This window comes from Gopherus evgoodei, chromosome 3 (assembly GCF_007399415.2).
Source record: "Gopherus evgoodei ecotype Sinaloan lineage chromosome 3, rGopEvg1_v1.p, whole genome shotgun sequence".
NCBI lineage: Eukaryota > Metazoa > Chordata > Testudines > Testudinidae > Gopherus > Gopherus evgoodei.
The window spans coordinates 84,937,587-85,081,765 of NC_044324.1; the positions used below are offsets into that span (position 1 = coordinate 84,937,587).

Genomic DNA, 144,179 nt, shown 5'->3' on the forward strand with positions numbered 1-144,179 from the left:
GTATATGTGAATTTTTGTTATAAACAAGTCTTCTTACATATGTGTAATGTTTATTTTCTCCTTTTACCATAGCAAATATATATATAAACACAAACAACTGCCACTTCCAAGAGAGCTGACTCTCACAGACGCTTAAGACGTGCCTTCAGAGGCAAGAGTCCAGTTTGGAAGAGAATAATGAAAACCAATTACGTAAACTTCATTTTCAGGCAGTGTTTTGGGGTTGGGGACAGTAAAAGAAAAATGAATATTGACAGATTGCTTCATTTTAGGGAGGAAGGCCCGTTGTGAAAGCCCTCGGGGGAAATGTTGTGGAGGTTAAATGTATGTCTAGAGTTTTCCAACAGAAAGAAAGTGACACTCTGAAGAGAACCTGCGGGGGGGGGGAAGTTAACTTCAGACATCCCATATGTAAAGTTCTCTGTGCGCTTTTGGTATTCCTATTTACATCGCACTGGAGCAGATGCGCTGATGTCAGCCTCTAAACTTTGTTTTATTGAGCAGTTTCAACAAAAAGATATAAGCAGAAAAAACGGAGAACTTGCATATATATACGTAACACACAACACACAGTTCTGGCTGCATGTCTAGTGCATTTATTGTTGCTTTACTTTCCATATTTATTTTTCCGCTCATATATAACAATCCCACGCTCTTTGCTCAACTCGCTGCTCCATTCATTGCACGAAAGGACGAGCTTAAGTTGGGCAGCCTTATCTCTTTCACTGGAGGGAACCAAATTGATTGGGAAAATGCCATTTTCAATTCCTCTTTTCTTCCCTTCGTTGAGAGCTTTAAAGTGCATTTCTTGACCTTAGCTTGACGGGAAACGGTTAACTTTCCAAAAACAAAAGGCTATGGAGGGGAAGAAAACTTGAAACAGTGGCTGTGCATGAGATGCGGGGGGGACATTAAACTGTGCTAGCTACAAATTCACAAATGAACTATCTAATCAGCACAAAAGTGCGCTGTCATAGGGGAAAAAGCTTTTTTCACAATATGAAAAGTTTGCTTAGTTGAATGTTTGGCAATTATGGAGAAAAAATGTGAAACATTCTCTAGATGAACTATCATATCAACGGTGAATTCAGTAGGTAGGGCTTTAGAATATGGTCCTCATTGTCTCTTTAAGCGCCTGTCACATCTGGTTGTCTCTTTTATTTTCTTGGTGAGTAAATGGCGAGTTCTATTAGGCATATTTATTTGCCTTTATTCTGTTTTTTTCCCCAGCGATTGTCATAACGATACAGGCACTGAGATTTTTTGGATGTATTCAGCTGCTTGCTATTTAGAGTGCTGAGGACTAGCTCCCAGTGATTCAGATCAGGACAGATCCAGTGGTAAAGGGAGGAAATGAACTTTTAGACACATTAATATGTGGGTAAGGTCAGAAAAACAGAGTTCAGAGGATGTTTGTGAAAAAGCCTCTAACTCTAAATAGGTTTACTTAAAATAATAATAATAAAAAAGTTACCACGCAAACCTTACTATGTATATATGTTTAATATTTGTCCTTTGAACTGCAGAAATAGTTTAAATGTTTTCTTTGTCTATTTTTCTTTGTTTCTTTTTTTTAAAATGCTACCCAGGGAAATATTTTCATATCATTTTTAAGTGGTCTGCCTCAATGTATATTTATTTCTTTTAAAGCAAACAGGTTCTGGAAACTGTTTTTCTGTAGCTTTAAATGAGTAGGTAAACAAAATCTATATGAGATGTAATTTTTTTTAAAGAATTATTTTGTTTCCGTCTCTAAAAATACTTTGTTTTGGTACATTTGGATGTGCTTGTGGGGAAAAATAAAAACGCAGAGATCCTTATATATTTATGTTAAAGTAATATTTTATTATCTACATAAAACAGAAATGCACAATACCTTCATAGTTTGTTCTACTTATTGAAATATCTGTAATTTGTTTTTAAAGGTAGCACTGATTTGCATAGCTCTTAAAATCCAGAGGGGAGGCGAACACCCTAGTACCTATACTGAGTTGTACTTCCTTTGTACTTAATGGGATTTTGGAGTAAGTGTTATGGAGATATCGACAGGTCCCGCGTTTATAACGTCCAGAGCCTTTTAGCCGTTTTCATTTTGTCTTGCCAAATCTAACCGCGGCAGTGTATTTTTAAGCATTGAATCCTATGCTTGTAGGAATGTCCTTCCTTTGATGCTTCTCTAAAGAGCTCTGCTTTCGAAGCTAGTGGTCTCGTTCTCGTGGAAAGCATGTGGGAGAGTGGCCAATATTTACTCCGCTCTAGTCAGCTCTTAATTTAAGAGCAAAGGCGGAGCTTAATTAGGAGGAGTCCTGTTAAAAACAACTAGTTTTAAAGAAAAGCTCTGTCCAGTGACTTCCGGGGGGATGCACACCCCTAGAACCCCCTGGGTTGTCTGGGTTGGGGAAACGAGTTGAATTTTGAAGCGATTGACAAAGCGGAGTGTTAGTTGGTTCCAGTGGCCCTGAAGAGAGTAAAAGGGAACAATGCTGTATAAAAAAGTAACAAGTAGTCTAGTAATGGCGATAGCGGGCGCGGGGGGATGGGCAGCGGTTAGCTACAGCTGCGCTGTTTGTAACAAATTGGTCACGTTAAAGTGAAAGAGCGCCGTGTTAAAGGAGCCCCTTTTGGAGCCTAGCTTACTAGTGGGCGAAATCAAACCGAGCCCTGTTAACACGTGCTCATGTGTTAAAATCCTTTTTGGTTTGCTCGGTTTAATAAATACAATATCCCCCTTTTAACGCTAGTTTCTAGGCGTGTTAGATTTCATCATCGTTTCTAACTCCTACACTCGTCCCAAACAGATTCGTCTAAATGATTTTATCCGTAGCTCGGGAGCGAGGTGTTTTGTGGCCGCAGACATGCTGATGGGTAAAGTGTTTAAGCTGGGTATAGATTTAAAGTCTTAGGTCAATATTCCAGAGAACTGGCTGCAGAAAACAAGCAGCATCTGCCCTCTGCAGGACATTTCGGTGGACTTGGAGGAAATATTTGCTTCTGACAACAGGGCCTTGTTAACTCGAAACAATCACGTGGCTGCTGGACAAGCTGTGACTTTGAGTTTTTGATGGATACCTGCCTTTCATATCTGAGCAACAGTCTGCCTCCGACTCCAGCCCCTTCACCTCTAGTTTGAGCAGCGCCGGGTTAACCGGAGTTTGATACTGGACTGTTTTTTAAACACACAGTAGAGTAGCACTGGAAGGAGATGAGCATCTTTCCAAAGACTTTTCGCCCTCTAGCCACAATGAACAAGCTTTTACCACCACACCCTAAAGAAAAACCCAACCCCAATCAGCCGAACTAGGAATTTCAGATTATTATTTTGCTATCGGTAAATTAAACAAAAATTAGAAAGAAACAGTTACTAGGATTGCAGTTTTCCGCAGGTTAGAGGGAGAGGAAATATAGCACCGTAACACTGTGCGGTTTAGAGCTGGGTTGACGCACCTATTTATATCAGAGACCCTGCTTTGTAGATCAGATGTCAACAACAAGATGCTATTGCCTCTGCTCACTCCCTCTAAAGGAGGCCGAAGCCTGCAGGCAGAATTACATTTTTTTATTATTATAAAGGGCTTTTCTTTTCCATTTCTATTAAGGCACCGGTAACTGAGAAGCAGCCAATATTATCTGAGTAGCAACACAAAATATTTTGTTGCAACCCAGACCCCTGAGAGTAAGTTTCACTTCTGCGAGGAGAATGGCTTGGCTCTCACTTCATTCCTCGATCTTCTGGTTTGCGTAGGGGCTTTAGAAATCTAGCCTGAGTTCTAGGCACTAACTGAAGAAAGGGGTTGAAGGGACGAACCGCGGTAGTTGTAGAGAAAAAGAAAGAGAAAGAGTGTCCAATATTTAGCGAATTGGCTGCAGAAGCCTTGGTGGAATGCAGGACAGGGGCTTGGTGTGTGTATATATATATATATAAAACGACAGGCTATTGCAGAACTTGTTTATTAATTTATTTATCATAAAGAGATCTATAGACAGACTTTAAAAAAAAAACCCTGTATTCAGTTGAGTTTTATTTTAAAAATAAAACAGAAAAAGGAGCTACAGTACGGTTGTTGTAGATCCTGTAGACGAGCACAATTTTTGCGGGCCAAATTCAATAGAATAGGAACCTGCAGAAAAGCTAGATTTTAAAAAGGGGGGGTTATTCCCTCCTTGTTATCCTGGTGTTTTAAGAAAATCAAAAGCTGGTTTGCCCTGCCGAATTTTTATTTATTTTTTAAGTTGCAGTTTTATGTTTACGTTTTGTTTGCCCCATGTGACAAGTGAATATGTAAATTACACTGATTTAAAATGGGTTCTACATCTACAAGGCCATATGCGCGTTCGAGCAAATCAGTGTCTAACTATGTCCATATGTAGCTATGTACACACGCATTTATGTTAGCACTCTTGTTTCTTCTTCTCCAGCGACAAAGTTCACTTTCTTTGAATTAACTCTGTCATTTATTTTAAACAGCTGTAAACTCCAAAACAAAGAAACCCCCAACAAAAATTCAGTCGCAGCCTGTGTCGCTTTCTTTCTTTCTTTCCCGTCCATGGCGTTTTTGCTTCTGATATAATTAAAATGGGTTATTTGTAAATCAAGGACAGATCCTTTACAGAGAGACCAATTAACTGAGGAGCAGAAATCCACTTCTTTCTTAAAGTTTATTCCACCCACGTCTTTCGGAGCTTTTATAGCTCTTTGTTCTGGTGTTAAAGAAAAACGTGCATATTCCATTCTAGTAGGGAGAGAAAATTATCTTTCTACAGCTGCCCATTATGGTGAACCCGTCTTGAGAGCAGAATGAACTGTATGTGTAAAATATGAAAGTTAGCGCATTAAAAAGTACCCCAATAGATACCCCCCAAAAGAGCCAGATGTCACAGATTTTTTTTTTAACCACAGAAAGAAGGGGGAGTCGTAAGTGCCCATTGGCAGCCGACTCTCTGAACAATATGTTGGTTGGGGGGATATAGTTGATGAACTGAGATCTTACGGCAAATATTTAAAATGAAAATCAACTGTAGCTTATAAACAAATCTCCGCTCCCTTTTATAATACGGATCTCCCCCCGCCCTTTTAAAAGAGATGGGCTCCTTTAAAACATTGTGATGCAGTGGTATTCTGGAAAGGAGGAAAAGTTGCCTACAATTTTCGTAACGGATATTTTTTAATGACCGTATTTTAATTCGTAGGCAGTTTTATGTTCCCTAGGAAATATCTGCTCATCAAAAGCGCTATTTTGGGGGACACACTTCTCTTAAGTGTTCGGTTACATTGTTTTGGAAGAAAAATACCTTTTTCTTGAAAAAGTTCCTCTTTTAATCTGTAAATGGAAAAGCAAAATCCTGCAAAGTTCTATTCAATAACTTGAAAGTGTGAGTATTTGTACAATTGCCTCCCTAGAATACAGTGGACTCTACAGTGTGTTCCAAATGTATTAAACAGCAATCAAATTACAGCTCAGCAGCATTCAGCCTAGTAGTTGATGCACTTTGTTGTACTTTGAAGAGCAAGTTTGGGGGGAGGGGTAATCGTAGTTAAGAGAAAAGCACAAGCTCCTTCCCAATTTATGCCTCTCATTAAAAAAGTTACCATGGCTGTAAAACTAGTCTAAATTGTTTTGCGTGGATTTTCATAAAATAGTTTAACCTAAGTTAAAAGTCCATTTTCGACAGTAACAAAGTTCTAACTGCAAAGTTCATAAAGCTAAACATCAAAGTCTATTAACCCTTGTTTTATAAACGCCCAATTGTGCTCAGCTTTCATACAGCGCTTCAAGCACTGGGTGATTGGATATGCCATATGCAGCCCATAAAGTTGAGCCTATATCACACCTTGTAAACCCATCGGAGATGTGCCTCCAGATTTGCAGAAGTCCCTCTCGATAGCAACGGATTTTCGCTGCCAATATTATGGCACAGGCTAGTTCCGTTTCCCCATTTGGGGGTGGGTAAAATCGAGTACATCCAGGGACAAAAATGTAGAATTCTGCGGGCTAAACTGAATGCGGGTGGAGACAGTTTTGCAGTGTGCTGCCAAAAGGAGCAAGATCGCCTCAAATCCCTGTTGGGGGAAATATGTATCCTTTGTTCAAAATAAACTACAGGGGAGGAAATGAAAGGCAAGGTGATCGCAGTTATTAGGAGCTTTGGAGCAGCCATCGCTGCTGACTTTAAAGCCCGAACAAAACAGCGTTAAATACACAATGGAATACTACGGACCATTTCTGCTGGGTGTGACAAAGAGCTTTTACGCAGGATGCAAACAACAGTAGCTAACAGCGGCCCACACACCAGACCGGGAAAGGATCAGCAAATATAAAAATCAATTTACAAATGGAACACACGCTGAAATAGACCCGTTTCACAACTCAAACATAGAACCTGGACCCAGCTCGGCCAGCTAAATTTGACCTTATTATTCATGAAACCTAAAGGGGGAAGGGAAGGAAATGTCCTTACTGTGCAATGCTGGTTTGGGTCTGCAGCACCCCATTCCGGATACGCTGGCAAATAATCAGGCGAATATAAAATGAAGTTAGACTAAAATGTGGTGCATGCAATTTGTCTGCTCTACAAGTCTCAGCTAAGACACTGCTGTGTCCCCCAAGGATTTCAGGGGCATAACTGACGGTTAGAATAGCAGAATTTAACAAAATGAACTGCATGTTTGCGAGATTTATTATCAGCATTGTAGGTGGGTTTGAGTAATTTAGAGAGGTCTCTGGCAAGAGGAGGTGGTCAGATAGCCCGTATGAATAGAACAACGATATTTAAAACAAATAGAAAAGCCGATCAGGAGCGCATTGAAAGGATGCTAGGCCGTGGTTCTGCTACCAGTGGCTCTACCAGATTTCTTGGCTAGTTCTAAGCGGATGGCAGTCCTGGCTTTAGTGTTTAACGGGAGAAACTCGGGCAGAGTCCGCGCTGCACAACCGTTTGTAAGATTTCCTCTCTCCCTCACTCCAGAATTTGCAAGAGACTCATATGAAAGTTAGGGCTTGTCTTAGGCTGCCTGAGTCATTCATTAATTCTCTTTCCCTCCATGGTTCATTCATGGCTACAGTCATTCATTGCCAAGTCCACGGAGGCATCAGCTCCTTGGTCAGTAGGGGAGACATACAAACAAGGATGGTGCTATTTATTTCCCTCTGCCTGTGGATTTCTAAGACATTCAAGCAGGCACAATCAAACTAATTTGTATTTGATTGTTTGGGCGGACGGGGGTGAGTTTTATTGCACTAAGCATTCAAGCACGCACGCATCGCTGATTACCAGTATACATTAAATAAAGTTGTTTGTACACATTGTCTTACCACATATAGGCAGTCTTATTATTCTAATTACTCTAATTAGTGAATTGAAATGTTTTCTACTTGATTTGAGGAGACAGTGATTAGTTCTGTTACTTCTTTTAACTCTTATTTCATGGGAAACTGTTGATGCATGTTCCAATTACTTTAGTTTTCTCTTGAATATAGTGCGGGCGAACAGTATAATGAACACGATCAACCTCGGTGGGCGGCAACTTTGATCTGTTCCCCCAACTTGAAAGAGCTTCCATTTTTTTCGGATAGATTTTTTTCTTTTTGCCTTAATCATGCAGATATATTTTAAACGCTAGATTTCAAACTACCATCAATAATGCCTTATAGCCCATACCGTGCAATGCGGGCTCCCTTTCCCCAGTGCTTTGGCGTATAATGGTCGTAGCATTTACTTTAAAAAAAGCTATCTTGAGTATATTTTCTGGAAATCCATTTCATAAGCTTTAAATTAATGTTACTATTAACTGATAAGATCAGTTCATCAAACACGTTACTTCGATAGGGAATTGTAATTAAACCCTTAATCCTGTTGGAGACTTTTTTTTCTTAAAACACTTTTTTTTTTAAAGAATGGAAGGGGTTCAAAGTTGAGCATCGCAAGTCCAGCAGGGGGATTAATTCGTTATCTAAATAACCATCTTGCCTATTGATCCAATATACTTTTTTGTTTTTACCTTTGGTGTTTATCTGCGAGGCACTGAAAACGAGGATATTACAAAGCGAGCAATCTGGATGCAAGGCGCCTCCCTCTCCGTTTGCGGAACCAGAGACTGGCTACTTCGGGATAAGAAAAACACCTCTTTTATTGGTGGGTTTCCCCTCCTGGCTGTGGTCTGGTACCTATAAACAGGGGGAAATGGCCCGTCAATACGTAGCCGTCCAGATGTGGAGGGAAATTGTGGCGTTACCTGGAGGACTCTCCGGCCTAGGCTGCTTATATTCACACTCGGATTAGCCGGGCTCTGGAGCCCTGTACATAACTCGCTCCCCAGTGCCCGCCGCACAAAGGGGGGCACCTCAAAGAGCCTTTTCCAAATGACCCCGCGGCTGCTGAGATCCCTTAAAACCGCCGCGCCGCCCCGCAGCCCTGCCCCGAGCCGGGGGCGCGGGTGAAACCGGCTCCGCTGCGGATTGTGCGGAGCGCTCGGGGGGAGGGCCTAGGGCCTTTGTACGGGCGGCGGGGGGAAGCTCCGGGCGGGGCCTCGAGCGGAGCCGGCTGCTCGGCTCTTTAGCTCAAGCCCTGCCTCCCCGCCAGCCAGCCCCCCCACGTACACACATACACACGCCCCTGGTCGGGAGCTTGCAAAGCTGCTCCGGGGGAGGCGGCTGCCGGCGGGAGTCTCCGCGGGACAGCGCCGGGCGGCTCCTGCTGTGGGTTGGGGCGGGCGGGGCAGGCACCCCGGGGGGTCGGTCCCGGGAAGGGGGATGGGGAGAGTCTGCTCTCTCCTTCCCCTAGAGACTCGCAGCATTTGTTTCCCGGGGACGGTCCGTGTCCCTCGGCCATTAACGCGGCCCGCTGTAGCCGCAGCGGCTCCGGATTTATCCTTTCCCGCAGAGTGTAGCGTGCCACGCAGTCCCCGCCGCCCTCGGTGGCTCTGTTATGTAACAAAGTGTCCCACCCCCGCGAGTGTATTAGAGACTAAAGCTCCCCCCACCCCGCCTGTAGCCCCTGCCCGGTGCATCTGGGCCTGGGGAGGGGGCGGTTCTTTCCCGGCAGCAGGGAGGTCAGAAAGTGGATCTTGGGCGCCCCACAGCGGCCACAGCTGCAATTGGCGCGTTGGCTCTGCCTCTTCTCCCCTGCTCAAATCAGAGCAAACCCCTCGACTGGCCCGTGCCGTGTCCGTTTGGCTAAGCTCCGGGCCAGCCCCGCTGGCCAGTGCCTGCAGGCGGGCTAACGTCATGAAACTTACCTACAGGTTAAAACACAGTGGGTGGAAGGAAGGGCGAAGGAACTGCCCCCTCCCGCCAAGGCAGGGCGAGCTCACAAAGCCCCTTGCGCTCTGCATCTCTGTGTGCAGGTGGCAAGATTTCTGAAGCTGCAGGTCCGCTCTGAAGCTGATTTGAAGAAACTCGATGATCCCAAACGGAACGACCCCCGCCCTGGGCCAACTGCGCTCTTGTGCCCGGCGTGCGCTGGCGGGGCCCTGCTGTTCCCAGGGAGCAGAGAGCGTGGATCCAGCTCTGGCTGGCGTGGAAGTCAGCACAAGGCTTGGGGTGGGTGAAACGCCCGCACGCACACGATCATCTGACAGCGCCTCTGTCCTGCCGGCTGCGGGCTGGCCCTAGGGGCAGATTATACCCAGTGACCGCCCGCCAGCTGGATCCATCCCATGGCTCCCCAAAGAATGTTATGTTCAGAAAACAGGCGTGGGGGTAGAGTAAACTGAACCCCTCTGCTCCACTGCAGCGTTGCGTGGTACTGAAGCAAAGTACTTAACGTGTGTTCATGTGGGGGCGTTGGGTTGAGGTCCGGAAAGTTTTATTTTACGTCAGAATTCGGCTCCATTATTGCACCACTGCCCAGTCGGAGACAAGTGCACGTTTGAATTCGCCTCTGAATAGCTACTTAGCGGGGAAATATTTGCTACACTGAGTTTTATAACAGCCATCACGGCAGGAATATTTGCCTTCCAGTTCAGTCTTTAAGGCCTGAGCCAAAGTCCGTTTAAATCTCTGGTTATTGGACTTAGATCCAAGCTTTGGATCAGGTCTTTGAGCTTGCCTGGTCCAAAAGCGACACAACTTTGCTGCTGAATGAATCCCGTTGCATTAATAGCGATAGTAGCGGCGCCTTTTTAGTGGCACAGCTCTACTTCTCTTCATTGGGCAGCATCTGGTATAGTCAACTTAACCATCCGCGACCACTGTAGCCTGTAGCGTTTGTGCCTCTGTGGTAAACAAACTCGCAAGGTCGTTTTACACAAACCTGTCCTCACTCCCGTCCCGTCTAGCGATTCCCCTTTCTCATGCCAGGATCAGGGCTGCGGAGGCGAACTGTTCGTTCAGATCAACCACTCACTATCTCTTTTCACATCAACCTTCAATTCCATAACATGTTCGATAGTCTGATCAACTAATTCCACTTTCCCTTCGCAAGGCATCTCAATAACAATTCAGCTGGAGCCCTGTCTATTCACTAGCCCTAATGAGTTTCCCTCCTCTTCTTATCTCGAGGGTGACTCTAAGTTATGCGGTCTCCCCACTAATCATGCCGACTTTTTGTCTCTTGCTTTCTGTTGTTGTTGTTGTTGCTGTTGTAAAGTTTTCTCCAAGGTCCAATTCTAGAGCGAATTATCTCGGTGTAAAACACAATCAGTCGAAACACTGCATGTAAAAAAACCTCTCTGATTGCTTTAATTTCTGCCTTTCCTTTCAGACTTTCCTTTCTTTCTTTTGCTGGCGTGCCCTTAAACTGCTTGCACTGACAGAGGGATATACAAGAGCTGACGTGACGCCCCCCAAAATATCCGCGCCCCCCAACACGAACACACTGCCGAAAAGCAGGGCCCAGCTAACAGTAAATATTGACTCGCTCCTTTGCTTGCTGAGCAGGCAGATCCTGGCTGTAACCGGTACCGTGCAATGTTATGGATCCCCCCGCAGTGGTTAATGCACACGGGGCTCTACCCCGCCGGAGTGAAGGCTCCAGGCGCGGTGTGCGATTGTTTTCTATTTGCATGGCGCACGTGGAGTTCTGCGGCGGAACATACAGGCGCGCGCGCCTGGCTGCAGCAGCCAGGACAACTTTTGGGGACGTGCTTTGGCCACGAGCCCAGGCACGTGAGGGGTAGCAGCGAGCCAGAAGTGGGGAAGACACATGCGTGCCTGAGGCTGCCTTGCCCCCACACCCAACCAGGGACAAGTGCCCTCTGCCCTTAGCCAGCCAGCGAGGCAGGTCCCTGAAAAGCAGAACAAGAGGGGCTGAATCAATACTTGGACGCAGCAGAGCATTGCCCCTAGCAATCGGCTTTGGGCTGCACTATACAGAGCAGCGGTGCTGCCCTCCCCACGGAGGGACAAGGAAGAAAATTTGGCGGGGGCATGAAGGAAGCTAGCAGCAGCCTATTCAGATAGGGACTATCCCAAGCAAGAAAAGAACATCCCTTTACCTAGCTAAAGCCTTTTCCAGCCCCACAGAGCATGGGCACTCTGGAGTCAGCTTTCTCCTGGCAAGATGCTTCCCTGTATGAATAGCGTAAGTCTGAGTACAAAAGAGGGGAATGATTTATTTTCTTTCAAGCTTCAGGAATAACAGACTGACATACCTCAGGGGTTCCTAGAATGTGGGCCATTTCTGATGGCCATTGCTTCTCTGCAGCTTCTACATGGCTATTTACAGCAGGTCCATTTGCAAGCCAGAGCCACCAAACTGCTAATCTCCCCTCCAGGAGCCCTGCAAAAGTGCAATTCATTTTCCTGAAAAAGAGCTGAGAGGCTATTTTCTGAGAGGGAGGAAAGATGCAGACTCATAGCCAGGCGTAGCATATTTGGGCAGCCCCTATGAAACATTTCCCTCCGCTTCTACATCCTTCCCCTCAAGAAACAACAACACAACCATCCATGGACAGACCTGGTTTAAAACTGTAGGCAGGGAGAGCAAGAGGATTCTTAGCAATATCCTCCAGATGTGACTGACTCATTTTTCACACAAAGTTGGTATATGTGTAATTTTTCGGCACTCTCTAACCCCAGATGCAGAAACGTAACCCAGCAGCTTATTCCGTTCAACTCTCTTTATTAGTTTATACAGGTTTCTGTTTTCAAATTGATCTGTCCTCGGAAAAGGGCAAGAAACTTTAAACACAAATAAAGTATCCTTTAAATTTCTCTCAATTTACAGTTTTTCTATAACACCCATCGGTGCACCACAATCTAAGTGCTTCCTGAACTAGGGAAACACATGACTGAAGCTCAAAGACCAGTTCCCAGTGGTTTATTTCCTTGTTGGGAGAGAAATGAGTAGACAAACATGCAGGATTGCAATCCAAATCTAATTGTATTGGCAAGAATCTACACTCTCCAACAGGGATTTTGAGATAATTTTGATAACTCACAAATTTAGTACAACAGAACTTCAGGTAAGCAGCTGTCTTCAGGTTCTGAGCCAGGCTGCTGTCTTAAGTCTTAAGTCTTCACAAAATATATCAAAATCTCCTGACAACCATATGTTCCTGGGCTACTTAAGAAAATCACCCCTGCTCCAGCTAAGTCCTGCTTGCTCAACCTCTCTGAGTTTGGACTCCATGTTCTGAGGGCTGGCCTATCTCTCTATCTCTACTGAAGTCAATTTGTCAAGTTCAATGGAAGGAGTTGGGTGAAATTCTTGCCCCATTAAAGTTAATGGTAAAACTCACCTGGAATTCAATAGGACCATGATTACATCCTATGTATTCTGGTGCTGGGACAAGTAAGCTGCCCTCTTCTGTCAAACTACTCTGCAATACGAAGGAAACACAAACACTATTAGAATTTAATAAATCTCCCTCTTAAAACGCAAATGTTCTTCAGGAGTTTTCATCTCTTGTTTGTATTTATGGCAAGGGACTTTAGACTTAGAGTTACCAATTTATCAGTGAGCTAAGGTGTATCTGCAGTGGCTATTAAGCCTTTCTACAGATTCCCATTCAGATATTTTTGTCAATACCACCATTGGTTTCATATCTTTACCGCTTTTGTTACACTACCTAAGCTGTTTATTTTACTTCCATTATAAGTATTTGTTAAAAAAAACCTTTTCAAACATGCTATGACAGAATTTGATTCACCAAAGCAGGTAGAAAAGAGTTACTGTTTGCACTTCATACCCTCTCTCAGTGATATTCAGTCTAGTGTCTCAGTCTCCCTCTAATCCAAGCAGCAAACTGAGGTGAAGAGAATAAAAAAATAAGTAGTTGAGAGAGAAAATGAAAGATTAGACAGATACGGTAATTGAATCAAATGGACAAGCACTATACTGTTATATAAAATTGGGGGGAAATAATCAGAGTTGATCAGTTCAATATCAGTTATGAGCATGCATGTAATTATATGTATATATGTAATGCATGCCCATAACTGATATTGAACTGATCAACTCTGATTATTTCCCCCCAATTTTATTTAATATTTATGTTATATATATAACATATATATATATTATGTTATTTATATAGATATAAAGTATTGCCTAATACAGAGAGGGGAAACAGTGAATAAATTATTGATTTGTACAAAGGGAGTATAACTCAAGTCCATCTAAGCCCTAATTTAAATGTGTTCTGTTACTATAGCTCAGTTCTCAGTAGACAGGATATCACTATGATTATGCACCCTTTTGAAGCAGAATAAAAGAGCCTAAAGAAAGTTTCAGGAACACTTAGGATGATGAAAGTACACTAGGATTCATATTATTCTCTCCCCCTGGATTTCCACAGTGAGTCCGAGGAACTGGATGTGGTTGACCTTTCCTGCCCTACAATTTTAGGAAATAGTGTCAGTGTTTAATCCATACCTATGCAACGTATAGGCCCAGTGATAGTAACTTTGTCTACGTGTCTGATTTCAGCTGTCCAATCCAGACTAGAATTAGTAGTAATTTTTTTTACTAAACAGCATAAGAAAACAATATGGTCCAGAGCTTAGAGCTGTTTGATTTTGGGCAAGCCACAGGCTTTTTCAAAGGTAAAACGCTTACCTATCTCACAGAGATTTTAGGACTGGGCCTTAATGATTAAAAGTCAAATTCAGCAAAGTGCTTAAACGTGGGTAACTTATTATTTATTCTTTGTATTGTTATAGCACCTAGGAGCCCCAGTCATGGACCAGGACCCCAACGTACAAACACAGAACTAAAAGATGGTCCCTGCTCAAAGACATTACAATCTGTTTAAGACAAGAGACAAGTAACTACAGACACACAAATGGGGAGCACATGTTCTTATATCAATGAAATTAAAGCATGTTCTTAAAGTTAAGCACAAGCTTAAGTGCTTTACTGAATCAGGACCTAAATGTCTGTAAAGTGCTCAGAGAGCCCCCGGTTTAAAGCACTACAGAATTGGTGAGTATCATTATAGTAGAATATGACAATAGTGAATGTTCTAACATGAGGAACAAACAATCCCGATGGATCAGCAGGATCTTAACACTTTAGCCAACACAGCAAGAATAATTTTTGTACGTACGGTGTGTTTGCCCAACTCTCTTTCCTGTTACAATCACAAAATGCCTGTAGTCCAGCACTACAATTTACTTGACCAACAGATACCACATCACTGTTTCTATAAACAGTCTCCACTCTGATGAAGTCTACAAGACTGTGCCCATGTCTTCAGCAATAAAGGAAAACATAACAGGTACTTTCCCTCTGGGAGAGAGATGCAGCCAACAGCTACAAAATGGTCACTTTAGGGCTGCAGTTGCTTGACTCTGCCAGATTTAAAGGGCCATCTCCAGAAAGGCTTCTGGGGAAAATGCTGCCCTGAGGAAAGTTACTAGGGAGTTCTCTTCTCCTTCTTAGTGCAGAAGAAGTGCCACATTTTCACAAATTCTCACAAATTATGTTCTGAAACATTTAAGTAAAGCAAATACTATTTTCAATTTTTATTCGTAACTTCCATTAAAGTTACTCGGATTATTTGCTATTAACATTAAAAAATATAGGTAGAATATTTGTCACAGATAAACTGCATATATGGATGAATGTAATCTATTAATTGGTGTCTGGGCCTTTCATAAACAGATAGCTAAGGGTTAACGTTTCTTTCACCTGGACAGAAGTAATCTGAAACACCTGACCAGAGGACCAATCAGGAAACCAGACTTTTTCAGGTCTGGGTGGAGGGAAGTTTGTGTTTAAGTTTTTTGTCTTCTGCCTGTACTCTCTCGGCTATGAGAAGTGATTTTTTTTGTTTCTTGCCTTTCTAATCTTTTGTTTTCCAGTTGTAAGTACAAAAGATCAGATCGTGATTTATATGTTTTTTTGTATTTACATTTGTGTAGTTGCCGGAAATGTGTTAAATTGTATTCTTTTTGAATAAGGCTGTTTATTCTGGCCGAAAGCAGTAGCTCTAGGCAACACCAGGGCTAACACTGTGTGTCTGGCCCTAACAGACATTTTTGCCAGGGTAGGTTGGCCCTCCGACATCCTTACAGATTCAGGATCTAATTTCCTGGAAGGGACCATGCAAAAACTGTGGAAAACTCATGGGGTGAACCACTTGGTTGCCACCCCGTACCACCATCAAACCAATGGCCTGGTGGAAAGGTTTAATGGAACTTTGGGGGCCATGATACGTAAATTCGTCAACGAATACGCCAATAATTGGGACCTAGTGTTGCAGCAGTTGCTGTTTGCCTACAGGGCTGTACCACATCCCAGTTTAGGGTTTTCACCGTTTGAACTTGTGTATGGTCATGAGGTTAAGGGGCCATTACAGTTGGTGAAGCAGCAATGGGAGGGGTTTATGCCTTCTCCAGGAACTAACATTCTGGACTTTGTAAGCAACCTACAAAGCACCCTCCGACACTCCTTAGCCCTTGCTAAAGACAACCTAAAGGATGCTCAGAAACTGAACGGGCATACCACTCCATTAATACAGGTAATGCTCACCCAATCAGAAACGCACCCTACCGGGTGTCTCCTCATGCCCAAGCTGCTATAGAACGGGAGATCCAAAACATGCTACAGATGGGTATAATCCGCTCATCTACCAGTGCATGGGCATCTCCAGTGGTTCTGGTACCCAAACCAGATGGGGAAATACGCTTTTGTGTGAACTACCGTAAGCTAAATGCGGTAACTCATCCGGACAACTATCCAATGCCACGCACCAATAAGCTATTAAAAAAGTTGAAATGTGCCCAGTTCATCTCTACAATAGACTTAACCAAGGGGTACTGGCAAGTACCGCTAGATGAACCTGCCAAGGAGAGGTCAGCATTCGTCACCCATGCGGGGGTGTATAAATTTAATGTCCTTCCTTTCGGCCTTCGAAATGCACCCGCCACCTTCCAGAGGCTGGTAAATGGTCTACTAGCAGGACTGGGAGAATATGCAGTTGCCTACCTCGATAATGTGGCCATTTTTTCGGACTCCTGGCCCGAACACCTACTACACCTGGAAAAGGTCTTTGAGCGCATAAGGCAGGCCGGACTAACTGTTAAGGCCAAAAAGTGTCAAATAGGCCAAAACAAAGTAACTTACCTGGGGCACCAGGTGGGTCGAGGAACCATAAACCCCCTATAGGCCAAGGTGGATGCTATCCAAAAGTGGCCTGTCCCAAGGTCAAAGAAACAGGTCCAATCCTTCTTAAGCTTGGCCGGGTACTACAGGCGATTTGTGCCACACTACAGCCAAATCGCTGCCCCACTGACCGACCTGACCAAAAAGACCCAGCCGAATGCAGTTAAGTGAACTAATGAGTGTCAAAAGGCCTTTACCCAACTTAAGGCAACGCTCATGTCTGACCTTGTGCTCAGGGCCCCGGACTTTGACAAGCCATTCCTAGTAACCACGGATGCATCTGAGCGTGGTATAGGAGCAGTTCTCATGCAGGAAGCAACAGATCACAACTTCCATCCTGTCGTGTTTCTCAGCAAAAAACTGTCTGAGAGGGAAAGTCACTGGTCAGTCAGTGAAAAGAAATGCTAGGCCATTGTCTACGCCCTGGAAAAGCTACGCCCATATGTTTGGGAACGGCGGTTCCAGCTACAAACTGACCATGCTGCACTAAAGTGGCTTCATACTGCCAAGGGGAACAACAAGAAACTTCTTCGTTGAAGTTTAGCTCTCTAAGATTTTAATTTTAAAATTCAGCACATCTCAGGAGCTTCTAACAAAGTAGCGGATGCACTCTCCCGTGAGAGTTTCCCAGAATCCAGTAGTTAAAAAGTGTTCTTAAAATGTAAAAGTCTGTTAGTTATATACTTAGTAGTATATGTAAAGGTGCATGTGTTGTATTAATCTGTTTATTTTAAAGTTTTAGGAGGAAATCGCCGCCAGTGAGCTTCTGCACTGTCTGCAATTTGGGGGGCGTGTCATAAACAGATAGCTAAGGGTTAGTGTCTCTTTCACCTGGAAAGAAGTAATCTGAAACACCTGACCAGAGGACCAATCAGGAAACCAGACTTTTTCAGGTCTGGGTGGAGGGAAGTTTGTGTCTAAGTTCTTTGTCTTCTGCCTGTACTCTCTCGGCTATGAGAAGTGATTTTTTCTGTCTCTTGCCTTTCTAATCTTCTGTTTCCCAGTTGTAAGTATAAAAGATCAGATAGTGATTTATATGTTTTTTTGTATTTACATGTGTGTAGTTGCTGGAATGTGTTAAATTGTATTCTTTTTGAATAAGGCTGTTTATTCATATTTCTTTTAAAAAATTGACCCTGTATTTGTCACCTTAATACAGAGAGACCATTTTTATGTATTTTTCTTTCTTTTTATATAAAGCTTTCTTTTTAAGACCTGTTGAAGTTTTTCTTTAGTGGGGAACTCCAGGGAATTGAGTCTGTGCTCACCAGGGAATTGGTGGGAGGAAGAAGTCGGGGAAATCTGTGTGTGTTAGATTTACTAGCCTGACTTGGCATTCCCTCTGGGTGAGGGGGAAAGAGAGATTAGCTCTCAGTACTTCTGTTTTCCAAGGCTGGAAACGGAGAGGGTGGAATCCCTCTGTTTAGATTCACGAAGCTTGCTTCTGTGTGTCTCTCCAGGAACGCCTGGAGGGGGGGAGGGAAAAGGTTTATTTCCCTTTGTTGTGAAACTCAAGAGATTTGGGTCTTGGGGTCCCCAGGGAAGGTTTGGGGGGATCAGAGTGCCCCAAAACACTCTAATTTTTTGGGTGGTGGCAGCTTTACCAGGTCCAAGCTGGTAACTAAGCTTGGAGGTTTTCATGCTAACCCCCATATTTTGGACACTAAGGTCCAAATCTGGGACTAGGTTATGATAGGGCCTAAACTCCTCCATGCAGGGGCCATAAATCTATATGATATCTCTGGCTAGGGGAGTTTGTATTTGGACTCTTGATTGGATTGCAAGATGTGTGAAAGTGCTTGTAGCTGGCCAGCTCCCTATTGACCACCTATCTGAAGAGACTCAAAAGAGCTCTATATTTCAGCATAAGATTTCCTTCTTGCTATCAGGTGACAGAATATGAAGAATACTCCTTTGACAAATTATTAATTAGTCTCAAACTGTGCCTGTTTTCTGGAGATCTACCGTCTTTAATGAGGGAGACACAGGGATGTGAAGGCTTGTGTTTATTTGAGAACAGCAGAATGCCTGGGGTTAAAGTTTAACTTGAAGGCTGCTGTTGGCCCCTCCCCTGTGATTAAATTATTAAAAAGTAGAAGGGGCAAATATAAAGAAACAAAAAGATACCTGCAATGCAGCTCTGAAGATTTAATCAATGCCTAAATTTACAGTATCTTAAATCTTTTCTTTTCCTTGGCTAATACGGATAGTAAAATAATTATTATGCTGTGTTCTGGTATAGCATACTTAATCTGAGAACTTCACAGTTAAGCTTAATGACACTACTAGAAGATATGATCAGTACTTCCCCATTTCACAGATAGAGAATCTGAGTCGCAGCGTTTTAGCAATTTGCCCAGAGGTTACACAGCAAAGCCAGGAGCAGGAGAGTCAACAATATAACCCTCCAGATCTTCCAATTAACAGTCTCTACTTCTAACTACTAACCCGTTCATATAATTTTTGGTAGGCAATCCATAGAAAATAAACTGGCCTATGCTTTATATAGGGTACTGCTGTACACCTTATAGAAGGCATGGTTGTTAGGTAACTGCAAGTCACCCTAAATAATTATACCACTACGTCAGAATCAATAAAATATATAGAAAAGAAAAATACATCAGAACTGCAAACAGCACATGTTGAGTCTCAGTTATTCCAGTAGCTGAGTCAGATAATATTGTATACAAACATTTCATGAATACTTTAGGGAATTTATTAACACAAACAAAATCATAATGAAATGTATTTATCTCAGCTAGGAATATTGTATCTTAAAAAGTTTTCTGTACTATAGTTTACCTACCCCAGTGAAATGTTAAGCTTATCTATTTTCAAAATGCCATATTCAACAGGTTAGCTCTCGAGAGAGAGAGGGTGGGTGAGGTAATATCTTTTATTGGACCAACTTCTGTTGGTGAGAGAGACATGTTTCCGAGCCACACAGAGCTCCTGGACTGACATGGCTACAAATACAGTTTAGCTCTCTGACATTTCACTCCTGTATATGCTAGGAACTGGAACCGCTTTCAGCAACAGAGCCCCTTGAACAGGTGTTGAAATGTAATAGTGTAGACCAGACAACTATATTCAATACTGTTTACTGAAGCAAGACTGACAGTTGCTTACACCAATCACACTTTCTGAAACTGTATTAAGTGCTAATGTAGACCACACACAACCATTTTCAGTACTGACTCAGGGGCTCCCTCAGTTTAAGCACTCATGCACCCCCCATCCCAGACACCAACTCCCAGTAGCCCCCCATAGCCCAGCCACAAGATAACCCCTCAGCCCAGACACCCACACTTCCTATCCCCTATAACACCCCCTAGCCTAGACACTGCACAGACCCCCAGAGCCCAGCCACAGGGCATCTCCCAGCCCAGATACCTGCACCCCTTATACCTAGACCCCAGGAATCCAGAAAAACATCCTGATGTTGGGTCTCGGTGTTGTACAGTGTTTCCTGCATGCTGCCTCCTTTCAGGATATGCTGGCAACTGCAGCTGCTGGGAACCCTCCAGCTCAGAGGTGGGCAAACTACAACAGGCCCATAGGACTGTCCTGCCCGGTCATTGTGCTCCTGGCTGGGGAGGCTAGCCCCCAGCCCCTCCCCTGCTGTTCTCCCTCCCCCGCAGCTACGCCACTATGTGGGCAGCACGCTGGGCCGTGGAGCTGCATGCTCCTGCAGGGCAGCGTGGCAGCATGTCTGGCTGTAGCCGAGCGGTGCGGCTGCCAGACATGCTGCTCTGAGTGGCATGGTAAGGGGGCCAGGGCTGGGGGGTTGGGGGCACAGAGTCCCGGGGGGCAGTCAGGGGACAGGGAGCAGGGGGGGTTGGATAGGTGTGGGAGTCCTGGGGGACCTGTCAGGGGCCGGTGGTGTGGATAGGGGTTTGAGCAGTCAGGGGAAAGGGAGAAGGGGGGGTTGAATAGGGGGTGGGGTCTCAGGAGCGGGCAGTCAGGGGATGGGAAGTGGGAGGGGGCAGGGGCCAGGCTGTTTGAGGAAGCACAGCTTTCCCTACCCAGTCCTCCATAAAGTTTTGCAACCCCGATGTGGCCATCGGGCCAAAAAGTTTGCTCATCACTGCTCCAGCTCCTCCTCCCCCTGGCAGTGTCTTGTATTTGTGAGCTGGAGAGCTCCAGTAGCTTCTAGTGGTGGCCAGGGGCTCTGCGGCACCAATTCTGCCATGGGGAAGGGAGAGATTTAGGTACCTAAGAATGATATAATATAATAATGATATATGGAGATATACCTATCTCATAGAACTGGAAGGGAGCCTGAAAGGTCATTGAGTCCAGCTGTCTGTCCTGGGTTTAACAGGCCACAAATGTTAGGAAACTGAGTAGGGAGTGTCCAATAGAAAATGCTGAAGAGAGTGGTGTGGCCTACAACCTTCCTACTCAGGGAGTTAGTCACTTAAGTCTGGGCTGGATGGAGCATCTATCTCTTTGAGATTCTCAGCTGCAAACAGTCTCGTGGGGTTAGACACCAAAGCTGTTTTTTTAAGAAATGCTGGAAGGAGGACTCACTTTATACATTTTAGTCCAGTGGTTAGTGCACTCCCCAGAATGCAGGAGATCTGGACTCAATTACCCCTTCCCCCCTTTACTTGATATAGAGAAGAGATTTGAACTCTCAGGTGAGGACCTAGTCACTGGGTTTGGCATATTCAGGTGTGGGTCCCTCTCAATCTTCTTGTTGTAGCTGTTCCAGTACATATAAATTGTTAAATATGACTTGAGACAGAGAGAGAGAATGACTCTATAGCTCAGTAATTAGGGCACTTTCAGACAGGTGGGAAAGCTAAATTCAAAAATCCTGTCTCCACCTTGGAGGAGGAGAATGAACCCTAGTCTTCTACCTTCTGGGTGAGTACCTAACCATTGGGCTGAAGATTACATAGGGTACACCCCTGCTTCCTTCCTTGACCTGTTCTGTGTGAGTTTAGGCATGCTCTGAGCATGCCTACTGGAGAAGGCCCTGCTTGCAAGTTGATAGGTAGGAAGATACCTAGTTGAGGATCTCAGTGGGGTTTAGGTGTGAGATAGGTGCCACTTGTGCTCAGTGGAAGAGCGGCCACTGCCCTGCTCCCCTGCTATCTACACTACTGGTGTCTGGGTGCCTAAACTGAGGGAGTGGTGCATATACTTACTGGCAGAAACTCAGGCACCCAGGGATTTTATGTAACTAGAATTAAGTAGTAGCCTGGCAAGGGTTTTGAGGATCTCAGTGATGCCAAAATGTTGGATTTCGGTGTCTAAAGTGGCAGTTGAATGCCCAAGTCTCTTTATGCATGTAGTCAAAGGTGTTTTTCATCCTTTAGTAACAGAGTTCCTACGTTAAAAATGCAACTACAAAAATAATAAATTAAATTGCCAATGGATACAAATGTCAGAAAAATCAAATGTCTTTTCCAGAATACCGAATGTCTCTTTGCCAAGTTAGTGCGCTCTTTAATATGGATAGTTTATTTAAATTAGGGCTTGTTCACACTACCGCTTTTAAATTAGGGCCTGACCCAAAGTCCATGGAAGTCAAAAAGAGTTTTCCATTGACTGCAGAGGGCTTTGAATCAGGCCCTTAACTCCTAAACGGTTAGTGGCATGGTTGGTTCTAAATACATTTCGGTCCACATACAATGTGGCTAAAATCCATATAGCAAACATGATAGCTAACAAAGTTTTCGCTTTGTCAAAGGCCTAGGAAGGCAAGAGAATGCTTCTCTGTCAGTAAATGGTTCAGCATACTGGCTTTCTGAAGCAGAGATAGGACTTCCTGAGTTACCTATGTATCTTGTTTGGCCAGCACTCTTAAGTTGTGACATTGCAGTATTCATTGCTGCATATACTGCTGATATCATTCAGAGGGCCTGAAGGACATGTAAACAATCCCCAACTAAGGAACTAGGTGGTTACTTTCCCCTGGAAAGCACATTAGGCAGTGTGATAGGTGTGGAGGCATAAATATGGCTGATCCATTGTTGTGAGGCAAAAAGGCTGAAGTGTAAATACAACTCATGCTGAGTTTGTGTAACTGCATCAGATGAGAGAGTCACAGCCTCATTACAAAAATATAGTGGTACTTGAAAGGTGGGTAAAACCTTAGTTATTTTACTCTTACAGGAATTTGGCAGCTTAAAACTGCATGGCCATTTCATATATCACAGGGTTCAAATGTTAAATAATTTTGAATGCCTAGTTCTTGTGTACTGTGGAAAAATATTAAACATACTTAGAACAGAAATTGCCAGATAATATCAAACATGCCATCATAGACTATGTGTACCAACAGCTACAATGTGTTGTATCAAATCTATTGTTTTTTCTATTTATAAAATGAGTTCAAATAAGGTTGCCAATTTTATATGAAAGTACAAGGGTAAATTAAAATTGTTTCAAATTATTCATCCATCCTTCTAGATGACTAGAATATAAAGGACCCAGCATTGAGATACACATTACCATTACTTTCACATTTATACTAAATATTTAAGGAATGGTGCTGCACCCCATCAGGAATTAAAAACAATTACAATGTTTTAAATAGGTTAGTCTGGCTCTGCTGCTGTCACACAATTTCTGTTATCACACACCATATAAAGAAATATAGAAACACCAACAACTTTCATGTACATGTGCTGATTTCTCAATACTGTACATTGAAGAAATATTCAGAAATAGGCTATCACAATAGGAGAGGAAAAAGCCAAGTTCTCAAACATCATCCTTACCCAGGCAAAACACCCATTACAATCACCAGGTGTTTTGTTCAAGTAAGATGTGCAGAAGCAGGGTTCTATCTTGTATTTATGTTTCCTTATGATTAGAAACAGAAACAGCAGTAAGATGAGTGTTGGATGATAGTTTTGGCATGTTTGAAATGACATTGGCCTGAGGCAAAGTTGTGAGACAAAAGCACCTAAGTGAGGCTGAACACTTCTGTGCTATGTTAGAGATGAAAAGTTGTTCTAAGAAGTTTCCTTAGAGACACAAGAATACAACTCTAAACTCAATATTTAACAGTTCGTACACTAATGCTTTCCTAAGCCATTAACAGGAGCAGGTGAATTAAAGAAATGTGTGAACTCACTGTAACGTATGTTTGGAAGGGGATGGGAAGTGACAGTGGGCTCTAGAATTGAGCAGAGGACAACGATTCTGTTCTGCAGCAATATTTGGGGTTTCAAATTTGGTTTTACTCTGCACTTGAACAAAAGCAAAACCTTTCAAGTTTTAGTGAAAATGGACCTGTCAAAATCTCCGTTTTCTGACCAAAACTGTGTGTGTATGTTGTGTGCCCCTGTCCATCCTAGTGTTTACTGCACTGGCCTAGGATGTGGGAGCTCCAAGTTCAAGTTCCTGCTCTGCTTCAGAGCAGTTTTTCATCCCAGATCACTGAATAAGGCAGAGCAGAGACCTGAACCGACATCTCCCACTTTGCAGGCCAGTGCCCTAACCACCAGGCCTGCTCAGTTTCTGTCTTTCTGATGTAAACTTTGCCAAAACTGATATACCTTCACAAAACATTTCAGCTTTGATGAAGCAGTATATTTCAATTAAATTTTATTTGATCAAAAATGTGACCAGCTCTAGCTTACTCTCCTTATCCTGTAGCTGTGTTTACACTGGGCTTATTTTTTTCTTCTTCTAAATTTCACATTATTTCTACCAGTGGTTCACCTCCAGTGGAAATGCAAGCATAGGCAGGGCTCCAGGCAGTAGTAGGCATTTTAAGCACCATGTCCTCTAAAGCTGCTCACAGTAAGTACGAAACTAAGGTTAAAACACCAGTGATCACTGGCATCTTATCTGCACTAGCACACTCACCATTGCTCCCACTGGTGGAGAAGATAGGAACAGGAAAATCTTGGCAACAAAGCCTAGTATAGACAAGGGATTATGGTGATCCTGATAGGTGCTAAGCATTTCCTGTGAGGCAGTGGGTACCCTCAATTCCCACTAGAGTTAATGGCTAATCTTTATCACATCATTTTATTGTGTGTCAATATGATTGTGAGTTACATAAGTGTTGGTCATCATCATCGTGTCGACAGGTGGTATAGACCAGGACAAAACTGTATTTAGATTCATGAACACTATTTGTCTTTGACTACGGTTATGGTTAGCACTGTGTCCTCTAATTCAGATTCCTAAGCCAGAAGGACACATTGTGATAATCTACTTTGAGCTCCTGAGTAAAAATCACACTTATTTAAACTTCCACAATACTCTTTAAAATATAAATTCTCTACATAAGTAAATTAAAGGGATTTAGGAATACATTAACACAAATGACTGTCACAGTGCAGATGCAAGCTGGAACAGCTGTTACATTTTGTCTGTGTAAGAACTTCAACGATTACTTTTTTTTTGTAAGGAAGCCTAAGAATGCTTAGAACTGTAATCTCCACATTTCATTTTATGTATTTTTTTCTCAGCAACAGGACAATATAGCTCTCAGGCAATCTTGGATCTAAAAACATCTGGAATAGCTGAAGTTTTTTTAAAATGAAAAGTGGTAAGAATACATTCAAATTGTTCTTCAGAACACCAGATCATAATTAGTGTTTTATTTCTGTCATTTAAATCCAATATTCAAAATTAATTAGTTTAGGCAAATTATTTTCCTCTGATTTGTATTTATTTATTTTATGCACACTCGGTATTTTGCAATACATAGTCCAAAGGAAATGAATTAATTTTGTAAAGTAAGGTAAATGTCTTCTTTTTAACCCATTTCTTCTGTCATCTGTATATTAACAGATACTGACAAATCAAAGTGATGAAACTATTAGCAATATAAAGAAGTTGAAATAAATAAAATACAATTGTACAGCATCTGATAGTATTAAGACATTAGCCGGTCCAAAATGATGTCAGGATAAAATAGACAATTTACTAAACAAAAACAATCATTGCGTAAATATGTAATTCACTTCTCTTGACAGCAAAAGCAAACCAGTTTCACGCTAGTAATATAAGGCATTAAAAGACTTCACCAGACAAAATTAAGCCATTTAAAATATAGGGCTGATGACGCTAACCTTTGCTCAAGAGTAATCTCTACTTGCATGAAAAGTGCCCATATCAATGGTATGAGCAAGGATTATTCACATGAGCAAAGGCCAGAAGATGGGGCATGAATTGTGTATTAAGATTATAAATTCAACCTGTGCACAGCAGAGTTATTGGCAGGCTGCATATCAGGCCCAGAGATTCTTGCAATACTCAAAGCCAAATAAAATAATAAACAAATTGAATATAGTGCTTCCAACTTATTTGTGAAATGGAACACAATATGAGCGGTAGAGAAGGAAGCAAATTTTTTAAATGTACAAATCTCAATGAAATTAAAAGTTAAACATACAGAAGATGACTACTGGTACTAGTAAAAGTGGACCCCAAAATGAAAAACAGGGTCTTCAGGCAGAATGTAGATGCCCTAGTTCAGGGGTCGGCAACCTTTCAGAAGTGGTGGGCTGAGTCTTCATTTATTCACTCTAATTTAAGGTTTAGCGTGCCAGTAATACGTTAACGTTTTTAAAAGGTCTCTTTCTATACGTCTATAATATATAACTAAACTATTGTTGTATGTAAAGTAAATAAGGTTTTTAAAATGTTTAAGAAACTTCATTTAAAATTAAATTAAAATGCAGAGCCCCCCGGACCGGTGGCCAGGACCCGGGCAGCATGAGTGCCACTGAAAATCAGCTCACGTGCCACCTTCGGCACACGTGCCATAGGTTGTCTACCCCTGCCCTAGTTGATGGGCTAGTCATCCTAGAAATAATTAGCCCACTTAGATGAAATTTGTCCTCTGAAGGAAAGTAAATACTGTTGAATTAGTGGCATGGAGAACAATTTTAGGGTGTAAAACTGTTCTTAGAAATATACAGAAATACATGACTATGTACTTTGGATTACTGACTGCATTTGCACCAGCACCAATTTTACAGAGTAAGTGGACATTGGCCTCATATGCTCATGTTGCTAAGAGCAGGCTGGAGGTCTTAAAATGCATCCCTGCAGTGTTGCTCAGCTTTTTCAAACAGCCATATCTTAAGTTTCTGTCATCCTTTCCCATGTAAACTTTGAAGAGTCTATTTTCTGTGAGGGCATTCAGGGTCTTTTTGCTAGGTAACTCCCATTAAAACTAACTGAAGTTAGCATGGAACCTCATGCACGTATTCCCAATGGTATTTTATAAATTGGCTACAAATCACCATTCTGGGATGAAAATAATAAAAATATCAGTCTGCAAGTACTTTTTTTGGCATGGAATATGGGGTTAGGGGAAGAAGTGGGGTATTTTGAAAAAAGTTATACAAGATCTAAAACATATTTTTTAAAGCATTCTTGAACTTCCGAATCTTAAAAGTGGAACAGTCACATGCAGTCCACCAGCATGTGCTTTACATGTTGCAAGGAAAACACTAAAAGACAATGTTTATAAGCAATTATCCCTCTATACCTTAGCTGTTTCTCCTTCATTTGCTTATTACATAAGGGTTTCATTTGTGCTAATGTGTATAAGAGCTTTTAGCAGAGTTAGCAGTCTTATCTCAGGACTGTTCTATGTTGCTGGTTCTTCCACTTTCTGTATAAATTAGTCCACTTAAAACAGTATGTTGTAACATTATTCAAATATTAATGCTACAAAAGAAAATAGAACAAATCATATTAAATCACAAATATTATTTTAAGCTTTCTTTTTTAAATTGAATTAGTGCTCAGTTCAGATGTTGGGGTTCAAAAGCCCGAAGATGCAATTCTTTATCTACAAAGCAGGATAAATATGTGCAGCAAGCTTCCCCACATTCCCTGGGCAACTGGCTGTGCCTCACCTGTGTTCTGGAAGGACCACCGCTAAGGATGAGTTTAGTCTTCATGTCCGTTTATTCCTTGATCTTCCTATCAAGAATGTCAATGAGAGAAGCCATGAAGGCCCAAATCCTCATAAGTATTTAGGCTCCTAACTGCCACTGAAATCAATGGGAGTTAGATGCTTAAATCCCTTTGCAGATCACATCCTAATACCATATATAATAGTGGTTTTGTGATGTGGGCACCTGACCTGTAGGAACAAGGCTGAGACTGTCAACCATTTTACATAGGTGACTAGAGAGTGGAGAGTTGGTAATAATTTGCAATCACAATCATAAAGCTATTATTTTGAATTTAGCTTATGTCACTTCAAAACAAGGCTTACATGCAAAAATTTGTCATATCAAATTGAAAGAAAAACTGGGGAGGCAGAATGGTTCACAGAGGATAACATTTACTGAAGGAACAGGAAACAGATTGGCAGCTGCTCCACATATCCCTGCTTATTAACCCTGACCTTTCATTGGCAATAGCTCAACCCATAGCATCTCCCCCAAAAGATCCTACTACAGCAAAAGATGGCAGCCCATACACCTCATGTCCTTTTTTCCATTTGAACTCAAATTCAGTCTGATACCACTTTGGTTACACTGGTTGCGATGAGCTGAATGTTTCTAATGTAACAAATGACTGTGGTTTCATGTGAGGTTAAGCAGTAAGAAAAGTTGACCCAGAGCAATAGTTATCCTGTTTTAAACAAATGCCTCTTGTGAAAAATACAGGGAAACAAATACTGAAAATATGATACTGTCTCAAAATCCAAACTTGTCTCAAAATCCAATACTTTTCAAAATTCTCAATGAAGCATTAGTGGGTTTTTAAGGTAGACATACAAAGTGCAATCAGGTTTAAAATACTAGTGTACAAAGATAAGGATTTCTATATTAAATCCTGGGCCTAAGTTTCATATTATATTGACACACTATGACCCTACTGTACAACATAATTATGGTAATTTTTAGCACATTACAGAGCAGTATACTGGAAACATGTAATTTGTTACCAAATTATGTTCTCATTATGGTCTTTAAGATGCATCTTTTCTGATGCTCAGTGTGTGCGAGAACCTCCTGCTTCACCCACAATGGGTAGAGAGAATAGTGTTGCTTCCTGGACCTTTGCTTGTACATTCTTGACAAAAGGAAGGGTGTAGGGTATTCTAAGTCTCCTAAAATATACAGAAGGTATCTTTACCTATTCCTGGCTCGTGAGGAAACAGCAGATTGGGTGAAGGGAAAAGAGGACCTTTTTATGTCCCAGAAGGCCTCCTGGAATGCAGAGGTCAGCAGGCGGATTGATGGGTTTAAGTTGGGATGAAAAAGGAGTTCTCAGCCCTTCTCCTGTTTTGGTCCTGTGAATGTTACAGCGGTCAGTTTGCCTGCTTAGAGATGGTGCTTGCAACAGAAGACAGACACTTCTTTGGGACAGGGGATGAGTTCAGGCAATAGACAGAGAAAAAGCTAGCCATGAAAGGGACTATGTCAGATCCACAGATCCTCTGTCACTGTCTGTCTCTCTTTAAAGGTGTTACCATCATGATGATCTACACAGTAGTACAGATCTCTTTCACCCATAAGATAGAGACAGACTGGTACAGGGGACCAGAGTGCAAACTACCAAGAAGCGCAGAGCTAGCTGTATTCAAGGAAATGAGGAACAGTTCATTCCGGACTAGCAGGTTCCTTCTTGCAGAAATGAGCTTTGTGAAGAGATTCTGTATGGTGGTAGGGATAGAATTCTTCTCCCACAAACTGCAAAGTACTAGTGGACCTGCTCAACAGCAGCTTCAGGATAGCAGCAGCAAACACAGCTTCTGTTTTGATCCTCCATGGCATGAAAGGTGTTTGACCAGTAGATTCTCAGAGTGATGAATCTACTACTGGCCATATTTTCTCCCACCTAGCCGTAGAGCAATAGGGTAACGACCCACTCATTCCCCACAAAGTGGAACCACAACATTTCTTCCCATTTGGTCTTCCACAGTCCTTTTCCATGATTGGACCCAAGGTAACACAATTATTACAATTTAATTCAACAACTGCAGCTAGTTTTAGAAGTAATTATTGAAATCATTAAGCTCTTAGGATTCCGATTAAAAGAAACCCAATGAGGCAAGATTTTATGCAGCTGTTCTCCCTCCCTACACTCCATCTATAAAGAAACATCAATTCTGGCAAATAGGTAGAAATTTAGACACAAACAAAGATGTGCAAATTAATAGGCTCCCTCTTCACCCTTAGTGACACAATCAATGGGAATTTAAATTAAATACAAATTAAAAGCTTAAATTTTATATTTTTCACAGCAGAACAAGATGGCAGCATTTCAAATAAGATGTATATTTAAAGAAAAACTAAGTAGCTCAAAACCCTAAGAGTGTGTTTCAATTAACTTGAGAACTTTAAAAAGATCAAATGGATGTAACATTTCTCTTAAAAATTGTGAAATGTATGGCAGAGTTGAGGTGTATCTTTAATGATTTCCACCTCATAAAAGAACATATGATGCACATGCTCTCATGACAACTAACACAAGTACACAGACGGTTTCAAAAGTTTCAACTCAATGGTAAAATTACTGAGGTCCTAAAACCAACAACCTTCCTTATGAAAATGTTTAAAGTATTTACTATGTTATTTGCATGTGCATTAAAATATGAACACTTTTTGCATGCTAATACGGAGCTGGAGTATATCTGAAAGCAAAGTTTTCTTAATGTCTGGAAAAGGGTAGCAATGAATACACATACCAAAATGACAAACCTTATGTATTAGCAGCAAGCACCACATTTTATCTTTAGTAGACTTAAAGATCCTGCAGAAGCGATCAGAATGGTTACCCTTCAAGAGATCTATACTGAGTTATTTATGTACTAAAACCCAATGGTCCTGGGGGTCATGGGATCACACAGTTGGTGTTTTCGCAACTTTACAACAGTTAATATTCCTGATTGTAGGGCCACACTTAACTTAAATATCACATCTCTGCTATTGTTATAGAAATCATACATGTCAAACTGACAGACTAGAAGACAAATATAGTCTTTTCTATGTTTTCCAGTTTGTTTAGTTTGAGCATTTTATAGAAGTTTCTATCGTCACTTGGTTGCATGGGTCTTTAACACACAGTAAGATCAAAAATACGTTCTGGAATACCTATTCATCTTTAAATTAACACCCTAATTCATTCCAGAGTAGCAGTCACGTAGACAGGCCCCGAAGCACAATGGCAAAGTAGCATGGGAAGTCTGCACAATTGTTGATCAGGTTGATCTCCATTTCTGGATAAAGAGGAATTCCAGGTGTTTTCCAGTCTCCAGGTGTAGTGAAATAACGGTTTACAATGGAAATGCTGACAGGGTTAACTATTATGATGCAAGTGTGACAAGATAATAGCAATTCCTAGATTGTTCTCAGTAGCTAGCTGGCTGAAAAGCTTTACCAGGCTCTATACCCAATTTCAACATTTCAGAAATACCCTAAATAAAAATCTGCTGAACAACTTTTAATAAGATGATCAATAATAAAATCCTAAGAGGTAACATCAAGTCAAATTGAGATTGTAGCCTATTTTTGCTTTTTATGATGTGTAAGGAAGGCCTAAAAGTGTTTTTTCACTTTTTACCTTGGAAATATCAGGAATGCCAAGTATGGTATCCCCTCTTTTTGCTGCAAGACCTCTTGGAGATATAAAAATTTGCTTCAGCCATTAACTGAAGAGTAAGGGTATCAAATTGTAAACAAAGATGTCCTCTCCCCCAGGTATTTCTCAATTATTTAAGTTAAATACGTGTTAGCAAACCCAAAAAGTTTTAGAGTCTGAAAAAAAATCACTTCTCTTTAATTAATTAGGTTCCACTTTATCAGAAAGTGTGATAACATAATCCGAGATCTCCAGTAACCGCAGAGCATTCCAGACACAAACTGAAACGAAAGCTTATGCTCAAATAAATTTGTTAGTCTCTAAGGTGCCATAAGTACTCCTGTTCTTTTTCCTGAAATCTGAATGTAAGGGATAACCAGAAATAGATCCTTTAGACAGAACAGAAACAAAATAAAAATCAAATCAGACCTTCCTTATACTTCATAATGAAGCAAAAAAGACTGACAACCTCCCCTGAGCCTTTATACATTTTCTTTTAAAAGATTCCTATGTGCAGAAGTAAGACTAGACTAATCACCTACTTTAGTACTTTGGAAGGCATAAAATATACCACTACATCTATACTAAACAAATCTAATTCTAATTCTAATTCTAAACATAAGCCCAAAAGCATTTTTTAAAGAATAAATATAAAAATTCATATGCACCCTAAGGAGTGAAATTTCACAAAAAACCCAATACTTATTTTGAAACATCAATATCTGTAAACAGTCATAATCTGGACTTGAATTCTCCTGTAACTGGGACATAAATGTTTAATTCTTATTTACAATGAATACACTGTAAATACATTCCATTAAAATAAGTTTACATTATACATTGGACATTATTCAATACATTGTAAATACATTATATTAAAATAAGTTTAAAGTAAAAACTTTGTTGAAAGAAGTGAGCACTCCCAAAACAAAATGAGATCTTGCACAGAACAACTCTAGGGCAGACATCTGTCAGTTGAAGAGATGTCTAGACTAAAACATCTCTAAGTAGCGCCAGTACCCTGATAGACAAATAGAATGGAGGCACCTAGCTGAAAATCACATGGTGACATCTGTGTGTGAATGACAGACATCTGTGCACTTTTCTTTGGATTTGGGATTTTCTACAAGATTCTGTACAATTTAAATCAGAATAGAGGTTTATAAAAGCAGAAAAATGGTCTTTAGTTGTTTCATGAAATGATTTATAAAACATTGGCATTGGTGTGAAGAGTTCAGAAATGCTAATTTAGGTCCATGGAGATCACTGGTTCATTGATGCTTTGAGGCACTTCTCTTCCAGTGGCCAGGTATTTACTGCATCAGTTTAAATTTTCTTTGCTGATGATCTTCTATATAGTGATGGCCTTCTTCCACGCAAAATGTTATGCCTATTTTCCCAATGGACTGGAAGAAACATTTTACAGCATCTGCTATAAAGGTGGCAATAATGGAGCTGATCCCAGATGAGAGATCATGTCTGGGGGTCTGTGTTCACTAGTAGTGTCTAAAGAGACAGGAGTTATGCAAATACGAGTACATGCTGTAAATACCAATTCACAATAGCACTGGTGCCATCACAGAGGAAAGAATGTCTCATTCAGAGAAGTGCAAAAAGTACAAGAAAACCATTAATCCACTATCATCATCATCTCTCTCCTCCAAAGACTTAACAGCAGCTAAGAGAGTTCAGATTATCAAAGATATTGTCTCTTTTGGTGAAAAAACAACCACCCATCTCTGAATAAATTAGTACATAGCCAAATCACATTGCCTTTGGTTTACAAACTCCACATTTTCATCATGATTTTACTGAACACCAAATATTTGTTTTTAAACTTAATAGTAGGTATATATCCAACTAAGTAAAAGTTTCTAATACATTATCCTGAGTAATGCTATTATTGTACTTCATAAGAAAGGCAGATGTACCACAAATCAACACACCTTGACATAACAGAAATTTGAAAAGAAAATTGCTTTTGGGTTTTCTATGTATTATCAGTTATGACAATAAGTATCTGACACAAATTTTATATCCAGTACAGGAGGAAGCAGGTAATTTTCTTTCTTTTTAGTTTCTGCTATAAAGTCATATGGTGGGTTTTTGTATTTTTCTGTTGTGTCAATTAAGCTGGACTGTAAAACATTGCCGCATTTCATCCATTTGAAGAGGAAAAAAAACTCTTAGCAGACACATCAGAGTTTTAAAATAGATACCAATCACTGTCAACAAAAGGAGAGAAAAAAGTGGCTCTTTAGTCTAGTCTGATCTTACATTAGCTTAAACAATTTTTCAAACAGCACATTACAGGCCAGATCACAAAGTCTTATGCCACAGGCCAAAACTAAAACACTACAGCCTACAAGACAGAGAAACTCACATCATTTCTCTATTGCTAAATGTTAAAACTTCACTTTCACCTGGATTTTAATGTATCTTATTGTACAAAATTTTCTTTAAAAGGGCATCAAGAATATGTTTTCTTCATCTTCTCTAGTTCAGGCCACATATGTGGCCATTTATACACATGCAGTGCCATCAATTAACAAAGGGAAAACAAGGTACAGGAGAATAAGAGCTCTGCACCAAATACATAATATGTACTCATTTCATGAATATTGTTAACACTTCCCCTCTATTTTACGGAAGATTTTAATTTCTTTTTTGAAGAAAAATGTTTCCTGTGAATTTGTCATTACAACACTGTCAAATGAATTCCATAGCAGCACACATAGTGAGTCACTGAGTGAAACTCTTTTTTATGAACACATTAGGAAAGCTGGCATTCAGTTCTAGGACAACTCTATTATCAATTTGTGAACAGAAGGACACATCAAGTAAAGAAAGATCTTTACAAGACTCCAGTAATTTTCTTAAAGATGCAGGGCTTACCATCCTTGTCCCTGTTTAAAAACAAAAAAGAAAAGATCACTTAAAAAAGTTAATGTGAATTGAATCTTTGTTAAAGCTGCCAGCTTATGTTGTAGCAAGAAATCTTCTACACCTTATCCCTCATTTAAAGTTTATTTCACTACATTTATTTTGACAACCTTTCAAATGAAGGGCTCTTTTCAGAGAAAGTTTTTGCACACTTTTGACCACAGAAAATCTGTGGGATTGTCAGGGCTTAACTTGTGTAGAAAAAAATCCACAGTTTTCTTGTTCTGGACAAACTCCAAGATTTCAGTGGGAACTTTTTCTCAGTACTGAATGCAGGCTCTTGCTCTACATTGCAAAAGCAAGATGGCTTTCCCCTCACAATCTGGGTGCCTGGATTCTGTGCTCTGACACCACCACTTTCCAATGAGTTTGTAGCAAAAGATCATGCCAAATCCAGGTCTTTGCATTGTGGACCCGCTTCACTGACTGTAATATAATGCTGCAACAAATGCATGCTATTAAGGGCCAGTCTAATGCTAACTGAAGTCAGCGGAATTTATTGGCTTTAGTGGGTGGTGGGTTCGGATAATAGAGAATGGATGTTAACACACATCAGGATGCTTAAAGAACTATGAACTTTTCCTACAGACAATGAACTGTAATAGAAATACATTTCTTATGGCTAAAAGAGTCATTTTAGTGAATAAGCTCCACCAACAGGTGACTGTGGGATAAGAGATATGACATTCTATGTTTTTAACATTACCTGTGCTGTGTATAATTAGGAATGTTTCTCAAAAAATTAAAAACATTGAAAGGATATGTACAGCACACCTTTTCTCCTCTGTCCCTCATAGAAGGGATGTCTTATCATATTTACCTTTACAGGGTGGTACGAGATTTTGAGGGGAGAGTGGATTTGAATATGTGATTTTAGTTTGGGCCCATCTCTATTTACTAGAGTTTTGTTACTTCGATTAAGTGCCCATTGCTTAGTACAAATGCACAGCAGGTGTCTTACAAATCTGTCATTTTACTTTGTTGTTCAATTTGTTTCCTGGCAAAATTCTCTGGCACTGGCTCAGTAGAATGCCTGAGAGCAATAACTGTTTAGTGGGACAATTCTGTTCCTTCTCTGTAAATCAACATTCCCATATATGTGCTCATGTATCCGATCCACCTATCCTGGCACTGTTGGAAAGATCCATGCATGGTAATTGTCAAAGAGGCAATTCAATAAAATTATTGAAGCTCAAAATTCTATGGCAGGGGACACTTCAACACACTCCCACAAAATGCTTCAAAATGTAATTGAAAAACATCTGCCTCTATTTAATACATAAAACAACAAAGACACAGTAGCAATAATTTTAGAGAGCACAAAACTAAAAAGACCAATTAATGTTCAAAGAGCCCTGTGTCCTATGCAACATACTAGACTTAAGCTATGTAGCAGACCCTGGAATTATCTGTCACTGCTCCCACAAATGCTCTCACCTCACTCCCCAGGCTACTCCAATTTGCACAGTATTCCTTGTTATTTATTTTACATTCAATTCAATTTATTCTACACTGCTCTCAAATTTAAATTTGCTGCAAATTTTTGTATTTTAAGTGATCAACTATATGTTGAAGCTGTCAGGGGAAAGCTGAAGATTTTGACAGCTGGGGGGGGGACAGTTGGGGCTTTAGGCACACAGGAAGGTATAGGAGGTGTTTTGGTAACTAGGAGGGAGTTGATTACTTTGGCACTGAAGAGGGTATTCTTTATTACCCCTTTTGGTGCAGGGCAAAGATGGCTGTACATTTTGGGGAGCAGGGTTTGTCAGAAACCGTTGGTAGCAAATAGTTGCCCCAGTGCATCCTGCGTCAGTATCTGACCATACCTACAATGAAATATAAAAATAGTTTGAGGCTTCTGTTAAAACAATCAGCAATGTTGGCATTCAAACTGTTGACTTCAGAGTTAACAATGAGATGAATGAGGGCAGTTCCCATCTTCAGAGATATCATTTCAGGCTGCTGGCAAATTCAGGCAGTCAATACGCATTACTGCGACCGAATGTACCCCTGTATTCAGACCCTACATACTACTGTAACAAAATCTGCCTTGTGAGGTATCATCTGCAAACTAGTAACTCACTGGTCAATAATATCATGGTGAAATGAGTGTAGCACCATTTATATGTAAAGTTATGAAAACCCCCTGTATGATGTTCTTATCACATGTTCAAAACCACACAGCCCTGCCAGAGCAGAAGTATCCTGAATAAAGAAATGTGTGTTTACCTAAATTTGCATATAAGCAGTAAGCTGGGGCCTCCAGATAGCAGGGAGAGGAAATGACAAGAGACCAAGCAAATTTGCATTTCAGCAAACACAGGTGAGAAGAAAGAACATGGAGCCTCGTTCTCCACCTCGGTCTCCATGTTGCCTTCTTTACTGTATGAATAAACTTTGCTCTGAGGGGTAACCCTCAGAAGAATCCACTTAAAGACTATAAAAGAAAAGAAGAGAAAACCCCAAGTGCTCTCTCTTTCATCTAAGACAACAAAGGAACCAGCCTGTTGATTTTGGGGAAAGATTCTGACCTGAGAATTTGGTTAGCCACGCTGCTGGGAACATGCCATATGGCTTTTTATCTTGAACCGAGTCTAGCTTGTTAAGTTTTAGCTACTAGAAAGCATTTTACTTTTTTTTTTTTTTTGGTAATCATTTATGACCTTATACTTGTGCTCACTTGAAACCTATATCTTTGTAGTTAAATAACTTGTTTGTTTGTTTTTTTCATCTAAATGAATCCAGTGTTGTGTTTCAACTGAACTGTTTGGTAATGCCAGTTAAAGTAGCAAACTGTTGAATACTGATCCTTTACGGGGCAACAGACGTAATATCTGAACACTCTAGGAGAGGGCTGGACAGTGCAGCACACACATTTTTGGGAAAATCTGGGACTGGGAGTGCTGGACCAGGGCTGCAGCTATACACTGACACTCAGAGTGTGACGTGAGTGCTGTCTGGCTGTTTGTGAGTGTTCCACCTTGGGAGCTACAACAGGAAAGCATTGTGACACACTCAAGGTTGTGGGGCAGGTGCTGCCACAACCCCTCAGTGGTCTACATTGCACCCCAGAATGTGACAATTGCTCAGTGCATGGTTCATGTTCTAGAGGCCATCTTCATAACTAAAAGGCCTAGCTTCAGGCCAGAATCCAGCTGCACTAAGACAAGTACAGTATAGCTCAAATGCTTACATAGCCAGTCATAGTAGGATCATCCTTGTACAGGGGGATCCTCCAGTGGTGTAAAGCTGGTGCGATGATTCCTACACCATCGATCCCCTGCAGCTGGTAGGGAAAGGGGTTGTGTCTGAGGATTTCCTATGCACCTGTGATCTCCATTTCTCATAATGGTCCCTTTGTGCTGCTCTTATACTGGGGAACCAGCCCCAGCACACAGCTTGCTGAGGAAGCACAATGCTGGCTACAACCTACCTTTATATCACCACATCCTCCAAAGCTGCACTGTGAATTGCTAGACCACAAACAAGGATCATGGCCTAAATATTGTTTTTAATGGGAATTTATTTTCTGGAGCATGTTATGCACCCATTTAAACATAACCCACAGTTAAGCAGCAATTTACATGGTCACATAATTGCATGATACATGGGGCCCTACAGGTAAGGAACAAAACTGCAGGACCCAGCAACTGAAAACAGCATCCAATTTGGACAAGATATTGATTTTATAATGCTTAGTAAATGAATGAATCAAACTGGTTGTAGCCCAGAAAATCTTCTCAAAAGAGGCTTCATTTTTGTCTGCCCATAAAGCCACCACGGAGTTAAACGCTCTAATTGGAACAGGAGGAGTTTTCCCTGCTGAGTTCATAGGTTTTAACAATATCAGAATGAAACCAAGTCAATGCTGCCAACTCTTGTGACTTTATTGTGAGAAATAGCATTTTGGCCTCTGCTTAGACAGTCTCACAATACTGTGAAAGCTGCAGCCTTCCCACAATTCTGGAGGAGTGAGGAAGAGATTTTCTCACACAATGCCCAGAGTTTCCACTGCTGTGTCACAAGTACCTGTGTAATTCACTGGTAATGTGTGTGCGGTGAATCTTTGTATTAGCTAGTCCACAGAAGACAACCACATGCTTTCTACTACTAGTTACTCTTACAGATGAAATAGAAGAGGTCTGTGGTGTGGAGCTGAAGGTTTTTTATACAAAATTTGCAGATGATTGGGTAGGAATGAAAAAAAATTACACACAGATGTATAAAAGCTAGTGTAAAGACCCTGGAGTAACTGTTGGAATGATTTTATATCGCAAAACACTGAATGTAGAAGTTATTTTGGATATTGTGCTATTACGTATTTTAATGTTGCATTTTTATTATTTGGTTTTGCTTAATGGGAAGTTTTCCCTTTAAAACTAAGGTCTGTGTTTGAGACCAAGAGGAACGTGTGGGAGATCTTGCCTGTGTGTCAGAGAAGAGGATCCTACTTGAAGTAAGTTCCAAAAAGCTCAGAACTGGATTTAACAAACCTATCTTTCCATAAAACAAGCTTCATTCACGAAGGTGTTAACATTAGCACTTGTCGGGGATCAGGTAACTCTGAGCATTGCTAATAGGCTGTGGAGCCTTCACCTGTAAATCATCAGCTTCAACCCAGCCCAGTTTAGCAGAGAATAAAAGTTTTCCCATCTACTGGTACTGTATATGAGATAAATTTATTGACTGTCAGTTTTCTCTCCCATGTCAAATTCACCACTGTGCTTTACATTAGATTGTAAACGGTCAATTATTATGTGTATGTACAGTGTCTAGCACAATGAAGACCCACTCTCAGCTGGGGTCTCCAGTGAGAACTCCTGCTGTGAAACAAAAACGGCCTCATTATACATTCGTTAGAGTTGGCAACACTTAAATTGCCACACACATTGGCAGTGTGCAAGGAAATTTCAGAAATTAGGCCCCAAAACACAGTCTGATCATTAAAAAAGAAAACTCCCTGATTTTTGGGGGAGTCGTCATTTCTGAGCTGCCATCGTGTTATATGATTTAAAGTACTTGCTGCTGCAAGGAGTGGGAGGACTGGACTGCGGAAACAACCAGATTTTCAGTAATGCCTACAACAGAAGGGACTTGTTCACTGATTTGATACAGAGAGCTGATGCCGTGTACTTGGGGAGTGCTGAAGCATCCCTTGCCACATTAGGTAACTGGGCTCCAAGATTCGCCTAGCAAGTTGGATATAGCAGTAACTCCACATGTGGTCTCACCATAAAAGGTCTTCTATAATATACGCAACAATATAATCTAACTTGTTAACAGCAGTAAGTGCTCAGGAGCTTAGTTCCTTTCTTTTCACTCTTCAGATATTATTTTGCACATAAGTGTCAAGAAGTGAAATCAAATATTAAGAGAGAATGTGGCAAGGAACTCTCATTGCTGGCAAAGAGGAAGCACAGCCTGCAGACATTATGCAGGGTAAACAACCAAACTATTCATTGCTCGGCCTTTCTGTTCTAGTGAAAAGGTCAAATCGATTTGTGGGCAGACACAATGCCATCATAAAAGATAATAATGAGAGTGGGTGGCCAAAAGAATGTATATGTTTATAAAATGCTTTTATTCAGTAAGCCTTTTGGAGATCTGGTTTGTACATCCAGGAAATATGCCTTCTTTAATCTAGCTGCAAAACAGATTAACTTAAAATAGACTGTAATGTTTCACTCCATATTCTTTATGGAAATATGTTTATAATATGGATATGACATAACTGAGAGATACTCTATGCAAGATGGGTCTTATAAGGTATCACTGGAAAGGTTATAATTTACTGAATGTGATTATCCAATCTGTATGCCTGTATCACTTCTGTATCTGAAGTTAGGAGTATTGACTATGTATCTGTATTTCAACTATGCTACTTTGGGTGATGCCCACTGCTAACACTTCAGGTACAACAATGGAAAAGCCAAACAGGTCACATGGCCCATCAGCAAGGACAATGGACTGTGAAAAGTCCTTCCTGAGGATGCTCCATACAGCCACGGACTCATGGATGCTGTGATACTACAGAGTCAGGTGGTCTTCCCAGGTAATGGGAATTCTTGTGAAAGGGATGTGGGGGGGTGTCAAGTTTGGGAAACAAAGGACTCCTGCCTTATGTAAATCCTATTTAAAGGTGGGGAGGAAGGCAAAGGGGGCTCCTCCTCTCCATGGCCTGTCTGCCCAAGAAGAAAGACTGCTAAAGCCACGTGAAGGGAAGGCGGGGCAGGGTGGGGAAAGAGAGTCCAGACTGAGACAAGGGTCCAGTTTGAAAAGAAATATAACAGGAACTCTGAACCACAGAAACTTTGTAACCTGCCTAAAATAACATTTAGGGTAAGAAATTACAATCTGTGACCTGTTTCTTAGGTATATTGAGCTTAGCTTGCGGACTTTGGGTTATTTGCTCAGTAATCTGCTTTGTTCCGTCTGTTATCTCTTATATTCACTTAAAATTAACCTTTTGTAGTTAATAAATTTATTTCTTGTTTATAATGTAACCCAATTTATGTAATTTCTAGCTGGGGGGAGGGGCAAAAAGTTGTGCATATCTCCCTCCATATTGAGGGAGGGGGCGAATTCCATAAAACCTTTGGGTTTGTACCCCTAAGAAGGAGTGGGCACCAGAGTGTTGGGGCGAGCCCCTAAGGCTGAATCTTTCCAGAGTGAATCTCTGTCTCTCTCTGCAGCTGGGTGTGGCCCTGCCTGGGTGCTTGGCTGGAGGAGGCTTGTGAGCCTAACCCAGAAAGGCCAGGTAAAGAGGACCCAGGCTGGCACAATAGGCTGACTCAGTTGCATCCTACGTGGGGGGCAACCTGTCACACAGACTACAAAGCACATACAGGTTTAGGTTTTGATCAATTTGTTCCGGGAAGAGTGAACTTGCACCTGTTTTCCTTTCTTCCTAATGCTGGTTGGATGTTGGCCATAGGTCAACAGCATGAAACCATGTGTTATGGAATTTATGTATGAGCTATATAGGGCTGTTTAACATTTAGAAGTCAATTTTAAAACTTGTTCTTCTCATGACTCATACTGAATTAATTTATTTGCTTCCTTTTAGGCTTCTATCTTCCTCTTTCAGCTAAACCCATGAAAATATCCATCAAATGTACAAGAACCTGTCCCTAAAGGAAATCTTGGCTCATGGCAATGCATGCAGTCTTTCACCATTTTAAATATTGAAACAACGTGTTGCAGTCTAACAGGATTAATGCAATGTTTTGTAGAGATACTTTTCCCTTCACAAATTCCTCATTCAAGAGTCTAAAGCATATTTTACTTCAGACTGCAAAAGGTACTGCCATCTGTAAGAGCTACAAAGGGCTAGAAATTTAAGCTTTGCAAAAAGTAACTTTTTTTCCTTTCTGCATCAGTGGAAAACACAATTAAGTTGCATCATAAGGTACTTTTTAACTTTAGAAGAGACATTATCTTCTAGTAAAAGTGACAAAAAGAATGGAGAATATTATTCTGTTCTGCCTGACGTGTGTTCTGCAAGAAAAGTCTGCTTATTTGATCAAAAGACTCAGACTTTATAAATATAGTCTATCATACTCCATACAAATACCACAAAAGGAAAAAAATGTAGTCATTTTTAATTTTATTGTATTGGGATTTATTTTTTTAAAGAATATTTAAGATCTGGAATGAAGTCTTATTTTATGCAATATCTAGTCCTCGCTTCCTATAACATATGAAAAAACAATAAAGCAAGTATTCATGTGCTTCCTTACCCAGTATGTCCAACTGCCGAAGATGACTACAGTTAGCGGCAAGTTCTTCAATGTCCGTGTCACACACAGACCTGTTGGCTGTAAGAAAGAGCTTTTGCAAGTTTGGGAGCTTACGCGCAAGGCTTGTGAAGCAGCCAGTACTGCTTTGTAGCGTAGGGCACCAGCCAAGATCAAGCTCCTCCAAGAGCTGACATCCTGAAGCCAGTTCTGCTATTCCATTTTCAGTAATGTTTTTACATCTCCACAAATCCAGAGTACGCAGTTTTTTGCACTTTGCTCCCATCATACTCGCTATCAGGTCATAGTCTTCAATCTGTGATGAAAACAAGCACTATTTCTTACATAGTGTTATTCCCAGTTATACCCAAGCAGCTTTGTTTGCTAATACGTCTGTTGATCTGTCTTCAGTGTTTTTCATTTCTAAGGAATTTGGAGAGGAGTTAATCACCACATTGGACAGCTCTCACTCTGCTTTTTAAAAAAACACAATGGCAAGGTAAATTTTCCATCAGTTTTTACACTTTTTTTTGTTTTTAAATTTAAGCACTGAATAAGAAAGACCAATTAAAATCTATGACTAAAACTGATTTTCTTCCCAACATTTCTTTTTGCATTGCTAGCGCAATTTTTGTAAGAGCCTTTTATCCCCCAAAGGGTAATTAAGTTTCATTGACAGTGGTGTGCCCTGCTTATATAAAGGGGCAATTGGAGGGATAACAACAGAGCTATAGGCGGGTTAATGACACTTAATAAAATAAACAGTGCACATACATCTACATATGGACAGAGGAATAAGCCTCATCCCTTTTCATGGTTAAACAAGGGCTGAACCTGGGCCTAGCCTTCAGGGAAGCACTGCCATCCCCACTGTGGAAGTTAGGGGGAATGAAGATGTGACTCACTGTATGGGCAGTATAACCCACTATCAAAGGAATGATTGGAAGTCTAGACTCTTGGAAGAGCAAGTTGGTACTGCTTAACCAACTGGGGGAGGTCTAGCCAGCTCTTCCTTTCTCTTTTGCTACCTGATTAGGTGGAGAAGCCAATCAAGTCGCATATTAAGTACTCTGCTGTATTTATTAGCACAGGGAGCTGCAAAATAAGGCCCCTTCTATGCCTGCCTCTGGCATTCAGGTACAACATAGTTTAGGAAGGGCGTCTTCGTCAGCAATTCCTATTTTTTTTATTTTTTTTAAAAATAACAAAAAACCTATAGCCCTGGGAAGCCTATGACTAAAAATATTTCCATAAAACTAACTCATTCTGCGTACACAGAGATTTATTACTGTTGGGGTTGTTCATGAGTGCCAGGCTTCCAATAATGAATATTTGTTTTAAATAAAAATGAACGTTAAACATTAGTTTTGGAAGCAAAAAAAAACCAAACAAACCACTAAACATATAAAGAACTGCATTCACTTTACAAACAGTCAGGGGTGGGGAAATAGTGAGCTAAATTTTAGGCCTACAAAACTGGCCAGTGTCCCTTTAAACACACACACATTCATTTTTGCCCGATAAGAATAGAGGATAATGTTAGATAAGCAAATGAAGTAAACTATCTTTTAAACAAACTTTCTTTTGGAAACAAAGAAAAATAAGTTCAGTCTCAGTCATCTCTCTCTCACACAAACATGACTTCAATTACTTACCATGACACAGCTACCAAGGCTGAGGTGCTGAAGCTCTGAACAGAAGTTCAGAATGCTGAGCAGTGCTGTTTGCTGCCATTGGGGACCACATCAGAGGTGAATATGGAAAGCGAATCAAAGAGAAGAGGTCAATTAGACATTAAAGGCTGTCACCACTCTCCCTGAAATACAGCTCAAAACCTTGGTTACAGACACCACAAATGCCATTTAATGAGTCCCTAAGCACGCTAACCATTGATTGGCTTAGAGTCAAGGTAATCATTACAAGCCTTTATGTAAGTCACTTTGGATGAGGTTTTGCATGCCCTAAAGATACCTATATTTCCATGACCTATCAGTTCATCTCCCACAGGAGAGCTGTTGGAAAGTGTGGTAAGTTCAAACAACAAGCAAGTCCAAACCAAAAACACTAGGGACAGGTGACATCCCAGAAGAACAGCAGCATCTCTGACATTCACTGATCAGCTACAGCCTGATGGACCTGCCAATAGAGTCACACAGCATCAGGATTGAACTGGGGACTTTAATGTCAAAGGATTTTCTTTGCTGACAAGGGTACTGACAACCATTGAGCACCTGTCACTAGCAACATGGCCTTTCAACATGGCCATTCTGTTCAGAATACTGCCACACAACTAAAAGAATCTGAAACTATATTAGAATCAGGTGCACCTTGCAGAACGTTTATATGCTTAAATATTCAGTTTTATTTCTATAAGACAAGGTGAGGCTATATGTTTTCATGAAAATTTGTGCTTCTAAAAATAATAAAACTACTCTACTACACTATATTGCACTGTATTGCGTTATTTTGTTCTGTAGTTTTGAAATATACTCAAACTGAAGGGCAAAAGAAACCAACATTGTCATACATTTGTGGATAAACAACTACAAATAAATGTGAGCTACATTTAAAACATTGTGATCACCTTTTAAAGATATGACAATTTGTATTCTGTAATCTCAAACCTACGAGAGTTCATAAATAGGAATAAATATCACAACATATTGACAACATAACATTTGGAAATCTACAATATTTGTAATACTTCTTCACCGAGGAAAATAAAATAAGCTGAATATAAAAGACAAAACAACTTTTTAATAAGTAGAAGGGCTAAAGGAGAACTGTCTACCGTCTGTGTATATATATTAGTAATTTATATAAAATTAGTCTAATTTATTTTCTATACTAAACTTTTAGAAGAAAAATGTCTGTGTTCTTGTCCATCTTTCCTTCCAGTTAAGTGTTAGGGCTTAGGAAGGGACATGTGCATCCTGGAGATGAATGCATGGCTGCACAGATGGTGTGAATGGGAAAGCATCAGAAGCATCAATTATGGGATACCGTTCTGGGAAGGTGGTCTGCTGGGAAGAGATGAGGCCTTCCTGACCAGGAAGGGGAAGAGCATCTTCACACACCAACTCACCAATCTTGTGAGGACAGCTTTAAACTAGGTTCAGTGGGGGCGGGTGAGTAAGTATAAACAAAAGACAACTTTAAAAGAGGGTTAGATGTTGGGGAGTGGCAGAAGACATGGAAAATTACAATAGGGTCATATGAACAACAAGATGAAAATCAGTGAGGGAATCTTAGATATCTACACACAAATGCAAGGAGTACGGGTAATAAACAGGAACAACTGGAAGTATTAGCACATAAACTAAATTATGACAACCGGCATCACTGAGACTTGATGTGTGTATATGTACACACACACTTGTTCTGAGGTCCAGAAGGGGCAGGCCTGTTGAGAGTCTCTGGTTAAAGATAAAAGGAATAAAAAAAACATATGGGTAAACTCATGGTAGGGGTGTACGATCGACTACTAGATCAGACTAATGAAAATAACTATTTAAAAAAGGACCTCTGAGCAGATGTAATGGCATCTAAGAAGGCAATCTTCGTAGACGGACTGTATAAAGAACAAGTTGATAGGGGCTCAAAAGCAAGTCCTTTTAACCCAGTTAATACCATGTCAATGTCTCACGGAGGGGGTTCCCAGAGAGGGGGAAAACACACGAATGAGGCCTTTGAAAGACCTAGCAACTTCAGAAAGGGGAAATATGATATGATCCTGAATAGGAGGAGGATGTACTGATACTGCTGCTAAATATACCCTTAGGGATCTGATGGATAATCCCAAATGTTTTAGAGCTAGCAAATAATCCAAAATAGCAGTAACAGGGGACTCAAAGGCAATGGCATGCTGCACAAGCAGAAAACCTCTTCCATTTTGCTGTATAGGTCAATCTAGCAAAGTTTTTTCTGCTATACGAGGAGGTTCTGGACTTCAGCGGAACAATTTCTTTCACTGGCAGTCACTTAGCCAGTATCAGGCTGTCAGATGTAAAGATGCTGGATATTGGTTTAAGACAGCGATGGGCAAGCTTTTTGGTCTGAGGGCCACATTGGGGCTGCAAAGCTGTATGGAGGGGTAGGTAGGGAAGGCTGTGCCTCACCAAACAGCCTGGCCCCCACCTCCACCCCTGACTGCCCCCCTCAGAATCCCTGATCCATCCAATCCGCCACCCCCCCCCCCAGCCTGTGTCTCCTGATCGGCCCCTTCCGGGACCCCCCAACCATAACCGCTCCCCCAGGACCCCAGCCCCTATCTAACCCCACTTCTCCCTGTCCCCTGACTGCCCCGACCCCGATCCACACCCCTGCCCTCCGCCAGGCCCCCCAGAACTCCCTCACCTATTCAACCCCCCCTGCTCCTTGTCCCAACTGCAAGTTTATTTAATAGAAAAACTACAGATTCAAAGATGAAATAGTGATGGAAAGAAAAGATACAAATTACACAGAAAAAGATGCAACGTGAGGCTTTTCACTTTTGCTGTAGTTAAAATCTCTTTTCTAACAAGAGTTACCTCTTAAATTAAAACAGTTTTCCAGGGTACACCCAACCTATAGGAGGGATCCAGCATCCCAGACAGGCTCCCACTTCAAAACTGTCCTCCTAGTTCTTGATGCTATTTAGTTCAAACCCTTTCATTTTAAAAGAGGGTTGCAGTTTTATTATCCCTTCAGTCACTATAAAAATTCGTAGTTGGAAAACTCTCTCCTTTTTTAGTTTTCGATGACTGGGGGTTTTCTTTCCTGTTTCAAGCTGTTCTCATTTGCTTTGATGGTTCCTCATTGTTTTTTTCCTGGGTTGGACAATGGATAGGTATTTGAAGCTAGCTTTTCTGGTTGGGGAGGTAGCCCTTCTTTGCCTGACTACTTCACTGCCCGGTTGTGAAGTGATGCTGAAATCGCAACACAGTCACAACTATGATTACAATTTTCTACAAACACACACACATTATATATATACATACATTCATAACCATAACCTGTATACATGTCTCATGATTACTATTCAGTTCAGTGCATTACAAGTTTTCATAAAAGCTCTGACTCGATATTCTTTTACAGTGAAATAAGATTGTACACAAACAGGTCATTTAACTGCTTTTTTTGGAGGGTTAAACCTTCTGTTCTCTCACTGGGGTGTCTGAATATTGTCACAACATGGCTTTATGGAAAATAGGTTTTGTCAAACAAATTTAATTTCATTCTTTGAGGCGATTACAACTTTGGTTGATAACTGTAACTACATAGATGTAATACACTTAGACTTCTGTAAGGTATTTAATTTAGTACCACATGGCATTCTGATTAAAAAATTAGCACTATAAAATATCAGTAAAGCACACATTAAATGGATTAATAACTAGCTAACTGGCAGATCTAAAAAATAATTATCAATGGGGAATGATCATTAAATGAGTGTGTTTCTAGTGGGGGTCCATAGGGATTAGCACTAGGCTCAATGCTGTTCGACATTGTCATCAATGATATCCAAGTAAATATAAAATCACTGCTGATAAAATCTGTTAATGACAAAGACTGGTGGAATGGTAAGTAGTTATGAGGACAGGGTGGTCATACAAAGCAATCTGGAATGCTTGGCAAGCTGGGCTCATTCAAACAAAATGTGTTCTAATACAGCCAAATGCAAAGCTATACATCTAGGTACAAGGAACACAGACTATATCTATGGAATGGGGATTGCATCCTGGAAAGCAGTGACTCTGAAACCCCCAGCCATATATCGGTCATTGCGTCAAGAATAAGAAAAATGAACTACACCTTATAAAAATTCAACCCACTGCTTCTTTCTTCATAGCCTTTTTCTCAGCCCTGGCCTCCCTTGGGTCTCAAAAGTGATCTGAATTTTCCCTGGGAACAAAATGGGTGACTCCTTCCCCTTCTTCAAACAGTCATTTGGGGACACCACAAAGTCTGACTTGGGCTGCTGGACTGATATCTGGGTGCAGGAGAGAGAATGCACTGCTTTCAATAAAACCTATTCTCTTGACTTTCTTGTAAAGTTAGGTCCTTCAAGTATGAAATGAATGGTTGCCAGTTGGTTTTTATGGGCCCTGAATCATGTGCGGTGTTCAGTACACTAGTATAAAATCCTTCCAGACATCAGTTTTCAGGCTTGAGGAAAACTCAGTTCCTATCCATGTCAGGTGTGTGTGCTTGCCACATGTACCGATGCCATAAGTTTTTCCCTCAGTGTCGTCCATAGGGGACCGACCCTGGTGCCCTCTCGCGTGGCATGCCTATATGCTACCAGCTCCCCTTCCCCTTCAGTTCCTTCTTGCTGAAACTCTGACAGAAGAGAAGGAAGGTAAGTGATGGGATGGACATGAGCAACACATCTCAAAGAATAACAGTTACAAGAGGTTAGTAACCATTTTTTCTTCGAGTGCTTGCTCATGTGCATTTCATATTAGTGTACTGCTTGGACTCTCCACTGTGAAATCTGTGTGGTACAGAGTAAAAACACACAAAAGACCAGATCTCATGGGGGGAAGACCAGATTTCATGATCTGTGATGCATTTTTCATGGCTGTGAATTTGGTAGAGCCCTACTCATAGAATATGCACCATTCAGTTCCACTGAAACCCTATTTTGAGGGCTTAAGTAGTGCATGAACCTTATACTGCAGCTGTGCACAAGGGTGACTGTCACTTAGTGTAAACAGAGACCAGAACAGATAAAGAAAAAAATACGAAGTATTTGTGGACTACTGTTAAAAAGCAATTTCATCTCCCACTGAAGAAAGATTTGATGCTACGGCTGCGGCTCCAGTTGCCAGCTCCCAATCTGGGCAGGGAGGCTGCGGCTCTGGCTGTCAGCTCTCTAGGCAGTAGGGCTCGGGCTGTCAGTCCTGTATGGCAGGGAAAAATCCTGGACATTTGCTAATATTTAAAAAAAATCCACTCCTTCATGCCCTTGGAGACTTTTTGAAATGTATTGGCATTTCATCTTTTGGAACGTAGTTCTGATAGTACGGAATCGTCTCCCCATACAGCAATCACATCCAGTACCTCCCATACGGTCAATCCTGGAGCTCTTTTTCGATTCTCGGACTGCATGGTTACCTGTGCTGATGAGCGCAACTGGCCAAACAGGAAATGAGATTCAAAAGTTTGCGGGCCTTTTCCTGTATACCTGGCCAGTGAATCTGAGTTGAAAGTGCTGTCCAGAGTGGTCATAATGGTGCACTGTGGGATAGCTCCTGGAGGCCAATAACGTCAAATTGAGTCCACACTAACCCTAATTTGAACTCGCAATATAGATTTCAGTGCTAATCCTCTCGTTGGGGAGAACAGAAATCGATTTTAAGAGGCCTTTACGTCAATGTAAATGGCTTCGTTGTGTGGACGGGTGCAGGGTTAATTCGATTTAACACTGCTAAATTCGACCTAAACTCATAATGTAGACCAGGCCATAGGCTTACATAAGTATAAGCAAACCTTGATAGAGAATTCCCACTCCACCTTAATCAAACTGTCATTAACTAACTGAGGAATTACTCAGCATTTCTTCAACTCTATAGGTAGGGAAGGGGTTTATGTTTTGTTTTATAGTGATTCATTTTGTAAAATCATAAGCACCTGTGAAGTAAGATCCTTTCCCCTTAAGTTTATTTCTGGAAAGCTTGGTTTAACAGTGTCAGAAGTACAGCTTTAGAGATTTCTTCATCTCTTTAGAGTAGAAGTGAGATTCTCATGAGGAATTTTAAAATTAGCACTGTTTCTTTAAGACCTAATTGTGAGCCACTGCCTTCACCAGTACCTGGGCCACACCCTGAGAGAAGTGGGGAGGGGACCTGTGTGAGGGAAAGTTGAAAGGACAGTCTGCTGACACATTTCCTGAATGTCTTCCTAAGGAAAACAGTAACCACTTTATGAGCTCCTGTGGGGATCACTGGAAACTGGAAAGGGAGAGGAGATAGGTGCTTCAAGGGAGGTTTAGGTTGGACATTAGGAAAAACTGCTTAATTGTCAGAGTGGTTAAACACTGGAATAAATTGCCTAGGGAGGGCATGGAGTCTCCATCATTGGAGATTTTTTAAGCGCAGGTTAGACGAACACTGGCCAGAAATGATCTAGATACCACTTAGTCCTGCCACAAGTGCAGAGGACTGGACTAGATTACCTCTCGAGGTCCCTTCCAGTCCTATGATTCTGCCAGGGAAGGTGATCCCTGCCGCTTCGTCTGAGCTGAATAGGGACTGACCACTGAGAACAAGGACATAACTGGGGCAACTGAAGACAAAATAACTCACTAGTATAAGAAAGGTCACAAGAGCTGGCACCTTTCATGGCATCTGAAATATTTCAGGTAAAATAGCTTGTGGTAGGAGGGATGCTTCTCAGCCATCTCAGCACGTACCATGCCTATGTGCTGGCTGGGAGCAGGAATTTCATCCTCTGGGTTGCTCTGAGGGCTCGGTGACAATTTGAGCCCCATATTCACCACAGTAATATGATTATGATATAATTATATTGCATCTTGATTATGTGGCATCTTGTATAAGACGTGTCACGTGAAGTCTATGGAAAAGTAATGATTTGCTGAATATGACTATGCTATTTGTATGCATGAATCATTTTGTATCTGAAGTTATGAATATTGACTATGTATATGTATTTCAATTGTGCTTGCTCTGGGTAACACCCGCAACTAGCCTTTCCGGTACAAGAAAGCTAGACAGTGTTAATGGCTCATCAGCGGAAACAATGGGCAATGAAAAAGGCTTGTTCTCACTTGGAAATGCTTCGGACAGCTATGGATAATGGCTGCTATGATTCAGCAAGGCATGCAAGGGCATGTGACCAGACCACATGGTACTGAATCTATTTTGGTAACTGTATTTTTCCACAAAATGGGCTTGGTACTTAGCTTAGAACAAAGGGGTTCCCACCCTAAGGAAGAAACTATACAAAGGGAAAGTAGCATCAACAAGGGTCTCACTCCCTCTATAAGAACACCTGGAAACACCTTAGGAACAAAGACTGACCTGGGGAAAGTGCTGGTCCCAGGCTAGAAGAGAGAATTCCTGCCTGTGTATAAAACATCTACAAACTGCCTGTACTAGCTAAAGGGATGAGGCACTGTTTGAGTCAAAATAATCCCATGTAGTGTATAAGATTTATATTGCATTTTGTTTATTTCTTAAATAATCTTCTTTGATCTGTTTGCTATCTCTTATAATCACTTAAAATCTATCTTTTTGTAGTAAATAAACCTAGTTTATATTTTCTCTTAACCACTGTGTTTTTGAGCGAAGTGTTTGGGAAAAATTTCAGCTCAGTTAAAGGTTTTGTGCATATTCCTCTCCAAGTCACATGGGGTAGGGGTGGGGGTGGGAGCAGAGACTCGGTGACTGTAATAATCTTATTGGTCAGGCTTTTGACCAGGGCAGGCCAGTACAGCTCCGGGGTCCATAGCTGGGGGGTATTTTGGTTGAAGCCTCCCTATTGTTGGTTCATGCAGTGGCTGTCCAGAGCATTCATGAACACAGCTGGGTGTGGTCCCTACCATGCATGTTGGCGTAAGTGGAAGCTTGCAGGACTCTGCACCTTGTCACAATGTCACACTGCGAGAGGGAACCCAGATTGTTAACACAGAGGGTTCAGCTGGGCAGGGAGGTGAAGATTCAAGAAACTCCAGTGAAATTTTCCTTCTTAGTTTTACAAGCTGTGAGAATAGGAGTACGGTAACTATGTGGTAGGTGCTTAAACAAACAAACAAACCTTACCTTCAACTGAATGCCCCTGTGTCAAGGTTTTTTCCCGACTTTGAACTTTAGCGTCCAAAAAGTGGGGACCTGCATGATCGCTTTTAAGCTTAATTACCAGCTTAAATTTGGTACGCTGCCACCGGCCAAAATATAGTGTTTGACACACTTCTGTTCCCCCAAAACCTTCCCTGGGGAACCCAAGAGCCAAACCCCTTGGAACTGAACACAAGGAGAAACTAGCCTTCCCCCTCTTTTTTTTCCCCCCAGACTTCCCCTCCCTGGGTTACCCTGAGAGGCTACACTGATCCAAACTCCTTGGATCTTAAAACAAAGAGGAATTAACCTTCCCCCCCCTCCTTTTCCCCCCACCAATCCTTGGTGAGTTCAGACCTCCCCACCCCCTTAGCCTGAGATTCAAAGTTATAGCAAACAGAGGTAAAAATCCTTCCAGCAAGAGACACATTTTCAAGTTAAGAAAACAAACATAAGACTAATCCGCCTTTCCTGGCTATTACTTACTATTTTGAAACATGAGAGACTGATTCAGAAAGATTGGAGAAAACCTGGGTGTACGTCTGGTCCCTCTTAGCCCCAAGAACGAACAACGAACAAAACAAACACCACAAACAAAGATTTCCCTCCACCAAGATTGGAAGTATCTTGTCCCCCCATTGGTCCTCTGGTCAGGTGTTAGCCAGGTTCACTGAGCTTCTTAACCCTTTACAGGTAAAAGAGACATTAATCCTTAACCATCTGTTTATGACACCCTGATTCTGGCCAGGTCTCAGTGAAGGGAGCTTCTATGCAAGCTGCTCAACTATCTCAGCATGAATCTCACCCACACACCAGCATAAGCCAGGCTTTCCTGTAGCCTGCTCCACTTTCTCAACATTGACTCTGCCCCATATGCTGGTTAGGAGCTGGCTTTCTGTCTGCCATTTCTGAAGGGGTGAGGAAAAGAGGTGCCATCCTTTAGAACCTCCTCAGAAAGCCAAAACATGATGGTTGTTTTCTTTTTCTTTTTTTTTTAGTTTAGCAGTTTTGAGGAGATAAACGTCAAAGGCACTGAAGAAACAGGCATTTAGTTGAGCATTTTGTGAAAGCCCTGCTAGAAGGGAAGATTTGGAGTCTGCCATGTGTGCTGCTTGGGGGCACAGAATACTCAAGTATTCTTTCTGAGTGGTGATCTTAAGCCCAGGTTCAAAGCAAAGATCTTTATAGCAAATGGGGCAGATAAGATGGGGAATGCCCCTACTGTGAAACTGCAAAATGGAGGGGACTGAGAAAATTCTGTTCAAAAGAGAAGCACTAGCCTGTCTTATAAGGCATTCTAACCTCTACTCCTTATTGCAAATTTATGTAATTTCTGTCACACTACTGCAGAGAAGCAATAAATCAAATTCCAGCAAAGCTCACCAAACTACACTGTTAAGAGCATTAATTCAGCTTTTTAGACATATAGAAGTATCTTGCTGAATAGCAACAGCTTTCCTTTTCCTATGTCAAGTTCAGCTCTCAGATGAGCAGTCTGTGATGGCAGCAAGCTTCTGGCTTCATTTTTTAAATATATAATTCCACACTAAATCAATATAAATCTGGAACAGCTAATTTCAACAGGTAAGACTGGACATACGGCATTTTCAATAAGATCACATGCAAATACCCTTTTCCATACACTATCCTACAATATTTAAAAAAAAAAAAATCCTTCTCCTATTTTGGATCTCAGTTGCAAAAATACTAAAACAAGCATTTCTGGAGAAAGCAGCTAGCAAAACACAATAATTTGAAAACAGACAATCATAATCTCTGATGCTTTTACTGATCTTTACCTAAGGTAAGTGAATCTTTATTCCCTACATTTAGCAAAGAACATATTCCACCACATTGCAAATGCCAATGTGCAGGAAATCAGGTCAGACAGCAGACAATTCTACTTCAAGATGAAAGGTGCTATTATTATCATCATGAAGAAACAATTATACCTCCTATGATTTTAAACATGCAAATAGTGAAGTTTTATACAAAAAGTATCTAGACAATTATTCTAAAAGCTAATCTTGTTGGGATTATCTGAAACCACCCGGAATCTATTAATTTAAATAATTTTAGTAATTCAGAACTAAATTTCTTCCCACTCGTTGGCTGTCTACTCTTTACTACACAATGCCAAAATCGGGAGTTGGCAGAATTTATGAAACAACTTGTATGTTAAGAGACGATTTAGAAAGAATTATGGCTTTTCGTCTGATATTTTTTAGTTACTAAACCAGAGTAGCAGATGCTGTGTAGTTTCTCTTAAATGCCTCTTTTATTTTAAAGTCACAATGGGTAAATCTGTATAGTTATATCACATTATTTCACTTTTGTTATATACCATAGGTATTTCTAAGGCAACTATCACCATTGTATCTTAGCTTCTAAGAGAACAATTTTGGTAGCACTAACAATATTCTCAAAAGGAAATTCCACTCTGATTGAAAGAATACAATATATTAACAACAGACATACAAAGGATATTAAAGGTGAAATAAGGGCCTAGTTTAAAACCACTCAAGCAAGGAAATTAAGATTTCTAGTCTGATCTTAATTCATCCTGAGTCCAAGATACAGTACAAGGCAAAGATCAGTTTGAAATTACATATTTGTATGTATTACAATACTGAGAAACAAGTAGGCTAGTTAAAGATTGAATGGGGAGTGTTTTATAAAGGAAACATACAGAACCTTAATGATACTAGAATCACTAGTTCCATTTTTGTTTTTAAAGCAAGCTAATAATTTAGCATGTTTTTGAATTTCAGAGAAATTTACATAGTGTTTGGCTGCCTAACAAAAAGTAGAGCAGCTCTCAATTATAAACTATTTTCAATACCATGTGTCCCCTGGATAGAACACTTGAGTAATTCTGACGTAAAAAGCAGGTCTTGGGTGCTACAGGAATATACAAGGATGAAAACTAAATACCCTTATGGCCTGGTTCCTGTAAATCTAATTTGGATCTAGATTGCTGCATACCTATCAATGTTGCCCTCCCTTTTTCAGCACTGTACTTTGGTGAGGAATACCAGGGCTGCCCAGAGGATTCAGGGGGCCTGGGGCAAAGCAATTTTGGAGGCCCCTTCCATAAAAAAAGTTGCAATACTATAGAATACTATATTCTCATGGGGGGCCCCTGCAGGGCCCAGGGCAAATCACCCCTCTTGCCCCCCCGCCTCTGGGCAGCCCTGAGGAATACATGAACTAGAAAGGATTTGAAATATATTTTAGTCTGTTTTTACTTTTGTGTGTGCTGTTTCAGTATAGGATGACCAGACAGCAAATGTGAAAAATTGGGATGGGGGTGGGGGAGTAATAGTAGCCTATATAAGTAAAAGACCCAAAAATCAGGACATCTGGTCACCCTATTCCAGTAGCCATGTTGCAAGCAGTGAACCACATGGAACCACACGCCAACTAAGAGGTGGCCAAGCCAGCTTTACAATTAAGGCATTATATTCTCTGATCTAATGTGAAGGGGGCTGGTCTGGGGAGGGGGGGAAATCAAAGCTATATATATTGCATATAGCAGAAATGCTTTAGACACATGCTACAGAGGTCCCTGGTATTGTGACACCACACTATATTTTTGTTCTCTGTTAAAGGGTTCTCATTTTTACATTCTGACATCCTTGTGGTTAACTTCACTTCAGTGGGAAGTAAAGCATTCACAACTATGGATGGCACTGCTGATCTACGTTTAGACCTCACCAAGACAGCTGCCTACATAAGTGAGTGTACTAAAGTACCAAATAGGATAACATTTCTCTTGGGATTGACTTGTTATTCATATATTGTGCTGCGCTTCTGCAAAGTGATTGTCTTGCCTTGCTGTGACTTGTGATATGCTGCTCCATATATATCTTAATTACACTCTTTAATCACCCCTTTTTGTTGCTGCTTGATGAGGGAGGAGGTTGGCCTCTTGGAGACTGATTTGCCTTCCAGCAACCCAGAAGTGCTTGCATGCAGGGGGCAGCAGAAGTTCCAAGTCTCCATACATCTATCTATGTATATATGTCTCCATTATTATAGTACCTAAGTGCTTCACAGTCTTCAGTGTATTTATCTTCACAACACTGCTGTGAGGCAGGGAAGTGCTATTATCCCAATTTTACAGATGGAGAAATGAGGCACAGAATGACTAAGGGACCTGCTCAAGGCCACACAGGAAGTCTGTAGTAGAGCAGGTAATAGAACACATTTTGTAAGTCCCAAGCTAGCACCTTCGCCACTGGATCATCCTTCTTCCCAGACACAGAAGGCCTCTCCCAGTGCCAATGGACATAGGAACTACTCTTACTCCCTTGCTGTACACACTAGAGTTTGTAAAGGGTGACTTTCCCTGGGCTAACATATACAAAATTGCACTTTAGGTTGTGTGTTATTAGTTTGTGGATCTAGAGATCATTATGGACAATTCTCAATCATTTGCTCAGGCTGAATACAGTAGCCATACTTTTTTTTTTACAGTAAATTGATTAAGTTAGTATTGGGAAGGGAGGTTTGCCTTTCCCTGGAGCATCCCTTGGGACCATACTGATGTGCATAGGATTAAAGGGAAGATGTTTGAGACACGATAGTAGGGAGACACTGGTGAAAGATGGGCTTGTGGCAGCCCTAGTTAAAAGTCACATATGGGCAATCTCCCATTTCAAGTAAATTCCCTTTTATGGTGCACTTTGGCTAGCAGGCCATTTGTTATTAATGTTGCATTTTTGACAGAAAGGAGTCTCTTGTGGTAGAAGTTAGTTTTGTGGCCTTCCTTTCCATACCTTTGGTCACAGTTTTAGGAACAGATGAGCTAAGGACATTACTGGAGAGGACACAGAACATGGAAGAGGGGCTTATCACTGTATACAGTTACAGGGCCCTAAAACCAAACGTGTGCCTGCCTGCTATTGGTATAATCTGAATCTTAATATTTGGGATATGTAACAGGGGCCTTCGTGCTCTGTAATTACTTAGCACCACAGAAGTTCCAGGTAACACCTGAGTTATTTCAACAGCCGTTGTGATCTCTACATATAATCCAGGTATCAGTGTTTTGGTTTTGTTCTGCTGGTCAAATTATATCTTTATTTACACCTGTGTAACCTCCACCTATCTTCTTCAGATGAGGGATTTAGTGACAGTGGGCAGCTCCATTAGCCTTAAGTAGGGTCATATGGGTGACACTCAGGATATGATTCAGGCCCTATGAATTCCATGATTGATTTATTTGCTACAGAATCCACCTCTTGCTATGAAACTGTGCTGCAGATTTAATTAATTTTTGTTTGTCTACAACCCTTTTGGCTGTAAAGATAACCTTGAAAACGTGAACATAAACTATTTAATTAGGTCTGACTGAATCTGAAGACAGCCTGAAACAATAGCTCTAACAGGTATTAATTGATCCATTCAGGTAAATGGGTTACCGCTGAAATGTAAGTAGAAAAATGTTAATGTCAATATTGCCTATTTAACTGCTCACATTTAAGAAAAAACAAGAAAAAACATGTTTCTCATGCCTTATGCCAGTGGTGAAGCCCAAAATGCCCCCTCCACAAGCTGCTGAAACTTCCAAGTTGTACCAGGCCTTTCTGCCAGCTGAGAACCATTCATAGGTATCACAATCATATTAAATGTAAAACAAAAAAAAGTGTGTGTGTGTTGTACAGGTATTTTAATTTAGCAAATTCATATATTTCAACTATTCTAAAAGTGTATTTGCAGTAAAAATGAAAACTTTTGTTGTCTCACCACTCAACCTATGAAAGTGTTTAGAATATCTTGTAAAATGAAATATATACTCTCACATTTCATTCTAAAAATATTTAATTAACAAGGATGCTTGTTTTTTCTAATTTGTAATTGTGGATTTGGTATCTAACTAAAATATAATTTTGGCTACAGTATATATGCACAAAGAATGCTTCAGATATGCACTAGAGCAAGATAATGTTCATGTCCAAATCATAATGATGCGTATTGTCAAATTATTGCACACAATAATACTTTCATTGTTCATTGTGCACTTGAAATGCATCAGTGCCAGCGAGCACTGAAATTATGCTGTGAATGAGTATTCAGTGAATAAACATTAAAGAGACATGTATCAGCAAATACCAAGACCACTAGCACAAAAATCCCAGAAGCATAATGGTGGTCTTAAGTTAGCAGAATATAATTATTTCTTTTAAAATGTGACTGTTGGGCTTCTTTGGGCAAAGTTACAAATTGATTCAAGCACTTCAGAATTTAACAGGCTTTAGGAAGAAATAATTTACAATAAATTTAAAGGGCATTTTGGAAATACCACATTTTTCATTAGATGGGAAGAATGATAGTCTTGTACTTAAGGCACAGGACGGAGAGTATCTTTCTGTATGATCTTGGGCAAAATCACTGAACCTCACTGTGCAATAACTTTCCTTACTCTAATGTGGAGAATAAGAATGCCTACACACACATAAGGGTGTTGTGAGCTTCACGTCAAACTTTGGACCTGATCCTGCAAACAGCATTGCAGATAAGTAACTTTATTCACATGAGAAGTTAATGAGAGACTACTTAGTTTGTAAGAATTTGCAGGATCAGGGCTCCTTACATAAACCTTGTTTTCTAATATGTTTGCATAGCAACTGTGATTGAATACAGATAATGAGAAACAAATAATAAACTCCCAGTGCTAACCATTTCTCCACTACACTGAAACTGATGAGATATCTTTCGAAACAAAATCTTTAATTCAGAAACAGTGGGAAAAGATTTTAAACACAAAGACATATTATAAATTCAAGGAAAAACATGAACACTGAGAACAACAAATAATTGTAAGAAACGTTTTGAGATTTATATTATAACTGTATAATATATTGTTAATTTTATTATATGTTATCCCCAAACTCTATACTTTTACATTAGGAACAAATCATGAACCATCAACCACAGCCTTGCGCACAAATTATTCACTATTATAATAAATGTGTAATACTGAATAATACCTAGAATAGCAAACAGAGTACAAATATTATAATTTTAAAGGCACAGAAATTTTTTAAAAACCAACACGCTATAGAAGACAATCCAAGACTGGTACCACTACAGAACTAGTTGCACTACATTTATTCCCAGGAAGAGCTAAATGACCATGTCCAGACCCATGAAATGGCATGCAAAATCCATAAACTTAAGTATAGCGAGGACAATGAATCCTTCGGGATATTGTGCTATTTAAGCATATTTCCAAGTTCTCCATTGACTAACACAGAATTTGTCACCTTACTACTGATCTCGCTAATACAGTATTCGATTTTCAACAATGGCAAATACCCGATGCTTCAGGGGAAAATGACCACTCTTCTCACTCTGCACTATGTTCTTAGCCACTTATGCAAAGCCGTATGTAAGGAACGATTCCTTTCTGATTGCAGCAAATTCATTTATGGCTTGAATTCTGAAATACTTTATTCATTTTTGCTTGCACAGCCAAGGGTTATTCATATAATATTTAATGCTCACTACATTTAAAACATCCAGCCACAGTGTTTACCTTGCTGATTTTCTGTGACAGTAAATTCTGTAAGTTGCCTATATGTGTGAAAGGAAACTTCCTTTCATTTGACTTAATTTTAATGCTCTTCAGTTTTACTGACTGTCCCTCAGTGTACAATGAGGTAAGAGAGGGAATGATAATATCTTATTATCTCTTCCTAATTTTGAATAATTGAGTCAAGTTTCTTTTTTTAAAAACATGTTCTAATAATTTATTCTAGTTTTTGCAATCTTGTCATATTGTTCCACTCATTCCATTAACCATTTTAGTCAACATTCTCTGCCATACCTTTCCTAGGTAAAGAGACTTTCAGAAAACTGGCTGCGGCTTCGGTAACAGTGTCTCCAATTAAAACATTGGGTGTTTTAGTTAACATTTAGATTTACAAACATCCCCTCTTCCTTAACAAGTCTCTCTGAACAGCTCTTTGCTCTCTCAGCATTTTGGATTTTTTCATGTTTTTAGCTGCAGTTCTTTATCATTTCTAGGGATTCTGCTACTTATGTCACTGGTTTAGGGGTTCCACACCAGACATCAAAACCTATTTCTTTCCCTCTCTAGGTAAGGTGGGGCTTCCTGCTGGGGGTGAGAAGTTGGGAGAGGTTAGTCCAGATGCTGGAAGGGCAAATATTTAGTTTATAACTTCCTTTTCTGTGACACGGATATAAGGTGAGACTTTTGGTAACATCGTAATTGTTATCTCAATATCAAGCTTCCAGACATAAACTAGGAGCAACATACTACTGATATCTTCCTGTCTGCCTCATAGTTTCAACAGTTATCTCAGAGTAAGTCTAGATAACTCGGTGGTAAAAACGCCAGCATTCAATTATTCCTAGCACCACTGCTAGGGTGGCAGTAAGAGAATTGCAGAAAACCTTGACTGTAAACAACGCCTTATCCTTTTGCTCACTTGTTGCATCTTAGATTCGACTATAAGCTTTTCAGAGCAGGAACCATGTCTTTTTGTGTATTTGTACAGTATAATGAGCTGGTATAATGAGACACTTGGTATAATGAGACACCAATTCAAACTGGAGAAATACTGAAGGAAAATTTACTTATGGTAAATGCAGTAGAAGATTTCTTTAAAAGGAGGCCATTTTTGTAAAAAGACAGCACTGTACTTCTGCCACACACAGAAGCATTTTTATTTTTATTGGACACACTAGTGCTAGTCATAAAACTTCCTGAAATTTAATTCATAAATTGATATTCTCTGCACACTGGTGCCAGGGCTATATCTTCATCCTCATTTTCTTTACCCCTTGAAAGTATTTCTCCTGCAGGCTAAGAAATTTGAGTTGATAAATGACTTCCTATACCATAAGCAACATATAAGTTTCCTGCCAGATTAGTTCATGTAATTTATTAGAAAATTTACCTTGTGTGATGTAAATAGTTTGTGACCAGCATCTACACACTACTCACAGAATAGGACAGTCTATATAAATAGGTTTGCCTCTAAATTAAATTTCTTTTCAACTACCTACAGCCATATAGGAAAAGACAGTCACAAAAACTAACTTTAACAATTCTAGTTATCTTTTAGCATATACTTGGTTCAGACAATTCTACACTTAATCTTAACAATTTATCTGGAATTACATTCCACAAAACTGTAGCCAGGAACAATACAATTCTCCGTCACTTTCAGATCATACCTTAGCTTTTTACAATACCACAGCAACTGATCTCAGATTTTAAATGTTAGCTAACTAGGAACAAAAGAGTCAGTAAAACTATATAAAGTAGTAATTAACTACTTCAACACACAGCTCTCATTCCATTAATTAACAAAAATCTACTTAAGTAAGTATCTAAGATTTGATTACTGTTATCACCTGATGTTGACTGATAATAGGGATGTAACAATATTCAGATAGACCTCCAAAACACAAATTATGGCTCCCTATGCAACTTCAATTGTATGCCCCTTTCTGGCACTGAACCGAAACATTAGTTTTAAACTACAACACGCTTTGTCAGACCCTGACAAAATTTCCTATCTACACTTATTCACCATTTATTAAACAGCACCTATCCAAAACTCAATGTGCCTTGCTAAATGTTAAGAATGCAATCACACTAATCTAAACAAAAGCAAAGCCATCAGCCTACCTAAATTAGAAAAAGAACAAACCCACCCCAGCCCAAAATACCTGCTTCCTGGCACACAGATCCCTGCCCCCAGATCACCTCTTCCTTCCCAAAAGCCTGTGAGAAAATATGACCCTTGAAGTATGCCCCAAAGATCAACAGCTTTGGGCTATTTTGGAATGGAAGATGAGAGAGTGGTGCATGAATTCCAAAGCTAAGGGCTTCTTAGCAGCTCCATCTCTTCTAAGTAAAAGGGATTCTGGCTCACACACATCCATTGATCATAACTGTGGCAGTATGGTCTGGAAAGAAAGATGGTCTCTCAAACTGACAGTCTCAAGTCAATTAGAACTTTATAAATCAAAAATACCACTTTAAACTCCACCAGAAACCAGCAGGTAGCCAGTGTAGATCATGAGCTGAGAGTAGAGTGACCAGATGGGATGAAGAAAATATCAGGACACATGAGAGGCGAGGGAGTCCCGCCGGCACTGGGGGGGTGGGGAGGAAACTGAGTCCAACTGGCAGAGAGATAGACAGAGAGCAAACAAACAAACAAACAAACAAACAGACAGACAGACAACAACAACAAAAAAGGAGTCCCGCTGGCAGAAGGGGGAAAAAAAAAAAAAAGGAAAAAAAAGGTGGAGTACCGCCGGCAGAACAAAACAAAACAAAACAGGAGTGTGAAATAGCAGGACAAATTGCGTCCCGACCAAACATCGATTGAGATGCAGGGCAAACGCCTAAAAATCGGGACAGTCCCCCAATTTTATCGAGACCTCTGGTCACCCTAGCTCAGAGTGAGAAATTTCACATAACGAATGAGCAACCACATTCTGCACTAGCTTCAGTTCCTGAGTTGATATATGGTGTAGTCCCACATACAGTACAAATTAGATTACTGCAGTGCATTGTAACAAAGGTATGGATCTTGCAAGTGGTCTGCATCCAAAATAAATTATTGCAATCTCAGAGAGGCAATGAGACCTAGCAGACAGAGCACTGAACTGGGATTCAGAAGACCTGGATTCTATTCTCAGCTCTGCCACCAGCTTCCTGGGTGACCAAGAAGCAAGTCAATTTACCTCTATGCCTGTATCCACATATGTAAAATGGGGATTTAGAGCACTGAGATCTCTATGGATGAAAAGTGCTATATATGAGATAGGTATTAGTATCTTCTCATCAGACATATCTGAGTCTTAAATGATCATCTAACAGCAGCTAGGGGTCAACGCTACTCTCAGACTATAGTAATAAATAGTGGGAACATACCTTTCTTTAAAGTGGCAGATATAACCCCGGCCATCTTTTCTAATTCCTGCTCCCAATTTACCAACATCTCTCATTTTATCCAGATGGAATTTAAGCCACTGAACCCTCATCCATGTTCCAATCTCTACTGAAAATACTAGGTAGAACATTTGAAAACATTGGATGGGTCAGATGAAGGATCTATAGAACTGGATGTTTGTCAGTGTTCTGTAGACACCTCAATTCATACCTCTTCACAGCTACTTTAAATAAGGGGGTGGGGACAAATCTTAGAGGGTGACAATGTTTAAGGTGCATTTCATCGATGTTGGAGGACAGAAGATCAATATATTGTCCCAGTAAGCTATCAATAGATTGAGTTTGCTGGGAAAATATCTCCCCTCACAGCGATCCAGAAACACTCAGAGTTCAACTAACCTCCAAGAGTGGACCATCAAAATAAATCCTAAATGGAGAGGAGTACTGCAACCTGAAACTGCAGAATACCATACCTGGCCTATGATATGGGTAAAATTTTTAGTTCTCCCACGTCCAGTCCCAAACACAAACACCAGTCAAGAATGTGGCCAGATAAGTAAGTTGAGTCAGAAACTACCAGGGATAGTGGCTATGAAATCCTGAACTATCTCAGAAGAGATATCCTCAACGAAGATATTAGAGTCACTGAGCACCTCAGTGTCTCCAACACCACCTTAGTGGGAAATTAATAGTTTGTGCAGAGACTTTACAGTGGACAGTAACACAAGTCCCATGGTTCCTGGGACACACACACAAGATAAATATGTTGTATTTAGGCTTGGCAAAATTTGGAGTTTTTAAATATAATTTTGAAGGATAACATCAATGTTTATTCTTAAGCATTTTTTCTATTTTTATCTATTTAAATTCGGAGTTGCACAAAATTATGGATTTTAAGCATTTTTTATTTGTATTATCCCCATAATTAAAAATGTGTATTAGCAGGCAACAGGGGGTGTCAGTCAATTATTTGACAGTAGACTGAGATTCAAAAAGTTAAAGCCTTATAACCATTACAACCCAAATTGGTAACACCATGACAAAATATACAAAGTAAATATCCTTAAATCCAGCTCTGATAAGTTCTCACATAGCATTTTTCTTACTTTGCCTATCTGCATTTTTGATTATTATCAATATAAATATTTTTGTTAGTCTGTGTCTATGGTGAAATTAACATTTACCAATAAAAATCTAATCCTTCCAAGCCTAGCTGTATCTGATCCAGTTTAGAGGTGAGAAACTTGCACTTCTGGCTAGATGCAAATAGCACAGCCATAATACCACCTCACCCTTTCCTAACTCATTCCCTGCCTCTTCTCCATTTCGGTGGCCCTTTCTTAATGACCTCTCTTCAAATGGAGCTATGCAAGCGCAATATTTAAAAAAACAACTGAAGCTAGGAACTTCAAGCAGGGCTTGCTTTATAGTTCTCATAGAAGTTTGAACAAACTCAATTCAATATGTTTGAAGTTAAGACTCAGGGTCAAATGTAGTCCTGCCATAAACTGGTACCACTCCTACTGACTTCAGTGAGAGTTCCACTGCCTAGTTCCAAGGATGAATTTGGTCAAGTTGGAACATATGTGTGTGTTCAGATTCCCGCCCCACCACACCTCCCTTTTCTCATTTCTTCATTACAATGCTCAAAACATATGGCAACTTGGAATGCTGTGCATGCTTAGTTGTTTAAACTTGTCTCTTGGGTTAAAGTCATGCTGGTTTAAGGGGTACTGCTAAAGAGCTAGATTGTAACCTTACAATGTGGTGTGAATAAGAAGTGGGACATAGCTGCACAGTGTCAAAAATCAGACTAGAAAATGAGTTCTGACTTAGCGAATCACAAACATAAAAACAAATACAAAGACAGTGATATAGGCCCTAAAAAATGTGACACTACCTTTGTTATGGGAAATAACATGTTGATACTTTGTAGAACTACTCAACTGCAATAAGGATAATTATATGTGAAAATGCTGTCCAAAAATATTTCAGGTCCAATACCTAAATTAATACCTGACAATAAAAAATACAGTAGAACTTTACTAAATAGTAACTCCTAGATACGTGATTTTGGATAATTAGCAAATTAATTACTAAACAAGATTGATACATCACAAAATGTGATTTGTTCATTTGTCAATTGCAGTTTGTAATTAATGGACTGATATTTTGAAATGGACTAGTAGCACTCCAGCATATTTTGTAACAGTAAGGAGCTGTTACTAAGATTTCAATAGGGCACTCTCCTGACCTTTCAAAAAAAAATTAAAGACCACCAGTTTTGTATATGGATTATAAAATGACCAAAAAAGTAAATTTCTACTATTTTTTAAAAATCCAGAAACTACCTTGGTAAATACAAAAATACAAATAAATACATTTTTTATTTGCATTATTCATATGATTTTAATTTGTTAACTGTTAATTAAACCACTTACAATTTTAGCAGGAATCAAAATACTCATTGTAAAGGTTAAAAATAGTTGTTCCTACCTCTACTTTTGTTCGATAAAGGACGAGACGCTTAAGACTGCACATTTTGGCAATGTGGTTGAAAGCCTGAGGTGGTAGCTTATCACAGGAGGAGAGATTTAATTCCTGAAGGTTTGGACACATCTCAGCAATGACCTCCAAGCAAGTCTCATTGAGGAAATGGCCGCAAGCCAACTCAAGGCGCACTAGTTCAGTGCCACAAACTTTCAGGAACCTGTAAAAAGCACGTAATATATGAATTAAAGGGAGGGAATATAGTTTTCTGTGGAAATTTTGTAACACTGTCAAAAATAAGTGGATACTGTTGTACATTTTCCTTGCTTAAAAAAAATATTCTTCAACTTGCATCACTTACACACTGTTAATTTAATCTGTAAACTAAAAATATGCAAGGTTAGGCTAAAGTAAATTGATTGTAACAGACCTGAGGAAATCTATTAAATGGAAAAAAACTAAAAAAAAATCATGGGTTAATTTGATGTCAAGGTAAGAGATCAAGCACTCAAAAGTGAAGATATTCCGAAAGTTATGTTTACTCCATCAACATTCACTCAAACATGTTGCATATCCTGGATAGTTTTTGGTGTTCTCCAATGAATCATACAATAAGGCAGACCCGCCGACAGTGGGGGGCAATTACCCAGAGATATGGGCGATTTAAAAGGGCCTGGGGCCTGCGGCCACCATCGCTGCCGCGGTGGCGGCTGGGAGCCCTGGGCCCTTTTAAATTGCCTGGGTGGGCCTCAGGGCTCCTGGGCACCCACTGGCAGGCCCCTCCTCCCCCTCCAGCACCAGGTCCCGCCAATCAGATTGTTCTCATCCCCCCCAGGTGCTTCCCGTCCGCCGCCAACGGTTTGGCGGTATGCTGGAGGCACTGACGGCGAAGGGGGGGGCGCGAAAGGGTGGGAAGAGGCAGGGCAGGGATGGACCTGGGCAATGCATGGCCCGGATGCCAGGAGTGGAAAGGGCGGGACCAGTCCTTTCCAGCCACTGAGATGCTGCTCTGCAACCCTGCGCAACAGCTGCCTGAAAGAGCCTGGCTAGGGAGGTGAATTGCGCTTTCTGCCCAGGCTTGGGTGCTGGGGTCTCCGGCAGCCAACCCAGGCAGGGAGCGGAAGCCACCTCTTCCCCAGTCAGGCTCTCTCTGGTAGCTGCTGGGCAAGGCTGCAGAGCAGCGACTGGGAGGGCCGGCGTTAAAAGTGCCTCCCTCCTGCTCCTGCCTGGGCTCCTGCCCACCAGGGAGAGCAGCAGAACGTGGTGGAGGTGAGGCAGGCGCATGTAGAAGCCCTGGCTGTGTCGGAAGAGTGCATCCAGCAGCACAGTTGGCAGCTCGCTGGGCACCAAAGGGGACCCATTGACTGTTCTGCCCTGGGACCCGGAATTGCTGTTGGTGGGCCTGCAATAAGGTTTACATTTAACAAAAGTAAGAAGAGCAGAAGATACTACATTACTGGTAGTGGTAAGTTAATTTTACTAGAGCAGCCCGAAAGCACAACTCTACTGGGAAAAGGGTTTGGAAAAAAAGGTGTTGAGTTTGTTTAAATTACAAACATTTTTTTCTTACTTCCAGCCCTGCAAACTAAGTTTAGGAAGTGAAAGTTGAACTCTGTTCCTTTCTTGTGACTTACCAGTTATTCTTGACTTCAAATACAACCAAATATAACAGTGATCCTGTTTTGTTACAATTTTAAATTACCACTCTAAGTCTGATGTTGACATGCCTCAAGCATCCTAAACAGTAGGACACTTGAACTCCTTGGCTTCCTTCACATAGTGTCCAAACAATCAAGTCTCCAAGCCTTCTCTTTCTGGCAGAAGTCTAATCTAGCTATACACTCATTCATCCCATCCTTCCTCCCCTTTCTTTCTCTCCAATGAGTCATTTTCCCTCATTTACTCCATACCTTACATTATCAACCTCCTCTCCTTTTCCCTCACTCTCCCTTTCATTTTCTATCACTTTCTCCTTCTCCCTATACCATGCCCTCTTCTTCCTCATTTTTTCTGTTAGCGTGCAAGATGAAAGGGGAAGCCCTAGAGTCTATTTTCTTTCCCCCTAAACAGTTAGTGCACGAAATATGTGGATTAAGAGGGAAAATGAGGCACCTTCCTTTTGGACTGGAAGTACCATAGCCCCCTAAAAGGAAGGAGGAGTCCCCCATTTTGGGAGGTGCTTGTCAACAAAGTAGCTGTACAAATGTGGTGCTTAGGATAGAACCCTAGTTAGGCCCCTTTCTAAACCTCTTCAATTGTTTTTTGAGCAACCTCAGTGCCTCTCTATTGAGTCAACTGCTATGTAAAATCCAAGTTTGGTAAACACCTGTTACCCATCTGCAGTTTTTACATTCACTACAGTTGTAATGAGAAAACACCTAGCAAATTCAACACTGATGACTGAAAAATAAGAATAGCTAGTAGGCTTTTCTAGGACCATGTCACAGATTCATAGAGTTTATGGCCAAATATGGCTGTTAGATCACCTCATTCAACTTCCGCTATATATCACAGACTACTGAATTACACCCAGTTACCTCTGTATTGAGCCTAATAACCTGTATGACTGAAGCATATATTCTAGAAAGTCATTCATTCTTGATCTGAAGACATCAAAAGATGGAGACTCCATCACATTCTTTGGCAGTTTGTTCTAGTTTAATCCTCATGGTTAAAAAATGCTTAATTTTCTATTTGAATGTGTATAGCTTCAGCTTCTAGCCACTGGTTCTTGTTATGCCTTCTTACACTAAAGAGCTCTTTAGTACCCACTATTTTCTCCTTGTGAAGATACTTAATACATTATAATTGTCACTTCTTTCTGATAAACTAAACAGATTGAGCTCTTTATCTTTCATTGAAAGACATTTTCTTCAACTCTTAAATCATTTTCGTGATTCTTTTCTGTGCCCTCTCTCTAATTTTTCAACATCCTTTTTAAAATGTGGACACCCGAATTGTATGCAGTACTCCAGTATCAGTCCCACCAATGCCACATACAAAGGTAAAACAACTTCTTGCCCCTAACTCACTATTTCCATTTATGTATCTATGGATCACATTAGCCTTTTCTGCCAAAGAATTGCACTGAGAGCACATATTGAGATGCATGTCCATTATGACCACTAACCCCTTTTCAGAGTCAATGCTTTACGTACAGTAAATCCCCATTCTGTGGGTATTGCCTGCATTCCTTGTACCTAGATGTATAACTTTGCACTTGACTGCATTAAAATACATTTTTTTGAAGAAGTCCAGCTTACCAAGCCATAGATTGCTCTGTATGACTGCCTTGTCCTCATTATTTACCACTTCACCAATCTTCTTCATCCACAATTTTTTATCAGCAGTGATTTTATATTTACTTCCAGATCATTGATAATAATGTTGAATAGCATCAGGTTTAGTACCAATCCCTGCAGAACTCCACTAGAAACACTCTCATTTGATGACGACTCCTCACTGACAACTACTCTGAGATCTGCCATTAGCCAGCTCCTAATCCATTTAATGAGTGCTTTATTGATATTGTATAGTGCTAACAGTTTAATCAAAATGCCATGCAGTACTAATTCAAATGCCATATAAACGTTTAAATATATCACATCTAAGGAGTTACCTTTATTAATCAAACTTCTAGTGTCATCAAAGAATGAAACCGGGTTTGACAAGACCTATTTTCCATAAAATCATGTTGACTGTGATTAATTATATTCCTATCCTGTAATTCTTTATCTATTGTATCAGCTTTTCCACTACAGTAGAACCTCAATGTTACAAACACCTCGGGAATGGAGATTGTTCATAACTGTGAAATGTTCCTAACTCGGAACAAAATGTTATGGTTGTTCTTTCAAAAGTTTACAACTGAACACTGACTTACTACAGCTTTGAAACTTTACTATGAAGAAGAAAAATGCACCTTTTAACCATCCTAGTTTAAAAGAAATGAGCGCAGAAACAGCTTCCTTACCTTGTCAATTTTTTTTGAACTTTCTCTTTTTTTTTTAGTAGTTTATTTTTAACGCAGTACTGTACTGTATTTTCTTTTTTTGGTCTCTGCTGCTGCCTGATTGCATACTTCTGGTTCCAAATTAGGTGTATGGTTGACCAGTCAGTTCAGAACTCTGGTGTTCATAATTGTATTTTGTCTGGGACTGATTTGAGGCTAACCAGCCTATAGTTACCCAGGTCATCCTACTTGTCATTTCTGAGCACTGGCACAACATTAGCACTCTTCCAGGCTCCTACAATTGCCAAGGTACTCCAAGATCTATTAAAAATTAAGATCAGAAGGCCAGAGATCTTATCAACTGTAAGGAGTATAGATAACAGATATGCCTTGAATGACTGATAACTATTACTTCCTTATGGCCCTCAAAATTAAGAAAAATTATCCACCTCTGTTTATCCCCAAATGGGATCCACCTACTACTGAACTCCACCTAAGAATAAAGACAGTGAGAAAATGATTCACACTTTGTCTAAGAAGCTACAGATCAGCAAAGGTTATGAGTTCCACTCCGCAGTAAGAGAGACCAAAAAGCGAGCTAAAGGAGAATACTATGGGCAAGAATTTCTCATAATTTACATACGAATAAAGTCTTTTTCTCCCACCCAATGTAGCTGAAAAAAGTCCCAAAAGGATACCAAACAAAGTAATACCCTGCTTTTCTAGACAAAGTGGCCCATTGTACAATGCAAGTGGATCAAGAGATGGGTGGGGAAAACAGCTGTGAAACCCAGAAAACTGAAGGTCACATAGGTCTAACTGCTTGTTACCCCAAGAAATCCAAACCACCTTGTCTTTACCCCAAACTGTGCATTTGTTTGCCTTGTCAGTCAGATCTCTCACACTCTCTCTACCTGGATAGTATCTTGTGTTGCGAGATCTAAATGATGTGAAATGTTTAATACAATCAAAGAACATATGAACCATGTCCAGTAGATTTAGTAGGGGACTTTCTTTGTACTCTTTCTGAATGAGTGAGTGTTTCCCTGTAGAAGTGGCATGAGCTGTATGATGCAAGAAGGAAAGGGAACATTAAGAGAGGTACACACCGGACTAGAGTAAAGCTCTGAATTAAAATAAACTGCAATTAATGTGGGCTAGTGCTGAAATATAATCTTTGAAATGAATCAAACACACACCCTCCGATAAGAATATGATTAAACAAACTTGTTCCACACCAATGCCATCTACTGGATATTGATGGAAGCAGCAAAGAAACAGAGTAGAAAGTGTCCAAGAGAAATTGGAGGGTTGCCCTTTGGAACAAAACAAAACAAAGGTCACCATCCATGTGGGACCCCAGAGTAAACTGCAAAATCCAGAAGTACAACTAATGCCCAGGTAAACCCTGTGGAGAGGATTATTCCCCTGTTGCAGGGTTACCCAAGATAAGCAGAAGTGGTGAGATTTCATTTTAAAGACTGTATTTCTCCTTCTATCTTTAATATAAATAACTAAAGATTGTCTTGTTGAATTTACCCTCTTTAGTGAGTCCTCAAGTAACCATACTTTAGAACTAACTAATTCTGTATGCATGCTCTCCTTTATAAGTCCAAGCAAATTGGCTTGAGAGAGAGAAATCAATTTTAAGTGATTCCTTTGATAGGAAAGGGACAAATTTAAACTATCAAACTACAGGGAGTCCTCGGACTTCTGACAATTTGCAACTGACTGCCTGTTTCACCCCTACAACACTTGTTTCACCCTTTTGATGCTCACTTTGCATAAAGTTTTCTTGAAATCACTTCCAGGTTGTGTTATACAGTGCTAGTATGGAGCTGGAAGCGGGTCGCTTCTGACTGGCTTCAAGGCAGCACAGTAGCTTGTTGCCGCGTAAGGTTGCCTCTTGTTTTTGATTGGCTCCCAGCCCCGGACTCATCCAATCAGAAAGCTTGAACAGTGATTGGCTGAGGCTCAGCATGCGAGCCATTTTCCCTGGCTTTCTGACTACATAATCCTATCCAATCTTGCAGTTACATTTTATATTGTTACTCTAGAGGGAGACATACCATCCTGGTGTCACTTGTCTCAGTCCACTCTTCTTGATGTGGGGTCACCCTACTTAGCTTGGAGAAGAATTTCTGTATTTTAAGCAAGACAACTCCTCTCCCTGAACAATGTGCAACTTCATTAGTCTCCTTTATATAATATATAATGACAGTAGATTCTAGCCACTCAGATTCTTTCTAATCAACAATGACTAAGGGCATGGCTACCTTTGCAGATGCAGAGCGCTTTGAGTTAAACCAGCTTTCACAGAGTGTAGTAGGGAAAGCACTGTAGGCTGTCCACACTGACAACTGCCAGCGCACTGGCGTGGCCACATTAGCAGTTCTTGCAATGGCCAGAGAGAGCAGTGCACTAAGGTAGCTAACCCAGCATGCAAGTGGCTGCAATGTGGGGGTGGAGTGTGACAGGGAGTGTGTTGTGTGTATGTGGGGAGAGAGAGAGAGTGGGTTTTTAGGGGGCTGAGAGCATGTCAGCATGCTGTCTTGTAAGTTCAGACAGCAGCAGACCTCCCCCTCCCCCCCCCCACCTCTCTCTCTCTCACACACACAGCATTCCATAGTAATGCTTGCTTTCTCTCGGAGCAGATAAGCATGCCGGCTGTCAAACGGAGCTTTCAAAGGGCATATCTAAAACAATGACAAGAGTGGCCACTTGACTTAAGGGGATTATGGGACATTTCCAGAGGCTGATCAGAGCGCAGTAATGCAACACCTCGTTCACACTGATGCTGGAGCGCTCCAGCAGGGGCGCATCAAACGTTATTCTACTCGCCGAGATGGAGTACCAGAAGCTCTCTAGCCCTGGAGTCAGAGCACTCTACTTGCCTTGCCAGTGTGGATAGGTAGTGAGCCAGTGTGCCCAGGGCTCCTTTAATGCGCTGTAACTCGCAAGTGTAGCCAAGCCCTGTGTCATAAGGCTGTGTCATGGTTATTTTTAGTAAAGGTCACAGGCAATAAACCAAAATTCACGGAAGCCATGACCTATCTGTGACTTTTACTAAAAATAACTGTGACAAAATGGGAAGAGAGGGTGACTCACTTTGTGCAGTAACTGAAGTTCTTCAAAATGTGTCCCCTTGTGGGTGCGCCACTTCAGGTGACTGTTGTGTCCTGGCACCTTTGATTGGAGATTTTCGGTAGCAGCGCCTGGTCGGGCTGCAAGTGCGCAGCAGCTGTCTCGTGGTGCCGTTGGAGTCTCTTCAGCGCATGCATGGCCCAACCCCCTCGGTTCCTTCTCTACCGTAGAGTCCTCATGTCGAACTCCAAAGTAATAGGGAGGTGGGTGGGTAGTGGAGCACCCACAGGGACCCATATCTTAAAGAACCTCAGTTATTGCACAAGATGAGTAACCCTCTCTTCTTCTTCGAGTGCTGTTTGTGTGGGTGCTCCACTTCAGGTGACTGTAGAGCAGTACCCAATATGGTTGGGGGGACATGGAGTTATATACATAGTAGCAGCGTAAAGGACAGTAAGGCCGAATATGGCATCCACCCTGGAGTCCTGTGTAATGGAATAGTGCTTGAGAAAAGTATGTTCTGACACCCATGTGGCAGCTTTGCAAATATCCGAAATAGGTACGTTATGCAGGATTTCCATGGATTTTGCCATGGCTTGAGTAGAATGGGACCTGATCCCGAAAGGGGGTTCTATGTCATGGGTTTGATAGCATGATCAGATGTAGTCTGATATCCACTTGGAAAGTCTTTGCTTGGATATCGCAGCATCCTTGGATTGTTCAGTTGTCAGAACAAACAGTCTTGGGGATTTATGATTGTCCTGTCTAAGTAGCAGGTTATGGCCCTCCTAACATCAAGGGTGTGTAATGAAGACTCCTATGAGGATTTATGTGCTCTCGCCTTCAAAGTGTTGCAGTGGATGCACTTGGACGGTATGTACATCTGCCTGGGGCATCTCATGCAGAGGGAGTGCCCATCAGAGCGTGGCATAGCCCCCTTGCAAGAGTCGCATCTTTTGAAGCCAGGAAGCTTGACATGGCAAAAGTAAGCTTTGGTCCACTCAGGACCTTTTTTAATGGTTCGTGTTCCACAGAGAGCCATGAACTGCGAAACTACGAAAAACTAAGATTTTTTTTTTCAAACTAACAACTAACTAACTTATCTAAGGAAAAACATTTTTAACTGAGCTATTTTTATCTAATTATCTATGTTTCTATCTCTAGGGGAAGAAGTTGTCACACTGCCCCGAGCTCCATCTTCAGCCAAGGATAGTTGAGAAGAATTGAGGGGATCAGGCCGTTCGCACACTGAAGAGACTCCAATGGCACCACAAGACAGCTGCTGCACACGTGGCCCGATCAGGCGCTGCTACCCAAAATCTCCAATCAACAGTGCCAGGACACATCGTCACCTGAAGTGGAGCACCCACAGGGACAGTACTCAAAGAAATGGGGGATCCAGCATCCAAGGCTGTTGCGGCTCCATGGTTTCCCCTCCGCTGTCATGTTGGCAGAGAGCAGCAGGGTTCCCCCTCCACCTGTGGTGGCTGGGAGCTGCAGGGGGAACCCCCCTCTACTTATGGCAGCTGCAGAGTGGCCGTATTTCCAAAAGAAAAAACTGGATATCCCCAGCTGCTCGCCCGAGTGAAAGCTGTCGCCTGTCACTGGAGCCCTGCGGGGGCCCTCTCAGGAGGATGTAGTCAGTTGCTGGAACCCTGCCATGGCCCTCACTGGCTGATAGCTCCAGTCCCTCAGCCTGGGACTGAAGCAGAAAATGTCACAGAGGTCTCTGGAAGCCACGGATTCCATGAGTTCTGTGATCTCCGTGACATAAACGTAGCCCTACCAATGACTTCACTCATTTGAGCTCCTCTCTTGGCTTCCAGAGTTTTATAACACTGCTTCGTACTAGGCACGGTAGAACCTTGGTACTCTTGTCATTTCTGTTCTGACTGTTAAGAATAAAGTTTTCATTCACAGATTTTAATTAAAATCCTGAATTTTCTAGTGTCAAAAAACTTTTGCATACCTTATATTAATGTAAATACTTCAGAGTGTCACTAAGGTTTTAAAACAGGATTAAGTGGAAAAAAGTTCATTGGATCGTTTTTTTCCTTAAAAAAAACAAAAACCCACTTGCACTTCCCACAAGTAAGCTAAATTATATACCATTTCCAGGCTATTAATATTATCTCTAAAACAGCTAGCCGTAGATGTTTCCTCTACCCTCTGAAACAAAAAAAGAGTTGTCCCTAGAATTCAAGAACACAGACAGTTCTGTGTTTGGCCATGCTAGCTTTACAACAGATATCTAGAAAACTTAAGGGACTAATTACATTATGAAATCTAGACATTATGAAACCTAGACAGATTCAAAAAAGCAAGTTAAAAGTAACTTCAGGTACTACAACTGTCCCTATATGTGTCAGCAATTTTGTGTGGTTTTTTTTCAGTGCATGAAATGCAAATATGGCAACACTAAGAACTGAAAATATAATCAACTTAATGATTTTCATTGTACAACATACATTTAAAAAGTAAACAAAGAGCATAAAGGCCAACATGTAAATTATTAAAGTGAAACAGTAGAAATATCTAATGTATAAAGATAAAGTAATCTATTTTCAAAAATTAATTTTTAGTTGATAAGGTCCCTTTAATCCAGAAGGATTTTCCTCTTTCACCTCAGAGCATTTGTACAGAGTCTTGATATATTTCACGGCATCACTTGATCCCTTGCTTTACTTTCCTGAGCAGGTCATGTCCATCTACACTCACATTCCATTTGTGAGAATTAATCTACAACGTCTCTAACACCAACTGAATAATAATGTTGTTTATGTTATGAGATACCTCATAGTCTCTTCCTGCTTACACACCACACTTGTCATTTTTGCACAGATTCATTTAAGATTATTCAAATACTCATCTCACTTTTTAATACCTGCTGTGTCTCCTTTTTCCATTTCAGTTCCCCTCCCCTCTTTATTTCTACCCAATTTATAGGAGTTTAGTTATTTTCTGTAATACTCTGAAGTGTAACAGTTACGATATTCTTCTATAACCCTAATGGACATTATCAATAAGTTAAATTACCATCAGCTTTGCCTCAGGATGTTCATATGCCTGAAGCATTCTATCATCTCATAACAATACAGTTTGCTTTAGTCAGAGTTCTTAAATTATTCCATTTTTTCTAGATCCTTACATTTTAAAATAATGATTTCCAGGAATATTTACCTGTTTAACTGATCAAAGTATAAACAAAGAATGTTTCTTAAATATCATTTAGATATGGCTATTTTAGAGAAACACTGTCAATTTAAATTACATAGGATGAAATCCTGGCCCCACTGAAGTCAATGGGAGTTAGAGTGGATAAAAATCCATGATTTAAAAAAAAATCAGATTTTTTTTATTTAAATTGGATTTTTTTGATAAAATGCTTTTTGAGGAAAAAAACCTATCTAAAGACAGTTTTAATTATGATACATTATAGCTCAAAGATACCTCCTCATGGAATTGGAATTATAAATTCTAATTCTATTGGATGAGACATATTCATGTAATGTTTAAGAAAAGTTTTGTAAATAAGTTCCAATAGTTCATGGAATAGGGACCCAATCTTAAGGGATTCCAGGGACTTCTGTATAGATTATTTAGGTTAATCCTTCAATCTACCCAATGTGATTCAGTGCTCATCTTAGAAGATACCCGCTACTTAGTTTTGCAGTTCTCAAACTGTGGATTTGCATCTCCAGAGATAACATGCTTGTTAACAGCAAAAATGTTTAAATAAAAAAATAAAATATAGATGTGAGAAATAACAGACCTCAACCCTATTGTCCCTCTGCAAATTTGTGTACCTCTCTCTGAAAGTGTGAAGTTTCAAAAAGTTCAATGAATAGAAGATTGTTGTAGGCGGAATAGACCTGGACAAGGAAAAGAAGTCTGGAGATAAATGTGAGAAGGGTGGAACAGGCAGTAAAAACAAAAGAGAAACTGTTTGAGAAGCATATTCCAGAAGTCTTGAGGTCTTTCTGAGTGTAGCCTTCATTGATCTGCGATCTACCATACCATTCACTCACTAGAAGGGAAAACCTATCATGGCAGCAGGCTGTAAAAGAGACCCAGTTTGGAAATATTTTAATGAAGTTCCTCTACCTGTGGGTAAGACAGGCATGCATGCAAAATGAAAACAGTGCAACAAAGAAATGCAAGGCCTAGTTTCCCAAATGAAACCAAATCATGAGAAGTGTTCCTTCTCAGGAGGGAGCTGCGTTGAAGATGATGAAAGGAACATGCAGGATCTTCAGGTTGGTAAACTTTTTTATTTCATACTTCTTTCTTAAGGATCGCCTGTCTTCCTTCTGGACTATTCTTGAATTCTCATGTTTGAGCAAAAAATATAGTTGTTACTCTATGATACTATCATTTTAGATGCAGTTGTGATAAAAAAATAAATAGCTGAAATAGGCAGATCTTCCTTTTACAATTTTACCTTTAAAGTAGTACTGAGTGTCAGTGAATACTATTAAATGAGCAGTATGGTAATAATAATTAAACAACTGCATTAACTTATTTTGTTTAGGAGAATCCATCCTCCACATACAGGATTCTGAAGACTATCCACCTTCAAGATCACCATCGTTTTCTATAGTTTCAGAGTTATCTGCCAATGATAATGTTTCAGTCACATCATGTATGTCACATAGCCACAGTTTAACACTTATAGCAAAAAGAAAAAAAAAAAATCTCCATCATCCAGAAACAACCATAGATAAGTTTGTGATAAGAGCCAGCAGATTACAAAAAGAGGTAACTGATGAAAAAATTGCCTGGTTTGTTTATGCAACTCTCCTTTCCGTATGGTTTAGAAGTTGAACCCACACTTCATTAACATGGTTCAGTTATTAAGGCCAGGATACAGTCCACCCAACAGAGCAGGTGCTGCAGGCAAACTGCTGTATGAAAGAGAAATTGAGCACTGTGCAAAAGGTCTGGATGTTGATGAGTGGAGCAATGTCCACAATGATCCTGTTGAATGTGCTTGTGTGACAACAGAAGAAGGGAATGTCTTCCTTACAGAAACAATTGAGACATCAGGAAATGCACACACAGCAGAATACTTACAAGAAGTAGCAGTAAAAGCTATAACTGTAAAAAAAAGATTCAAATGTCTAGTACGTAGCTCGGTCACAGACAATGCTGCAAATGTGTCCAAGATGAGAAGAAATTATTTAGAAGAGAGTCCAAAGCTAATAACATAGGGTTGCAGTGCTCATCTGATGCACATCCTAGCCAAAGACTTCAGCGTTCCAGAAATAAAGGCTAATGTTGTTGAAACTGTAAAATACTTCCGTAACAACCCTTTGCAGCAGCTGCTCTGAAGAAAGTGGGAGGAATCAAAGTAACTCTCCCACAAGACGTGTGATGGAAGTCAGTAGTGGACTGTTTTGAGCACTATATCAAGAACTGGCCTAATCTGATGCTGTTTGTGAACAAAATAATGAAAAAATAGATGGCACTGTCACAGCCAAAGTTCTCATCATTGGGCTTAAGAGAAATGTTGAACACATGCTGTGTACCCTGAAACCTATTTCTGTAACCTTGAACAAAATGCAGGGAAATAGCTGTTTTACTGCTGACGCTTCTGAAATTTGGAAGGAACTGAATGAGATCTTAAAAAGCGAAATATGCAATGACAGAGTTAAATTACAAGTATTAAAAAAACGAATGGGACAAGCACTATCTCCAGCTCATTTTCTTGCAAATATTCTCAATACTCGGTACCGGGGTCAAACCTTAACTGCTGAAGAAGAGGAGTTGGCGATGACATGGACATCCAGCAATAATCTCTCCATAATGCCAACTAAATAAACTTCAGAGCTAAGGGTGAAACACTCAAGAAATATATGTTTGCTGATGATGTTTTAAAGAAAGCCACATCAGTGAACTGGTGGAAGTCACTTAAGCATTTGGATTTAGAGAGTATTGAAGTGATAATCTCACTTTTAACAGCAGTAGCTTCTTCTGCTGGTGTAGAAAGAATATTTTCTTCCTTTGGATTAATCATTCCAAGCTGAGAAATCGTTTGGGACCTGAAAAAGCAGGAAAGCTTGTTTTTCTTTTCCAGATTATGAACAAACAGGAAAATGAGGGTGAAGACGACTGAGTTATCTGCAGAAGCCAATATTTTAAGTGTCTCATGTTGACCTGGCTGACACAGTCGATTTAATTTTTGTTTTGTTTTTTAAATATTTTATTTAACTATTTTAGTTTAAAACAATTTTAACAAAAACAAAACTGATTTTAAAAAACTTGAATGTTTAACTTGTTTTGTTAAAATACTATATGTTTGCTAGTGAAGAAAAAAAATCACAGAATACATAACATTGTTGTTTTAGTTAAAAAAAAGAATTTAAAAAGAATTTAAATGTCTCTGGTGATGTTCTCCTCCTAATACAGCATGGCAAGAAAATCCTCCCAATGACTTCATAAATATCTGCTTCAATGTTTGCTGTTGAAGAAAAAAATCCAGAATACTTAACATTGTTTTAGTTAAATAAAACAATTTAAATGTCTGTCTGGTGATGGTCTCCTCCTAATACAGCATGACAAGAAAATCCTCCAAATATAAAGATTAACCTGTTGAACTGCAGATAGCTCACCTCCCAATTATTTCATAAATATTTGCTTCAATTACCTTTGGTAAATGAAATAAGCAAACAATCATTCATTTTCTGATATAGCTGTAAAACTAATCTGAAAAGTTTTCAAAATAAATCACTTAAAAATGTGTACCTTCTAAAAATGAAACCTATATCTGTGAGTTGTGAAGCATATTTATTAAGGTTATAACAACTAACAAGAATGCACTTTTATGTAGAAATCCGTGATTAAATCAAGTCTTCCTGACTAGTGATTTAAATCAAATCCACCCTGATATGAGGCCAGAATTTCACCCACTATTACCAAAATATTTGATTTTTTAAAATATATTTCCCTTTAAGTTATCTAAGATAGTATTAGTATAATTGATAGAGAATGTAATTTGTTTACAATATGATTTTTAAACTGCATCAGAGGAAGGTCCAACATCCAAATAATGGAGGCACATGAAGCTATGTGTGGAATGCTAAAAGGCTACTTGATAGATTTCCCTCTGTTGAGGAAGGTCCATCTTTATCCAGAGAGTGGCCATATTACAAAAGGAAGTCACACTAATGCAATGCTTCCCAGACTGGGGTTCACAAACCCCTGGGGGTTCACACAATTTTACAGGGGGGTTGCCAGAAAAATTTCCTTAATGGCGGCCAGAGGACCCTGGGCATGGGAGGCAGCAGGTGTGACCCAGTTGCAGACCCAGCCCGAGCCCTGTGGAGCACTGAGTGGGCAGCCTGAGCCCCACGGGGCCAGCAGCCCCAAGCCCCGGCCAGCAGAGGCGCTGGCAGCCCAAACCCCATGCAGCGTGAGGCTGGGCAGTTTGAGCCAGCAGCCTGAGCCCCAGCAGTCAGTGTGGGCCAGCAGCCCAAGCCTCACGGAGTGCGGAGCCGGCAGCCCACACCCCGGCCAGCAGGGGCCAGCTGCCTGAGCCCCATCGTGGGCAGGGAGGCAGCTGGGACCCTAGGCATGCAGGTGGTAGCTTGGATCCCTGTCTTTGGCAGACGGGAAGTTGGGTGGCATAAGGGGCAGAGTGAGCAGGGGCCACATTGTAAATAGGAGGTGGTCCAGGCTAATTTGTCCCTCGTGGTGCACCTGGCCCTGGTGGAAAAAAAGGTGTTTGCGCGCCAAACCAGCCGGAACCAGGTAGTAGTCACTGTAGCAGCATTCGGGTGACTCAATAATTCAATACTAAGTCATTTTCTCTGGAGTGCTGTTTTGCTTCAGTGAAAGGTGAGTGAATGTTAGCATCACACTGAGGAGATTTAAACTTAAATCTCTGGAAATATTCATTTTTAGGAGGGGGTTCATGAGACTTCACATTTTAGTGAAAGGGGTTCACGGGTTATTAAAGTTTGGGAATCACTGCACTAATGCCTATGAGAAATATGAGTTCCTCTAATATCTATGCTCCCTTAAAACACACTCAAATTCATTTAGCAACAAACAAATGGGAAGCAGATTTCCCTTCCTTGGTGCCAGAAAATGACAGAAACAGGTCAATACCCAGTGATGAAACAGAAAAATTTGTCTTTTTTAAATTATTTGTAAAAACAGAAAGAGACATCTCTACAGAGCAAAAGAGATAAAACAGTGCTTCAAGATATGTGCCCTCACAGTAAAATCTTTCAAAAAACTGGCCAAAACATATAAAAGATAGTACGTTTTCACTCAAGAGTGAAAATCCTGTGTAAATCGTATATTTAAAAAAAAAAACCACCCAATAATTTAGTTCACTAGTCCTGATTCTTAAGGGTATCGTATAGCTGCGTGACTAACAAGCCTCAGCCAAAAAAACCTCCCAAAAACTCAAATGGCTGCATGCACTTTTTTCTGCATGACTCCTAAAAATACAGATAATTTAGCAATCATCTCCAAGGTCTGAGAGAACACTTAAAATTGTTCTAAATAAATCTTGTTCACATATGACCATAAATAGGCCATGCTTATTCAGATTATTCATTAATCAAGTTATGAATATTTAGTGTTTATTCTGGGAATGCTGACTACAAATCACTGCAGCTATCATTTCCATAGATAAGCAAAAGGGCCAATCAGTAAATGAACCCTATCCTAGACCAATGTCATGTTGTTATTTTGCAGAGTTTGTAATCCTTTAAATTTGGGCAGTTATTCCACTACCAATGGCACCAATGTCTAAGTAATACAGTTAAATATCATGCATTAAATTTTCAGAGATTAATCTGTACTGAACATGTAAAAAATGAAAGTTGCACTGTGTATTTATATAAGCTTGAACTTACACACATTTCTAGTTTTCAACAGGCAGAGTTAACAGGAATGACACTACTGAGCATCTATATGACAGAAGGCACCAAATGTATCTAACTGCACAGCCAGCATTAGAAGATGCTTTTGTATATTAAATTATGTAATGTCTTGTTTCCTACAAATCTACATATAAGGAGAGATGCACCTTGAATGATATTTAGAAAAAAAAAGAAGGAATTTTCAGAGTATTTTGTACTCCAAAAGGAAAAAGTGGTTGTAGTACTGCAAAAATGTATCAGAAATGAATATATGTGAGTGGAAAGAATATATAGAAAAAAAGTTACATTAGACTAAACATTTCTGTTTTATCAGTGAAGTTCAGCTTCCATCTGCTGGTTATCTTTTGTTTACAGAAGTCATTTTCTGTTTACAGTGAAGTGCCCTAATAGATACTGTTTAAGGCAAATGAGCAAAAAAGCACAAAGTGAGACATTAGCAAAACAGGAACATGGTGGTTGTACCAAAAAGTGTCCCTGTAATTTAGCTGTTTTTGATGAACTATGACTACATAGTCATTTTTTCCAGTTTGGCATGAAGGTGCATATGAAGATATTTTAACTTACATTACACTCCAGTGATTACTTAGGGTCCCACTCCTGCAAGCTGCTCCACATGGGTCAACTCCTTTGCCCACAAGGAGACTCATTTACTTCAGTGGGGCTCTTCATGGGCTCAGGGACTCATCCCCAAAATGAAGCAGTTTGCTGGATCCTGGCCTAATGAATGATCTGAAAATATAATCCCATACACCACTTACTAGCTCTGTCCATGAGCTAGTCACTAGAGTTTAAACTCAACTTATCAATTCACTGAAAGCAGACCTTCAGTAATATACTGTTACCTCAATATAATCCCACCCGATATAACATGAACTTGGATTTAACGTAGTCAAGCAGTGCTCTGGGGGGCCGGGGCTGCGTACTCCGGTGGATCAAAGCAAGTTCAATATAACACGGTTTCATCTATAACGCTGTTAAGATGTTTTGGCTCCCAAGGACAGTGTTATATCGAGGTAGAGGTGTATACCTGAGTTTGTGCTTTACTAACTTACAGGACCGCTTTTTGACAGTTCTCTTTCATATAGCACACAGTAAGAAATATAATCAGTTCAATATCACAGCAATTCCAAAATACTGACATTTAATGGCTTCATCTATATCAAGGACATTTTGAAGGTATTATTTGTGAAAAAATTTTTATAGCGTAATTCCAATTGGAGTCTCAATATTACAGAAGAAAGTTAACATGAGTTCTTATTAAGAGAAACTTTTCTGTATGAGATATATTTAATATATGTAATCTATCACATTAAACTGGCTTCTACTGTTGTGTGCAATCTCTCCTTGTTTTAGCTGGAAAATATATTAAATTGAACGATTTCCTACATCAAAAAATCCTGCCCTTCATGGTAAAACACAACGAAGTTGCATGCCTGCCTTTTGATACAAGCATGAGGTCTAAAGGCTTTTAAATATTTAATAATGAAACAACTGAACAGCAGCTCAGAAAACAGGGCCTGCTGAAATACCTCAGTATATTGAGCACTGACCTGCTAAATCCAGAAACAGATATGGCTCCCCTGTTTCCTGTCCAAGATAAATTCAGCCATTGGACCAGAGTGCAGCGAGACAGTAGATATTCCAGAGATGTGTCATTTATCCTTGCCCAGTAGGGTTGTAAACTGAGGTGAATGTATTGTAGAGGATCACAGCAATGCTGATATAGTAGCTTACAAGTCTGTGCTAGTCTACACAGGTCTGGTACTGTAAGGTGACTCAAAATCAACTGAATGAGCTATATTAAAAACACAAAAAACAGATCACAGAATTCAAAATGTGAAGGGAAACTTGCCAAGCAGTAAGAAAATATACTGTTAATTACAAAGTTAATATTTTTATTTAAAGTAGTGTCTCAAATAAACCATAGATTAACAATTAAATAAGAAATCACCACCTTATCAGTTAGATAACATTAAGCAACAGTGGAAAAGCAGCTCAGCATATAAAAGAAACAGAAGCTTTCTAACTATTAAGAAGCTTCTTACCCAAGCTAATTTGAACAGTTGTATAAATAAATGTAAACCCTATGTTTACATAGCTTCCTTCACAGTCTGCTCTCTGAGTTGACCAGACACTGAATTGACATCCTCTCTCTTCTTCCCTGCATTTGTTTTTCAGCTAGTAGCACATTTGCAAGAGACAATTAGACTCTGCTCCATAGGTACTGGAACTGCCGCACCCTGGGGTTGAAGTGGTTTCCATCACATACAGGGTTTACAGTTTGGTTCAACGGCTTTCAGCAACTCCACTATACAAATTGTTCCAGCACCCCTGCTCTGCTCCAATCTCCCCATTCCCTGATCTTCCTGGGATTTAGCCCTCTGTTCCCTGCTGTAAGATTCAACTATGCTTCAGCCTCAGCCCTACACCTCCCAGGCCCCATGGTTCTAGTTGCAGTCACATCTACACTACTCGCCGGACCAGCAGGTAGTAACTGATCTATCGGGGATCAATTTATCGCATCTAGTGTAGATGTGATAAAATCGATCCCCAATCACTCTGCCATCGACTCTGGAACTCCACGCGGTGAGAGGCAGAAGCGGAGTCTACAGGGGAGCGGCAGTGGCCGACTCGCCTCCGTCCTCATGGCCAGGTAAATCGACCTAAGATACGCCGACTTCAGCTACGCTTTTTGCATAGCTGAAGTTACATATCTTAGGTCAACAGCTCCCCCCATGTAGATCTAGTAAGTAAATGTGACCAGTGTACAACTCTCTCACTTTCTGACCTTTTTTCCTAGACCTAATCACTCTCTTGCTTTGTGCTTGGGGTTCCATCCCTTCCCTGTACCAGATGTAACTCTAAACACAAGTTCTTTAGCCAGTACCAAAGCAAACAGCCATGACTCCAAAAAACTCCCAAATCTGCCTCCCCACCCCTACTACACACCTTATAATGCCCTACTTCAATTACTCTTGCTTTCCCTACCCTGTTTCACTTGAAAACATGGATAAATATAAATATGGATACTCATTTAAAAAGGAGAAAAAAAACCAGGAGAACTGCCACACAAAAACTTTGTTCGATTAGAGATTGACAGAAAATGCACTCAATCATTACACTCATTAACCATGAAAGAAATCTCCAGTTAAGACAACATTAACACACACAAACACCTAAAGGCAAATGATTTAAAGACAGTCAAAAAATTTTCCAACAGAATTTTTTTTGGCCAGTAAACGCAGATTTGTTGAAAGCGAAACATTTAGAAGCAATGTCCCAGTTTTGACAAAAGTTTGTTTAAAAACAAAAATTGAAATAAATGTTTTGCTCCATTTAACCTTTATTGAACATGTTTTGATTCTTAATTTTTAAAATTTTATATATTATAAAATCAAATCGAAATAGGAATGAAACATTTCAATTTTGTAAAAACAGAATATTTCTATGTACCCCAAATGAATTCCACACCCCCCCCCCACCCCGAATTCCACTTAACAGGACATTTCAACACTTTTTTGTGTTCTGTTTCAGAATGGAAAAAAATTTCTAAGTCACAAAATTCCCTGCAAAATGAAACATCTGGTTCCCACCCAGCTCTAGATTCTGTACTCAGCTATAATAAACACAAACTCACTCTCAGACTCCTTGGCTTCACACACGTCCTTTAATTTCTAACATACAAACAATAAAATTTGTGCACTCGTTTATTTCCTTACAACCACACAACTTTAACTTCAGTCTTAATGTTCTTCCATGTACAAACATCAGACTTCACATGTTTACAGGGAAATTCTTTTTAACTAGCTGAGGTTGGAGTTCAGGTTGTGCATTTCAATGAGACTGTGAAGAACTGAACATGCATTTTGTGATTGGTTACAGCTGCAATAGAAAGGAAATACACTGCATAGCTGAGGAGTTAGTGCTTTTAGGTATTGTGATATATGAATAATTTCATGGGAGTCAAGGTAGCATGACATTAAATACTAGCTTAACTAAAGTTCCTTGATTTTGGCATTGTTAAGAAATGCATATAGAGCTACAGTTGCTTAACAAAGTTCATTGTGTGGTTCTATTATACCTCTAATACATATGCTTTCACTAAAATTATAGAGGCGTTTGTAAATTTTCAGCTATTCCATTTTTTATAATCCACCATAAATATATATTTTCTGAATATTCACTACTCCCTCCAAGTTTTTTTCCACTGCAGTAAAATATCCACTGTTTATCTAAGATCTTTAGTGACTTATAGTGCTCTCCTGTTTAATAGGCAAGCTGACCAACAAAGGGAATAAAAGTCAGCAAAACCTACTTCCAGAATTATGCTGACATAATTTCTGATAAATTAACATTAATTTCAACTGCAATGAAAACTGGAGATGGAGAACATCAAAGTTTGGCTAAATGGAAAAAATACTTTGACTTCTGAGCACTACAAAACAGTGGCAAGACTATGAAAAGCAGTCACCAATGTCCCTTTAAACTAATTATTTTAAAAGTATTTCCTAACCTACAGAACGCTACCTCTGTACCACCTATGATGAAATCTCTTACAATATCAGCCTCTTAACCAGAAAATTTAATGCCAACATTTTATTTTATTTACTAAAATTAGACTATTTTTCATTTTAGATATTACAAAAAAGTATAATAAAATGTCACTAAGATTATGACACTGAGATTTAAATACTTTTTGCTCACTTTTGATTAAACAAATAACAGGGTCTAAGTCTAAAGGCTAACCACCATTAATCATTGCTAGTCTGGTCTGCTGTCTGTCAGAAACCTGCTTTTTGCGTGTGTGTGTGTCTGTGTGTGTCTCCTAGCATAAAGTATAAATTGATACTATAATGAATATGTGATGTGCTATACTATTCTGTGTTCAGGACAACTCCCAGAATGCAGCTGAACTGAATATCTGCTTTTGAAAACTAATCTCATAACGTGGAATTTCCTTCAAACTGTTGTTACTATGCACAGATGAAGAATTATAGATTCATAGACTCTAGGACTGGAAGGGACCTCGAGAGGTCATCGAGTCCAGTCCCCTGCCCTCATGGCAGGACCAAATACTGTCTACACCATCTCTGATAGACATTTATCTAACTTACTCTTAAATATCTCCAGAGATGGAGATTCCACAACCTGCCTAGGCAATTTAGTCCAGTGTTTAACTACACTGACAGTTAGGAACTTTTTCCTAATGTCCAACCTAAACCTCCCTTGCTGCAGTTTAAGCCCATTGCTTCTTGTTCTATCATTACAGGCTAAGGTGAACAAGTTTCCCCCCTCCTCCTGATGACACCCTTTTAGATACCTGAAAACTGCTATCATGTCATCTTTGTTACAAAGAGAAACAGCATAGAGGGTATTTAAAACCATATATGATTTCAAAAGAAAGGAAACAGAATACAAAAAAAAGAGTTGTTTTCTTACGATAAGACAGAAAAAAAATATAACAACACGGATACATACTTTTTATCTTATCCAAGATGAATAAGTACAGAGTATCCTGCTTTTAAAGAGGATAACTCATTAGATCAATATATGCTAGAATAGCATGAACATTCAAAGATTGGACCTGCATTCAAAGCACCAGTTTGGAAGTTTCCATTTGCAATTCGAAAGAATTATCAGTGACCAAACTCAAAAAGAAAAAAGGAAAAGGTTATTCTTTATACACAGTAAAGGTAATCATCTATCTTACATCTCCATTTTGTCATCATAGCCCATGTTCTCACATTGCACTACTCATTTGTTTGCAAGGAGCTCAAGATGTATATATAAGATTATAGAAATACCTTCCTCCATTAAGGCACAGGGTGTTTATAAAGTTATGAACTGATAGATTCTCATCAACCCCAGGGAGTTCATCAGACAACCACCAACACGACTTGGCCCTCTAGCTAAGTCTCAAATTCTGCAGTTACAAACGTCACCGAGGCTGGTAAGCCAGAATGACGTGACCACCCCAGAAAGGATGAAGGGAAAAAGGACACCAGAGAGAATGTAGGAATATTTATAAACTAAAAACCTGATACACCCCTTTTATCGTCATCATCATCTACACCTAGTCTTTAGTCCATTTCCCAATGACTTCTCTTATCTTTCAGGCAAGTCCAGTTTCTTAGGAAGGAAGGCCTCAACTCTATCCAAACTCAGTACCTTTTCCCCAACGTGATAACCTCTCCTCTTACCTCTTTCTGGAGCTGTTTTTCCCCTTGGCACTCCCTCAGCCTCCCAGTCTCCTTGAGTGTTGACTCTGCTCTCCCCACCTGGAATGAGCTAGGTCTGGGCTTATTAAAACCCCAGGCCCCTCTCACCACCAGCATCCTCTGAGAGGGCTAGTTAATTGGAGTCAGCTAGTTGCATTTTTCTTTTCTCCCCAACCTGACAGTTCACTTTCACATTTTTGTGTCAGAGGTAGGACTGCTTCCCAGGGAAACTCTGGAATTGCCAGAAAGGTAAGGGAACTTATGGGGAAATAGAGACTAAAACTTTAGGTGCAGATCATGATAAACTACCAATACACCCCTTTATATGTATCCCTACATTCTTTCTGGTACCCTTTCCCCACCACCGCCCTTTTGGTGATGGTCAGGTCATCCTAGCTCATCAGACTTGGTAACATTTGGAGCTGTGTTTGGGGCTTAGCTGGAGGGCCAAGTCACATTAGTGTTTGTCTTCTGAACTCCCCTGGAGCTGACGAGAAGCTACTGGTTCATACAGGTGAGAACTAATTTCCCATTACACTAATTCTTAGCTCTTCAATGCAAGGAATATATCTTTAACCGTACTGTAACCACTAAATGCACTGTTTATCTTCAGCAATAGCATTTTATTATGAGCAAAAGCAAATTACAACTTCATTTAACCAATAATTTCCTTTCCAAGACTGAGTCAAGTTTGCACAGACTCTGGTTCTTCCCTTCTCCTTGGCCAGACAAGTGGGTGTGGGGAAGAATCAAATCCTATAATTTTTGCTTTTTCTAGGAATCTCTACCAAGTTCTCCAATTTGATTCCTTCCAATCTAAAAGAAAATGTGTGTTAACCTACATTAGCTCCTTATTCAGAACAAAGTTCCTCTGGATGAGAGTCTAGCCAGAAAAATCATCAGGTAAATGGCATAATTTTCCATCTCCACGACCAGGTCTGCTACAGCAGTACTTCATCAAGCACCTAAGCTGTGAAAAAGGGAGCATGGACAAGCTATCAGGAAAAAAAGTGTGTACTAGAAGCACTGGTGAAAAAGATAGGAAGGGGAGACAGTATACTCCAGCTCCCTATCCTTATAGCAAATGGCTCCTTAAGGAACACACAGCCCTAAGTACCATGTGACTAAAGGTTTTATCAGCAAATGCACATACATTCAATGCAAAGTAAATGTGTGGAGAGAGTGTCAAGTGACTGCTTTGCAGAATTCGTCCATGGATGTTTTTCTTTACTCAAGTTGCCAAAGCCACTCAGGTGGAGCAGGCTTTCATTCTTACTGAGCAAGCAACTTCAATCACCTATGTGGTGCTACAGGATGCAGGCTTTGATCAATGTGGAAAAAACATACTACAAATAATCTAGAACCTTGAAAGGAAAAAACCAGGACCCAGTGGATTCTCTTATGACCCATGGACTTCCTGCTGCCAACTGGCAGAGAAGAAGCATAGAGTTTTAAAGGGATCCCCTGGGTTGTATATCTGCCTAATAGTTGACCAAAGGGTGGCACATGAGGTGTCTACTGAGAGCCAACAGCCCACTGGTGATCATAATAGTTGCGAAATGTGTGTCTGGATGATATTTAAAGAGTTATGTTGTCAAGGTTTTTTCCCCACTTTGAACTTTAGAGTTCAAGAAGTGGGGATCTGCATGATCACTTTTAAGCTTAATTACTAGCTTAAATCTGGTACGCTGCCACCAGCCAGAAGTCTGTGTCTGGCACACTTTCTGTTCCCCCAAAACTTTCCCTGGGGAACCCAAGACCCAAACCCCTTAGGACTTAAAACAAGGAAAAATTAACCATCCCCCTCCTTTTCTCCCCAGACTCTCCCCTCCCCGGGTTGCCTTGAGAGGCTTACACAGATCCAAACTCCTTGGATCTTAAAACAAAGAGGAATTAACCATCCTCCCTCCTTTCCCCCCACCAATCCCTGGTGAGTTTAGACTCAATCCCTTGGATTCTAAAACGAGGAAAAATCAATCAGGTTCTTAAAAAGAAAGCTTTTAATTAAAGAAAGAAAAGGTAAAAATTATCTCTGTAAAATCAGGATGGAAAATGCTTTACAGGGGGTACTCAGATTCACATAGACTAGAGGGACCCCCCCCCCACACAGCCTGAGATTCAAAGTTACAGCAAACAGAGGTAAAAATCCTTCCAGCAAAAAGACACATTTACAAGTTAAGAAACAAACATAAGACTAATCCGCCTTGCCTGGCTATTACTTACTATTCTGAAACATGAAAGACTGATTCAGAAAGATTGGGAAAGCCTGGGTGTACATCTTGTCCCTCTTAGTCCCAACAGCGAACAACGAACAAAACAAAAAGCACAAACTAAGACTTCCCTCCACCAAGATTTGAAAGCATCTTGTCCCCCTATTGGTCCTCTGGTCAGGTGTCAGCCAGGTTTACTGAGCTTCTTAACCCTTTACAGGTAAAAGAGACATTAACCCTTAACCATCTGTTTATGACATATGTATTTACACTAAAAATTATGTTCTCAAGGTGCTGGAGTTAAGACAGATCACCAGGAGGTGAAATACCTCAGAAACGTTATTTTCAGGCAGGAGGTACCTGACACCTATCTCTCAGTCATGTGTGTATTATTTGTCTCACAATATAGGTCTATCTGCATATTAAGTCAGGTGAACTGAGAGATTGCAAAATCTGCAAGAAAGAAAGTTTGCAGGAGGAAACAAAGAGCAAGAGGGAGGGGTCCTGTTTATTAATAAAGAAAAAGGACTGTTCTCATATATCAAGGGAACACACAGGACTCTTCACATAGGAGGCAAATGGACTGCCTTGAAAGGAGGGTCACAGCCAACCTGGCTGTAAAGTGCTACATGGATTTTGGATGTACAATACTCTACAAGGCCTGAGAGTATTTTGTTAATTAAGTCTAGGCTCTAGAATGCATGCTATGAATTTATTTTATATGTAACCATTTGTTTCCAATACTTCTCCTTGTTGTTACTTGAATCTGTGCTTTGCTAAATAAACTTAGATATGTATATAATAAAATCAAATGTAAGTAAAGCAGAGAGATGTGATCAGAAGTGGAACTAGTAAGCTGGCGTGTTCTGTTTGTTTGGTAGCAGCAAATCTGTGAACACTACAAGTATTTGGTGGATCAGGGGCTGGACACGCACAAACATAAAATGTCCTTGATACCTGAGAAACCATATAAATGCATTCATGAAACCCAACATATTAAAAATGGGTAAAAAAAAACAGGGAAAAGCAGTACACTAAAAGGAGAAAAAAATGGAGACACACAAACAAGAGACAGGAGTCCACAGGCACAACAGAAATGGATCCAAAACATTTCTTCGCTGATACTTTTAAAGGACTTAGATAAGAATGAGACCACCAAAAGAAACCTTTTGTTAATCCAACAGACTGCAAATCAGTTTGTTCATCCTTTCTAAAGCAGACCTATTCTTAAACACATTTTTCCTAGTTTAAAAAGTATAATGAACACAGTAATACATGACAAGATTTTCTGGGGCAGAGAGTGTCCCAGAGTACACTCAAAACAATAAAATGTTTTGCCTAGGTTTTGTGCATTTGAGATATTACGAGTAACAACAACATTTATATAAAACTAAACTATTTTGTGTGTATTGTGATAGCCTGAAAATGTTTCAGGCCAGAATACAGCTATTTCCTCATTAATTCAGACTGAATACTGAGCTGATTAGAATGAGGAATGGGGCCCAGAGTTTGAATATCACACAATTATGAATAACCCTCTTTAGACTGAATGTTGTATCTTAATACTACAAACTTTAAATGAAAAACTACAAAAACCAAAGTGAGCTGAAAGGAAAACTATTTTCTTTTAGAAGTTCAACACTTTTGGCCCTGCCTCCTTGCACCCCTTCCCACAATCTCCACTACTTTCCTCTTACATCCTCTCTCTTATCTCCTTCCTCCCTCCCCACTCATTCCCTTCATCCAGGTTCTTCCCAGAACAGCTATAATGCACTGGTGCCCAGGGGTGACTGTATTAAGAAAAAAAAACTTTGTAATTGATTCTGAGTTGAAAATTTGTTCCCTGAGCCATGCCCTGCAATTTTAAAATGGAAAGTGATTGAACCAGCTCCAACACTTGGGGAGGTGGTGGAAGAGAACATCGCCTCCTAGCATTTCTCCTTTAGCCCCAAGAGCAGCTCCAATTCCAGCTAGGAGCACTCTCAGTAGCTGCTGTTGCACTGCCAGGGAAGGAGAATGTAACTGCTGGTTCTATTGCGTTCTTCCTTGCCAGGGTCTGGGAATCTCAAGGAGACTTGCTTGGGAAACGCCCAGCAAAGGATGCCTCCTTTTCCCCCAGCCACAACCAGCCAGGGCATCCAAAGAGGTGAGAAAAAGGAAAAGCTGAGAACCAGTTATGGTTCCCCAATTCTCTCCTTACTACAGATTAGAGAAGCCTACAGATGGCTAAAATCTGAGCAGAAGGCTATAGTCCCCAACACAGTGTACTAACAGTTGAGCACAGTGTATTCCAGCCACTCCCCATGGGCAATATACCCTCTGCATTGGGGACTACAGGGTGGAAGGGAGAGGAGCTGTCTATGCTGGCCCTAAAGCCATTGGTGACTCCCCCATGCTGAGTGTATTCTTCCCATGGAATTTACAGGTGATTCCTGTGTCTTCCGTGTTGCAGAGGAGTGGATCTGCAAAGGCACTAGAATAGGACAGTGAATCTGGTTGTGACCTCTTGACTTTTTCAAAATAATATGCAAAAGCTTAGCGATCGCTGCTTTAGTATATTTTGTGTTGTGTTTCAACACTGAATTGTGTGGAAAATGCTGAGATTTTCCCCAATACAAATAATAAATACAAATATGCTGTATGGTAATTATTTTAGGGAGAAGAGTCCTGATGCCCTATGTAGACAGGGACAACGGAAAAGATGAAGGGTTTAAATTATTTTTAAAATGATTCTATTTCAGTAGTTTGATTTTTAGAATTTTTACAGTACATGAAAGAGAAGGAAAGTTTGGAATTTTTCAAATCAAAGGAATGAAAAGCCACAGCAGTGTATATGTTCTGGAAAACAGATGAAAAATTCTGAGTTCAAGAGGCAGAACTGAGGGATTGTAGTAGCTAAGTTGAAATGTACATGCTCAGAGTCTGGTTACCTGAACACTGATTGGCTAATAACAATCACCAAAAGTATATAGAGTCACTTATTATATGACCATTGAGAAATAACTATACAATGATTATGTAAATCAGACACCCACAACCATAATGCAAGGGAATTGCATAACCAGTGAGGAAAAAATGTATAACTTTGGATCAGTAACTATACAGCATTTCTGCCCTCTGGTTGAGACAATTCCATTTCGGTATAAGAAGCATTTTTTCCTTACCTCATAAGGCAGTTTATCAAAATACCCATTAGTTGTCCATTCCCTGAGGGCTGTAACACTGAACTGTTTATTAAGACTATCCATTTCACAGCCATTCTTTTCTTCATCATCATCTTCATCCAAATCATTCATATCTATCATCGATGTCTTAAGTGAAAGTACAGGTCTCTCTTTCACACCATGTAGTACTACTGCATCTAATTCAGTGTAATAGTCCTGAAGCGAACTATTTACTTCCAATCGGATTAGATTTGTGGGAAAGTCAATCTGTTTAATACAAGGTGTGAACTGGCGAGCCTGAGGAGAATTCACCTTGGTAGGTGCTTCTGACCAAAGGATTTCCCACCTACAAAAGAAAAATTGCATATATAATACAGTGTTTAATACAAAAAGATGAGTTACTAATGTAAGCTCTGAACTTACGCACAATGTGCTACTCTGGCAAAAGTACAAGTATTTAGTAAGTTAGGAACATGGCTGAGAGGCCAGTTAAGATTGCTTTATTTCCCCAGATGTCAATAAATATCTGAAAAAGAAAAAAATTAACAGGCTCATCACATATAAGGATTATACAATTACTGTACTTCCTCTGCACTATGGATAGAACAGGATGTGTGCTTATGAACATACAAATGTGCTCTTTTACTAACACAAACATACAAATCCTTGTAACATATCACATTTTATACAAGTGTGGCAAAAAGGAGAATAAGCTTGTATAGTAAACGTCATATATTAGTACAAATATACTAAATAGAGAAAAGAGGATCACATGAAGAACCATACAAATAATTAGCCAAAACTTTTCTAATTCCCCTCCCCACAAGCACATTTTAACAAAAAACCTATATATTAAATATTAATATGTTAAGTCATTAAAAAAGGAGTTGTTAATCCAGTTAATAATGACAATTTTTAAACTGTCTACGTTCTATTTTGTTGACTTTTGAGCAGATAAGCAAGAATTTCTCTTCTAAGTCATTCACTGTGAAATGCCTCTTTAGTAGGGACCTACCAAATTCATGGTCCATTTTGGTCAATTTCAGTCATGAAAATTTCATGATGAAATTTCATGGTGGTGTAACTGTAGGGGTCTGGACCCAAAAAGAGGCTGTGGGGGGATCACAAGGTTATTTTAGGGAAGTTGCAGTATTGCCACCTTACTTTTGTGTTGCTGCTGGAGATGGTTCTGCTTTCAGTGCTGGGCAGCCAGAGAGCGGCGACTGCTGGCTGGGAGCCCAGCTCTAACGGCAGCATGCCTGTGCTACCCTTACTTCTGTGCTGCTGCCTTCAGAGCTGGGTCCTTGGCCAGCAGCCGCTGCTCTCCATTCACCCAGTTCTAAAGGTAGCAACCCTCTTCTGGGTCAGGACCCCCAGTTTGAGAAACACTGGACTCCCCCCTCCCATGAGATCTGAATAGTATAGGGTAAAAGCACACAAAAGATCAATTTCAGTTTGTGACATTTTTCACATCCATGAATTTGGCAGAGCCCTACTCATTAGCGCAATTTTATGGATAAGAATTAAAAAAAAAAAACTTCAAGTCTTTTGGTAACAAGCATTTTTTTGAACATTTTTATCCTCTCTGACAGTACATGGACCCAATGGCAGGAGTACCAGGACACGAATGAATTCCCATTCATACATCCTCTCTGATGCACCTCCTTCAGTGAATGGCAGCATCACCAGTAGCAAACCACACATAGAGTAGTCTAGAGAAAGAAGAAAAGCACTATCCCCACCAAAAGCAGCAGAGTGTCCTGTGGCACCTTATAGACTAACAGACGTTTTGGAGCATGAGCTTTCGTGGGTGAATACTCACTTCGTCGGATGCATATAGTGGAAATTTCCAGGGGCAAGTATATATATGCAAGCAAGAAGCAGGCTAGAGATAACGAGGTTAGTTCAACCAGGGAGGAGAGGCCCTCTACTAAGTACATCGTCCAAACTGGACAGTCTCTAAGGAAAAGGATAAATGGACACAAATCAGATATTAGAAATGGCAATATACAAAAACCTGTAGGAGAACACTTCATCCTTCCTGGCCACATAATAGCAGATCTTAAGGTGGCCATCCTGCAGCAAAAAAACTTCAGGATCAGACTTCAAAGAGAAACTGCTGAGCTTTCAGTTCATCTGCAAATTTGACACCATCAGCTCAGGGTTAAACAAAGACTGTGAATGGCTTACCAGCTACAAAACCAGTTTCTCCTCCTTTGGTTTTCAAACCTTAACTGCTAGAAGAGGGCCTCATCTTCCCTGATTGAACTAACCTCGTTATCTCTAGCCTGCTTCCTGCTTGCATATATATACCTGCCCCTGGAAAATTTCCACTATATGCATCTGACGAAGTGGGTATTCACCCACGAATGCTCATGCTCCAAAACGTCTATTAGTCTACAAGGTGCCAATGGACTCTTTGCTGCTTTTACAGATCCAGACTAACACAGCTACCCCTCTGATACTATCCCCACCCAGGCAGCCATGCTCCCCAGCCTTGTACACAGGCCTGGGAATGGAGAGAGCTCTGCTCTTTAAATGTATTCTGCATATTCCAGGCCACAGGGAGAGGTTTTGCAGGTGCTCCAGTCACAGCTGCTACTTCACACTGCTCCCGCTCCTTCTGCTTCCTTGACCAGGTAGATTGATGACAGGGAAGGAAACCTACAACAGCTACTGCTGCTGTTACCTCTGGCGTCGTATCTGCAGCATTCTCAGCACCCTATATACAAACCCAGTGAACTTTCACCAGTTGTAGCTCCCTCCCACATCCGACTATCCTTGTCCCAGCTTCAAAGATCTCATACAACTTAGCTATTCTTTGTCACACTGATCTCAGAGACCTGACACTGATTCTGCAGTAATTGGGCTCCCTTTCTGATAGAAGCTATCAGCACTCAATCTGTAACAAGTGTATGCTGATGATAACAACTACTTCTGAATATTTAGACAAATCAAAACATTGTTGACTCATACCAATACTGGACAATTAACTTGTCCTGTTAAACAGAAAATAAAATGTAAGCAACGTTTCCACTAAAAAAAAAAATTACTCAGTGCAAATAAGGCCTGGAAATTTCACTTGACAAAATTAAAATTCAGAATAGGAACATATATCCATGTTTATCAGAAAATTTCCTTACTTCAATAATAAGGTCAACAGATCTGTTACAATGGTTACTACAGCCTGCTTTCAGCTTGGCGGCAGAACCAGACCTATCAGACACTGGCAGTGGGAGAATTCTCCACCTCCTGACGTTGACATTGTAATTGTCATTACTACTCCAGCCAAGTTAATTCAAATCTACTTTTTAAAATTACAGATTGTGTTAAATATACAATTTCTCCTACCGCACAGCATGGTAAATTCTACTTAATGACAACAAATTCAAATCCTTGGATGCCAATTTCCATCTCTATTCTGAATGATCCATTTGTCTTCAAGGTGGGCTGTGTCTATGGATTTTATTACTCAAAGGGAAATTTTCAGATAAACATGGATAAATTCTTCTATTCTCCTTCATGCTATGGTCCACAGAGCTGTCACAACAGGATTTTCAAATTAGTGTGCCTCCAGGATGGAAAGCAGCAGCAGCATCCTTTAAATATGGATATATAAAAAATATGGATATATATATAAATATGGATTATTGTGATTGAATGCATCCTTGTAGTCACACCCTGCACACCACTGTAATAATCTTTTACAAAATATCCCTTGTAATATATCATTTGAAAACTAACAACTTCCTGGTCAATATCATCATGGTAAAAAGTATATAGCAAAATTTAGAGGGGGAGGGATAGCTCAGTGGTTTGAGCAGTGGCCTGCTAAACCCAGGGTTGTGAGTTCAATCTTTAAGGGGGCCATTTAGGGATCTGGGGCAAAATCAGTACTTGGTCCTGCTAGTCTAGGCAGGGGACTGGACTTGATGACCTTCCAAGGTCCCTTCCAGTTCTGTGAGATAGATATATCTCCATATATTATGTCTTAAGTTATAAAACCCCCCTGTATGATATACTAGCTCATGCTCAAAAATCACACAGCCCTGCACCGGAAAAGTCCTAATTACAGAAGTGTGTTCATCTCAATTTAATAAAAGTTGTAAACAGGGTCCTAAGACAGTTTAAGACAGGGTCCTAAGATAGGAGATAAGGAAAACCTGCATTTCAGCAGAGGGGAGAAGAAACAGCATGCACACTCTTTCAACACCAGACACCATGTTGCCGCCTTTACTGTCTGAATGAACATTAACCAGGAAAGTTAAGTATCAGAGAGATAGCCGTGTTAGTCTGGATCTGTAAAAGCAGCAGTGTCCTGTGGCACCTTATAGACTAACAGATGTATTGGACATCTAAAATCCAATACGTCTGTTAGTCTACAAGGTGCCACAGGATTCTTTTCTGCTTTTAGGAAAGTTTAATGCATTTCCCAGAGTGACTGAACTACAACAGTGAGGGGCAAAAACACCCCAAGTTCCCTCTCCTTCTTCATCTCTCTCTTTTTCACCTAAAACAACAAAAGAAACAGCGTTTGGATTTTGCTAGCAGATTCTGGCCTGAGAATTTGGTCAGAAATGTTTCTGGGAAGCTGTGGTAAGAGCTTCAACTTGAACCAAGTCTACCTCGTTAAATTAAGAAAGCATTTTATTTTTCTCTCTTGTAACCATTTCTGACTTTAATGCCTTATACCTGTACTCACTTTAAATATCTCTTTGTAGTTAAAACAACATATTTTATTCATTAATAAAAACTCGGGCTGTCAAGTGATTAAAAAATGAATCGCAATTAATCGTTAAACAATAATAGAACACCATTTATTTAAATATTTTTGGATGTTTTCTACATTTTCAAATACATTGATTTCAATTACAACAGAATACAAAGTGTACAGTGCTCACTTTATATTTGCTTTGGATTACAAGTATTTGCACTGTAAAAAACAAATAGTATTTTTCAATTCACCTAACACAAGTACTATAGTGCAATCTCTTTATCATGTAAGTGAAACTTACAAATGTAGAATTACGTACAAAAAAACCTGCCTTCAAGAATAAAACAATGTAAAATTTTAGAGCCTGCAAGTCCACTCATCCCTACTTCTTGTTCAGCCACTTGCTCAAACAAGTTTGTTTACTTTTGCAGGAGATAATACAGCCCGCTTCTTGTTTACAATGTAACCTGAAAATAACAGGTGGTTGGATGGCACTGTAGTAGCTGGCATCACAAGATATTTACGTGCCAGATGCGCTAAAGATTCATATGTCCCTTTGTGCTTCAACCACAATTTCAGGGGACGTGTCCATGCTGACGACGGATTCTGCTTGATAACAATCCAAAGCCGTGTGGACTGATGCATGTTCATTTTTATTATCTGAATCAGATACTACCAGCAGAAGGTTGATTTTCTTTTTTGGTGGTTTGGGTGCTGTAGTTTCTGCATTGGAGCGTTGCTCATTTAAGACTTCTGAAAGCATGCCCAACTCCTCATACCTCTCAGATTTTGGAAGGCACCTCAGATTCTTAAACCTTGGGTGGAGTGCTGTAGCTATCTTTAGAAATCTCACATCGGTATCTTCTTTTAGTTTTGTGAAATCTGCAGTGAAAGTGTTCTTAAAATGAACAACATGTGCTGGGTCATTATCTGAGACTGTTATAACATGAAATATATGGCAGAACGCAGGTAAAACAAAGCAGGGGACATACAATCCTTCCCCAAGGAGTTCAGTCACAAATTTAATTAATGCACTATTTTTTTTTGAACAAGTGTCATCAGTATGGAAGCATATCCTCTGGAATGAGGGCTGATGCATGAAGGGGCATATGAACATTTAGCGTATCTGGCACATAAATATCTTGCAATACCAGCTACAAAAGTGCCATGCAAATACCTGTTCTCACTTTCTGGTGACCTTGTAAATAAGAAGAGGACAGCATTACCATCTGTAAATGTAAACAAACTTGTTTGAGTGAGTGGCTGAGCAAGAGGTAGAGCTGAGTGGAGTTGCAGGCTCTAAAATTTTACATTGTTTTGTTTGAGTGCAGTTATGTAACGAAAAAAATCTGTATTTGTAAGTTGCACTTTCATGTCAAAGACTGCACTACAGTGCTTATATGAGTGAATTGAAAACTCCTATTTCTTTTGTTTATCATTTTTACAGTGCAAATATTTGTAATAAAAAGATACACTTTGATTTCAATTACAACACAGAATACAATATAGATGAACATGTAGAAAAACATCCAAAGTATTGAATAAGTTTCAACTGGTATTCTATTGTTTAACAATACAATTAAAACTGTGATTAATTACAATTTTTTTTAATCATGATTAATTTTTTTGACCTAATCGTGAGAGTTAACTGCAATCAATCAACAGCTCTAATAAAAACTAATCCAGTATTGGGAATTGTGTGGGTAACTCCATTTATGGTAGCAAACTGTTGTACATTGAGAGACAATGAACCTAATACATCTGGACTGTCCAGAGAGAATTGGACAGTGCAGAACACACTTTTTGGGGGATGGGGTGGGGTGGGCAAGAGTTCTGGGACCGTACTGGGCTGCTGAAAGCCAAAGTGTGACTGGTGTTTGCTGTCAAGCTTCTGGGGTAAGAGTTGCTGGACCAGGGCAGTGGCTATACACAGACATTCAGGGTGTAACCTGCATATTGTCTGGCTGTTTGAGAGGAGCCCAGGTTGACTAGTCTGAATTGCACTCCGGAATATCATAATTACAGATAAGTATCTTTATCTTCCCCTGGACACTATGGCCTGGAGAAGACAGCCAAAAGGAAAGAAATGGCATTGTCTAAGACTGGATAACCAACATTCAGAATCTGGTGAACTAATGACCACCTAGCAAATCTCACTACAGAAGACTCTGCTCGAAGATTGTCAGTGCTCTTAAGGACTGGAGTTTGACGCTTAACCAAAGGAGGAACATTTCTTGAATTTATTTAAGGAATGAATGCTATGACAGGAATAAGGACTACCTGTCTGAATTAAAAATACAGTGTCAGTTTTCATTAGAGAAAACTCCCAACCTTCAATAAAAAAACCTCAAGTGACTGGAGATAGTAGCTATTGGGAAACCTACTCTAATGGATAGGAAGTATAACAATACCTCCTCTGCATTATGGGTAGTACTGTAAAGAGCAGAATGAGGTTCCAAGGTCATGGATGAGAACCTCTCTCTAGACAACTACAGGACTTCTTAGCGATGCGTGAAGCACGGAGTGATTACAGAGCCATATGAGGGGAAACTATGCAGGGCATGGATGTTCCTATGTTCACAAAGCCTCTCTTGAATAAACTGTTAATCTTTTGGTCCACACAATCCTTAGTGGCCCTTGGGTTTAGAAATTTCCAGTGCAGAGAGTGGTCTGGAGAAACTGAAGGAAGATGGTGTTAAAAGTGAAGAGGTGGAAAAATTTACTTATTTGGCCTAGCTACACTTAGTATAGCATTTTTGAGCGGGTCTCTGGGTAGATCTTTTTTACTCTGGGTTTGGCCAAGAGTGCACAGTCTTCTCCAGAGACTCTGGTATAAGAAAAAGTCAAAAGAAACTATCTTCCACCTACATCTTGGAAGGGTTCTAACCAACTGGGATCTGGGGAAAAGTATAGGGAAGAGAAAATCAGATCCATCATCTTATCCACCTTATTCTGCACAAAAAGGCAATCCTCATCACCTGGATAGGTCCAAGTATGACATGGACAGTTCATTCTTCATCACTGATATCTTGAGCAAATGCCTGTGATAGTTGGACAACTGCTCAGATAAGAGCCTGGTTGGAACTTTTGTAATGCCTCCCTTCTTATGATGGTACTTGGAAAGAAGGGTAAATAATGAAAAACAAAGCAACCAGGAACACTTGTAAGTCACAAGATCTGGATGCCTAAGAAGCGCCACAGAGCAGGAAGAGGGAGAAGCAGGGCCTTCTTTTTTCCTATGAGGAATTGAGACAAACTATTTTGTCTAAGAGTATGGGATGGGGCTCAAAAGGTTCAATTAAATAATAGAATAATCTGAGGCTTTAGGGATGGATGCCTAACAGCACTGCTCCTAGAAAGAGAACCCTTGGTTGACATCTTTGAAAATTAATCAAGAGAGACAGCATGGGTCTGAGATTCTGAGCAGAAGAGAGACCAAACTTCACAGATTTTCATCCTCCCTTGTACAGTTTGGGCAAAAAAAAAAAATCTTACATAAGCAGCATGGGTGAGAGCCCATACCTTGAGCATTATTTCCCATCTCGCTGATCTGTTCTTTGATTCTTGCAGTCATGCTTAGTGTCATTTAAAAGAAAGCAGGTGATAAACTGGCTGTGTACATCTGAAAAGCCAGGGCCTGCTTATGTAAGAGACCCCAAATAGCCCCAACAACCATTTTCAGTGAGGCTGCTGAATAGTGGAGACACCGCACAGATCACTTTTATCTGTTATTGGCTTAGTAGATACTGGAGAAGCTGTACAGGTGATGTATCTTGATTTTAGTAAGGCTTTTGACACAGTCCCGCCATGACATTCTCATAAGTAAACTAGGGAACTATGGTCTAGATACAATTATTATAAGGTGGGTACACAACTGGTTGAAAGACCATACTCAAAGAATAATTATCAATGGTTTGCTGTCAAACTGGGAGGGAAATATCTAGTGGGTTCCAGGGATCTGTCCTGGTTCCACTACTATTCAATATTTTCATTAACTGCCTTGAATAATGGAGTGCAGCATATGCTTATAAAATCTGTAGATGACACCAAGCTGAGAGAGAGGCTGGAGGATTAGAATTCAAAACTATGTCGACAAATTGAAGACTTGGTCATGCAGTTGGGAAAAAGGCTAATATCATTCAGGGCTATATTAACATGAGTGTCGTATATATGACACGGGAGGTAATTTTCTCTCTTTTCTTGACATTGGTGAGGCCTCAGCTGGAATAATGTGTCCAATTCTGGGTACCACACTTTAACAAAGATGTGGACAAATTGGAGAGAGTCTAGATGAAAGCAATAAAAATGATAAAAGGTTTAAAAAACCTGACCTATGAGGGAAGGTTAAAGAAACTGGGCATGTTTAGTCTTAAGAAAAGAAGACTGAGTGGGGGGACCTGATAGTCTTCAAATATGTTAAGGGCTGTTATAGAGAGGCCACTGGTCAAATATTCTCCATGTCCACCGAAGGTAGGACAAGAAGTAATAGGCTTAATCTGCAGCAAGGGAGATTCAGGTTAGATATTAGAAAAAAAAAAACTAACTATATTTAAGCTCTGGAATAGGATTCCAAGGGAGGTTGTGGAATCCCTATCACTGGAGGTTTTCAAGAGTAGCTTAAACAAACACTTGTCAAGGATGGTCTAAATATACCTGGTCTTGCCTCAGGGCAAGAGGCTGGATTAGAGGATCTTGAGTCCAGCCCCGCATTTCTGTGATTTTAATGCCCTGCCTCCTTCCTTCTGCTGCTGCTAACTGTTAGCAATTCTAAAACAAGGAAATTCTCTAGTTCCTATGATATCCTAAAGAAGGACTTACCCTCTAGTTACCAAACTGCTGCCAGGTTAGAGGAAGCCAAAACCCAGGAGATTCCTGCCTGAAAAAACAGAGGGCCACAAAGTCCTGAGGAATCATCATCAGCTTTGCACGGAGGCAAAAGATTAGGTTGTCAATGTGACTGCAGTATCTCAAACATGCCAGAAGTGGAGCCAAAAAGCAGCTTGATTTAAAAACAAATATATCAGAAGAGGGATCTTCTGTTTACTTCCAAGAAGGGAATTTCCAACAGAAATAATATTTAACTCTTGTACAGCGCTTTTCATTCAGAGATAAAGTGCATTACCAAGGAGGTATGTACCATTATCTCCTTTCAATGGGGAAACTGGTCCAACCATAGTAGTCAGAGAACAATGAATACCCACACAGGACAAAATGCATTTTATGTAAATCTGGGGAAGATAAATCACATGAAACACACCAAAACGTAAGGTCCAATCCTGCCAACACTTTGATACTCTTGGTTTTGGCTTTGCACAAATGAATGCTGACAATTAAGTTCGGGGAGGTGGGGGGGAATGAGCTTAGTATTTGAAAGTTCTTTTGCTATAAATTTCCTCAATTAGCAGTACTTGAGGCTTTCATCAGGTTGTGGATGTGTCTGTATCTTAAAAAAAAATTCATAGATTATCTGCTTGAGTAGTCTCACTGAAACCAAGCACTACACTTGATTGAAACCGCTTGCAGGATCAGACCCTTATTTTCCTACCTCAGTGAACAATGTTTCAACTTTATAAACATTTACATTTGTCCAATTATCTATAGTTAATGAAGTAACTAGGCACAATCCATAACCCATTCTGCCTTTTTAAACAACTACATTATGATTTAGAATTAAAATACATTTATTTTAATTCTGACTCCTCTGGAGTAAACAGGCCTGGATTGGTTTGTCTCAGAGAAAACTGGAAGAATTATTTTTGTGGCAATCACATCTGAAAGGCTTTTCGGGGGGGAACAAAGGGAAGAAAATCGCTCCTGGGTCACCCTAATTCACCAAACTGAAGTAACTGCTGAATATGCTATAAACTCAAGAGGAAAGTGGTACCTATCATTAAATGCTTGCTCTTTAGAGTAAATTATTTTCAATTTTTTTTCTCCATTTATAGCTTCCTTTAGTTTAGTAGGCAACTTTCATTCCTTTTATGTCAGTCTGTCTCAGTAACTAGCTTATTCAGCCAAGATCAATCTGATCAAGGAATAGGTTTTCAAGAGGGAATTTTTAAAAGATTTTTTAAAATTAAAAGGCATATTATTTCTTATGAGCAAAGGAATTAAATGGATTCAAAGTTTAGATGTTTTGATAAAATACCATTAGTTTATATATCAGTAAAACCACTCTATCATTATTTCCTTTCAGTCCTTTCATTACTATCCTAGATAATATTATTATAGCACAATATTGCCAAACAAATTAGTAAACCAATTTTGGGGTAACACACATGAGTAGTTAAAACAAAGAGAAATAAAGAAAAATCTATTTTTGTAAACATCAGCAGTGCATAGTCAAACAACTGAAAATATTTTAACACAAACTGATAGACCATGAATGGCTTCTAGTTTGGATTCCAAATTCACAAAGACTGAAAGCTGATTTTTCAGTGTACCTACCTGCAAATGATCTGCATGTTACAATGCATTGAGTTTTCTTATTTCATGGTTAGAAAGGTAATGAATTAAATGTTAACTGTTTGGACTATTGCTGTTCTTTGAACTCAGATTTCTTACCTTTCAATTATACAGATATTTATTCAATAAATGGGAAAAATTTAAACAAACTGTACCCAATTTCATCAACAGACATAAAAACCTACTAACCCAAGGACTACCTGCATGGCCAGGCCCCTCCGAAGTCCTCAATTTAGAGGTACAGCATATAAAATATTTGTGTACTATTTACTGTGTAATATACTAGACTGCAATGTCTTTTAAATTTAATGCATTTTTAAAATGAACTTACTACAGTATTTCTTTTGCTTTTGTTAAACCTTCTTTCTGGTCCTGGCCCAATTCACTTTTTCGCTTTCCTATACTGATTATATAGCTTTGCCTCATGTTGTTTTCAGCACTTTCTTCCACTTGTCTTTCTCGCCTCCTGTAGCCTTTTATACCTATTTTCCCCTAAAGTGTGTGCTTTACTTCCTCCTCTATATTTTTTTGTTTCTCTTACTGTTACCCTTAAATCTCTCACTCTGCCTTAGGTCTTGTAACTGAGAACTCTGAGTGCAACAGTGAATCTGCAAAAATCAGGTTAGTTTTATTCTGTTTCTGTAGTTTTTAAAAACTATGAACAACTGCAGAATCAGGCACTGTGTCTCTTCACTGGGGAGTGAACCCAAAAAGAGAGACAAGTGGTGACCCCACATCCTCCAAACACACCTAATCCATCCCATCCTACTCTCTATTTTTGGGTCCACTTCCCCCATGAAGGGCCATGGTGCCAATTCTACTATCACACATGGCTTTTAAAAGTTCCAGAAGCAGAATATAAGTTTCACTGCTGCCCAGAGTTCCTAAAAGTGGGAGTGAAAACTGACAAGATTCCAGTTAGTTTTCACTCTGCTGTGTTTGACAAAGATACGAACAGCAGCAGAGAAACTATCTGTCTGAACATTTAGGAACAACAGACTGCATTAGTTTGCACTAGGTTCACGTTTGAAAAGTTATCTTTGCAACCACAGTGTATTAGAGGTTAAGGGTTTTTTCCCCCAAAAAATTAAAGTTTCAGTTCTACTGAAGCTGATGGCACTTGCCCAGGAAAGCTTCTTGCTTTGTACACGATGGAGTGGATTTTTCCAAGACTTGTAAATGGCTAATATTTTTCTAACATGGCTGCTTTTAGAGATGGTTGAAGGCCAGATTCTCTACTGCAGTCCCAGGTGGCTCAAAAATGCTAGAATCTGGTCGTAACTGACTCTGAAAATTACTTCAGAAAAGGAGAGACAGACTCTTACTAGCATAAAGCCAGTTGAGCTGGCTCCTGTGCCAACCATCTCCCAATCAGGCTATGCTCATCAGCAAAGTTTTGCTCCACAAGGCTGCTCTAATTTATGCCGGAGCTAAAGAAGCTACAGTTTAAAAATTAGGGAAATATAACTGACCATTCGGTGGCCCACTCCCACCCTTTTGCCAAATGGTTCTTGACACTAAAGAAAATCTAGTTCTGCATCTTCATACAGCTGATATGTTCTTTTTTGAGCTTGCATGTGAAACACTTAGGATAGCATTTCTTCCTTTTTATTCTTGCTATATAATATTACCACCTTTCGCACTCAGCTTTTAGATAGCACTTTTCATCCATAAAGGAGCTATGTATCATCCCCACTTTATAGATGGGAAAACAGAAGGCACAGCAACTACGTGATTTAATCAAGATCACCAAAGAGACCAGTCAAATGGCCAGGAACAGAACCCAAGTTTCCCAAGTCCCAGTCCAATGCCCCATCTAATGAGCCACACTGAATGGTAAAAAATAAACACCTGTAACAACATTAATTCAAAAGGGTTACCAGAAATGCTTAAGAAGATTGTAACACCACCGAATCTACCTCAATACCTTGAAAGCAGTCACTGGGCCTTATTTAATGTCCATAGCTTACAGGTATTACTTTGTCTACAGAGATGTCCCTGAATACAACATGATTACACAAGATACTGAGAATGATTTAAAAACTGAATAAGGGCTATAAAATACAAATTAAGGACCAAATGCTGCCCTCACTTAGAATCATGCAGTTTCCATTTATTTACCGGTAATTAGCTCAAGATCTTAAATATAAGGAAGTACGTACACATCTATGAAAGTTTTTAATATCGTAAGACATGAAAATGTTGGAGGAACTGGCTAGTGCTAATACTCTGTAGTTGGACATATTTATTCCTGCATTTCCATTATAAGCTATTCTCAGGAACATATTAGTTCAGCCTAAATAGTCACTCTAAGATAAAACATAGCATACAAAGGTTCACCTCACAAGCAAACTTTTATTCCGTTTGTACTCAAATTTAGTTTAGGCTGTATTGGCAAATGAGGATTACATTCAAAAATTAAAAATAAATTTTGAGCAATAGGCACATTTTGCCTTACAACATGGTAAATCCAAAAATCTTCACTGGAAAATGGAACACTGTATAAACAATTTTCCCTTACTATTTGGAGCAAAGTAAAAATTCCAAAGCATCATTTAATTAACAAGTTACTGTAAATGCATTTTTTTTTATCAAAAGTTCCATACAGATTATTTGTAGGTTTGGCCTGTTAGAACTATTATTATACAAATAAAACCTGAATGAGCTTTGACCCTAAAATGGTCTCAAATAATCTATAACTACAATATTGATATTAAACAAAGTTGTAAACCAAAACACATGTACCCTAAATAAAACTGCTTTAAAAATATACTGAAGTAAACAAAGTATTTTTGGTCTGATATAAAGTGCTCCAACATTGAGAATAAAGACTGAAACCCCATTTAAAAGTTCTTTTGTGGTTGTACTATTTAGTAAGTTAGAGAGAGATACTCAGTAAAAGTTTACCTTACTTCAGCTGGTGTATTTTGGGAATAGGGATTTGCAGAAGAAGCCAAAATCCTAATTACAGCCCCAGGGTGATATGTTTCCAGAACATGCACTGCTGTGGGATAAACTGGCTCCTCAAAAGCAAGCTCTACGTAGTCCTGGCTATAGAAGTTAGGTGGAGTCCTCTTGAATGGCAACTGGGCACTAGGACACTGATCCCACCAAGTTCCATAAGTTCGAAACACAGCAGTCTGAGTGAAGTCACCAGAACTGGGGTACACATTTGGAATACCTGCCAAATTCCACATGGTGTAGGACATGCTGTTTTCACTACCGTAATGAGAACTGAAATCCAACACTTCTTTGGCATACTGGACTACTTCAACATTGATAGGTAAGGCTCGGCTGTTTGATTCAATAGCTCTCCGGCTGTTGATCATTTCTCCCCTTGTAGCTGTCCTGGCTCGGCGCCGAAGGCAAATATAGTAAAACATGCTGAGAACTGTTAACATGGGAAACACTGGTGACATCTAGATATGAATTATGAAGCTGCAAAAGGGCAGGTGTCCTATATAAGGTGCATTAAAAAAAAATAGCTGAATAAAACAGAATGGTTTCCTTCTGGAAAATTTTTCTCTGTTGACCATGTTTAACCAATTTGCTTTTACTCATTCTAATTGTCTAATTAAGACAACACTGTCATTAAAAATCTAAAATCGAGGGGTTTCTATAGGGCCACTGAATTAAAAAAGGCAGTTATCTGGAAGTTAAATTGAGCCAAAAACTAAACTAACTATTTTCCAGGTTAGATCACCAGCCTGCAGTAGTAACAAAAAATTTGTTGTCAATGTAAAACCTTCAGCACTACCCTTTCATGTTGTCCACGAGAGCACGCATCCCTGATATAAAAGTCAGTGGACTCCAAAAGGATGTTCACTGGAGTCCATTAATAATATCAGCTGGATGTCTTCTATACAGCCATGACACAAGATAGGTATTCAGGGTTCTGTGACGGTGTCAGAAGCAGAAGTCTATATGTATGGTGTTGTATATCTGAAAAAAGAAGACATTTTGGTTCATATATTTACTCTATTAGATTCGAAATTTGCTAAACCTGGACATTGCAGCCATGAAAACTATTTCTGCCAACTAGAACTGACAAAAAACAAGTGTACCTGCAGCAATAGTCTAATCTGTCAAACAAAACCACATTTCAGCAGTTACACTAAAGTATACTTTATATAAACTGTATGCTTATTCTGGATTACTTTCTGATCAAACAACATATATCCTAGAAAAGTAAGCTTTAACAAGAGAGCATGAGATGAAGAGAAATGCTTCAATGATTTTTTTAAAAAATTATTGTAGTGAAAAATTATTTTGTTTATTTAACAAAATATTCCCCTGTAATCCAAACAATAAAACATTGAACTAGTACACAAGAACCATAAACTTCAGGTGACTAAAATCTGACAGTAACTAGAAAAGTGGAGTATGTTTTCACTAGCCAGACTGAGTGGCACGCAAAAAGTAAACAATTAGTACAATTGGTAGAAGAGTTAGATTAGTAAACTGAAGAATTTTTAAAACCTAAGGTATACTATCAACACAGGTAAAGAAATCTGTTTGAAAAAATTTAATTTTTAATCTGTCACTTTAAGGAAATGGGTATGTCCATATTAGATTTCCTACAAGTAAAGATTATCTTACAAACCCCACTGCGTAGTTAGCAGGCACAAAACAACTATAAGGCAAAAACTGTTAGATTTACCAATATAATCAGAGTCTTCTATTAGTAACAAACAAAATATTTCCTTACAGTTTATCAAGAAGCAAGATATACCAAAATTAATCTCTCCACTCTGATAAAAAATACAACTAACTTTGTTGCTCCACTGAAATCTTGTTTAAGTGTTGCTCAATGGCAAAGAGAGAAGAGCAGTGTTGGAGTCCAGAGCAAGGACGACTAAGAATCTCCTAAAATAGATGAAGTGTTTCTGCAGCAGACATTCACTGGGCGTGTACTATATTAATCACTGGGGCAAACAGTGGCTGCATTTCTACTTCAGGACAAACATTACAAATCATTAACCTAACGGCTCTGCTGTTCTAGCAGGCCAGCTGCACATTTACCATTTGAAATAGGCCGTAGTTGGGACATTACTTTATTTAGTCATAAAATCTTTGTTTTTCTGGAGTAACTCACTTCTCTCCCACCTCAAAAACAAACCACCAAAAGAACCCAAAAAAACAGTACCCTTACATATACGGGTAGCATCCACTGGAGCCCTCTTTTTGTTGGAATACTATTAGCAATTGACAGTGCAGGTTTTGTAAGATAAAGGCAGACTGCAGCCACTGCTCCTATATTTGGCAGTGAGAAAACATGTGTTGATGAACTGTTCACTCTTCACTCCAACCTGAAGCTGCAGAACTGGAATTAATTTGCAAACTTGATACCATCAGAATAGGCCTGAATAAAGACTGGGAGTGGTGGGTCATTCCAAAACCTAAACTTAATTTCCCCAATACTAATTTCTCCCTACTGTTACTCACACCTTCTTGTCAACTGTCCATAATGGGCCACTCTCTTACCACTTCAAAAGTTATTTTCCCTCCCTCAGTATCCTACTGTTAACTGATTTATCTCCTTAGACTGATCTCACACTTGGTAAAGCAACCCCCACCCTTTCATGAATTTAGACCTGCTCCTGTATTTTTCACTTCATTCATCTGATGAAGTGAGTTTTAGCCCATGAAAGCTTATGCCCAAATAAATTTGTTAATCTCTGAAGTGCAACAAGGACGACTCATTGTCTTCACTCTTTTTCTTTCTTCTTCGTCCTACAATTTTTTTGTCTCGTTTCTGTCCTTAAAATCAGATTTTATACCTGCTTGAGGTATCGCAACTTGAACTACATTTGGCACCTACCACAGCGGGGGAACACAGAAGAAATTATCTTGGCTCAGCCCTGAGCTCTGCAGAGAAGCCAAAGCCAAACAAAAAGGTGTTCCAAAGGCCTTTGGAAGAGACATGGGAAGGAAGCAACAAGTTGCTGCTCTCTCTTTTTAAACTGGGACGGCTTAAAAATTTAACTGAAGACTAGGACAATATACAAACACATTTTGCTTTTGGATTCTTTTCTGCTGTCTCCTGATCTAACATGCCTTATAGCTAGTTTAATTTTCTGGTTCTCATGCTCTACCACAATGCAGCAACATTCACTTACAAACTGTCCACATGCCTTCTAGATCAGTTAGTTTTCTGTGCATTTACAATCCCCCTTATCAGTCATATGGCATCGTTTGGAGAGGGAAGCTGCAGTCACACCATATCCCCCATGCCCAAGACCTTGGATAAAAGTCAGTATCTCCAACTGTCTTTGCCTCTTAGAATGCAGTTTCTCTTGTGCGCCAGTCAGTAATACCTCAGATAAAAGATTATGTCTTCATTTTGGATTCAATTAAATATCATTTTATATATTTTCTTTTTTAGACAAGTACAAAAATAAATGAGCATACCAGAATTACAAATAAATCTTTGCTTCACCCAACAAATTTTGGTTGCTAAGCACCAAAGTACTTTACTATTTACGTAATTTACAAAACCTCAAGCAAATTAAATTTTTAAAATGCCAATAGTAAAAAAAATCCTTATTACTTATAAAAAAATTGGTATGTCATCACATCAACTTTTCAACGGATTGTTGGATTTTTATATGCATTTGTTATCTCAATTTCTGTACTTAGATTTTTTTGTCTTTTAAGAATTCCCATTTATCAAACAGAATGTTTTGTTTAAGTATTTATAATTACTACTTCATGATAATGTTGTATACACAATTTTCCTATTAAAATACATTACACTAGCAAATCATAATATATGTATGTGGACTTGCATTTGAGGCTGATCAATGGGTCACTGATATGCATATATATAAAGTTTTATTTCTTTTTCAAAACAGTTTTGTAATCATGGCTGTGTAACAGATTTCATAGATTCCAAGGCCAGAAGGGACCATTATGATCATCTAGATCAGTAACTTATGGCGACTCAGTTGAAGAAAATTGTTGATGCCCGCGACCCAATGGAGCTGGGGATGAGGGGTTTGGGAGGGGCTCAGGACTGGGGCAGAGAGTTGGGGTGCAGGGGTGAGGACTTCAGGGTCTGGGAGGGGTGCGGGCGGGGGTCAGGGGGCCAAGGATGAGGGGTTTGGGGTGCAGGAGGGGGCTCTGGGTTTGGGGAGGCTCAGGGCTGGAGCAGAGGGTTGGGGAGCTGGCTTAAATCCAGTAGCTCTGAGTCAGTGGCATAGTCGGGGTGCAGAGGCAGGTTTCCCACTTGTCCTGGCACCGCAGACCATGCTGCACCCCAGAAGCGGCCAGCAGTAGATCTGGCTCCTAGGCGGAGACGCACAAGCGGCTCCACGCAGCTCTCACCCAGAAGCATGCCCCCCCCACTCTCATTGGCCGGGAACCAGCCAATGGGAGTGCTGAGCCGGTGGTCAGGGAGGAGACAGCATGTGGAGCCCCATGGATCTCCCACTCTCCCTACCTAGGATCCGGATCTGCTGCAGGCTGCTTCTGAGGCGCAGCACGGTGTAGGAACAGGTAGGAACTAGCCTGCCTTTGCCGGGCAGCACCGCCGACGGTACTTTTAATAGCCCGGTCGGCGATGCTGACCATAGCCGCTATGACCCAGTGCCTTACATTCCGCGACCTAGTACTGGGTCGCAGATCTGCTCTATAATGGGCCATAGAACTTCCCCAAAATAACCCTAGAGCATATCTCTTAGAAAAACATCCACAAAAACATTTGACTGCTTGTCTTTCCATCCTGCTCTCTGTGCAGTAGGACACTCAAGAGTGAATTTACCAGATGCTGGGGAATCCATGCTCATCAATGTGTGTGCTATCTGGTCACTCGGCAGTATGGAATAACTACTGAGATTTTCCCAGAATTAACTGATGTAAACAAAATCAGGTAGCATGGTGGGTTTAGCATGCAAACGGCTCAGCCACAGAAAGACTGCAGAGTGGACATATATACTAGCTCATTAACCCATTCGTTTATAAGATGACCCCCCCAAGATGGATAGGTAAAAATGGCAAAAACTTTATGACCCTTTCATAAGCTGACCCTGTGTTTTAGGAGTTGGCAAACTTTGGCTCCCATCCCGTCAGGATTAGCTGCTGGAGCATCCACAGGCATGGAGAGCCCCTCAGCTCCCAGTGGCCACGGTTTGTGCTCCCAGCCAATGGGACCTGCGGGAAGTGGCGCGGGCTGTGGGACATGCTGGCCACCACTTCCTGCAGCTCCCATTGGCTGAGAACAGCAAACCATAGCCACTGGGATCTGAGGGGCTCTGTGCCTGCAAATGCTCCAGGTAAACAAAATGACAATGTATTAGATGTTCAATTTAATAGAGCTTAAAATCATCAAATTTTGGTGTAGACCCGTTGATAAGCCAACCCCTGCTCTTTAATGCTTCACTTTTTTACCAAAAAAATTCAGCTTATAAACGAGTATATACGCTACCAAAAAGAAAGAAAGATTGAGTTAACCTTTTTATACAATAGGTCACAAACTGGTTGCAAAACTATAGTTGTGACTGTATTTGTAACATTGACAGTATGTGTGTTCTGGTAGATGTTTGGCTCTAATGTCTCCAGAAACGTGGCACAGCTTTCATTCCCCTAACAAAAATCAGTTGAATAATTTACATTTTTAAAGGAGATATAAGTAGTATAGTATAAAGACACAAAGAGAATATTTTTGGAAACACGATAAGTAGGGGTTTATTCTAAAATGCGCTTAAAATAAATTCCTGATTTTTCTCTAAAACTTGGTAGCCAAATTTCACAGAGGTTTAGGTTTTATGTCCTCTGAATTTTCAATGTAGTTTTTGCTTTGGTTCTCTTAATAAACTTTAAATTTTTGAATAAAAGCCGTGGAATCTGGCCTCTGGCTGAAAATTTTCCTTCTCAGTCTCACTTTTTGTGGTTGACTGATATCTTTTAAAAGAGATACATCAGACATAGTAAAGAGACAAACCGTAAGAGATCTGGGGCAAATGTTGGATGCAAAGTCAACTGTAGACATTACACCTCTATCCATATGTAATGTTGTCATAAACAGATTGTTAAGGATTAATATCTCTCCTGTCTGTAAAGGGTTACAAGCAGGGAACTGGACACCTGACCAGAAGACCAATCAAAAGACAAGATACTTTTAAATTTGGGTGGAGGGAAGCTTTTGTGTGTGTTCTTTGTCCGTTGTGTGTTCTTCTCTCGGAGGGTCTGAGAGAGACCAGACATTACTACAGGCTCTCTAAGTTTCTTTTCAAATAGTAAGTAAAAACAGGCGGTTTAGGCTTTTTGATTGTTTTACTCTATTTGCAATTGTGGATCTGGCTACTTAACTTTTATATGTGTAGTTGCTGGGAATATTTTGATTTGTATTGGTACTGGGGGGAAGGTCTCTTTCTGGTGTCTGTAAGCTATAGGACCCTGTAATATTTACATCTTGAAGTTACAGAGATAATTCTTTACTTTTTCCTTTCTTTTATTAAAAGATTTCTTTTAGAGAACCTGATTGATTTTTTTCCCTTTGTTTCCCTTGTTTTATTCCAGGGGATTAGGATAACTCACCAGGACGGGTGGGGGAGATGGGAGGGGGAAGAGATAGAATCTCTCTCTGTTTTCCTTGAATCTGTTTGCCTCTTTGTGGAAGGGAAGGGAGATGCTTTTCTGTATGGTGATTTAAGAGGTTGAATCAGTATCTCTCAGGATAGCCCAGGGAGGGAAATTCTGAGAGGGGGAAAGGTGGGGGAATGGTTTATTTCTCCTTGTTTTAAGAACCCAAGGGATCTGGGTTCTTGGAGTCCCCAGGGAAGGTTGGGGAGGTCAGAGTGCCCCAAAACACTATATTTTTGGGTGGTGGCAGTGCTATCAAATCTAAGCTGGTAATTAAGCTTAGAGGATTCAGGTGCTAGTATCTCATTTTCTGAACTCTAAGGTTCAGATCTGAGAGGGAATGCTATGACAAATGTGGTCGTAGGGAGCCAAAAATCCCTACCGTGTTACAAGTGAAACCCCATTATATCGGGGTAGCGGTGGTAGGGCTGCAGCGGTGATTTAAAGAGCCCGAGGCTCCGGCCGTGGAAGCCCCATGTCTTTTAAATTGCCGGCAGAGCCCCACTGCTGCAACTCTGGGGTAGCGGTGGCAGGGCTCCAGCGGTGATTTAAAGGGTTCGGGGCTCTGCAGCCTCTTATATCAGGTCACATTATAGCGGGGTAGCGGTGTATTTTATTAAAATGGAGAGCCTGTGTGTGATGGATGGATGCTGGAGGCAAAATAATCGGAATGATGGGGGCCAGGTGCACAGAAGCCTGATTGATTAACTGGGGGCCACAATCACTAGAGCTTAATTGGTTGATTATCAGGCAATAACCCCTTAAAATGTGGTATGCTATGAAAAATTATTTGTAAAACGGTATATTAGAGTACCTTCCCTCCCTCAATTATGTCCATTTCAGTTTAAGTACAAAGACACTTTTTTTTTTAAACTTTCAACTCTTCAAATTGAGTCCATGATCTGAATGTTAAACCCATGTTCTTTCTGGCTAATCCCCAATAAAGATTCTCCAAGTGGAACTTAATTAACAATTCTGTTAATGTGTGACTAGATTGTTTCTAGCTTATTCACTCATTACTGTATTAGCTCTGGAAAACTAACAGGAGTAAAAAGCAGTAAGTATTATCAACAGAAGAAACTGTTTGATTCAGAATATACAATGAGAACAGACCTGTTGAGTAAAAGTTAACTTCTTAAAATAAACTTTTCTGACTACTTATCTTTATTTATAAAATGTCAGTTTAATCTGCATAAGTTTTCAGTTTGTCATGCAGGTACAACATCACATCTTACTACTGAAACAGTCTGAGTGACTGCTGACAGATTGATTCATTTGGACCATCAAAAAACAACCAAAACCAGGACTGTCAGGCAATTATTCAAGGATGCTATCAACCCCATGAAACAGGATGATTTAACAAAAGTGATCACTAATGGGAAAGACAACTCCCCAGAGAAAATGTCTCATGTGCAACAGCGGTTCTCAACTGGGAGGCCAGGGCCCTCTGAGGGGCCGCGAGCAGGTTTCAGGGGGGCTGCCAAGCAGGGTCACTGTTAGACTTGCTGGAGCCCAAGCCAGAAAGCTGAAGCCCAGCTATGTTGGGCTGAAGCCTAGGGCTCCCAGCCCTGCCACCTGGGACTGAAGCTGAAGCCTGAACAACTTAGCTTTGTGGGGACTCCTGTAGAATGGAGCCCTGGCAACTGTCCTGCTTGATACCCCTTAACGCCGGCCCTGGCTTTTATATGCAGAAAAGCAGTTCTTCTGGTGCTGGTGGGTCCTAGAGTTTTTATAACCTGTTGTGGAAGGTGTGGAGGCTCAGAAAGAAAAACGTTGAGAACCCCTGACGTATAAAATATGCCAATCTTCCATCCAGTCTCTAAACCAGTGGTCCCCAAACTGTGGGGCATGGAGGAACTTCGGGGGGTTGGAGGGGAAGGGAGAGATTCAGCGGGGCTCGAGTCAGTCAATTCTATACGTTTCTCCTAAACCATCTCTATGGGTACCCTTTGGGTATCCTTTCTCCAAAATTATTTCACAATCCTTCACATCATCCAGATTTGCAACCTCAATTTCATATTAGACTTCTAACTCCTTTCCCAACCCTGCATTCAGGTGGTCACCAAATCCTGCCTGTTTTTTCCTTAAACTTTTTCTCCATTCCAAATCCTTGCTCATACATTACATCTGTCATTTCAAATACTAACAGTCTCCTCATCTCTGGCCTGCCAGCATCTCCTCATTCCCGAGCCCAGCCTGTATAAAATACTGCTGCTAAAATAAATCTTCTCCTTCCACTGCTTTGAAACAATACACTTCTCTTCAGTTCCTACAATTGGCTTCCTCTTGCTCTCGACAGTAAGTTTCATTCAGCACCTCTAAGATTCTGTGTAAATCCACCCCTGCCTATGTGTCTGCTTTTACTTTGTCCTACTGCCTAACTGCCTTTGTCCTAACTTGTCATTGCTTACTTGGAACCAATTCTGTAGCCCTCTCCTATAACACCAGCTTAGAAAGACACTGGAAACACTGTAGAGGATACAGCAAAAATACAGAATTTAGTAATATCGATACAACAGCAATGTAGAGCATGTGCCCTATAAAGTCCTTCTCCTAGGTTGCCAAGGGCAACCCTGAAAACATTAGCGAAATATGCATTTTAAAATTTTGGAATAGAACCTTAAGAGAAAGACTCTGTTAATAGGGAGGCTCTATGCTTCTGTGGAGACAAAGCGTTAGTTAGTGGTTAGAGCAAGATACCGACATCAAGACTCCTGGATTAGAATACAGTAGAACCTCAGAGTTACGAACTGATCAGCCAATCACACAACCACACTTCTGTTTTGGAACCAGAAGTATGCAAGCAGGCAGCAGCAGAGACAAAAAAAATAGAAAAATGCAAATACAGTACAGTAATGTTTAAATGTAAACTATTAAAAAAATAAAGGGAAAGTTTAAAAAAAGGTTTTACAAGATAAGGAAACTATTTCTGTGCTTGTTTCATTTAAATTAAGACAGTTAAAAGCAGCATTTTTCTTCTGCATAATAACATTTCAAAGCTGTATTAAGTTAATATTCAGTTGTAAACTTTTGAAAGAACAACCATAATGTTTTGTTCAGAGTTACAAACAACTTCCCATTCCTGAGGTGTTTGTAACAGATTCTACTGTAGATGCTTGGGCATCAATTCCCTTTGTAAAGTATTTTGAAATCCCCAAATGAGGGATGCTGTATTATTGCAAAATATTGTTACGGGTTAGGCATAATCACTGCCCTTCATTTGAAGACAGCTGTAAGCAGCCATTAAGCATCTTTATGAAACAAGACAAAAAACAATAGCAGCCTCCACCAAAAACACAGGTACATATCACCACCAAAACAAAGGCACAGGCAAGTTGTGTGTGCATTGAGGCGTTTTGCTGGGTATTGTTTTGTGCGGATTTGTATGCCTGTGACAGATAGACAAACACCAGAGAAGAACTCAGAGAAGGAGCAGAAAGCAAAGGACACTGCAAAAGCACTGGGAGCATGGCCTTAGAAAAAACCAAGAGAAAGCTTTTTCAGTTCAATGCTGGCTGAAAGAAGCTTAGAACTGTAAGCAAAACACAATATGAAGTTTCAATTTGTACTGTACTCAGGGAAACAAGATCTTTGCATATTCTTTGTAAGTAGACACAGTTGCATCAAAGAAATATTTGACTTCATCACTCACTTCTCCTCCTAACTGGAACAACCCGCAAGACCCCAAATTTTTGGTTAACCACTCAGGGTGACGGAGGTAACAACATGTTACAATCTATTGATTTTATTGATTCTCCTAAACTTTACTAGTCAAACAGTATCTGAAATATAATTTCTATGCAAAATCCTTTATTTTCTAAATGTTTGTGTTAATATTAAGTAATTTGAACAATTATATGTTGTTATAAAATCATTCCGTATAAGCGAGATAGTAAGGTCAGAATTCTCTGCAGGGAATGCCATTTCAGTTTGGAATTTGTTGTTTCCCTTAGTCACACAGAATAGATGTACTCCAGAAACTTTACACACACAGCATTCAAGAGAAAACAAGTCACTGCTGCACAGTAATAATTTTCATCCAGTCTTCACACCAGGTAAGATTATGTTTAGTTACACTCCTCTGGACTATTTTAGCCCCTTCTTTGGGGTTTACATATCCCCCAAACCTTCTTTGGGGTTTACATATCCCCCAAAGAAGGGGTATATGTAAACAGTCATTTTCTGGCCTCTGACCAACCTCCCATATCAGTGACCAATATATCTATTTAATTCACTTAATCTTTCAAAGTCAGTTTACCAGTCCTTCAAATCATTTTTGGATGTACAAGGAGAAAATAGGTCATATGAGTGCAAAATGAGTCATTGACCCATCAGAACACCACACAAATGAAAAAAATTGAATATTGTTGCTTTGAGAGCAGTAAAGTGAAAGATCTGGAATGACAGCATACAACAAATCACAGAAATTAGAGTCTGAAAAGATATGAGGTTATCTAGTTCATCCCCATGCCAGGGCAGGATTTCTCCCTACAGTCTTTTTCCTAGACATGAGCTTGCGGGGTGATGCTATTGCAAGAAAAGTGAATACTATATATACACTAGTATGCACATATGGGGGAGGGGGACCATTTTTTTAAGGCCAGAGAAGTAATAACTCCTCTTTATACCAGCCTTGCTAATACCACACTTGGAAGCACTATGCAGGGTTTTGTTCTGCTCACTATAAAAACCCCTACCAACACTGATAAATTACAAGTAATATATAGATGATAAAAGGAATGGAGGGCATGACTTATGAAGAAAGATTAATGGAACTTAATATGCACACCTTAGATAAAAGATGGCAAAGGGGAAATCTGTTAATTATCATTACATATGGATGCACAGAAGGGACACGAAATCCTTCCATACTAAATTCCTACCACAGATTAGCATCACTTAATGTTAACTATATAGATTCCAGGAACATCTAAACTTAACACATTGAAATAAAAAACTGTGTATAACAGATTCATACTAAATACTTCAAAGTCAGACAGCATTTGTGTAATTTCATATACTGTGTTCTGGCACAAAAAGACAGCTGTTTCACACATCCTAAAAACTATTTTAACATTCAATATTATGACAATCTTAACTATTTAAAATCCTGAATGTAACATAGCAAGAACTATTCAGAAGTGTGTGGGTTACTATTTGTATTGTCAAACTGTTCAGAATGTATAACTTCTATCACATCCCTCTTTTCAAACCTCTGTATTGGTTGACTCTCTCCTCCTATTAAGGTGAGAGTTGATATTAAATATGTTTTAACACTCAAGTATAGACAGGATAAGTTGTATTTTAACAAGTGTTATCTGGTCAAGGTGAACCCAAGCCTGTTTCCTAATGTTTACCTCAACCACCTAATGTGTTAAAATACAACTTGCGCTGTCTACACTAGGATAATAATTTTTTATTCTATCCTCAACAAGACTTAAAAGGCCACCTACACACTACCTCTCTTCATTTTTGAATATCCTCCCAGTCACTGCAAACCAAAATCTCCCTGTCACACACACACAAAAAAAAAAAAAAAAACTCACCACACCTGGTTCAATATTTCTTTTTAACTAGTAACCCTAGCACAATTATGTCCTCACCTTTTCTTCCAGTTACTGCATTGCTTTTTTTAATAATTAGTTTGTGAATTAATGTTTTGGATATCTTTACCTGTTGTTCGATAGCACTATATTTGCACGGTTCATGGATTGCTAGCCCTCAGGGCAGACTCTCTGCTCTTGGGAATAGTCCATTCAGCAACATGTAGACCAACAGACCTTTAAATAAGAAATAATAATTCACATAAAGTGAAGTACACAACTATATAAAAGTGACTTGGCTATTTTAAAAAACCTATATATAGTCAACTAACCACCTACACTGGATAAATCATTTTTTATATTAACTACATTAGCAAAAGCAAATACTTTAAAATCTACAGCAGTGATCCCCAAACTGTGGGGTGTGCCCCCTAGCGATGCATGGAGGAAAGCTTAGAGGGGCACAGCAGGGCCCGGGCTAGCCCCCATGGGGGACGGGAAGGGAGTGCCACTCAGCCCCACCCCCAGGTCCGGTCTCAGCCCCAACACAGCTCTACTCCCAGCCCTGACTCTGGACGTGGCCCCAGCTGCAGGTCCGGCCTCAACCACAGCCCAATTCCCGGCCACGGCCTCAGCCCCTGAGCAGGGGGCAGGAACGCAGACAGATTCCATTAGGGATAAGGGGGTCCATGACATAAAAATCTGGAGGCCCACTGATCTAGAGTCTTTTTACAGACATTAAAAAAATGTGAAGCTTCCAAGTTCTACACATTGCTAAGAATATGTACAATCTTGTATCCCTTTTACTGCCAAACTCTTCCACCTAACCTCCCCTCCCTCTGTTGTGTTCCATACCCTCTTGTCCCATCTTAGCTTACAAGCTCTTTGGAGCACAGACTCTTTTTCACTGCCAGTTTTTACCCCTGAACGGTGTGGGTCCTGCTGGGGCCTCTGGACATCAATGTAACATATATATAAAAAAACACTCTGAGCAATCCGGTTAACCATTTTGCTACTGCCCACAGCCATTGTGTGAAAATCTATGAAATTCTCGCATTCACTGGAACACTAGTAACACAATGTGCATTCTGCCATATGTTAGTTCTCCATGGAGTTTGGTATGGAACGATGATCTACTTTCATTAACAGCATGGAACATACACATGCCTGCTAAAATGATGCATCACATCAGGAGAAGAAAGCACAGTAGGTTTGACTATGTCTACTGTACTTGTAATGCGAGGATTAGCTTTCCCTAAGGAAAAGATGGCGTTACTGAGATAAGCACTAGTCACTGGTATGTGTGGGTAAATATGGCAGGTGAATAGAGCTGGGGTAGGTCAGGGTTTGGCAAATGAAAAGAACTTGGGTAGGTAGGTAAGTGTTCAGCACACAGAAGTTGGCAACCCTAGTTCAGCAGCTGGAAGGAAAGGGTGGGGGAGAGATAGGTGGGCTGGGCAACAGGAAGGAGTGGGTCTGGGGCAGGGGAAAGAAAGGTGGGCTGGGCAGCTCGAAAGAGCGTCGGCGGGGGGGGGAAGACAGGTGCGCTGGGCAGCTGGAAAGAGCGGGTGGGGGGTGTGGAGAGACAGGTGGGCTGGGCAGTTGGAAGGAGTGGGTCTGTGGCGGGGGAAAGAGAGGTGGGCTGGGCAGCTGGAAGGAGCGGGTGTGTGTGTGGAGAGAGAGGTGGGCTGGGCAGCTGGAAGGAGCGGGGAAGCGGGAGGAGGGCAGAAGCTTGGCACTGGGGGTAGGTGGGTTTGGCAGGGGAGACAGCCAGTGCGTGGTGTGCGGGGAGCCCCATCACTGGTGGACCGTGGGCAGGGCGCGTTCCGGAGCAGGGGGCACAGCCAGGCTGAAGATGTGGGACTCATCGCTGGCAAAGCGGAGGTCCAGGCCGGGCCCATCGCAGGCAGCCTTAGGACGGAGACGTGGTGGCAGTGGGCGGGGCGGGGCGGGGCCGGGCTAAGCCAGGGGGCGCGGGGTCCCGGTCGGCAGAGCGAGGCAGGGGAGGGCTGGCAGAGGCCGAGCGTGGCACGGACCACGAGGCCCGGGCACAGGGAGGACAGGGCCCCAAATAGACACACACACCGGCCGAGACCGGCAGCCGTGCAGGCCGCGCCCGAGCCCTCCGCCCCTGCCTGAGAAGAGAAGTCACCGTACCCGTCCGCAGGGCGGAGCGGCCCGCGCCGCGCGCTGACACCAGCCACACGAGAGTCGCCGAGCGGCAGGGGCGAGGCAGCCGCAGGGCGAAGGCGGGGCTCCCAACGGAAGAAGCCGCCGCGGGCCATGAGTGATCGCGCTCTAGCCGGGTGGGCGGGAGCATGACACGGTACCAGTACGTTCTGCGTGCGTGGGCGGGGGGGTGCAAAGGGCGAGGGGGCACGCGACTGTTGTTTAGGTGGCGTGGGCGCGGCTCGCCATCGCGGGCGCCCCGGATGGGCACGCCCCGCCGCCCGCTCTCATGGAGAACCCTGCAGCCGCGGCACATGGAAAGAGGAGCGCGCTGGGGGTTACAGTGGACGGAAGCCGCCGAGCAACAACCCTAGTACAGGCGCGAGCTCTACTCAACGAGGGCCAACCGCCTTCCTTTACTTCTTCCGTGGCTCTGGGGTCGTTGGGCCCATAGGGAGGGGCGGTCCGTTGATTGGTTGCTCCCGCCCACGCCAGTGATGACGTGGCCGCTCATGCTTGTTCTCTGTTTTCGTTCTGAGCCGGAGCAGTGGGCGGGGCATGTGAGGCTCTTGCCCCCGCCCCTCGCAGCGCTCCCTGACCCGCTCCGGCACCAGCACATCCGGACTGAGGGCCCGTTATTTGCTGTTGGGCGGGGTCACGTGCTCCTGGTTTTCTCTGCCCCGCGGGGAGGTGGAAGCTCTTGGGAGCAGGCGGGACTCTGGTGGGGTGACCTGACTCCGGGGCGAGCGTCCGGGGAAGCCCCAAACCCTGCGAGACCAGTGACAACGTTAGGGAGATTTGCAACACGGCGAACTCCCTAGCAGCCCCGGCGTGGTTTCCAGACTCTTGTCAAAGCGGGATTCATTGGGCGTGAGCGGCTCAAAGCCCCTCTTGAGCCTGTTTTAAATTGCGGCTCAGTAGCCCCGGGGGTCCTAAGGCCAGCCCTGATTTGAACTCATGCACCAATGACTGGATGTGCCTCTCTTGGGTCTCAGTGTGGCAGTTGCATAATAAATGTCATGGTTTGCTTCCCCTCTGCTTGAATTTGGTAGCATGCCAAGCATGTGTCTCTTTTCCTTCTGATCTGCTGTTGCTAATTCTAAGTGTGAAGGAGAGATCATAGAAATTTCCATGTGGGATCAGGCCACTGACCATTTCGACCAATATCTAGTTTCCAACAGTGGCCATTTGATACTTGAGAGGAAGGTACCGAAAGCCTGCAGTTATAGGACAACTTGCCTGCAGGGAAATTTCCTCCTGACCCCTATTGAGATTGGCTTATGCAGCAAAGCTTGGGAGTCTATGTTCTAAAAAAAAAACAAAAAAAACCCTAAACATCTTTACTATTATAACTGGCTATACTTGTTATCCATTTAACTGATCAGTCCTTTTCTTAATGTGAACAAGTATGTTCATTTCATACGTAAGCGACTAGCATAAATGGGCAACTGAATCATGTGAAGAAATGTAATGCAAAGCTCTAGAAACAAGCAGTTGCCCAATTGCTTTGAGGTCAGACATGTTAGAAAAGAGACAGATAACCTATTCTGTTTTGAACAGGGGATGAAAAGAGCTTTCATAAGTGAGGAAGCAAGTTTTTATGCTTAATTTTATTTATTGTTTGTCTGCAAAAGCACCAGCACATTCCAAAACTTAAAACAACTAAATAAAAGCAATATACAATTATATTTATATCACAGGACCATATAAAATATTTTAAAACATAAAATTTTTTAATCTGAATTAAAAAGGTGCTGCTACATCTGCAGTCCTGCCTGTTTAGGTGGAATATGAAGATATCCTATAATCTTGGGATTGCAGCTGCAAATATACAATATACCCTGTTGCATGGCCAAAAAGCCCATCCATCAGCCCCATCCTTGTGCAGTTTACCTGTTGAAATGATATGCTGGGAACCAGAAGCTCTGTGAGACAGCTGGGTCCCAATCCATTTTTAAAATTTAAAGCCAACATTTGAACACATTCTGGGTCCAAATGGGCAAATAATGTGAATACAGAAGCTTCTTGGCACTTTCCTCTCGCTCCTTCCTGTTCCTCCGACTAATCAAGTTGTCATATTCTGCTGTAGTATCTAATCAACCTACTTTTATAGCCTACGGTATACTGTAGTAGTCCAACACAAATGTTGCAAAGGCATACATCACAGTCATATTAAAGTATAAGAGAAACAGATTGTTTAATATTCTGAAGATGATCATAAGCAACTGTGACTACCTGCAAATCCTGTGTAATATCAGCTCTGATCAGTGTCTCGACTGTGACCAGCATGAGTCACCTGAAGTGATACTATGAGAGGCCTAGTGAAATACTGCTCTCTTGATAGTTTCTACACAAACCAATCAACATAATTTTAATCTTGCTGAGATTCAGTTTAGTTAATTTCTAGGCAGATTTGGACTTCTGTAAGGCATATTTTAAGACCCTTAAAATCATCCTCAGAGGGAAAGGTACAGCGCTGACTGCACTGGGCTCTCTGCGGCCATAGCAGTTTACAGGATTGGGACCTAAGAAATTATGGTAGAGTATAGTATATGAAGTTGGGTGTCATTGCTCTAAAACTTTTTTCTGGAGCGGTGAACCGCGGCCAGTGGGAGCCGCGATCAGCCGAAGCTGCAGACACGGCAGGTAAACAAACCAGCCCGGCCCGCTGGCGGGACGCTTATCAAAGGTTGCTGATCCCTGTTCTAGGACATTGCCTTTTTTTTTTTAGCCTTGGTCCTCTGTCCTGGGGGATTTTTCAAATAATAGGAAATGTCCTGAATTTTTGCAGAACAGATGTTGTAGCTCAGAAAGAGCCCTGATTGGTCCACTTCCCAATTGGTCCCTCCCCTGTATCTGCAGTTGATTGGTCCATTCCCCTGCAAACATAGAAGCCAGATCCTGCCCATCCAGGGCCCAGCTCCCAGCCCTGGGAGGGGGTCCCACAGGGAGGCACTGCCTGACAGCTCTTGCTGTGTCCTGGGCTTGCTCCAGCCACTCTGCCACCATGACGGAGCGACACTGCCCCCCACCTGAAGAGTGAGGCCTCAGGTACCCTCTTCAGCAACCCCCAGGTACACGCACACCCCTCCAGCAACCCCCAAATACCCACTCCAGCTCCCAATCCTTCCCCACCTGGTAGCGTCCTCTTTTTGGGAACCTGAAATATGGTAACCCTAAAGGTCGGGGACTGGAGACCATATCAGGTTAGAATCAAAAGGCAAGAATCAGGGTCAGAGTCAGGTTGGAATCAGAGATGAGGAGACAAGACAAAATCTGATGTTGCATTGGCCAAAAACCGTATGGTTGGCTAGACAACTTCCTGGGCTAAGCAGAAGCACTTGGCCAATCAGAGGGCTGCAGGGTACTGTCACTCTGGGTCTCTTGGGCAGTACTTTTTGCAGCACATACTCTCCACAGTGTTACTGGCTGTGCCTCTGCATAGCCCCCCAGTGAGAATGTCAGTTGCTCCAGGCTCTGCAGATATCGGTTCTAATCCCCAGATCCTTACAAGTGTGGGTATAGAACATTGCTAAAAGTGCCTAGAAGTAAATCAGTGCCAACAACGTCCTTGCACGTTCCTAACAGGTGCTGAAACTTCATGTCCCCTTTTATATGTTACTTTCATTGTGTATTTCAAGCATCCCAGCAACTCTGGAAATTTCATGCAAGGGTTGTAAAGGGTGAAAATATAAGGGATCTGATTCTTTTATGCCTTGCAGTTTGTGTAGTTACTTGCACCTGTGCAAAGCGGGCATAAAACACTACCATTAGTGTGAATGGAGAATTCTTATTTAATGACATTTTAGACCCATTTCACGTATAAGATAGTGGAAAATTAGACCTAAAGTTTAAAATAATGTTAACAGAAGAACTCTACTCAATCTCTAGGGACAACTGCTGAGTCAGGAGATGTAAGGTATTCAAACCTATATCTAATACAAGGCAGGTAAAAAGAACAAAGGTGCAGTTCTCTTTTTCCTTTACGTAATTGTACATAAATATAGCATGAATTGTCTGTCTCTTAACCTAATAAGAGTAGTTTCTTCAAACACAGGTTAAAATGGCCAAAAAATGGCCAATGTATTTTAATGTATTATTTTACCTGAGAAATTGGAATATCTCCATAAAGAACACTGCCAAGTATCTTTATAAGTCCCAGTCCTGAAATTCATTGTGTATGGGCAGACCACTTCTTTAGCAGAGAACCCACTGATGTAAGAAATTGCAGGATCAGGGCCATAGTTTGTACTTTTGGGGAGGTGGTTATTATATTATTTGTAATACGTTCTTGGAAGCTTTAAAAATACTTCTTTCCCTACTGGTGTTATCCATTCGGCAAAAGTCCTCTATTTCTTATGGGAAAGCAGGCAAACATGCATCCCTAATCTGAAAAAAAAAAATCAGCAAAGCCTTCATAATTGTATTTTATTGGTCAGCTTTGTGCTTCCTCAGTTGCAGCAGCACAAACATACTTGAAAAGAGATATAGAGACCCCCATAAGGAATGAAGTTTATCTTTACAGTTTGGCAGCTTATTAACTTACTACTAGTGATTCCACAGAACCTGTTATGAAGAATTGATTTTCCCCTTGATGAGGTTTTGCGGCTATTGGGGATAGCAACGTTTATTCTCTTACTTAAGAAAGCATCTACATATTAAGATCTAGTTTATGCCAAGCCCTATGCGGAGCGATGCATGAGAGAGGAGGCTGTAAGGAGCCTTCTCCCTGATCTTTTCATCCCCTGTACAGGTGTCTCATAGGGACTGTCTAGTGCAGATAGTTTTGGTAGACTGTCCAAAGATGGTTGGGTGGGGAGAGGACAGAGCCACAACCCACCTTCCCCTGCATTGTCCAGCAGAGCTATACTTTATTTGTAGTTGATTACATGACCATTCACAGAGGGAGGAGAAGTTGCACGCTCAGTATCTGAAATAGGCTGGTTGGCTGCAGAGAAGAGCTAAACTCCTATTGAAGTCAATTATAGAACTCCCAAATGTGTACAAGGAACTAAGGGAGATAGAGGACATATATTTGAAGTTAAAATAAGATTGCGCATATAACTTGGAAGTAGCAATGAAACCCTAAACTTATGTTTTAAAAAGCATTTCTGCATAATTTAATTTGATATTTTTATTGTCTAGCTAACTAATGAAACGAAGATCTCATAATATTGAGAAAATATTAGTACCTACATTTTGAAACAGTTCTCAATACCATACTTATGTAGAAAGATAAAGATTGTACCAAAGGGTTTTGAAATGTATTTAAAGCATCCTAGAATTTCAGTTGCCAGTAAACTAGGACACTTGCTATATATAAACAAAATTTGGGTTCGTTTTCATAACATAAAATCACTTTATGTTTGTTGTACTCTTATAGCATAATTTGGCGCAACATAATATTTATATGATATCTTGCAAAACATGTTAAACTTTTGATAGAAAGGACAAAGTATTTACCATCACTTTAATCTTCTTCTGCAGATGCTGTTATTGAATTGAAGCTGGTGTGAGTGTTGCCACTGATTCTCAGCACCCTGCTTTTCTTCTCTCTCTGTTTGGACAGGAGAAAGCCTGACAGTTTTCCTGTTTGACTTTGGGCATGTATATCGCTTGGGCAGTCTCTCTTTGGAATCTGTCATACCACTTCTGAACTGATGAAAGATTTTTTTCCTCTCAGGGACGTAGTATGCAGACTTTTCCACATCCTTAGCATGGGAAGTAAACACCAGCCTGCTAAATGGCGGTGCAGAGGTACAGAGTGTTCCCCACATGACCGTTGTGCCATATACAATGGCTGAATATAACGTAACTGAATGATATGCTGTACATCATTTAGCGTATGTCCAGACTACCGTGCCGTATCGGCGGGTTAAAATCGCTTGCTCGGGGATCGATATATCGCGTCTAATCTAGACGCGATATATCGATCCCCGAGCGCCTTATATCGATTCCGGAACTCCATCAACCCCAACGGAGTTCCGGAATCGACACGGAGAGCCGCGGACATCGATCCCGCGCTGTCTGGACGGGTGAGTAATTCGATCTTAGATATTCGACTTCAGCTACGTTATTCACGTAGCTGAAGTTGCATATCTAAGATCGATTCCCCCCCCAGTCTGGACGAGCCCAAACTTACATGTCATTTCATTCCCATTTAATAACATGGACGTATCAGTTTAAAAACATGTAAAAGGATCTGAGAAGCATAAAAATTATCTTCAAACCACTCATGTAATAAAGGGGCCAAAATACAATGACAAATCACCAACACAGTAGCATGTAGTGTGTTGGCTTGTGCACTATGTGATGATCTCATTGCAGAGACATGAGTACACAACATATAATAATCAACAAATAAGTCTAATATTGAGAATTCAAGACCTCTTTTGTTTAGTGGTTTCTATACTCCTTGATTTCTACTGTTCCATTGATTATTTTTAATTTTTTTTTTACAGTAGCATCTATAAGTCGTCACTGAAGAAACACAAATTCCCTACACACATTGGGCCGTATACTGCCCTTGGTAAATGCATACAATTCCCAGTGGTATTAGTAGAGTTTCTCATGCAGTTTGAGGACAGAATAGGGCCTATTTAGAACACTCTAAACCCCTTTGAATTTAACTACGGAAAGTATTTATTTGTTAGGAGAGTAAATTATAGATAATTTATTAATTAACTATATACTATTGAACAAATAACGCTTTTATAGCTTTTTCTTTTAGGAAAAAAAGATCAGCTGTTTTACATTTCACTATGACATATGCTATTTAGCTTTTCTGGTTTTAACACCAGTAGTATACTTACTAAAGTAGGTCAACAGTTTATTTGATGCCTCTGTTAAGAACAACTTTTTATGGTACTGTGTATGTGTGTGATAAAACATTGAGTCATTCCTGTCACCAGCTGCAGAGTATTTTTAGTTGCTTTCACATTAGGTGCAGAGTTATTTAATTTTACTTGTACTTTAACTTTTTCTCTGGATTCCAGTTTTGGAGCATCATGAGAAGTCAGTTGTCACTCCTCAAAGGGTTAAGTTTTTGTTAACAAATATGGACTATTAGATATAAAAACCATCATTGTTTGATATGTCAAATAAAACATTTGTCAATCAAAAGTCTTTAAGCACTGGGCTATGTGACATTTACTCTTTTATAAACCGACAAAGTCCCTGGTGGCATGCCTTTTTTCCTCTCATTTAAATAGTGGTAGGAGAACAAATCATACTTCAGGGCAAGTTGATAACTGCCAGTCACGATTCCTGCCTTGTTTACTATAATGAGCAGGGTAATAAATGCATCTGACCATTTCAGCTGGCATTTGCATAGATGAATGATTTGTCCAGTCAGTCGCTCTCCAGTGATTTGGGCCTTTTTATCAGCACAAAGAGCATTCAGTCTCCCTGGAATTTACAGCAGCCAAGCTCTCATTAGCAAACATCCTTTAGCATGAATGATTCAAATAATTACCACTGAAATAATAAACTGTTTCACAAAAACATTTTATTTGATGGCTCCAAACATCAACTTTTCTGAATTGTTGACATTCAAATAAGCTAGAGAGCTTTTTTGTTAAGCAACAATGATCCTCTTGTACAAGGGTGGGCATTGTTTTACCTCCAATAGACCTTTAAACTTGGCCAGTTATCAAATGTGTCCCTCAAACTGCTAGCCAATGTTCTGGGTAATCAGAGGGCATGGACCAGATGGAGCTAGAGTAAAATTACATACTTAAATGCCAAACAAATTTTTGTCAGATCTACTTCTGATATCACAAGCATAAAACTCCAGACTAATTAACAGCAGCAACTTATCTGTTTGCACCTACACTAGTAGTATAATTATTAAATGTCCTTGCTTACACTGAGCTGTTCAAGTGTGAACTCTCTTCTGTAATGGTATTTATATGTATTATTAAGTGCTATAATTTTGGAGTTCAGTCAAATGAGCAAGCAACAATTATACCCAATAATCTTCTATAGTGCATGGCAATAGGCATGATGTTAGTGCATTGCCAAATGCAGAGCACTGGGCAAGCAGGAGTTCCTGTTATCACCTTTGTACACCCATTCCATCATGTATAATTTAGAAATATCATAATATGTATGAATGTATTTCCTTTTCACTGTGGTATTGTTTGTGCATGTATGTGTCTGAAAATATTATCTTAAATGTAACAAGTATCTTAATTGTAACAAAGATTGATTAAACAGGATTAAATTGCACATTGTACACCTCTCTTAGCTGCAAAGAAATAGTCAACAGAAAGGGAGATATTTTTCTCACAACTTAAGAAAATTCTTCTTTGAGTGATTGCACTTGTCCATGCCACTTTAGGTGGCCACACCTAGTGCACAATTGTTGGTTTTTCCACCAGTGGTACCCATTGGGGCAGCGTGAGCACCTCTGCTACCTCATGCCAGTTTGCACAGTTATAAAGTGCGTAGTGACCCCCACTCTGTTCAATTCCTTCTTACTGCCCGTGACAGTTGTTGTAGCATATGTTCTTGCCTTTGAAAGCCTTTCCCTGTTTGTGTATATAGTACCCATTTGTTGTTTTGTGTCTTTTAGATTAGTGTAATAGATTAGATTGGTTAGCTATTAAGATTGTGACTTCTCTGGTTCCTGCATGGGTACCGGTGCTAGTACTATGATCATGCATAGGTCTTTGGGTTTAAAGTCTTGCCATTCTTGCACTAAGCCTATGCCTGTGAGTGACCTACACCCCAGCTTTCTCAAATGCCTGGGAAAATCTCATATGAGTGACAGTTGTCACATCTGTAGGGGTGTTAAGCCCTGTTCTAAAAAAGACAGAGCAACCAGGCCCAAACATTTTTTCATGTTAGTGGCTCTTCGTCCACCTCCAGAGCCTTCTTGCAAACAGAGCATCAAGCACGTCCTGGATGGCAAGGAGTGTGTCCCCTGTTTTAACAGAGCGGAGAGGCCATTCTGTGTCCCCAGTGATGCTGAAGTGACACTACGTGTCACTAAGGGACTAGGTACCAGAATCTTCAAAATCTTCAGCACCAAGATTTAGTAGAGACAAGGGCACTGGAGTGCACTGAAAGAAGAAGCACTCCTTGAGGCAGGTCTTGGATCAAGGGAGGGTCATTGATTCCAGAGCCTAAGCTGGGACCATCGAGACTGAGCCCTGAAGGGACAGCAGCAGTGTTAAATGTCCAAACACTGGTGCAGGACTTGATCCTGGTACTATCAATGCTGGAGGCATATGCAGTGGCATGAGAACTTCTAAACCTTTTGGTACTGGTTTCTCTAGCCATTCAGAGTGCTTCATGTTTGGTATCTACTTTTCTGATGCCTAGTATTCCAGCTCTGATACACCATGTGGTTCTGACAGTGCCTTCAGAACCACAGTGTAAAGGGACCTTACACTGCCGACAGTGTAAAGGGACCTTAAAGTGAGCATAAATTACTTACCTTCCATAGTGTAACGGGCCCTCAGTGCACATGAAAAGAGCTAAAAATAGGTTACTTGTAATGCAAAAAGGACATTTCTTAAAATGTAAAATCTATTAATTATCGAGAGATAATGCAAATACTCAAAGCTTGCTTTTCAGCATAGGTGCCTTAATAGGAAGCCCAAACGGTACATCAGATTTACATATCCATAGATAATTGCCAATTAAAACACTCACAGACATTGTATATTTTAGTTGTCTTTATTTGAAAACTGGGCCCAGCTGTGTAAATCAGTGGTTCTCAAACTAGGACAGCTGCTTGTTCAGGGAAAGCCCTTGGTGGGCTGGGCCGGTTTGTTTACTTGCCATGTCTGCAGGTTCAGCGATCGCGGCTCCCACTGGCCTCGGTTCACCAATCCAGGCCAATGGGGGCTGCACGAAGGGCCTGGAGCGGTGAACCGCAGCTAGTGGGAGCCGCGATCGGTGGAACTTGCAGATGCAGCAGGTAAACAAACCAGCCCAGCCCACCAGGGGCTTTCCCTCAACAAGCGGCAGCCCTAGTTTGAGAACCACTGGTGTAAATCACTTAGCTAAAAGCTAGCCTTTTAAAAAATTTCCATTGCTATTTCTCACACAGTTAAGACCATTCAGGTTAAACGTTGTTCATTTTTTTAAATCCTGCTGCTTTGTATACTCTGTAGCAGCACCAAGACTACATAGACTGTTTTTCGTTTCATTCTTTGGCTTGTCAGGCCCAACATGAGATGCAGAAATCGCGTTAACACTCAGATTTGGTAGATCTGTATTTTAAAATTCTAGTGCAGTCTGATGTTTATAGAACTGAGGGACAAACAGAACTGGCTGGAGCCACATGGAATATGACCAAGTGCTGCACACATTTCCCACAGCCTGTGGTAGTCTGACTTTCCAGTGGCTTAAAACAAGATAGCTGTTCATAGCTCAACGTGGCTAACGAGATTCTACTGTAGATCATATAGGGTTACTACTGCTTTTTGGATTCCAGGACAGTCTGTTTAAATGACTTCAGGGACAGACCCTGGACACTAGTGTTCAATTCACAGTTTGAATTTTGAACATCCTTGTGATGATTACATTCCATCGTTACTTAATACTTGCCTGCTGCAGCTATAAATGTTGCTTCTGTTACCTTGAGGGCTGATGTTAGAGATGACAATCAGTTAGAGTACTTCATCCCATGGCTGGACTCAGACGATGTACATCCTAGACTAGGTTACCAGAATTTGGACACCAACAAGTACCAGCATTGTTCTAAGGCAGCAAGTGAACAAGGAGAGAGCTTCCTTCTGGCCAGTTAAGTAAGAGCCAAGCTAAGCTTCTCTCCACTGAGAGTTGCTGCTTGTAGATTGTACAGTACATATTCTAAGTTCATACTACACTGAAGCAGCTGTATGCTTATGCAGTGAGAGTCAGACATTCTGTTAAACTGGGAGAAATGTGCAATGGTCTCACCATCTGAGCATCCCATTTAGCTCAAGTTTAGAACTAGTGCACAGTTTAAGGTTCCCTCCAGGAATGGGTTACAGTACTCACAAATTTTGCCAGGACATTACATTATTGGCATACTATGAACTGTCTGTCTGCTCCATTCCTAGGATTCTCCTCGGCAAACACAAACAGTTGTGTCAAAATGTGTAGTTAAATATGCTACTGTGATGACAGAGTCATGGGCAGTTGTGCCTAGTGGTCAGATCCAGAGTTGGCCCTAGTGGTCAGAGCCAAGGGTCAAAACCAAAGACAGTGTCAGGTACCAAACCAAAGGTCAGAGCCAGAGACAGAATCAGAGGTAAGGTGGAGGAGCAGAGACCTGGAGAAGGGCAGGACAGCAGGAATTGGGAGTAGACAGGAGCCTAGGACAGAAGCCAGGAGCAGATGGGAAAGGAGGAACCTGGAGCAGACAGAAGTGCAGGGCTCAGGAGTCATGTAAGTAGGAGGGGTTTGTAGTAACAGCCAGCCAGGGATTCCCCTAGTTGCTCAGACAACTTTCTGGGTTAGATAGAGTCCCTCAGCTAATCAGGGAGCTGGATGTTTCCCCCATTTGAGAGCTTTAGGGGTGGGGCCCTCTATGAGCTAACCATTCCCTGGCTACCCAAGTGAGCTGCTGGATGGCAATTGTGGCCTGGGGCCCAGGTTCAAGGCCTGTGATCCCTTACAGCTACAGGCAAACAACTTTAAATGATTAGGATGAAGCCAAACTCATTTTCCTTGGCTGAATTCAATTTTTCAGCTGTAAAATGTAGCTATATAAACTAATTTTTATAGCATTTTGTTACATTCCATTCTGTTCTGGTAGATACTAAAAGTCAGGTATTTGTAACACCTTTTAAATAAAATAATTGTTGTTTTTACCTGCCATTAGTCTCTGAAGTTTTAGTCACTGAACAATACTTATTTATTCAAATAACTTCCATGTTATTCATCCAGCTCACTATGTTCTGCTTAGACTACATAATTTAGTTCATCAAGCAATTACATCTCCTCACTTTAACATGGCTACAATCCATTGGAAAAATAATATTTAAAATTCTGTCAGTATTTTTCCTTAATAATTAGGACACTTCCTGCCTTATTTATCATTGGTCTTTGTTTGTGCAACAGATAAACATAGCAGTACTATGCAAACCTAGTGAAAAGAGTAAATCAGGCCAGCAGTAGTAGTGAAAGTGTCATATCAATGTACCAGTAAGGTGCATTGTAAGAAGCTGTTTTAGATCAGCTTCTGGTATTACTCTTAATCATTACAAGAAAAATCCAATTACCACTCATGCTATATAAGAAGATGCAACTTTTTATTTTCTAAAGATCTGGCAAGGTTTTTAGCAGTAGATTTAAAATTCTAAAGACAACAGCTTTTTGTAAATGTGTTTTACTTGCAGTTATAATATCTGTAGTGAAATCGGTTAATTAAAACTAGATTTGCAAAGTACCCTAAAACTGCCAATCAGAACTGCCATTTTTAAAGAATTTCATTCAAGCTCTTCCAAGTTGCATTTTAATGAAGCTGTAATGATATCCAGCATGTAATTTTATCATATACTGATATCCAAAAACCCTGTTTCCCATTTAAAGATGTTTGTATGGGATCTGTAATATGCTATAGTACAAACTACTGAACAAGTTTGGCATACATTTCATTTTTAAGGTGAAATGTGCCATATTTATCATTAATTTTTAAGCAGTATTCTCCATTCTATTGATTTCATTGGGAAGGTTATTGAAAAACTGATAGCAAAATATGGCCTATTATCTTTTCAGTGTCTTATGGATGTTAGATGTATTTCCAGAAAGTGACACTTGTAGAGCCTTGTACACACAGTCAGAATGTTCCACAATGTAGCGGATTTCACAGGAAACCTTATTGCCAGCACGTACAACACATTGGGTCCAGTGGGGTCAGGATTTCACCCAAGGTGTGTTCAAAGCATTAGATGTCATATGGTCAATACATTATAGTTCACCTTTAGTTGTCACAAACTACATCACACTATCTTACGTGCAATCTTTTCCCAAAGTGATTAGGAGAAATTAGTGAAATTAAATTTCAGGCATAATATAAAAACTCCCAATTAGGGTGAATGACAAAGTTTTCATTATTCATTTCATGTATATACATACATACATATGCACGCATGCAATGTGCTGCAAGAACTGGTTGAGACTTTAAAGACATGAGCAGTTACTGCATGCTGTGAGATAAATGTTAAGGTGAGTCAATTTTTAGGTGAATAAACTGATCTTTATTTAGAAAGCAGCTCTCTGAAAATTAGTAACTTCCTTTTATTTTTCTACTCCCAAAAGCAATACATTTGCCATTGTATTCTGTTTGATCTTAACTGGAGGAAGGTCATAGTTTGCAATGTGCTAGAGAATTTATGAAGCTCAGATTGGTCTATCACTTAACTTACTGTGCTTCCAGCTGTTTGTCTGATACTCACATTTTAAAATAAATGTTATTTTTTCAGTATAACATTTTCTTGAGCACTCTGGTTCTTCTGTAGCAATACATTTAGTTTCTCCAGAAAGCACTCAGAGTACTGAATACAGTGAGTGTGTTGACTAATTCTCAGTTTTCTAGACCCTCAGGCTATTCAAATGACCTCTTTGGTGAGATTTACCCACAGGAAGTGAGAAAACAGGAGATTGTGACTCACATAGGAAACAAACTTTTCCAAATCAAGATGAGAGGGTTTTTTTTTGCAAATGATACATGTTTATGGCCAGAGGCACTGGAAAGTGCTTTGCCACCTTGGTATAAACAAGCTACCGTGTCTTATGGTCTGAGACACAGTGACAATTTAAAAACCACAACTTCTCTTTGTTTAAGCAAGCCATAATGGCTTTGTTGTCGGAGATTTGATTGGAAATGGGAAATCTGTCCTAGTATGAGTCTGAAAGTCTGAGGACCATCCTACAGAACTCATCCTTGATGAAATCCAGGAAGGGATTAATGATTTTAGATGTACAAAAATTTGAAAGTGTGTTTTTAATAAATAAATACTAAAATACTCCTATTTTTGGAATAAACTACTGAATTCTAGTGGAAAGAGACCCTATATGAAAGACTATGTCTGACTCCCTCATGGTATATCCCTGGCCTGGACTCTTTCTGATGATGGGCCAAATTCTGGTCCCTACTGTTGCCCCTTGACATCACTCTGGCAGGTAAAGAGGCTGCAGTGAGTCCTGGGGAACTCCCCAACCACAGGGATGATTAAGGCTGATGTAGGCAGTCCTGTGCGACCCTTCTGTGCAGCCTCCAGTGTAGGGGCATGCAAGGGGTGAAGCGGAGGAGGGACATTGTGGATCAGGGCTGGGAGAATGTGAGCTGACCTTCACAGTGTTATGATTATCCTGGGCTGAAGACTATATGCAGCATGCAAGGCTGTCATACATTAGAACAGCCCCTGAGATGGCTCTAAATTACACTGGAGCACATGATGGCCCATAGAGTAGCCAGAATAAAGAATGTATAAAGGTGCCACAGAGTCACTCTATTGTTTATTGTCTTTAATGGCCCAGTGTCCCATTCCTTCTAAAACTTTTAGATTTAGGACTCTAGTAAACCTCTTAGATTTAGTACTGTGCTGGAAAGGATGGAGAGCTGGTGTATTATGAAGAAAGTTACTGAAGACATTGAACCAGATTCTCAGCTGGGATCAATGAAGCTAGATTGATTTGAAGCAGTTGAGGAGCTGGCCCCCCATGCCTGCAAAGGCTTCCAAGTTTCACAGAGGAAAGTGCTCACAGGCTGTCCTTGCTATGCCTTTGGAAAAGTTGGATACCACATGATCCCAGTAGCACAAGCTATTGTGCAGGGAAGAGGGGGAAAGGAGTCCAGGAAAGCTGGCTGTATTTTAAAAAAGCCTTATTGAGGGCGCAGGAACAAACCATCCCAATGTGCAGAAAAAATAGCAAATATGGCAGCTTGGCTTAACTGTGAAATCTTCAGTGAGCTTAAACACAAAAAAGAAGCTTACAAGAAGTGGAAACTTGGACAGATGACTAGGGAAAAGTATAAAAATATTGCTCGAGCATGCAGGGGTGTAATCAGGAAGGCCAAAACACAACCGGAGTTGCAGCTAGCAAGGGATGTGAAGTAACAAGAAGGGTTTCTACAGGTATGTTAGCAACAAGAAAAAGGCCAGGGAAAGTGTGTGACCCTTAATGAATGGGGGAAGCAACCTAGTGACAGATGATGTGGAAAAAGCTGAAGTACTCAATGCTTTTTTTTGCCTCATCTTCACAGACAAGATCAGCTCCCACACTGCTGTCCTGGGCAACACAGTATGGGGAGGAGCCCTCAGTGGTGAAAGAACAGGTTAAGGACTATTTAGAAAAGCTGGACATGCACAAGTCCATGGGTCCAGATCTAATGCATCCAAGGGTGCTGAAGGAATTGGCTGATGTGATTGCAGAGCCATTGGCCATTATCTCTGAAAACTCATGGTGATCGGGGGAGGTCCTGGACGACTGGAAAAAGGCAAATATCGTGCCCATCTTTAAAAAAGGGAAGAAGGCAAACCCGAGGAACTACAGACTGATCAGCCTCACCTCAGTCCCTGGAAAAATCATGGAGCAGGTCCTCAAGGAAACCATTTTGAAGCACTTAGAGGAGAGGAAGGTGATCAGGAACAGTCAACATGGATTCACAAAGGGCAACTCATGCCTGGCCAACCTGATTGCCTTCTATGATGAGATAACTGGCTCTGTGGATATGGGGAAAGCAGTGGATGTGATATATCTTGACTTTAGCAAAGTTTTTGATACAGTCTCCCACAGTATTCTTGCCAGCAAGTTAAAGTATGGATTGGATGAATGGACTATAAGGTGGACAGAAAGCTGGCTAGATTGTCAGTAGTGATCAACAGCTCAATGTCTAGTTGGCAGCCGGTATCAAGCAGAGTGCCCCTGGGCTTGGTCCTGGGGCCAGTTTTGTTCAACATGTTTATTAATGATTTGGATGATGGATAGATGGTACCATCAGCAAGTTAGCAGATGACACTAAGCTTGGGGGAGAGGTTGATATGCTGGAGGGTAGGAATAGGGTCCAGAGTGACCTAGACAAATTGGATGATCGGGCCAAAAGAAATCTGATGAGGTTCAACAAGGACAAGTGCAGAGTCCTGCACTTAGGATGGAAGAATCCCATGCACTGCTACAGGCCGAGGACTGACTGTCTAAGCAGCAGTTCTGAAGAAAAGGATCTGGGGATTACAGTAATGAGAAGCTCGATATGAGTCAGGAGCATGCCCTTGTTGCCAAGAAGGCTAATGGCATATGGGGCTTCATTAGTAGGAGCATTTCCAGCAGATCGAGGGAAGTGATTATTCCCTTCTATTCGGCACTGGTGAGGCCACATCTGGAGTATTGTGTCCAGTTTTGGGCCTCCCACTACAGAAAGGAGTGAACAAATTGGAGAGAGTCCAGCAGAGGGCAACAAAAATGATCAAGGGGCTGGGGTACATGACTTAGGAGGAGAGGCTGAGGGAACTGGGCTTGTTTAGTCTGCAGAAGAGAAGAGTGAGGTGGGATTTGATAGCAGCCTTCAACTACCTGAAGGAGGGTTCCAAAGAGGATGTAGCTCAGTTGTTCTCAGTGGTGGCAGATGACAGAACAAGAAGCAATGATCTCAAGTTGCAGTGGGGGACATCTAGGCTGAATATTAGGAAACATTATTTCACTAGGAGGGTGGTGAAGCATTGGAATGGGGTACTTAGGGAGGTGGTGGAATCTCCGTCCTTAGAGGTTTTTAAGGCCCGGCTTGACAAAGCCCTGGCTGGGATGATTTAGTTGGTGTTGATCCTGCTTTGACCTGGGGATTGGACTAGATGACCTCCTGCGGTCTCTTCCAACCCTAATCTTCTATGATTCTATGAAGAGATTCTCACTCCACTTAGCCATGTCTCTTCAGGGGCACTGAGCACTGCTGGCTCAGCACTGCTTATTAATAGCCTCACCCCCATGCACTTTGAGAGAGCAGGCAGCTCTATAATGGCTGCCTCTTTGTGAGAGTACTGGAGGGGTGTGGATAGGCACCTTCTTCCCACAGTGCATACATGCTGCATCCCTAATTTGACCTGTAGTGTCTACTACATTTAGTTCAAGATTATTATACAGCAAGAAAAGAGTTAAATGCAATTTGCTCTAAACACAGCAGTACAAAAGGATATTACTCCTACGTATACCAAACTTTCAAATGCCTGTCATATTTTCTTGAATGAAAGCCCTATTGGTTATTTTTCATTATAAGAAAAATTCTTTTCAGGAGAATCAAAATTAACAAAGAGATTACAGATAGCAGTTCCAACACTGTGCATATTATAGAGAACAAGCACAATAAATAAAGCTCTGTATTTAAGCAAATTGTGGAAAATTTATTGAAACAGACCTCTTATATATATTTTAGAATGAACATACCGTAGTGCTCCTAAAAGGCATTAGACAGATTGTAATGGAAAATCCTGTATTTATGCCTAGAACGGCTGCAGCAGGGAGCCTGCCATATTATTTACTAGTACTACAATAGTGCCCAATCTCCAAGTGAGATTAGGGCCCCATTATTCTACATGCACATAGTAAAAGAGTCTAAGACAGTTTACAATGTAACTAGATAAGACAGAGGGTGTGAGAAAGGAAATGTTAACCCATTTTTTAAGATAGGGAACTGAAATACAGAGACATGTATTATTTGCCCAGGGTCACTGTGGCAGACAAAATTTTAACTTACATCTCCTGAGTGTCAATCCAGTGCCATAACCACAAAACACATTCTCTCACACATGGTCTAAGACACACAACTTCAAATAACAGACATTTTAAAGAAGCTGAGTTTTTTGATTTCCTCATTAGTATTGAATTCTCTTCAGGGGTAAAATTCATCCTCTGCAGAGGGCCAGCATACAGCCTAGGCACCACAAAATGTAATACTCCACCTCTTTCTTTTCTGGGGGGTCAACTGGATTTTGTATTTCTAACACCTCTTTGTCTTGTTGCACATCTTAAAGGCTGAGAAGGAAACTGCCATTTTTAGCTAGCAAATGGAGTGTTATGTATAAGAGACATGTCCCATCTTTATAAAAAAGCTGCTTTTATGTTTTTTAATGTAGTTTGAATATGGTGAACATTTCTACTTACAAACATAATCAGATAAATTCATCAGGGAATCTAAATTAGCGTAAGTTACACTCACTCCTGGCTCCTATGAAGTTATACTCACTGATGTGTAACTTTAATATGTAGATGTGTTTAAAAATACTTAAAATCAATGTATATAGTGAAAATGAAAACCATAATATAAATGCAATAGGAAAACATTCAGCTATAAAATTCATATGCATGAAGTACATCTGAACCCTAAGGCTCTCATGACAACTTTGGAAGTTTTCTCACTATTGTACATCAACTACCCCTCTCAATTTTCTCTAGCCAAAATTGATCGGGAACTACACCAGTGGTTCCCAACCTTTTCTCTTCCACTGCACACCTTGATACCTTTAATTATTTTGAGGCACACCACCATATTGACTCCAAATGAACTCATGAATATTCATAAGCCAATCCAGAACGAAGCTAGTAGAGTTGAAATCAAAACAACCATGGCGGTGAATGTTAGATTGTGATCTTTTGTTCCAGAATTAACATTTTCAACAGTGAAAGCTAACATTAAAGCTAAATGAGATCTCTGGACAAAAGCATGCTCAGGAGAGAAAAGGACATGCACTGGAGAATAATATTTTGGGATGGCAAGCAATTAATAATTAATCATTTATTCTCATTCCCAAATAGTCTTCCCAAGTGTGTGCAACTTTCTCTGCTGTTTTTAAATGCAATATAATTAATTAAGTTCCACTCAGAGTATTGCCAACCTCAAGAAATCAAAAAATAGATGAGTCAGACCCCAACAAATCAGGAGATTGGCCCCCCAAATGTGGAGATTATATTGTTTTTTCAATTTGTCTATGATTGGTGAACTGCCTCTGCCCAACCCCAGAGAGAGACAGTGTTAGTGCTGCTGACAAATGTATTGGGTACGAGGATTTTGGACGCTGCTTCAGGAGTGATCACCCTCAAATCTGTCAGTTCCCTGCCCAGCAATGAATTCTGGCCCCCAACCTCCAAATCAATCCTATGCCTTCAGTCTCCAAATCAATTCTTCTGCCCCTGCACCCTGGCCAGGGGCACCATTTCAGATTTTGATAAGGGGGGAAGGGGGCAACTTTAACTGTGATTCCAGGGGCTACTTAGGTACCTGAAAACTCTAGTTTTTTGCAGATATTAACTTGGAAATTAGCTGACAGGAGCACTATATGTAATTCCTATCCTAAGAAAGAAAAAATATACAAACCCCAATTAATGCCATATTTTAAATTTATATGTACATTTAGAACAATCAGGAGATCATACAGCAAGATATTCCCAATCCCAAGACTTGAGGTGTCAGATCTGGAGCCTTAATGCAGATATCAGAAACACAAGTTTGATACTTTATAGAGATAAATGAAAATAAAATCTGCTTACCTCTGCAATTGTTGTTTTTTAAATGTCTTATGTTCCAAATTGTCAAGATAAGAGACAGTTAATTTGCTCCAGGGCACCAAAGACTACATACCTGAGACTGGAGAGTGCGGCTATTGTTACCAAGCCGACATGGGGAAACTGACCCAGACACACATAGTACCTGATGTCACCGCTTGACTCCCTAGGAACGTTTCTTTGAGTGCCCCTAGGAAGCTCTGGACAGCCCAAGTCTCCTAGGGGGCCATGGGCTGTCCCCACATGGCATGGAGCAGAGCCAAATGGAAGGCAGAAATCTGCCCCCCCAGGCCTCTGCCCTCCCTAAATGGCACTCCTGCCCCAGCCTCCATCAGTTCCGTCCTCACCCTCCACCAGTCCACCAGTCCAGCCCTCACCTCATACCAGTTCTTCCCCCCTATACCCCACCAATTCTGTCCCTCCAGTTCCCCGACTTCACACTCAGCCCTTCCCACCTCTGCTTCTCCTGAGGTTCTTTGCCCCTCCCAACCTTGGGGGGCTGCAGCAGAGTTCCTGCTCCCCTTCCAGATGCTTCTCCCCACCGCCAGCTGGCGGCTGCAGGAGGGATAGGGAGGGGCAGAGGAGCCCACCCATTACTCACAGGAGTGGAGTGGGGAAGAGAGAGAGATTGAGCTCCAATTGATTGCTCTGTCCTTGGAGGAGGTGGGGCAGTGAGGCAGATGGCCAATCAGAAGGCAGGTTTCCCCCTTCAAAACCCCTCCCCTACCCTGCGTGTGGTTTTTAAAAAATTCCATGGCCCATCTGTTTGGGCCTGAAAGCACACCAGTGTGGCATGGCATACTGGTTGGGAGACACTGAATGACACCACTGTTTGCTTGGATCACTGGGCTCCATAATAGGAACCAGGCATTGAGATCACAGACCCCAGATTTACCAGTAACTTTATTGTTATAATGCAGCATAATCCAGTGGGGCTAAAAAGTGGAAAAAATGTAAAAGAATATGCCTTACCTATATCATAAATATTTTTCTTCAAGATATGGGTGCAGACAGCATGCCACTCAGGTGTGTGCGCACCCAGCACACCAAAGCCAGAGAATTTTGCCTAGCAGTACATGTGAGGGAACTCATGACCTTTCCCTTATAGCACCTCCCATGGCTATATAAGGGCAGTGCCACCCCATACCCAACCCTCTTCAGTTCCTTCATACCAAAACTTCAGGCTGGAGACTCCACTGCAAAGGGGACAGAGTGTGGGTCATGGAATATGTCTGCACTCACATCTCAAAGAACAACCGTTACGATACAGGTGAGAAACTGTCTTTTCTTCTTTGAGTGGTTGCATTCAGGGGACTCACATTCGGTTTCCATAAGAAGTGGGGCTTGGAGTCTATCTAAATAGCGACTGCAGAAGTGCCTTCCCAAAGTCTGTATCCAATCTCAGTGTCAGGGTGATGGCATAATGTGCAGCAAAAATATGTGCAGAAGACCATGTCACAGCCCTACAAATGTCCATGACTGAGATATTGCTAAGAAATGCAATCAGTTTTGCTTGGCACCTCATTGAATGAGTCCATAATGAGTGAAGAGAAGTTATCTGACATTCTTCAGAAGCAGTGGTCATAGCTGGAAATGGACTGTGCAGAGATGGTTGACCTTCATCCAATCAACACAGGAGACAGAGCTGAGGTGAAGAAACAGATGGTTTAGTCCTTTCTAGGTAGAATGCTAAGCATAGCCTTACTTCTAACATACATAGATGCTGCTCCCTCCACACCTGATGTAGCTTGGGAAAAATACAGGTAAGTAAATAACCTGTGTAAGGTGAAAATGAGACACCACTTTAGACAAAAATTTCCAGTGTGGTTGCAATGACATCTGGTCTTTGAAAAATCGAGTATACAGAGGGTTGATATTAAGGCTTGCAATTTGTTGACTTATCTTGCAGATGTTATAACCACCAAGAAAGCTGTTTTATGGGAGAGAAGAGAACATGAACATGTTGTTATTAACTCAAAAGTCAGACGAATGAGTGCCACCAACACTATATTAAGATTCCAGAACCCCATTGCCTTCACTGGTAGAAACAGGCAGATAATACCCTTCAGAAAACTCACTATAATACGATTTCAGAATACCAGCTTTTCCTGCATGCACAGATAGAAAGCTGAGCCTGTGGTCAAGTGAACCTTCGGGGAGTTAAGAGCTAGGACTGAAGCAAATAGTCCAAAATATCCTGAATCTGAGCTGACATGGGCTGAATTTGCTTCAACTTTGCCCGAATAAAAAAACATCTTCACTTAGCCAAATAGGCAGACCTTGTAGATGGTCTTCTGTATTACTAAGCAGAATTTCCCTAACTGCTTCTCAGCATTGCCTCTCCTCCTCATCTAGCCATGCAAAATCCATGCAGTAAGTGCAGACTGCCCAATGTCGAATGAACAGCCTGGCCGTGATGTTGAGTTAATAGGTTGGGCAGAACCAGGCAAGACTTGGGAGGTCAGGCTGATAGGGTAAGAAGGCTAGAAAACCAATATTGCCTTGGCCAGGCTGGTGCCATCAGAATCAATTTGGTATAGTCCAATTTGAGAACAACATGATGGATCAGAAGGATAGAGGGGAAGGCATACATCAGGTCCACTCTCCAGTTCAGATGGAAAGCATCATTTAGAGATCATGGGTTGAGCCATGACCAGGAACAGAACTGACAACATTTCCTGTTGCTCTTCATTGCGAATGTGTTGATTGAAGGCATGCCCCATTCTCTGAAAATGGACCTCAGCACACTATTTTTCAGGCACCACTCGTGATTGTCCAAGAAAGTCCTGCTGAGTTGGTCAGCTACATAGTTATGGGGGCCTGGAAAGTGAGCCACCATGGGTATGACGTTTCCCTTGATGCAAAAGAGCCAGAACTTTATTGCCTCCTGACAAAGCTGGATGGAAAGATCTCCTCCCTGCTAGTTCACACAATACATTGTCCGTGAATATGCGGCTCCCTGGAGCTGATTCTGAAAGGCCCAACAGGCATTGTATATTGCTCAAAGTTCCAGTACAAAGATGTGACAGGAGGCCTCCTGCTATGTCCACAAACCCTGAATCTTAACAATTCCAAATGTGCTCCACAACCTATTACTCTGATCAGTGGAGGGTGGGTAAAAGTGACCCCACCGGTGACACATGTTGCTGTCCACCATTGTAGTGCGTCCTGTATCTCTGGGGCACTTGGACAAAGGTGTCCCATGACTGGCAACTTGGGCAATGAACCAATCTCAACCATAACTAAAGAATGTGAAGATGCAACCTCGCATGCTGTACTGCATAAGGGCATGTGGCCATATGGCTCTGTAACCTCAGGCATACACAGACCTTGATCAAAGAATGTGATTGGAGATCCAGATAAAGATACTGAATTGTCAAAAATTGTTCATATAGGAGAAAGGCCCTCAACTTTGGAGAGACTAGTATGGCCGCAATGAATTTGATTTTTTTGAGTTGGAATCAGAGTTGATTTTCCCTTGTTCAGGATCAGACCAAGCAGGATCAAAAAGGTCCAAGGTGAAATGGACATAACGGAGGACCTGTTCCTTGGTTGTGCCCATCACCAGCCAATTGTCCAACCATGGGAAGACATGAACCCCACTCTTTTTGGAAAAGGCCACCACTACAATCATGCATTTGGTACAGATACATGGGGCTGAAGATAGGCCAAAAAGAAGAACCATGTACTGGCAGTATTGGTTGGTGACAAAGAATTTTAGGAACT

The 144,179-nt window shown here is 40.7% G+C and overlaps 1 protein-coding gene across 5 annotated transcripts; it reads right to left on the reverse strand.

Annotated features, from left to right (window-relative positions):
• Positions 1 to 26,227: 26,227 nt before the first annotated feature.
• Positions 26,228 to 121,039, reverse strand: FBXL4 (F-box and leucine rich repeat protein 4). 5 transcript variants are annotated; one of them, XM_030555992.1, is made up of 10 exons: positions 120,948 to 121,039; positions 118,921 to 119,027; positions 106,573 to 107,607; positions 92,487 to 92,832; positions 82,445 to 82,689; positions 64,971 to 65,184; positions 43,409 to 43,480; positions 41,757 to 42,069; positions 33,970 to 33,980; positions 26,228 to 33,299 (listed from the first exon to the last, which is right to left on the reverse strand). In XM_030555992.1, the coding sequence occupies exons 3-10, from the start codon at positions 107,082 to 107,084 to the stop codon at positions 33,297 to 33,299; spliced, it is 1,716 nt and encodes a 571-aa protein (XP_030411852.1). In that variant the 5' UTR covers positions 107,085 to 107,607; positions 118,921 to 119,027; positions 120,948 to 121,039; the 3' UTR covers positions 26,228 to 33,296. The 5 variants fall into 5 exon arrangements, with proteins under 5 accessions (XP_030411852.1, XP_030411847.1, XP_030411849.1 ...); XM_030555987.1 differs by having other exon boundaries at positions 26,228 to 33,980; XM_030555989.1 differs by lacking the exon at positions 118,921 to 119,027 and having other exon boundaries at positions 26,228 to 33,980; positions 120,948 to 121,031.
• Positions 121,040 to 144,179: the final 23,140 nt, after the last annotated feature.

What these genes read in the sequence shown, in the direction of transcription:
- FBXL4 (XM_030555987.1), bottom strand. Translation starts at nt 107,084, where the DNA reads ATGTCACCAGTGTTTCCCATGTTAACAGTTCTCAGCATGTTTTACTAT. An exon ending in TTTATCGAACAAAAGTAGAG is followed by an intron (nt 43,481 to 64,970) that starts GTAGGAACAACT and finishes CCCCAATGGCAG; the next exon opens with CAAACAGCACTGCTCAGCAT. An exon ending in TCGGCAGTTGGACATACTGG is followed by an intron (nt 33,981 to 41,756) that starts GTAAGGAAGCAC and finishes GTTTTTAAACAG; the next exon opens with GGACAAGGATGGTAAGCCCT.